The sequence below is a fragment of the Lethenteron reissneri genome, chromosome 52 (genome assembly GCF_015708825.2).
Source record: "Lethenteron reissneri isolate LAM-NWPU_2019-01 chromosome 52, ASM1570882v1, whole genome shotgun sequence".
NCBI classification, from domain to species: Eukaryota; Metazoa; Chordata; class Hyperoartia; order Petromyzontiformes; family Petromyzontidae; genus Lethenteron; species Lethenteron reissneri.
In genome coordinates this window covers 1,620,124-1,724,960 of record NC_083830.1, presented here as the reverse complement: position 1 = coordinate 1,724,960, position 104,837 = coordinate 1,620,124, and the positions used below count along the sequence as shown (strand labels likewise).

At 50.7% G+C, this 104,837-nt stretch overlaps 4 protein-coding genes across 4 annotated transcripts; 2 read left to right on the top strand and 2 right to left on the bottom strand.

Moving 5' to 3' along the window:
- Positions 1–3,028: 3,028 nt before the first annotated feature.
- Positions 3,029–64,044, top strand: GLG1 (golgi glycoprotein 1). Its single transcript, XM_061573475.1, has 26 exons — positions 3,029–3,551; positions 23,070–23,102; positions 26,199–26,285; positions 33,943–34,158; positions 40,835–41,035; positions 42,144–42,215; positions 44,808–44,991; positions 46,199–46,419; positions 47,180–47,301; positions 47,899–48,000; positions 48,720–48,873; positions 49,489–49,620; positions 50,938–51,024; positions 52,282–52,344; positions 53,328–53,441; positions 53,571–53,659; positions 54,003–54,120; positions 55,977–56,069; positions 57,101–57,238; positions 57,833–57,956; positions 58,600–58,742; positions 59,783–59,884; positions 60,241–60,348; positions 60,890–61,010; positions 61,607–61,713; positions 62,060–64,044. Exons 1-26 carry the CDS (start codon positions 3,075–3,077, stop codon positions 62,225–62,227), a joined length of 3,576 nt encoding a protein of 1,191 aa, XP_061429459.1. The 5' UTR covers positions 3,029–3,074; the 3' UTR covers positions 62,228–64,044.
- A 3,611-nt stretch (positions 64,045–67,655) lies between these two features.
- On the bottom strand, positions 67,656–71,053 carry LOC133355746 (ferritin heavy chain B-like). Its single transcript, XM_061573062.1, has 4 exons — positions 70,817–71,053; positions 69,260–69,406; positions 68,924–69,049; positions 67,656–68,685 (listed from the first exon to the last, which is right to left on the bottom strand). Exons 1-4 carry the CDS (start codon positions 70,916–70,918, stop codon positions 68,533–68,535), a joined length of 528 nt encoding a protein of 175 aa, XP_061429046.1. The 5' UTR covers positions 70,919–71,053; the 3' UTR covers positions 67,656–68,532.
- Positions 71,054–77,169: 6,116 nt separating this feature from the next.
- Positions 77,170–81,464, top strand: LOC133355750 (ferritin heavy chain B-like). Its single transcript, XM_061573065.1, has 4 exons — positions 77,170–77,402; positions 80,374–80,520; positions 80,738–80,863; positions 81,090–81,464. Exons 1-4 carry the CDS (start codon positions 77,301–77,303, stop codon positions 81,237–81,239), a joined length of 525 nt encoding a protein of 174 aa, XP_061429049.1. The 5' UTR covers positions 77,170–77,300; the 3' UTR covers positions 81,240–81,464.
- A 569-nt stretch (positions 81,465–82,033) lies between these two features.
- Positions 82,034–104,228, bottom strand: ANO10 (anoctamin 10). The gene is made up of 14 exons (XM_061573061.1): positions 104,123–104,228; positions 98,309–98,570; positions 97,894–98,085; positions 97,251–97,385; positions 96,136–96,255; positions 95,519–95,772; positions 94,639–94,972; positions 94,043–94,098; positions 92,758–92,832; positions 92,080–92,268; positions 90,702–90,893; positions 89,356–89,493; positions 88,497–88,613; positions 82,034–87,864 (listed from the first exon to the last, which is right to left on the bottom strand). Exons 2-14 carry the CDS (start codon positions 98,499–98,501, stop codon positions 87,790–87,792), a joined length of 2,070 nt encoding a protein of 689 aa, XP_061429045.1. The 5' UTR covers positions 98,502–98,570; positions 104,123–104,228; the 3' UTR covers positions 82,034–87,789.
- Positions 104,229–104,837: the final 609 nt, after the last annotated feature.

Genomic DNA, 104,837 nt, shown 5'->3' with positions numbered 1-104,837 from the left:
CGACTGCCGCTCCGAGGGTCGCGAGACGGGGACTTGAGAGGGGTCTCTCCGAGACCTCCCCAGAAGAAGCGCCGCGCTCTTCTCGAGGCGACATCTTCATTACCTCATCTTCACCTCATCTCATTCGTATCGATAATTATTCTCGGGGGGGCGGGGGGGGGGGTGTTTCAAATTGGTTCGTTTCTACGAGCATGCGGTGTAACAACAATAACATCACCACCACCACCACCACCGTTCGGGTTTGTTTACGAGTGAATCACGTGCATCGATAGCAATCGATTGTCACGCGAAACATGACGCGATCGGGGGTCGGTCAGCTGTGCAAGTCGCTCGCGCCGCCGCTCCGTGCCCGCTCCTAGCCGGGTTGCTGACCAGGGCCGTGTGACCCCCACCAGAGCCGTCCCGAGTGGTGTACCGCCCCGGGCCCCGCGCTTTGGGGGGTGGGGGGGGGCGCTTCGACGTCACGGTGAAAGATATAACACAAATATAATAAAGATATAATACAGATATACATTTCGATTTAAAGCTTTCGTGACTGCAGAGATTCAACTTCTTGGCTCTTTCGGTAAAGTCACGTAGAAGGGAATTAATAAACTACAGATATAATTCAGATATAATCCAGGTCGAATCCAGATATAATACTTCAGGTTTAGTTTGAAGGCATTGGGGGGGGGGGGGCACAAGGTGGGATTTGCCCCGCGCCCCCCATCGGCGCGCGCCGTGTGTGCGAATGCACCACCCACACACGGCGTGAGTCACGGCTCCGTGTCGCACGGGCAGATCGATGCTCGCTTTGAAGCTGGCATCACGCCCCCACCGCTGTGCTCCACGACTTTCTCGAGTTGGTGTACGCGCATGAACACAGACAAAGGTCCCCTGTGTAGTCAGTGCCGGATTAAGCTAGTTGGGGGGCCTGATAGCATCTGTTATAAAGAGGTCCTAAATAAATAAAAGCACCTAAATATTAAAACACAAATTGTTTACTTGCATAGTAAAGTAATTGTATTTTTTTCATTTGCTATACAGCCAGATAATACGACAAATCGCTCGTAAAAGTTGAAGTCAGTATAGTACTATAGTAATGGAGCAAGTGCAGAATCACTGAACCGGAATTGATAGCTTGAAATAATTTAACGCAGGGCCCTTGGAAAGAGCGGGGCCCGTAGCATATGCTACTTTTGCCCGGCCGCCTTTGTCTCCTGAGTGGCGATGTTTACACACCGCGTCAGGTACTCCTTTGAGGCTGAGTCGGCCTAGGGGAGGTCCAGGACCGGTTCAAACATTCGCAAATGTTTTTGGTTCGTAGTGCAATGCACTCGCATTTCGCCGAAGGCCACCTAACAATGCACCCAAAGAAAACCCACGCATACGAGGGAATTAAACAACCTACCTGCTATACTGCCTCTTATAGGCGCCTATTGTTACGTCCATTTATGTTTTTCTCAGTCTTGATACATTTCTGATCCAACATTTCTATATTCACTGCAAAATTGCAATGGAAATTTGGTGAAGATTTTACATTTTTTATTACAATTGCAATGTCTTTTAGTAAGTATTTTGTGTTGGATGCAATAAACCTTTTCCCCATTTTCAAAATTGTCACCCTTATCCGTGAATTTGTACAACAGTATGCTGATAATAAAGTTAAAGGTGGAATGTGTGACTTCTGCATCAGCCTGGTTTACTGAAATACAAAGAAGCAGGGGCTGTCGGACGGATCAGCTGCTTCGAGTTTACAGCGTCCATAAAAAAAATTATCGCCAGAATCACATCCTCGCAAATGTTCAGTTTTGTCGAGATTGTAGCAATATTTTCCCATCGCCAACAAAGGGACGAATCGCGTGAGCGATGTGAAAAGTGTTGGCCGTTTGCCGAGATGGGAATCAGGTCTAAAATTAATTGACCATTCAAACAATTTCTATTTTACTAGGTAAGGCCCACTGAGCTATGTAGCTCTTTTTCAGAAGCGACCTGGACACAAATTATAGCTCAAAAAAGTGGCTCATCATGTGGAAATTTATAGCAGCTAAATACTCACAACGCACGCTTCTAAATGAAGAGGGGAAACCCGGAGGACCCAAAGAAAAATCCACACGACCACGGGAAGAGAGAGAGAGAACGTGCAAACTCCAAATATTTAGGCGTCAGGGTTGGGATCTAACCCACGACCTCCTGCATACCAGGGCGAGGGAGATACCATCTTGCCACCGTGACACCCTAATGCCGTGCTCAAAGGTAAGAGCGGTGGTCTGGAGCCAGCGATTAACATTCCACGTTACTATGATGAGGGCTAATAAACCCTTTGCATGGCACGATCTGTTGACTTCCCATAAAGTATAGCTTATGTTATTAACCCCGAAGAACGATGAACTGAGCCAGAAACAGCACTAGGATTTCAACTTGTAACTATAATTATTAGACGAGTAGTCTCGTCACGGCCCCGAAGCGTGAAAGTGACCACACGTCCACGTTTTTTTCATTAACTTTTGGGCAGACATCCGAGGACAGCTTCCATCCCTTGGGCTGTCACTCCGTTATTGGTCTTGTCCAGCGGGCGCGTGGTCATACATAGGACACGTGCTATGAAGAAGGGCCATTGCCCGGAACGTCGCCAATCATGCTTATTTTTCATCGTAAGTCCGTAGTGATATTGTTGGTTTTCTTTGTTCGTTGGATATTGACAAATTCGTTGAGTAGATAAAAAATATTTATTTTGGTATTTGTGCTCGTGCACCACTGCCAACGCAGCAGCAGCAGCACCGCCAGGTATGACGTGCCCCCCCCCCCCCCCCATTGTTGGCAGTCACGGTGCGATGCTTCCCACTCAACCACCCCCTGGCAATCGGACAGCAACGGGCACGCATAGCCACGCTATACCTATCCGCTCTAGCATATCAAACCCATCGGGGTAGCCGCCTACACTGAGCGACGGGGGGGGCCTCTCCGCGCGGGGGGGAGGGGCGGGGGCCGCGCGCGTGACCCCGCCCCCCACCCAGCGCCTATCCGTGCTGGGAAATACAACGGCGGCCCCCGAGGTGAGTGGGGGTGAAGAGGCAGCAGCAGCAGCAGCGAAGATGGCGCCGCCGCCGCTAGCGCGACGTGTCCGCCGCGGGGCCGCGAGCAGCACCGCTCCGCTCTGCTGCTTCTTCTTCGTCGTCGCCGTCGTCTTCGCCGCCGCGCTGGGCCTCGTCAACGGCGACGACGACAACGCCATCCAACGCAACTCGAACAACCGCAACGGCGGCGGCGGAGGCGCCGCGTCGTCGCGCGAGGGCGAGGCGGCTGCGGGTCACCCCGTCGACGCTGTCGGGGCGGCCGGAGCGGCCGTGGCGCAGCCGGCGGGAGGATACGGGCTCGAGGGGGCCGCGGGGCCTCCCGCCCCCCCCAACAACAACGCGCCCAGGAGGCCGATGCAGAAGCGAGGCCCGCAGGGCCCCGCGTGGAAGATCGCGGAGGAGGCGGCGTGCACCGACGACGTCAAGCACCTGTGCCCCAAGAATACGTGGGGCAACAACTTCGCGGTGCTCGAGTGTCTGCAGGACAACCCCGAGGTGCGTGTGTGAAGGGCGGGGAGGACGACGAGGCCCGTGGGGCTCCGTGTCGCGGGCCCCCGCGGCTTTTGCGTCCACGATTATCTTGACTCTGTTATCGTGGTGGTGGTGGTGGTGGGGTTCTCGGTCTCCCCAGACTCCGTGAGGCTCTCTGTTAGGTGGCATGGTCATGAGTGTGTGAGTCCGTGGGGCTCTTATTAGAGTCTCATCGTGGCTACGAGTCCCTGGGTCCCGACTTTGGTGAGGCCCCATCGAGACTTGGCTCAGTCCGTCGGCCTCCAATCCGCGCGTCTTAATCACGGTGACTGCCATCCCCGACTCCTGCGTCAGCGATTAAACGAGAGTCTCATGGCTCGCTTGAGGAGCCGTGACTCACTCCGACTCTGGTTAATGGATGCCTCATGGCGGACGTCTTCAGTGGTGCCTCGTGGAGTCGCATCGGCTGCTGCTGCTGCTTCCGTGTCCGGCTGACTTAACGCTGCCCCCCTTCGTTGCTGACTCATTGAATCCACAGTCTTCGTCACCAGCACCACCGCTCCGTTATCACCAAATCTGCTGTTATCTGCCTCGCCACCACTACCATTTCCTCTATCACCATCTTCCCTATCGCCGCCTTGTCAACCACTGTCCCCATTAACGCCTCCATTGCCACCTCCACGATGACCTTTCTCACCACCTCCATCAACAACATTTTTTTCATCACCACATCTTCCCATCACGACCACTTCCCTCCATCACCTGTACCATCATCATCACCTCCACCACTTCCCCCATCACTCCCTCTATCATCGCCACCACTTTCACCATCACCACCACACCACCACCACTTTACCCATCATCGCTACCTCCATCACCACCACGACTTTTCCTCTCGGCCACCTCAATCATCACCACCACCACCGATTTCACCATCACCTCCACACCACCACCACCACTTTACCCATAATCATTTCCATCACCACCACTACTTTTCCTCTCGGCCACCTCCATCATCACCACCACCACTTTATTCATCACCACCTCCATCATCACCACCACGTTTCCTCTCGGCCATCTCCATGATCAACATCACTTTACCCATCACCTCCACACCACCACCACTTTACCCATCACCACCACCGCTGTTGTCGTCATCTTCATCACCACCCCTCGTTGCTCACTTCAGAGCTGTTGTCTCGCTGCGGTTGGGCAAGGGGGGGGGCGCGTTCCGTGCGCATCGTGAATGAACGCGGCGGCACCATTGTGGTACCACTGTGGTACCATTGTGATCTCCCCACCACCGCCAGGCAACGAGGCGAGGTGCGGGCAGGTGGGGGGGCCTGCAGCTCGAAGTTGAACCACGACGACCCTGAAAGGCGGGAGGGCCTCGTTCTAGTATCAACATCGTCCGTGATCATTCATGGTCGATGATCCACTGCTGGATGATAATCCCCCCCCCCCCCACGCTACCATCTCCCATTCCATCGTCACCTTTTGCTTAAACGTTGACACATTTGAAGGCGCACGCACTCACGCAAAGCAAAACCACCAACAGCAGACCCTAAACTGTGACGTGGCCGGGTGGGGGCGACGCGCTTAATTAACCTATGCAAATTGTGGTAATTATCGCTGAAAGGTTACATCCAATTAAACATTTACAACAATAACTCTCATCTCGCGCCTCGGGATCTTCCCCCGGCAGTGTGGGAGGCGGGCTTCAGATTTGGTAGAGCGGACGCGCGCCCGCGATGCTTTGGCCGCTCGCGATTGGCCGAGGCGCGCTACGTAGCCGCGTCTCGGCCAATCCGACGCCGCCAAATCCGGCGAGTCGCTTATGCGATGTACGCAATGGCAACGCCTTCCATCCACACGATGAGCAAGCGGCCATGCACGATCCACTGCTGGACGCACGTGGAACGATTCTCCCCAAACTCGAAGCCCCGTCGACAAGCGCTCGCAATAATCCACCTGGCACCTGCACACCAGGAGCTGACGACGTTATCGCTCCATCTCCTCCGTCCACGTGCCCCCTGTCGGCACGTGAACACAACGGTGGCTTGAACTCGAGGTGTCGTGAGTGAGTGCTGCTGCGTGGTGATGGTGGTGGTGGTGAGACATTTATTTTATTGCGGGTAACCGCTTCATAACAAGCGATGTTCGGGATTCGTTACTGGCCAGTAATTTCACGCGGTAAAAATGTATCCGCATATCTGAAGTGAGAGTCATCATGGTTTCCATAAGGAAAACGTGGAACTTCCACCATTGGCCTAATGCCCCAATTCTATTGAGATTTTTAAAAACCCACATCAGGGTGGCACTGATGCAGCTGGGAGAGGTGGTCGTGTCGCTCAAGGCTCACAGCACTGACCACCTCTTCACCATTGACATCATCACCGTCGTCGTCATATATAGCCTCAACAGACTTGGGGGCACCTATGAAGGCCGACACGGCACGGGAAGGGGGTGGGTGGCCAGCACCAGTGCTGATTTTTACACACCACCTAGCGTGGTACAGTATGTGTACTCATTTAAGGCGGAGTCGACCGAGGGGAGGCGCAGGACCGGTTCAAATATTCGCCACAGTGGTTATGAGTAGAAACCGAACTCGGGTCCTCGGATTCGTAGCGCAGTGCCAGTAACCACTGCGCCACCGCTCCCCACGTCATAACCCCCCTCCCCTCCATCACCACCATCACCACCAGAGCAGCATCAAGTCACCACCGCTGAGACCCTCGGTTCAAATCGGGGTTTGATCCTGACGTGACTGAACCAGGTTCTCAAGTGTAACGAGTGGATCTCGTATCGGCACCAAAGAGTCATGTTATTGACGCTACATTTGGCTATGTTCCACCACCTCTGAATTAACATAAATTGGCATGTGGGGAAGTGCTCCCATCGTGTGTGGATAGGAAAAATGTTACTTAATGGGATCTCAGCAAAACTTTTGTGGTATCGTATTACACGGACCGTGCACTCGGCGAACTGATTGACCTCTGAATCAGAATATTTATTTCGACTGGAGGACTATGATGAGCTGTGAAGCTCTTGTTCACAAGTGTCCAGTAGGGACAGAAAGTTACAACAACAATGCAACACACGACAGGAGTGCAAAGTGTGTAGGAAAGGTAAGCGTGTCACGAAAACAAGGTCGCGTGACGCAAGTCACATCGGTGACACAAATTTGAATCAAATTTGTAAAGCAAAAGGTCGTTCTGTAAAGGCCAAGGATGCTGTCACTGCAGCCTTGCACGAAGAAAAACAATCTTTGGTGCTACAGCCCTTAACCCCGGGCCTCTAAACCCTATACCCTCATCCTTAACCCTAAACCATAAACCACTTTACTTTCGTGGAAGAAGACCCCTCCACGAGAGGGAGCTCTGAAGGATATTTGGCCTCTTCCACACTTACCAGACATCTCGGAAGAGTAGACCAAACACAGGCTGCCTCTGGTGGAGACTTCCATCAGCACTGGTGTGAGCCAGCAAGCACGGTGGCTAGGAGATGTTAACTACCTCGCCTGGTATGCAGGAGGTCGTGGGTTCGATCCTGACCCTGACGCCTGCTGCTGTATATTCGGAGTTTGCATTTTCTCCCTGTGGTCGCGTGGATTTTCCTCCTGGTCCTCCAGTTTTCCCCTCTACATTTAGAAGCATACCTTGTGAGTATTTGTCTGCTATAAATGTCCACATGATGAGCCGTGTAGTTGAGCTATCATTTGTGACTAGGTCACATCTGAAAATAACTATATAGCTCAATGAGCCTTAACTTGTGTACTTACAAGATGAAATCATAAAAACAAATTTTATGTTCACGTGTGCCAATCGGCACATTAATGATCAAATCCCTCTGGAATCTGTTCTTGTTTCCCAACTTTCCGAACCGATGATACATTCTAATAAGTATAGCCCGTAAAAACAAAGTTTTTCACTATAAATCCTTTATATGCGTGGCAGTGAACTTAATATAAAGGATTTAAAAATATATTCGCCTGTGGAGGACGTGGGGATCGATCCCGCGACCTTTGGCATGGGAAGCGAGGGCGCTACCAACTGCGCTACTCCGCCACGGCCTGTGGAGGGGTTACGCTCTGGGCTCTTACACTCTGACGTTCAGCCAAAGCCATGAATGCGTTCTATTTGAATATATGTAAAATATTTTTTTTTGCCTAAAAAGTGTAAAATTTTGGGAATTTTTTTTCACGAACAATAATTGTCTGGCACAACGAGTCTGTGTGGAAAATGTCAGCTCGATTGGATCACGGGAAGTGGGTTAAAAAACTACCGAAATATTTGCACGGTCCTAAGCAAGCAAGCACGCAAGCAAGCGAACTTAATATAAAGGATTTAAAAATGGTTACCGGTTTACCGATAATTTTTTTGACAACCCTCGTTTCTTTACCCACATTTACAGGGACTGTAGCCACTTTTAAATAATCTGTAGATAAAATACTGACAATTCAGTGATTGAGAACTCATTTGTATGTGCTGTCGTTGAGGTAGGCAGACCTGGGGGTCTAAACGTTGTGATTTGTATGTACTGTACTGGGGGGTCTGTGTGTGTGAATTCTATATTGATTGAGAGTTTTATTTAACCAAGTGAAAGCTCATTGAGATGTGTAAGATCCTAGGGTCAAATTCGTAGACTATACGAGCTATGTGGATATACTGTCTATTGATTTGGTGTCCTTTAACCAGGTCAAACCCCACTGAGATTCCCTTAACTCTTTGTTTCATTAGAGTTTTGTGTTATTATAAGACTCGCACATTTAGTATCGTGTATGTCTCTGCACTGTTGTGATTGCCTTTTATTCATTGTCTCATCTTTGATAGTTTTTCCCCCCCTTCGTCTCACCGAGCTTTGTCTTAATTCATATTTAGTTTGGCATCCTCGTCATGTATCACCTTTCTTTGATCTTGCATTTTGCAGCATCAGTCGACTTCTTGTTTTCCCTTCCCCTTGGCCCCCACTTTAATTTCACCGTCCATTAACTATACTGGTTATGTAATTATATTTAAAATATTGACATCCATTGAATAATTTTCCTTCTCTGAGAGTTAGTCTAAATTCTGCAACCTTCTGGCCTACATATTGTTTGTTTTACTTTAACCATCTTTTCTTTGTAAGTTGATTTGCACTGTTGGAATTTAAACTTGCATTGCACCAGCCTGCAAGCACTTCCTGTGTTGAACGTGGTGGGGAGAGACGTCACTAACAATGTCCGGTTTGTCTGCTGGAAGGGGAAGTCACTTTCCTTTCTAATCTCTCCATTTGGGCCCTGCCCATCCACCTTTGTCCAGATTATTTCTTTTTTGTCAAAAGGTGTTTGTCATTTTCATGCTCTTGCTGGCTGCAAAACTCATTATGGCTTTCCTCTCATCTCTCACTTCATTGACAATATGTATTTGGCGTGAAAGATCTTGTCATTTTAAAGGTAACAGCACTGTGTCCGACCAGCGTGGTGAAATATCATCAAACAATCACCACCCACGTGGCGTGGGCAAGCCATCCTTCAGAAATGCATTGACCGAGGGCTGTAAATTGTTATTTGATTTATTCATGTATAATTCACTTAAAAACACATCACGCAAGTATAACACGCAATTTTACATGGTTAACAAAACAAATACAATAGCCGAGAGGGATAGAATATGGCCGTGCGAGGATGAATATCTGGAGGATCTCGTTGACATTTGTCTGCGGATGAGTTCACCTTTTTACAGTTGACAGCGCTGCGCTGGATTAAAAGTAAATTCAGGCCAGGCGACGAGACCCCCAGCAAGGTGGAGGGGAGGAGGAGGAGGGGGGCCTTCTGCGTATCCAGTGGCGTTTTTGCTGTTCCTTCAAACGTGTCGCGTCTCGTGGCGACACGGCCGACATTAGCATGTCGTGCCTTCCCCGATTGTCGTCGTGTATGGTCATGCGCCAGTCGTGCGTGCCAACCTGCCGGTGCGCGCCAACACCAACGCCAACGTGTTGTGGCAGCTCTGTTCAGATTTCATTACCACCTCGTTTTTACGCCCCGACTTGCAGCGCGGTCGGTGCCTTTACGTGTTAATGTTGCCAAGCCTGGCTATGGACACAGTCTCTTGCACATCTTCTCTTAAAAGGTGCCCTCGTGCAAGTGTTTTTCCCAAGCTTCAGTAGATGAATAAGACTTTTAGTTAAATAAAGCAAAGACAAAGATCCCCCATATAGCCTTAACAGCCTTTTGGGACAAGTGATGTTAGTGAGCACCTATGAAGGCCGGCACGGCGCATGAGGGGGTCGGTGGCCAGCACCTCGCCTGGCTACCTTTGTCTCCTTTGTTGCGATGTTTTGCACACCGCACTCATTTGAGGCTGAGTCGATCTAGAGAAGGGCCATGACCGGTTCAAATAATCGTCAATGGTGTTGGTGGTGAGTGGGAATCAAACTTTTATCGCCAGGTTTTTGTAGCACAGCGCGCGAACCACTGCGCCACACCGCTCCCCACGTTAAATAACACCCCCACACAGATGAATAGCCCATTAAGAGTCATCAATGTACTTGGATGTCAAATTCAGTAAACCATCGGCATAACGCATGAGTCTGTAGTGCATGATTAGTCAACAAGTCAACTAATAGCACATCGGTCTTTTTAAAATACGGCTGCCCATGGGTGACCTTTAAAATGGGCATCGCACATCACCTAATTACAGGCTGCTTTGCCCAGAGCTATGGCTAACCCACCGCACTGCACAGTACTTGTGTAGGGGCGTCTCCTGCTTCACCGATGCACTGAATGCCGATTGTTTCGCAATGCACGGTGCGAGCATGGTAGTAACACCTTGGTGACACAAAAGCACTTTCATAAGGTCATCTGGGTCGCTGCCATGAATGCTTCCACACTCTTATCACTTCCTTATTGCTGCCAAAATATGCAAATTGTTTGACAGTTGCCATTCAGGTTCCACGATCTGCTCTTCTTATCTCTGGCACGTCTGGCTTTTGAGGTCTTTCGCATTATTGTTGACTCTCTCTCATGCACGTGTGAGTAACCTGTTCTCCATTCTGCTTGGGTGTCCTACCCATTGCAACCTCCTTGCCTTGCTGTTTTGAATGTTTTTGTGCCACATCATGTTGATAATTTGCAATTTGGATACCTTGTTTCGCTTCACAATCCTGGGCGTTCCATTCATACACCTACATTATACTAAAAAAGATAGTTTACCATACTAAAATATACATTCTTCACGCGCCGTTTGCGTATTTGTATCACGTGCTGGATTGCACTTGTAACTGTCTGTGTGGTTGTCTTCTCTGGGAGCTTTTGGAGTAAGGCCAGAGTACACATGCTTCAAACGGGAACCTTGTTAATGCCAACGCTGTGAGTTTGTTTGTCGAGAGAGAGAGGCACGCCTTAATGCGATTCAGCATGCCGTGTTCATATCTCGATATGACGAATCCACAGGGGAGCACATAACAGTGGGCCATGCGGTTTTTAGGTTCTGGCCTTGAGCACACTTTTTTGTTAACTAACTTGACGCTGCAACCCAACATTGCCCTGCACTCTGAGTTTTTACTCCTCTTGTCATGGACACGAGCTCTGTACAAACTTTACTATGAGCAGCATGCTTTCTAAAGCTTTACAACTCGGGTGAAAGCGTGAATGCATTCGCTCTGTCTGTTGGCTGTCTGTCGGTCTCTTTGTCGCGGGTGGCATGGCTGATGTCACGATAACTCTCGTAAAGATGTATCGAATGTGAACAAAATTGTGTAACATTCTGTTGATATTAGCCACTTACCCGATAGAAAACCAAGGTTAATCAAATGGCTGCCAATATAATTTGTAATAAAAACGGCGATCACGAAGAAAGAACCCTTTTCAGCCCACGTGATGATCCTCGTACGCCATAAATGCACCGCTCCCTTCACTCCCGATGACATCATGACACGTGACATCATCTTCGCGTGTCTCATCCCCATGTGCCTTGTGTGGCATCTTGTTGTGCAGCTTGGCAAGGAATCGCTATTATTGGTAATCAAATACTTTAGAGGACAAATGCATGTTGGGAAGCATTACAGCATCCACACGTGTGTGCACAGGGGCTGTTAGAGGTTGTGGCTTGGGCATTTTGAATTAGCCTCCGCCTGCGCAAAAAACTAAACATTTTACTGCTTTATAATAGTTTAAACACAACAGTGTAGCAACATGAAACAAACTAGGTAATTTCGTACATTCAGACCTCGCATTACCGCTTGTTACTTTCAGTTGTGCCAACATTTAAATAGTTTTGTCCACCTTAGCTTGGATATAGCGATATAATTTCTGCAGCACATTTACACCTCGAACGAGCATAAGCATGGTAAGTATAAATTGAGTTCTTGCCGTTGATATTGGTGGTGATTATACGAAGAGGGCCCCACAAACCTATAACGGCCCCCCTATAACGCCCCCCCCTATAACGGCCCCCCTATAAAGGCCCCCCCTATAACGCCCCACCGACCGCCTTGAAACTGAATCCTGGCCGTTGCATTATGCATTATTATTCTTCTTCTTTGCTTGAACAGTGGGTGGTGCTCTAAACACCTCTTCTCCAGTGTATCACTGCGCATGACTTGTGCATGTATTGGGCATAGCGCATGAATAAATAGTTATTAAAGTCCTAGCGATTTTTTAACAAAGACGTACAGCCAAGTGTATCGCCATGTCACCCTGAATGGACCTGATCTCATCGGAAGCTAAGAAGCAGGGTTTGAGCCGGGAGAGTGCTTGGATGGGCGGCCACAATGCATGGCAGGTGTCACAGACTATAGACCGCAAGGTGTGTGTGTGAAGCAAAATCTGTTGTACGGTACTTCTAAGCCCCCACTTCTATGCTCCCCATCTTCCCCCGCCCGGCCCTGATGAACGCGGTGAAATATCAAATAACAATCCCTGCGATTTGCATGCCATGGGCCTCATCCAGCAGTTGATTGACAGAAGGGGCGACATTTGCATGTACAGCTAAACTCCATTATAGATGTTTTTTTCAGTTAGATCGCGTAAATATATAAATGTGTTGTTAAACCCGCCGCCACCCGACAGCCAACTAGTGAGAGTTGTGATGTAAACAGAACGCGTCAATTCGTCACTCGTACAGCACACCGGTGTGTTGGAGAGCCACGCCACAGCATTTACAATCTGAGTACGACGTTTCACCAGTAACTACAACTAGCTTCAACAGGCGACAGCCAGACTTGTGTAGAAGTCCACCTGTTTCGTTCCTTTTATAGAGGCAGAGATGTGGTGACCACGTTTCTGCGCTCTTGGATGATATTGGTCGCGAAAGTCTACGTGTTTATACAGCTAAACTGCTGTCCAAAATAAAGTGTAGATATAGTCTGCTCAACACGTGTTGAATACATTTACATTCCTCCATTTGCTTGCTTGCTTGCTTTTTGAAAGTTTCTGCCCTTTTCCGACACCGAGTTTGGAGTGGACACCTGTGAAGACGAGCTTCATAGCTCATCGGGTTCCCTCCAGCTCTGATACAATGTCCTCTGTCTCGGCTTGCAAACCCTGGCTGTTGTTGTTAAATGAGTGGGCATCTCTGCTATGAAGAATGTGGCTTTGAAAACATTGTCACGGACACTTTAGCAATGGGACTTTAACCATCAGCAAACAGCTGCTAATTGTTGGCAAGTGGCTGAGGAATTCATGTTTAGTCTATTTTGACTTGTCCCTTGGCAGCTGTCAGAAATGGTGGTGGTTATTTACAATTTGTTTATACGGTCCGAAATGAAATGAAATGCTTGACGGCTGTTAAATTGGAGTAAGTTATAAATCGAGGTACAAACTTGACTTAACGTAGTACCCCACCATTCAATTATTGACAGTCTTTAAGTTTTAACATAAAACATATACGAGATGAGTTTTGGGTGTAGAACATTTTATACATTTATTTATGGAATTTTATGCCCAAGTTAGTATTTGATTTGGATTTAAATATTCCATTTGATTAGCTTTCATTTCTTATAAATATTACTCGTTTGAATTCAAATTCTTTTTTTTACATAAAATGTATAAGTAAAAACAATAATTTAAATGAAACCATTTGTATACTTGAATAATTTAAGCAAACGTCAAAAAGATGTGACGGCTTGGAAGTGGCATCGCTGCCGGTGACGTCTTATTTTCAGATTGGTGGGAAACAAAACACCTAAGATTTATCCCCAAATCGGGAGCACATGCTGCTGTTGTAGGCCAAGGCTGTTGTAGACGAAATGGTTTTTCTTGACAGCAGAGATGTGGTAAGTGGCTTATCTGGGCCAGGTGGCGCTGTCCTTGGAGTGTGACCCACAACAGCCTGAGAGGGCCGATTGAGCCCCTGATTATTTTTCCCAGATTGTCAATAGGGCACACTATTTTCTTGAGGAACCAACAATGATTGGTCTCCACATTGGAGGTTTTTTGGGTTAGGTCGCGTGAATATAAATGTTTCGTTAGACCCGCCATCGCCCAACACAGCCAATTACTACGGGTTGGCACGTAAACAAGACCTGCCAATTCGTTAGTAGTACAGCACACCGGTGTGTAGGAGAGTAAACCCACAAGAGCATCATCAGGCGACAGCCAGAGTTGTGGAGAAATCCTCCTGTTTTGGTCTTAAATAGAGGAATAAATGGCGGGTTTAACGACACGTTTATATTTACGGGATCTAACTCAAAAACCTCTATGGATAATATTTGTCGCGAAAGCCTACTACGTGTTAAAATGATTTATCCATGAATTTTCAGTCCCTGTTCATAGGAATTTGGAATTTCTACTTCCGGCTCAGAGCAACAGACATGAGCACTGTCTCATCGTGTCTTTGAGCAGGGAGTTAGTTTTACTTGCGTGGTGGGTGGAGAATACATTTTCTTAATGCTGTTTTAAATAGGCAATTTATAGGAACGTAATTGAAAGAGACCGCTTTATATTATCAGATATTATGTCGATTAAAAAAATCTTTCAATAAAAAATGATTTAAAATGTAAAATCATGGTCACATTTTAAAAATGGGTTCAAGATGTATTGTGCACAGGGGAATAAAAATATTTCGGTGCGGATTTAAAAAAATCAGGATTGTCATCTGTTAAATACTGCAAAGGGGTTTAAGCTTCCTAAATTGTTGGATTTAAAGGGCTTGTAAAGAGGTCATGAGTATGAAATTGGGATTAAAATGTTAAGCTCATCTGACATCCAAGACAGCGGAGAGGAATCTTCGAGCTGCACAGCGTCGGCACAACTTCGGCGCCACCGCTTGTGACGTTGCCCACGTTCGTAACGGTTTCACTCTCACAACTGTTAAAACTAAAACTCATTTTATTTTAACAGGTAATGCCCACTTAAAGCTACATAGCTCTTTTTCAGAAGCGACCTGGCCACAAATGATGGCTCAACAAAGGGGCTTGTCATATGGAAATAGTTTGCAGCCAAATACTCTACGCATGTTTCTAAATGCGGAGGGAAAATCCGGAGGACCCGGAGAAAAGTCCTCGCGATCACAGGGAGAGAGACATGCAAACTCCAAATATACAGGTGTCAGGGTCGGGATCGAACCCACAACCTCCTGCATACTAGGCGAGGGAGTTAATATCTCGCCACCGTGGCGAGATGTAAAAAAACACATCGATCTAGTCGGTTGTTCACAGGATGTAAACTGACCACGTAGGGTTTTGTGCGGTTGTGCGGTGGATCACTCTGTTGTGGTTCTGTGTAGTGCTACGTCCTGTTCAGCACAGCGTGGGCATCGGTAGTGTAGTGGTCAACGGGCTGCGCTACGAACCCGGCAACCCGAGTTCGATTCCTGCTCACGGCCATTTCTGGGCTTCCCCTAGGTCGACTCAACCATAAATGAGTAACCATCAACACTGGGGAGGCCAAGGCGGCCGTTGCTTAGTGTTTGCCAGCACAGCGTGGGCATCGGTAGTGTAGTGGTCAACGGGCTGCGCTACGAACCCGGCAACCCGAGTTCGATTCCTGCTCACGGCCATTTCTGGGCTTCCCCTAGGTCGACTCAACCATAAATGAGTAACCATCAACACTGGGGAGGCCAAGGCGGCCGTTGCTTAGTGTTTGCCATTCGCCTCGTGTGCCGTGCCAGTCTTCATAGGTGCTCGCAAACAGCACTTGCCCCTACAGTCTGTTAAAGGCTTTATGGGGGATCTTTGTATGTCTGACGTTTTTATCCATGTGCTTGAGTCTTCAGGAATTTAGTTGAAATCTCTTCCTGAAGAAGCTCCCAGCACGTGGAGAGAAAGTCGGACATGGTGCCACACAAAACACGTGGTACACCCCGCGATAAGATTTAAAGTTGTTTGCATCTGATATGTTCCACCGCATTACCTCTCGTACAGGCGGACCTGATGGTGTATTCCTGTAACCCAGTGACCTGGGGGAGGTGGTGGCGGACGATCACGCGGAGTGAAGTGCTTGTAAAATGCAGCGCAGGAAGTATGTTGTTGTTGATATCGGTGGAGATTTTGGAGTTTTATCCTCTAAGTTGCCGAGGGTTTAGCCTGGTGTTCTAGTTTCGTCAGACGTGAACAAAGGCAATCCATCCCAAGCAGGAAAACCCTCAACGAGAGCCGTGAGAGTCCACGGAGCTTTTCCACACGGAGAACTATCGCCGCAGTATTGCTATTATTCTTTTTCGCTTTCTACTCAAAGTCTTAGGCATATGCCGAATGGAGGCGTGCCATTTTAACCCCGAAAGACCCAGTCCCAATCTCCACAGCAATCTTTCCTCCGCCACTGACGACATTAATCAAAACGAGGCACAACCAGATACCGTAGCTTGAGAGGTAACTTTTTCAAAACAACATAAATGCTCTGCCTGCTTTATCGTGTATCGGTAAGCAGCGATATACGAGGCGTTCTGGCAATTTCCAGGCAAGTGTTCTCATGTTCCTTTTGTGTAGCGATTTTCTTTCATTGCCACTGCAATTTCAGCAAACGGTCGTTCTTGCCCCCAGGCTTGAAAATCTTGCTTTTTGTGAGGAGTGGAAATCTGGCCCTGTTTTATTTATGAGTCTTGCCATTTGTTGTGGGTTTATTGGGACCCCCTCTGTGCCTTGCGGATACTTTAGCACACGTGTAAGTCAATCATTCGCTAATCTGACAAATTGTTTAATTTACCATCCTGCTTTGTTTTTATGCCACCAAGTTAATTTGTTTAGGCTGTCGTTTGCAGATATTTTCCAAACGCTCAATCCCCGCACCTCCGATGAGCACGGTTGGCTACGTACGGTGCTAAAGAAGTTCAACATACACAATGCAATCTTGAGAGTGCTCCCATGTCCATACATTGGCTGATATCCAAGTCAGTGTTGCGATTCACCGTCTCTATTGCAAGGGAGACGTGGGAAAGTCAACTTCAGCTACGGTGACGGGATTCAAAATAACATTTAAAACATCTCACAAAAACATGGAAAGCCACTAAAACGGTGCGATTGTTTGCTGTGCGGTGCAAGATTAGAATTGAAATTGGAAAGAATAACCACGCCATAATTATAGACCGCGAGCGCAACTATTGACGCGATGAAATTTTAATAGTCAGTGCTTTGAAGTCGAAACCGTTCAATCGAAGTGTGTCTGCTCAACGGAGCGTGGTCCGATGCTCATCTACATTGGTGGTCATGAACCAGTCCTGGAAATTTCTCGTTCCTATGGCAGGCCTAAGTCCCCCAATAGAAAACTGGCGGCAGCCTCTAAAGTGGCACGCCGTTTATTCCTCAGTGGTCCCATTTGGATTCCGCATCGCAGCGTCGCCCCCCTCCTAAGAAAACTTGGCAGGACGCTCCTGGGCCTCGGCGAGGCTTTCCTCGGCAAAACGTTGCAAGTAAATAATTATCGAGGCGTACTAAACTGTGCGTTAGCAGAAGCCAATTGAAAAGGTCTAAAACCATAGACAACGCAATGTACGCCACATTCGATTTAAAAAGCGAGTGCAATGATTGGGTAATCGCAACAGTCGGTGCAGCTCTTTGTGAACCCACCACTGGATGGGAGCCTCGTCCACGCTGCTCGGTCCGTCCTGGGACGGTACAACCCAGATCCATCTGAGGTGTCACTCGGCCAGCGGACGCTCGATGGATTCCCTACTCGGTATGCAGACTTGGGATGGTTCACCTGGAGAAGTTGAGTTGATGTGGAGGTCTCCCTCTGGACTCGTGAGGGCCTCCTAGATACGTTCCTAAGGATCCCTCTAAGGAAATCCCTCTGTCCATCGGTGTGTCCCATTTATTAACAATCTGGGACAGGCTGAGATTAGCCAAGTAAAGTCACGTAGAAGGGAAGTAATAAAATGATAAAAATAAAACATAATAAAACAATTCTCACGACGTTTCGGCCACAACGCAAGCAGCCGTCCTCAGGTGAAAACCAGGTCCGTCGAGGCGACAGAGTCTGAATGAAACAGCACACGAGCTTGGAGCATATATATATAAGCTGGGCGCATTGACAAAGGAATTTGCATATCAAAAGGAATTTAGCATATTTATGGGAAATGCAGGAATGTGATTAGTACTGCATATGCATGTGCATTATGCAGGATTAATCCTGCATAATGCACATGCATATGCAGGATTAATCCTGCATAATGCACATGCATATGCAGTACTAATCACATTCCTGCATTTCCCATAAATATGCTAAATTCCTTTTGATATGCAAATTCCTTTGTCAATGCGCCCAGCTTATATATATATGCTCCAAGCTCGTGTGCTGTTTCATTCAGACTCTGTCGCCTCGACGGACCTGGTTTTCACCTGAGGACGGCTGCTTGCGTTGTGGCCGAAACGTCGTGAGAATTGTTTTATTATGTTTTATTTTTATTATTTTATTACTTCCCTTCTACGTGACTTTACCGAAAGAACCAAGAAGATGAATCCCTGCAGTCACGAAAGCTTTAAATCTAAAATTAGCCAAGTACTTGCCTCTCACATCGAGTGGGGAACCCCCCCCCCCCCCCCCCCCCCTCTAAGGAAATCCTTCTGTCCATCGGTGTGTCCCATTTATTTACAATCTGGGACAGGCTGAGATTGGCCAACTACTTGCCTCTCACATCGAGTGGGGAACCCCCCCCCCCCCCCCGCGTTCAGAAGAGGCACATGGGTGGCCCCCCGCTGGAACGACTGTTCCTCGTGGGAATTTGTGATCTCACGTCCGGGGGGCCCACGGGGGTTGGGGTCGTGGCTCTCTTTTGAGACCCTTAAAGAGAAATGTCAAGTACCTAAATCCTATTTTATTAGACATCTCCAAATTATAAGTGCTATCTCCTCGCTTGCAGGTAACTGAAGGCACCCCCAGGATTATTCTCCGTGGACTCCAACCCCCTGCTACCCCCCCCCCCCCCAAAACGTATGATGTCTGTTCAGTCTTAAAGACTCCTAGCCCTACGAAAATAGTGCAGCCAACTTGGCTGTGGAATGACTGTGTGTGGACTCGGCTTTTGAAGAGGCAGACTGGTCTCAAGAGGTGGGATTCCACGCATTGAGGGCACTAATAATTATTTTAATTATGCCTCATCCACAGCCCGTATCAGGCACACGAAGCGCGCAGAGCGCGGCGCGTCTTGCCACGGAGCCCCCATTGTCCTGATCGCTCCACTCAAACCATACAGGCCTTTCCTTTCATGTCGTTTGGCTGTGCCCAAAGGTTTTAAACCCCTGTAGCAGCATATCACCCAATTTCTCAATTACCTATTAGTGACATCCGCGCTCTCTTCTGTCCGTACGTGCCTATCGGGTATTCGTCCTATCGATCTCAGCCTCACGTGGCACTCCCATCGATAATTGCCCTTAGTGCCTTTAGACTCCTCCGGCCGAGGCAATGTGAGACTCGTGAGCCTGTCCACGGTAGAGCCCTGGCTGAATCTGATACACGAGAACGCCTCTCGGGGGCATCTCGGGCCTCTTGTCGCAGGGCCCGCTGATGGTTTGTGGGACGGGTTGGTCTCCCTTTGTTGTTGGCTCGCTTCGTGTCGGACCCTTTCACCCCTTGTATATTCTTCCCGTCGCTCGTTTCTTTTTCGCCCCCTTCCTACCTCCTGCCATCGTCTATGCTTCCCTGTCCTCCTCCCAGCTGTTTCCTATATCGTAACCATGGGCTTCTAATATTAGTCATCTATGCGATGGTCGGCTGGACGCTGCGTACACCAGTTCTGCGTTATCTTGTACGCGTTGTTGGTGTTGAAATTTACAAATAAATATGTAAAATATAATATTACTTGCCGCTGATGTTAGCCGTGCACTGGAATTAAACTCGGGTGACCAGGTTCGTGCTTCACAAGGCGGTGTGATAATCCCCCCGTGCCGCCACTCTACCCCAATGACAACAACAAAGCAAAACATTCTTTTGAGTTCAAATTCCGTGATGTCAGCACAGTCAGTCATTCTTTCGAGGTTGACAAAATGATGACTAATAATCAACAACGTTGCCCCTTTATCCAGAATAAACCTCGCTGAGACTTTTTAAGGGGAGAGTTCTGCCATTGGCAGATTTGGCCAATTCCATTCATGAGACCTTGGCACGTGGGAGAGAAAACTGGAGAACACATTCAAACAACGTGGTAACGGTCACAGATACATTCATTAAATCCATGTTTCCACCTCCCAGCCACCTCGCATGCCAAGCCTTTAATGCTTGAGATTAAGCAATCTCCCGTACCAGTAAAAACCGAACTCTCAAAACCCTGCTTAGCTTCCGAGTTGTCATGTCGGGTGTGTTTGATTTATAGGGATATGTTCAATGTAACCCCACGACTTTCTGGAAAGTCAACAGTGGTTTTTCTATACTGGCTTCTGGCATTTAAATGTGAAATTTTCTACCACTGGCTCCGGGCCGAAAATGCATCTGTTCACCGCCCCCACGTGCTCCTTTTGAGAAGGGGGACTTGGGCCTTTTGAATACTTCTCTGCCTGTTGCTTTTGATGCAAACGTACTCGGCAGGAAATACAAATCAAACGTAAATATGAGCCGCAACAGACTTGTTTGCATACGCGTTTGAATGAAGAAGAAATGCTTACCCGCATACGGTCAGAAACCCTGGTGGAGGGTTTTTGACTCTCAAATAAATGAATGTCGGGGAAGGAAAGTCACACTTTAGTCTCCTTGTTCGGCACCAACACCACACCGGTGTTGCCTTCAGGGTGCCACATAGAAACAGAATCGAGTTAGAATAATAATAATATTATTATGAACGTTAGCTTTTATCCAGCCAGGTGGGTGCTTTCGGGTAGGGTGGTTGATTCACTGTTGAAATGGTTGTGTCAGGGGGGCCAACTTCAACTCATCATCATTCCGAGGTGCCCGGGTGGCTTCTGGGTCGAGAGCCGAGCCAACACGACTGAGACGCTGGGTCCAGATCTGGACAGCCACCTGTGATGAAACCGGATTTTCAAGTTTAGTGTGTTCATGGCCTCATCCTGACCACCAGTGGCAGCACTAAAAACCCAACTTATTAAACGTAATTTAGCAAAAACTCCAACTGTGTGAATCGGAATAAAGGTTTTAATGCCCTATGATGATTATCTCGACAGTAAGGAGCATAGGAGAGTACAGTGTCTCCCTAGTTTGGATAGGAAGTCACTTGGAAGGGATTTAAGAAGTAGTTCTGTAACATCACCTTCCAAGGGACACTAACATGTGGCCATGTTCTGCGAGAATTCCAAATGAAATGTCATCTCGTGACATGACGCCAGGAGCACAGTTTGAAATAAAATGTGGAGCTGAAAAGGAATCGCACATTTTGAGAAGTCAACGGTGTTTGTAATACGGAGGGAAAATCTGAAGGCCCCCGTCATAGGAATGTTGAATTTCCACCACTGGGCTGGCCGGTGAGAACGGGAGTCTTGCCATTTTGATTGTTTGAACAAGAAGACACTGACTTGGAGTCCTTTACCCAGCAAAGCCTCACTCGAAGATAGAGCTCTCTTTCACGAGGGTTCTGCAAGAGGATGTTTAAATCTTATCTTATTTAATATTTATAGAGCGCCTTTACTCAAATCAATTCCTCAAGGAGCGATTGTGTTTGAGAAGAGAATGGAGTGCATATTTAAGTGTGCGTGTGCACCCTCGCTCGCCTGTCCAGTGCCGGGTGCCGGCGTCCCCAACGCCACGGAGGGACCGTTCTTCACCATGCTGGACGGGTGTTGTGGGTTGGTGAAGACAGGGAAACACACAAACAATGGGCACACAGCAGTGCGGAAGTACAACAATGACCAACAAAGCATTCTTTTGATTTAAAGCTTTCGTGACTGCAGGGATTCATATTCTTGGTTCTTTCGGTAAAGTCACGTAGAAGGGAAATAATAAAATAATACTAAAAAAAATTTCTTCTTTTATTATTTCCCTCCTACGTGACTTTACCGAAAGAACCAAGAATACCAACAAAGCATTGTTCTGCACTGTCCTCTGCTGCCCACCATGTAGGCCTGTAGACTAAAGCCTAAAGCAGCAGCAATCTGTAGTGCATGGTGGATCACTCATCCAGGCTCAGTGTTGATTAGCTTCTGGATCTGATGAGACTGGGTGCATTCTTGGTGATTTCGTCCATTGATGGAGTGTGTATACTTGGCGATGGCGCCCAAATGTGTGTGCTCGCCGGATACGTGCGTCAGAAACGAGGTTAGAAACAGCAAGTCGGCATAACACTGCCGCCATCTCTTGGGCGCCTCATTGCCTCGCAGGTTTGATATCTCGCCGACAATGAGCCATCAGGCCCCCCCCCCTCCCCGTGGAAGCTGGGTCACAGGTGTACGTATGCCACCTCATCTCAGTTACCGGTTCATGAGTGCCTACACAGTTACGATTCAATCGTCTGTCTGCAGTTCTCCCCAGGAGAATTCACGTCAACTTGTCGGTGCCCGCGAATTAGCCAAGCGGGCATGCTTTTCCTTTCCCGTAACGGGCACGAGGCAAAGTCACGCCCCGTAAATTGCCCACTAATCGGCACAGCTACTGGCGGCACAGTGTGTGGCCACTTTACAAACCCAAATTCTTGCAGCCTCCCTCATGTACTCACTTTGCTCTCCGTCGTATTCCTTCTTGGTGTTTTTGTTTTTTTGTTTAAAGCCCAGTTTCCCTCGCAAAATAAGTTTTTCCTCATGGGCCCGCTTACTTGGTCGTTAGGAAGGAAAGCGACTGACCCACCGGCTCGCTGGCTGCCTGTGACATGGGGAGCGCTTCGCTTGACACATGGGAGAGGCTAATTTTGTGTTACGGCCAACGCAGGAAATACTAATTTTCTCGTCGCTGCAGGGAGTCATTCAGGGATGTCGTCTGTCTTAAACTGCCCCCGTGGTTTCGCAGACCATAAGACACAGGTCCCATCATGCCTCTTGTATACCGTCCACTTGGCAGGCACATTGACGTGCCTTGTCTCGTCTGTCTGCATCGCTTTACACCGGGGAGCTCTCCGCGTTATTAAACGCCTGCTGCTTGCCGGCTCTTGGTGTCGGCACTGTAATGCGCGACCTGCGATGGAGAAATGGGTTGCGTGTTGTTACTCATTCTTATCCCTCCCCCCCCCCCCCCCCCCATCTTTCTGCCCACAGGTGGATGATAAGATATCCCCGGACTGTCATCACGTAAGTATAGTGTTCCTTGCATTGCTCCTTGCATGAGAATTGTCACGTTGGCCACTCGCGGGTCGAGCGTTTCCTTGCTTGCGCGAGTTGCGGGTGTCCTCCCTCATTGCGGGTGTCCTCCCTCATTGCAGTTTGACGTTTTACAATGCAGGAGGTTGCCAAAGAGTGGATCTGTAGGTTCACAGTGGCCGGATCGAAGCCCTCGAGTTGACATTGCTGATAATGTTTGCGCCGCAAAGCTGGGTGTCCGGCACCTTCCCCGATTTTTCAGTCGGGTTCTCAAGTGGAGCGAGTTGATGAACTCAGCCCATATTTCCGATTCCCTCGCCAAAAACCCATTGCTCGAAAGGTGCTTTGTCGAACAACTTTTGGCAAAGGTCAGCTGTCTTAGGATTCCATCTTTTTCTGTGTCATTGCCATGCAGCCCTTCCAGCAGGGCATATTGGTGTACCATCGAGCTAAAATAATAATAATTAGAGAACTCAGCGCATTGGTCAATAACAGTGTGACCTTAGGGGAGGGCGACGCTGCCATTGGCCAATCGGATCTCTCAAGAATGAGTTCCACCACCGCCGGAATTGGTGTGAATTCACGACAAAGCCATCACAGTTCCTCCTCTCTGAACCAAGAATCTGCAGGCTTTGCCAGTGATCTTCTGTCCCACCCAACCTTTTAGCCTCGTGGGCAAATCAGCTCGTTGAAATTGCCGACCTGCTGAACGCCACGGCAGCCACATTGGCCAGTGTATGTGTGATCCTGCTGATCGTGGTCAAGCACAAAAAACAAAGACAAAGATCCCCTGTATAGCCTTACCAGACTGTAGAAGCAAGTGCTGTTTGTGAGCACCTTATGAAGGCCAGAACGGCACACGAGGGGGTAGGTGGCCAGCACTATGCCCAACTGCCTTTGTGTCCCCAGTGGCAATATTTACACACTGCACCAGGTACTCATTTGAGGCTGAGTCAACCTCGGGGAGGCCCATCACCGGTTCAAATAATCGTCACTGGTGTTGGCCGTGAGTGGGAATCGACCTCTGGTCGCCAGGTTCGTAGGGCAGCGCGCTAACCGCTACACTACCGCTCCCCACACTACCGTAAACACACACACACATGCAAGTTTAGTGTCGCACACTCTTTATTTTTGATTTGTTTTCTTGCTCATTTACAATGTCTCGTTGTCATAGCTGCTAGGCGGACTTGGCGAAGTGCACTGTTGAGCTACAACAATACTCAAACATATAAGTGGCCCTTCAGGGAATTTTGTAAACAACAAAAATCTAATTTAATTATTCATTACTGTTTTGTTCCGGCAACTATCCAAGGTTTTGGCTCAAGAGCCCGAATGATAATGATGACCCATGTAAGAGTGGCCTCTCTGTGGTAAGGCGATGTTGTGGTGTGTGGTTCACTGAAAAATTGTGGAGGATCAAAATAATTCAATAATATCTCATCTCCCAAGTTCCGGAGTAGATATGATGTATTTTGTCAAGCTCTTGTCGGGCAAATACTTTTTTTCTGCTTGGTAGAATAATGGTATAATGGTAGGTTGTGATCAAACTTTCACTGCCGAATCAATGTGCCGTGGCTTGCTGTCAGATAACTTTCTACTTACACCACTTTTTAGCAGTCCCTATGGCTGCTGTATTGGGAAATTAATCTCTAGAAACAATGTGTTCTTTCAAAATAATTCACGATTTTGTGAGTTTCAGATTGTTCTATTTTTTTCCAACAGAGTAATTAAGCGATGAATTGTGCTCGCGGTTTGAGTGTTGACACTGAGCGGGTGTTTTTTTTCTCTTCACTCGCTGTATAATTTATACGTTTTTTCCTCTTCCCAGTGATGCCTGGGGGACACGTAAACCGCCTACGTGTTTATTAATGGTTTTTGGTAAATTCATGCCACGATTGAATGCACTGTGGGCTCAGCTTGCAGAACGAGTGTGCTTCTTCATGGGTTACCGCTGGAAAAAACACACCGCACATCCGTGCATGAAACCGCACCGGTGTTGAACATTGTCTAATGCCTTCCTTAATCGGTGCTCAGCAGTTTTTGTTAGATCCTTGCAGTTTGGCAGATGGATTGTAAATAGGTTTCATATGAAATGGCGCACTGTGCGTATATAATTGCTTCAGAGCAGATGTAATACATTTTAGGTACATTTTCCTGGGTTGATTCTCATCCATTAAAAATGTTACCAGAAGCAGTTCTTAATGTACGCTCGTCCAAGTTAGACCACATGTTCAGGATATCGTCTCTGAAGCTTTCACCAGGCACTGCTGTGGGCTTCTTCAGGAGTTGAAATTTCAGAGTTGAAGATGATAATAATCATAGTCTTTATACTTGTAATGAGCAGTTTTCACTTGCCTTAGAGGAGACAGAGTGCCTTACAAGCGTGAGGATCCACGGACAAGCGAGAAGGCAGCCAAATCTGCAACTCTCCGTGTAGTGAGGTGTATTCAGCCAATTAATGGGTGTTTATACATCCGGGGGCAAATTGGAGCACCGGGAGAAAACCCTCTCATTGGATGGTACAACACCATATCCCCGTACAGATGGAAACAGATGGAGTTTAATCCACCTGCTGTACTGCCATCTCCTGGCAAGCCAGCGTAGGGTAGCATGCGTGATGTCCGCAGTAGTGTGTGGTGCAAGCTTGAGTGAAGAAATGCTCCTAAGCCAGTCTACCCACAGGGCCACGCTTGCATTATGCATTGTGGTGCCAACCTGCGTGTTGAAACTCTTAGCAGTTGGGATGTGAACCTGGCCTGGTCCTCTTAGGTCGATTCAGCATTAAATACGTTCCTGGTGGGGTGGGGGGAAATCGGCAATGAGTAGATGTAGGTTTCAAAGCAAAGAGTGCCGGCCACATGGCCACGTCGTGTTGCCTAACGTGCTCACTGTGACAGCCATTTGCCTTGACACCCCTTTGCTTTGACAGTTTATGAGACTAAAAATCACATCTACACGTCTTGGTGGAGGGAGCTCTGAACACGGTGCGAATTGAGAAGTTGTCGGGAGGGGGGGAAGTGTGCCATTTTGTTGAGGACCCGGCGCGAGAATCTGTCATTTTAAAGCGCCCCGCCGGGTCTATTGCAGCTGCTGTGGAATTACAAGCACAACCTGACGACGGACGAGCGGTTTGACGTGGCGGCGGGGGAAGTGTGCAAGACCGCCCTGCAGGAGGTAAGCGACGTCCCCTTCTTCCTTGCCGTGCCCGCTGCAGCGTGCGTTCTCCGATCCACGCGCTCCTCTTTTCCCATCTCCCGGCGTTACTCCCGCACCTCCTGATGAGCACGGTTTGGCTATGTACGGTGCGAAGGAAGTTCAACATCCATGCATTCCAAGCACATGTTTGTATGGGAATCTTTGTGCACGTCTCCTTGAGCTTTTCTTCCGTCTTCTCTGGCAATGTCCATGTTTCTGAACCGTGTGTCATAGTAGGCAATATTCACCGATTAAAATGTAAATGTTGTGGCAATAATATTAGCACGGCTGGCTACGTACGGTGCGAAAGACGTTCGACATACATTATAGCCACGACACTTATCTTAATATTACCTAATTTTCTTAATTGCATCCAGTCAGATGGCACTGTGGTGAAGCGCTGTACGCACCATCGGAAAATCACAAATTCAAATCCCAATCTTGGGAGTCTCCATCCACTGTGTGCCATCTCAACAAATGGTTGTACTGTGGAGAAAAAACAAACCTACCATATGAATGTGGAATTCCCACCACGCGGGGCCTCCAGTTGAAGTGAGCGCTGTTTACGTTTGTTTGGGTATGAAAACACCTTCCTATAACCTTAACTTTGGAGCTTGTGTGTTGACCGACTCTCTGTGTCGTTTTACGTAACATTTCGATACTTTGCTAGGTTATTTAATTTTAGTGTGTCTCTTTCTCCCCCTAAGCCTGCTCACTCCTTTTTGTTGTACTCATTGACATGTAAATTTTGTCTCTAACCCCTCCCTCTCGGTGCCTCCGCCCCCCTCTGTCTATTTAAGGCCACCCCACAGAGACGATCACCCCTCTCTGTACCTGTGTTGCCCGCTGTGTGTATCTTGGTGATATCTGTCTGCTTATATGTCTGTCTATAATTTTTTCTGGTTAGATTTTATGTCGCTATTTCATTATACCTGATGATGATTGCTTGTGTTGCAATCGAAACGTCGTATGCTATTATTTAATTTATTATTTTTTCTTTATACGTGACTTTACCGAAAGAACCAAAGAATACCTTCCTATAACCTCAACTACGACCAATATGATTGAAACTCCCATGTCCTAACTGTATGACAACCATAGCAATAAAGCACACTTACTTTAACCCTGGCCCAAATGTGAATCTTCACATTGTGTGACCCCCATACCATTGACAATTGTGGATTTTAATGGATCAGACCCTCTTAATCATTCATAATATCATCCTAACAATAGGTCCAAACATGAAATAATATCAACTTAACTTAAACACTCTGCCTTTGAAGGGATGTTCTATAAGTATCGTGACCCTCACCACAGCCCTTGTCCTCCCACAATTGCAAATTGGCAATATTTTTTTGTTGCACAGCATGTCTCTTCAAACGCGCTAAAACGCTTCCTTTCAGCGTCGCGGCACCCTAATGAAAATACAGGAGGATAGCCGGAATTGGCGGTGCGTGCTGATTTATACGCGCGAGGTTATGGGTGTGTGTGTTCGCGCGCACGCACGCACACGCGCGTCCAGTGGTTTGACCTTGAGAAGAGGAGAGAGCGAGTGGGCGAGTGTCGCCATGCTCTCCCGCACTGGGTCAAGGGGGATGCACGCTCGGCTCCAGTGAGCAGGCTCGGCTCCATTAGGACCCCCCCCCCCCACTCCCCGCCCCCCCACCATTACTTTCTAAGAAATCTGGCACATTTGGCAGCAGCCTAATCAGTCACGGGAACGCCTTTGGGCTTGAGGATCTTGATCGGTGCGGCAGCTGGATGATGAGTTAAATTGTTCGTGCGGTAATTGGCAGCGGCTCTGCCTGAAGAAAAGTGAACGGTCACTCGCGTTCACGCTGGCCAAGGCTGCTGATATGACGACGGTTACGTTGGAAGGGAGGGTTTGTGCAGGGGTTTGCGTAGAACAAAAGCATGGAAATGTTGGTACATCTGTGACTTGCAAGTAATTGTCATACTACGACTACTAAAATTATACTACGCCTTGAGTTGGCTCGCTGGCTGCTGGGTGGGCTCCTCTCGACCCCAACAAGAACTCGATTGTTCGTGGCAGCTGCGGGAAGTTGCCACCGAATCTCGTTTGTGTTGTAACCAGCCAAACGGGATATTTCTATTTAAATTAAATAAAAATTTCATTGAACCGGCGAGCAAGATCGGAAGACGTAATAATAATAATGTTGAAAGATAGCAACACGGAAGAAGCGGGAGTAACGAATAGAGGAGACCGACACGGTTCATTTAAAATCGCTCTAACTTTTCAATTTGTGCTCCTGTTAATGTCATTCTTTCGACACAACATTCTTTAAATCCTTGAGAATATTATAGAACATCTCAATGCATATTATCTTGGGATTTTATTGCAAGAAAAAAGCAGACTACTTGGACGGCAGGATTTTGAGAAGAGCTTGAAAATGACAGCAATCTTTTGATGTTCCCTTTGCAAGTGATGGATTCTCTACTCGTTATGATACAACAACAACAATAAACAACCACATCTGTGCAGTGGCAATCTAGTAGCATGTGTTGGGCGGCGGTGCCCTTCTCTACTTGCGAGCCCGAGCTGGCGGTGAAAAATCCACATTTCTACGCGGTCTTATCGACAACCACCGATTTTAAATGCAGAAGTATTTGGCACAAAGAACGCGCTCACACGACAGTGTCCACATATTCGCTGTAATCTGAGAGGCTAACATAGAGGGAATGCAGACGGCAAGGGGCGAGGCCAGCCTGGACGGGACAAAGCGTGACTCCCCGTTACCCGCTTGCGGTGGCGGGGGTGTCACCCTCGCAGCCAGTGCTACACAGAATCAAGTCTTTTTTTCTGAAACTCCCAAACCTGCTGGGTTACGAGGTCGCCAGGAGACGGATGGCAGGACCGCTTATGTTGGGTTAGTGAACCCGTCCGTGCGGACCTTTTCCGTGTTAGCCCCTCGTATGAATGAATGGGTTTTGTCCGGGCACTCTCGGTTTCCTCCCACTCACCGATCGGTCTTTACAACGGAATTCATCGAATAAATTAATATCGGTCCCTTTGTGAAAAATAAAAAAAGACGTAATGAGTCATTCAGGCTTGTGTGGGCAAATCACTGACGTCGTTGACACCGCTATCATCGTAGAGAATGTCCCTAGAAAGGCGAGAGAGAATAAGACAGCCAAACGGCAATGGCATTGTTGGCAAAGTGGAGCTCGCGGGAGGTGAAGTAATGGTCAAGACGAGATCAGGGAGTTAAGCGGGGATAAGGCGACGTGGCATCACAAAGGCGCTTGCTTGCGTGGGCTAATTCCCTCCATCCCAACGGCAAAACCCGCCCCCGCGTGAATAACGAGTCTGCACATGCGTGTGTGTGGCAAGCGGCGTCGCTGCTCACCGCAAAGCATTGCTCGTCGCAAGCGATTCGACGGAAACTGCCGGGCAACGTCAAATTCTCTCCGATGCATTTTCAAGCCGTACCTACCGCGCGTTTCCCCCGAAAAAAGGGCCGGAGGGGTGACTGGGAGGGTGGGGGAGGGGCAGGAGTAGTGGCCCCCCCTCCCCCCCGTGGGCCATCCTAACGGCATCACGAAACAAACAGGAGACGCAAACCGGGAAAAAAACATTGGCAATTTAAGACGAACGTAATGACGACTAATCGTAAATCGCATAAGCGTATGTCGGTTTTCACCCGAACGTGTATCCAAGGTGAAAGTGCCTTGTCGCTCGGAAGCGAACGGAGGGCTGTCCCTCTCTTCTCTTTGCGGCCCGGAGTCATCGGTGGAAGTTCCACATTACTATGGCAGCAGCCTTATTGGTAGCCGCTCCAGACACTTCACCACCCCCGCTAGAAATGACTTATTTGACGAGTTAAGATTTGTTAATTAAAACCTGTTTTGCTACTTGTGATCCGTGCATAAGACCACGTGTAAAAAAAAGAAGGGGAAAACATATTATAAAAATAGCTTCTCTTAACGATGTACACAAATAATACATTAAATCCATCCATTAACGAATCCTACATTCGGTTGAATCACCTAGATGTAAAATGTTCACAGTGTATTTGTTTGCACAATGTGTTTATGCAAGTACAGTAATACATTGTGCAAATATTAAATTTAGGTGAGTGGATCGATTGAGGATGTTTAAACAGGAAAATAGAAACGATGCATAAAAAACGGTAAACATTTTACAAAGGGGAGTTCCCCTTAGTAAAACTGTTGAGATAAATCGTGACCTCATGTTGTGGTTGAGCGTGGGGATAATTGTTACTCGCCAAGTAATTATCTTTAACCTGTGTCTGTGGGGAAGGGAGCGGTGGTGTGGTGCAATAGTTGTCAACACCGGGTGTGAAAATCTACTACCCGAGTTACATTCCCAGCCGTGGCAAACGTCAGCGAAACGTGGTCTCCAAAACCCCTCTTGGGCCTCCTTCCCAATGGTTGAGTCAGCTTTAAATGAGCAGCTCCTGGTACAGTGGGTTGGTGTGGCCACCTCCACGGCCAGCCATGGCCAGCCGTGGAGGTGGCCACACCATCTGTAATGTGTCCGCCTTAAGAGGTGCTCGCAAACACCGCTTGGCCCCAACGATCTATGAAGCTGTCTGGCTGACGTGTCTATGATGTAGCGTCGGGAACCCGTTTAAGATTCACTTTGTAATTAATGACTTCGAGGAAGTTTTCTGGCACGCAGAAAGATCATCGCCGACGATGTTTTTGTAGACATGCGCACATTGTCCTTACTGGAATATTCTGGAATACACAAACAAAATAATCAGAATTAATATCAGGCTCGTATACTTAACTCGCCAAAGGATCTCCGAGGGGTTGAGGGTTTGTGCCGAACCTGTTGCCCTTTGTGAAACCCCCCCCCCCCCCCCCCCCCCCCGTACCGCCCTACTCGGACGTTTACACGACGGACATTTGGCAGCCGCTCGCGACGGTTTTACCTTTTTGCTGCTCGCACGGCCAACGGACCTCCCTCCCGTTTTCATTGCCGCTGCTCGTCGGTCACGCCGCCGATTTGCCTGGCCGGTGCGCTTGGTGCACGCGACGCCGCAATCCGCGGACGCAAATTGGAAGGCGGTGTTCGTTTTCCCCCCGACCGCTGCGGGCGTTCCCCGTCGCGGCCGCCGCTCTTTTAACGACGCATGATTTAGGCCCGGCCACGCCGGGCGTGCGAGCGCGTGCCTTGGTTTCCGCGGAGGCGTAGCACGGCGCACGCGACAGCGAGCGAACACCATACGTGACCAACGATTAACGTGTTTGGCTACGTACGGTGCGACAGAAGTTCAACATACAGTCCATACGTACGTTGCCAGGGATGACAGTCTGTCGGGGGAGGGAGCAAACTATTGTCTCTCCCACAGGAGTGGCACGCCTAATTGGTTACGCGCGGCCTAGTTGGTTATGCGCGCTTCATCAGCTGTGAGGGTAACAGCACCAACCGGACATTCCCGGCCACGTGGAAGTCTGAGCACTTTGTTTCGTGCGTGAAAATACCAGTTCAACCCGCCGTTCATTGGCTGCTCGTTCGTGCCAAAACCGGTTATAAACGATCCGTCTGACCAGGTGCGCTTTGCGCCCCAACATGCGGTAATATTATTCGGCGCTAGAAGCTGTTCTCTCTCGATCTGTGCGTCTGGGAGAAACGAGAAACCGTGGGGTGGAGAAATGGATATTGGTTACACTTTAGTGAGCACTCTACCCTCTGCGCATGTGTATTTTTTAAGCAGCGGTGGCGACATGAGAGATGGCTGTGGGTGTCCCCTCTCCGGAGGCTCATAACGCGCGTCGCAGCACCGAGCTGTTGGGTTCAAACCAGGGCAGGCCCTGGTGGTGATTGCACCGGGTTCTCGCGTGAAGCGACTTGATTGTCGTGCCTGCGTGATACATCATCGTTTATCAAGGCGAGTCAAAGTGACGAGCAATGGGGGGAGGGGGCTGTCCCTGAGCCCGTGGTGGAAATTCTGCATTTTAATTGCAGGGGGGGTTGGGGCAGCAGCTTTTGGGGGGTGGGGGCAGTCTCTATGTATTAAAGCCACTTTTGACTTTCCACACGGTGGTAGCTATTTTTTTTCTGCACCTCGAGGGATGTAGAATTGATCAGACCAGGATTGGAATTTTTTTCCCATCCAATTGTGATAATGTTCACACCATGGTGTGCTGCAGGCTGGCCAGCTGCGATGTAGGTGCGTCATGTTGTACTTCTTTCGCACCATACGTAGCAACCATCCTAATCGGAGTTGCGGGGGAAGGAAAACGAAAACGTAGATGCGACATCCTCGGGCTGTTTTAAGACTTAGTTGAAATAGCCTGAATCAGGTGGCACAGTGGATATAGCGTCCTGCGCTATGAATTTACCAATCCGAGTTCAGTTCCCGATGCACGACTCGCATCGTTTGTGAGTTTTATCTAAACCGGTTCTGGGCCCTCTCTGATTCCCCATCCACACGGACCAGAGTGGTGAAGTATGGTTAAAACAACTCCCAGCGCCCAACAGCAGTGGATAGCTGGGGTGCGATGACAATTCTCTGTGAACATTGCGAATCTCACGGCGCTCTGTAGTCAATAAAGTTTGACCTTAACCACGGCGGATTAAATCCCCCACAGCAGGTCATTACAATCCTCTTGCCTGGTTAAGCACGCGTAATAGTCCCCACACACACACACCACCTTTCTCTATTACCGTGGGCTCGGCTCCACTTTCAGAGATTCAAGAAGCCAGGCGCATCTGTTGAATGCAAGTGTGGTTTAAGCATTTTCACTGCAGCAGTCACAGCAGGCTCTGGGAAATTGGTGTTGACTCTGCTTGCATTGTGGGTTAGGTCCCATTTTTCCTTTGAATCATCATTTTGTAAATTACCATTTTTCTTCCGCTGCCTTGGTGTATTTGTGTGCGCACGCTTAACACAAAATGCCATTGTGTAGAGTAGCGGTCTTTATAGGTACTTGCTAACAGCACTTACCTGCGTGGTCAATAAGGCTACACAGGAGGTCTTTGTGCGTTTCCCTGTCTCTCGCTCTGTATGGCAGTGTTTTTAATGCTGCACTGTGCTGTGATCCTGGAGACGCGCGGGTTCAATTCCTCGACGGTGCACATCAATGGTGAATGGTGTCCCTCGGCCTGCTCTGGTTCAGGGTGGTTACACTTGGGCCTCAAAGCAAGAAGGGCCTGGGTTCGACTCCCGACTGGGGTGCCTTTCTGTGTGAAGTTCTCCCCCTCTCCTGTATATTTGGGTTTTCTCTGGGTTCTGGGTTCTCTGTTTTTTTTTTTCCTAGCTAAAAACACTCTTAACTGCCATTGATCGACCATCCCGATGTAGCAGGGACCCCTCCTTAACAAGGGTCTGCGGACTCCGTTTGGCTTTCCTGTGTAAATAAATAAATGAAATGCATTGTTATGCATTCAGCTTTGAATCGCACGGTGCTTGAACATCATCAGGGTGGAGACAGAGGCAACGGGGCATGAACATCGCGATCCCCACGCCACCCACCGCCTCTCGGCTCGCGTGCCGAGGGCGACGTCAACCGGCGCTCGCGAGCAGCGCTCGTCCGTAGGGCTAACCGCGTGGCGCGTGTGCGTGTGTGCGCGTGTGTGTGTGTGTGCGCGTATGTGTGTGTGTGTGTGTGTGCGTGCGCGTGTGTGTGCGCGTGTGACCCGCAGCTCAAGGAGTGCCAGGGCCAGGAGCGTGGCAAGGGCTACCTTATCTCGTGCCTCATCGACAACCGGCCCAACATCACCGACTACCAGTGCCACCAGTTTGTGACGCGCATGACGAGCATCGTGTTCAGCGACTACCGCATGATCTGCGGCTTCGTGGAGAACTGCAAGCAGGACATCAACCGGCTGCAGTGCGGACGCATCGGAGCCGACCCCAAGGTGACCGCCGCTGACGACGCGTTGCGTTACGCGGGCGCCCCCCCCCCGCTGCGCGCGGTACTGACGCACGCCTCAAGTGAATGTGACGAGGTGCGGGCGAACCGAGCCGAAGCAACAACCACGATCGTGACCACCGGTTCATTCTCACCGTTAACCACAGTTATAGCCGCAATCGTAGCCATAGCTTTTTGCCTGTCGCCACCCACTGGGCGACGTTGGCATTCCGTACTGCACGCAGTTTCCCCGCAGAGCCCGCCGCATAAATAATGCAGAGAGAGTTAAAATTCTCACCACTAGCCCACACACTCGTAGCTACGAACGCATTCTCTCTGCCAATCATCGCCCTGACCGCTCGCCCCCCGTGTCAATGATGGCTGGGAACCAGACTCTGCCCTCCCAGTCCGGTCCCAGTTATTCTGGCCCAGATCTTCCGCGTTTCCTTGCTCGATGACCCACCAGGCTCCGTGGGCCAAGCCCCCCACCCCCCCCTCTTTCTCCCCCCCCTCCCCCACCCTAACCCGACTCTCCATGTGGAGGCGTGGTGGTGGCTGGAAAGCAAAAATTAATTAAGTGAAGAATCAACACGGGCATGGATTACGTTTGACAATGTTTAGCTGTCATCTATTATTTATCACTTTACCGCAGTGCGTCAATAATAATAATGGTTATTTGTTCGCCACCTTTATAGAAATGTCGAACAATAAACATAGTTTTACCATCTTAACTGAGAGTGCGGCACTTGCTGTGGTGTGATGGTTAGCACAATCAAGAGATCGCCGGTTTGACTCGGTCTCCTGGCTTGGCGATTGAAAACAATCGGTTCAGTTTCTCAAATCCCCTTGCCTCTGTCCATCCAGAAGTATAAATGAGCTACGCCACAAACGATCTCCTTAGAAGCAAAGCTCTCCTCCACATTTTGCTTTTGAAGATGGCTTCAATCTTGCCGAAAATCGGTTCTCGATGCGCATAGCCTGGATCAAGATCTAAACCTTGGGCGAGTGCGACTCATTTAAAAGAGCCAACCTGGGTTCAAACAAGACACGGAGTGTGAGGTGTTTGTAGGAGACGGGGGACCGCAGCAATCGTGAATGCATTCCACACCGAATGATCAATCGGGGCATGATTGACGTGACGAAGATTGCGAGGAGAGCAGTGATGACTCGATTCGGCTGTTGAGGATGGCCTCCCAGCCGTGCGTGGCGAAATTTCCGGAGAGGAAATGTTGGCGGCGAAACCCGGAAAAAACCCCGCACTTGAGTTGCGCAAGTTTTGTAAATCCCCCCCCCTCCAACCGTTTCTGTTCATCCAACGCTATAAATAGGTTCACCGCAGTTAGATCATCATCTCGTCACACACTTCTACACTTGGAGAAACCCAGTTTAATCGCAGGTGGCTTAAACTAGGAATAATCTCAGTGGCGCCATCACTGACCTCTGCCCATGTTCCCTGTTCACAGCAGTCCTGACCCACGTTCGCTCCTGGCCTCGGTTGTGATTACCGGCAATTCATTCTCACCAGCAAGCACGGTCGACAATTAATCCTCTCTCTTCCCTCCCAATATGAACCTCTCGCTCACATTGTCACTGCAGTACACCCCTTCGCTTTAGGGCCTATCCATAGCATGAAACATTCCAGTGGAACCCAACCAAATGCAAAATCCAGCGATCGTTTGTCAAAACAGATTGCCAAAACACGCAGAAAAATTAACGTTTCTCGGCCATTAAATTAACTTGAGGAATTGAGGGAGAGACATAAACATTTTTGTGCATTTTGTGCACCGAGACATTAGGATGTGTGGGGATTTTTGGTAAGAGGATCATGTGTGTGCGCTTGGCCGAATGGAAGTGTGAACCCGCACGCTCGCTTTCCACATTTTAACAGTGGTGCCGTGCCGGGTTTTGTGTAAATAGTGTGGTTTTTACGCAAGGGCTTTAAGCTGTGCTGAAGTTCAAGTCCGCAAGATGAACACAGGCTGTGAGCGGTCTTCTTGAAACAAACGCGATGTGTTCGCACTGTTTGTACTGCACGTACAAAAAGTCTAGAAAGTGCACCTGAAAACAACCGTTGGACACGATGCGCAACTGTATTATTTTATTATTATTGTGGGGACCGATTGAAGCGGAGGAAGACTGCGGAAGAGGTAGCGAGAGGCGAAATGTAACAAAAAAATAACAGGGCTAGGAGGCCACTCGCTGACCAACTCTGCTCTACCCGCGTATGGGGAAGCTGGCCCAAGAGTCGTGGCGTTGTGGACTACCCACCACTGGCTTTTTAGGGGCTGCCGCCGGAAATGAGCGCCATCCCCATTGCTCTATGGAGTTGGGAAACACTGTTGGCTTTATGCATGAAAGACGCGCCGAGTCGCTGGACTCTTTATTTTAAACCAAACGACACTGCTGGGTGGACAGCGCGGGGGCGGGGAGTGCATTTCAGACACTCAGCCATTGTGTCAACTGGCACGCTGGGAGATCGGACCAAACTGGAGACGTCTAGGATTGAAACGTACATTGGTCCTAACCGCAGTTGCACCAGTTCAAGCATCCCTCCTACATTGGGGTGTTTGACCCAGTTTATTAATGCTTCATTTACACGTTGGAGATAATATAAACGTGCACAGCTGTGCACCGTGAATTGCATGACACACCCGCTGCGCTGCAGTCGTAACTAATTGGCACGTTTTGTTTACGTGCCAAAGCTTACTAATTGGCTGCGTCGGGTGGTGGTGGGTTAACGACACATTTATATTTATGCTATCAAACCAAATAACCTTTATTACGAGTAATATTGGTCGCGAAAGCCTACTACTACTACGTGTTAAACTCAAGGTGGCGTGTAACACGTGTCGGTGCTGTACTTTGCACTGCCCCTGGTTGATGTTTAGCGTAGAGAGTTTGATTGCCTGTGTCCGGCCGGGGCTTGTGAAGCAGTGATTATGACTTCGCACTTTGAACCTGCCACGCGAGAAATCTTTACCAGGTCTGGGTGGCTCCCCCAGTCTGTGAATGTCAAAGGGGGTGTCGCACATTATTATATTTACTGAGCTCTTATTTCTGCTCCCTTTAGATACGTCACCATTCCCTCGTCTAATCTCAGCCTGTTCACGGATAACAAATATCCTCTTATTGGCGTAGCCAGATGCCCAATGTGGCACGCTTGATTGAACATGTTTGGTAAGTTATCAAAAGCACTCTCAAGTCTGCAAGCATACGTGGTACAGGTGGCCGGCTTGGATGAGTATTCCCATTTGATCTTTCACAATCTCGTGACTATGCTTCAAATTAAATTGGCTGGGATGCCCGTGGAAATTAATTAACTTGGAATTAGTGTTTTGGCCTAAATATAAAATACAATTTGGATTTATAAAAATAATGTACCAGTATCTCAACAAGCTGCATCTGCAGTTGCATTACATTTCTTGGCAGGCAGGCCACTGAAACGATGAAATTGGAATGTAAAGTTTAACCAAACAAGTGTGATTTAATGTTATTTTAATCATGTAGTTTACAACCAAACTACGAAGCTGTTCAATTTCACTTTTACAATCTCAGCATTCCAGGGATGTAACACACACACTACGGAATGGCACAACATCTTGGTGCCGTGAAATCCCCAGTCTAGTGTCACTTGGTGAGTTTTGATCTGTTTCACATGCCCCATTCATAAAAAAAAAAATCCCAAATGATTATTCTTTGGGTGCACTGTTCCCTGGTCCCAGTGTTTTTCCACATCGAAAGTTCAACTCTACCGGTCCCCGAGAGAGCGTTTCCCCGAGAGAGCGTTTCCCGTATAGAAAGTTAGATTGAGCTTTCACTCAATGGGTATGACTGTTAGTTTAAAGAGCATTATCAGGAAACGTTTTATACATTTAGATTCTTATCAGGCCCCATGGTACATATAAAGCGCAGTCTCTAACTCGCATCTACTCTGCCGCTCTGGCCTTGCTATGCGCTGTGAAGAAATGCCATTGCCCAACACATTGCCTGATATATATATACATTTTCTTGGTTTTTTCGGTAAAGTCACGTAGAAGGGAAATAATAAAATAATATAAATATAAAACAATACAAATTCTCACGTTTCGACTGCAATACAAGCAATCATCATCAGGTGTGAAATCCACAGCAAGAAAATTTGAAAAAAGTGCCGGTTTGTCCAGGACAAACTGCCACTTTTATGAATCCCTGCAGTCACGAAAGCTTTAAATCAAAATGTATATACATTTTATTAATTCAGCCAGTGTTGGTGAAGAACGCGAGTCGTTTTTTCGTTTTAAGTGTCTATGTTTCATAGTAGGTGTATATGCATGTCGCAAGGTACGCTTGAGATGCCGGGTCATGGCCCTGGCACTTTGTCCTCGGCAGGTATCTGATGTGTGAAGTCCGTGCTGTGCACGTGAGTCGGTCTCAAGACGCGAACGCACCGAGTTGAGGGCGAGCGTTGTGAAACCGTCCTTGCGTGTTCCCAGTAACAGCCGAGCCGTTTCTATTGACTGCAGTGTGTGGGGCGGCTAGACTCAGGACCGTGCCAGGGCCTTTCGGTGATAAACATGTCACGTTCTAACACGATGGGAAATGCAAACCTAGTGGTTACTTATCATTGTTATATATTTACTATTTATACACAATGAATAACAAACGATGCCCTTTGTATATCCAGGAAAGGTTTGCTTTGTCGTGTTCGTATTGCAGGAGGAGGCTCCGACAATCGGATGCTTGGCCAATCCTTGAACTGAGTGTTTGGCTTGTGGGGATGAAATCTGACACCTCTGAGAATATGGCACATACCGCGGGGTGACACTAAGCACTCTGATTCAATCGTCTATTATTGTACCGCCATCTGGCAGCTCTGGATATATATGTGTATTATACATGACACAAAAATGTGAGGCGATATTGGAAATAGTTCATGCACCTCCCATTAGCGCCGCCAATTATCACGGTTGGCTCTACGGTGCAAAGTTCTGCTTGCATGCGCGCCCAATTGGGTGACGTTTGTCTCTTCATGGATGTTCTTGGAATCCAGAAACATTCGGTATTTAGGTCGGTTATTTATCCGAGTAACAGCCCCGAGGGTCTCTATAAATAAACATGTCTCCATCAGTGATGTTTCATTTGGTTGTACAGATCAGTGCTATCTGCCCCCCTCCGCTTTGGCAATGAGTTGTAATCCTCCACACCATTGCCCCCTATATATATGTATTCTATGATGTATTTCTGGAATGATGTACTCAGCCCCGCGGCGTGTCGGCCGCTCGAACTCGCGTGGAGTACGAGTGAACGATTTGTTGCTTAATTACCGGCAAATTCTATGGCTGCTCACTTAATTGCACAAAACCGGGGGGTCTGAACGCAGGATGGGTCTCATCTGCCTGGTGGTGGTGGTCTTGAACCTGCAGTGGAAATTTCAAGTTTCCTAGAGTGGAGGGAGGGGGGTACACAAGCCGGTCACACTGTGAGAGAACCACTGTTGATGCCCCAGGAAGTGTCATCCTCATCGAGTAGGACATGTTGGGGTGGGGGGCATTCGATTTGGCCGTGGTCGAGCTTTGGTGGATGGACAATTGACGGAAAAACAAAGCCACCTGAATCTGTGACTTACGCGGGTGGGGGGGGTTGGGACGATCTCTGGGATGAGTCTTAAGTTCCCTCCCCTGCACAAAGCCCAAGATGAAATGACAGCCAGAGTAGAGGGGATCATTTAAACTAAAGGGAATATGGAACATTGTGGGTAAGAGCAAGTGTTGGAGTGGAATGAATCACGGCTGCAATTGATGAGCGTGGGTGTCGTTCCTTTTGTATATATTTTTAAATAAATCCGCCTTAAGAAAAGTGTGCTTGGGCAGGACACGTTGGGAGAAGGGATGATGATGGCCGATAATCGAGGGTAATTTCAGAGTGGGAGCCGTTGGAGGGAGCACGCACGCGCGTACGTCCACCGCAGAGATGGAGCAATGAAATCGTCTCGTGTGTGGGCGCGAGGTGGGTTGCCGCCATCGCAGGACCGCGAGAGATGGCGACGGCTGGGGGGAAGGTCTTCATCCAGCAGTGGATTGATCACGGCTGACAACACTGCCGTTGATGATTCCGTCTCTTCCCCCGAGATGCCGCCGTCTAGCAGCAGACGGAGAATGTCAGCTGGCGCCAGCGGGTGCTGTTTGAGCGAGCGCACGACGCGTAGCGCCGCCGCTACGAGCGGCACGCCGGGGCCACGTGCGCACGTGGCGGCTCGGATTAATGGGCTGTGACTGCTGCCGAGAGGATGCGGCCGACGTAATTGCTCGCATAATGGGGAGACGTTGTCGTGCTAATGCACTGGAATTTATTTGAGTCGCTGCCGTGAGCCTTGAAGCATAAGGAACGGGGTTACCGCTGCTCTGCCTGCCGAGCGGTGCCGTGAATACCGGTGCCATTAAACCGCACGTTTGGAGTACAATGCGTGGTAATTTATTGAATGCAAATATGCTATTTTTATTCCGTTAATTTATTCATCGAAGCACTCGTCCAGATATGAATCTATCATCGCCGTCGTCAATTGCTGCGGCTCTAAAAATAACCAAAGCTCAGCCGGTGGCGAGAAATCGCTTCACTCGTTTGAGCCGGGAGACGATTCGGTGTGGGGCACCGTCGGAGCCGTTGGGAGTTGTCGCCGAGCATCTCCTCCCTCGGCTCGGCCGCAGGACCTCCACTCGCAGGGCGCCGTCGTGAGCTGCCTGGAGAAGGCCCTGACGGACGAGAACGAGCAGAACCAGGGTCCGCATCTCCAGGAGGAGTGCAAGAAGTCGATCCTGCGCGTCGCCGAGCTCTCGTCGGACGACTTCCACCTCGACCGGCAGCTCTACTTCGCCTGCCACAGCGACCGCGAGCGCTTCTGCGAGAAGGTCGGAGCACCCTCCCGTTCCGCACCACCACTTGGCACCACCGCCACCACTCGGCACCACCGCCACCACTCGGCACCACCGCCACCACCACTCGGCACCACCGCCACCACCACTCGGCACCACCGCCACCACCACTCGGCACCACCGCCACCACCACTCGGCACCACCACCACTCGGCACCACCGCCACCACTTAACGCCGCCGCCACCACTCAACGCCGCCACTACCAGGGATCAAATTAATTAATGCATGCAACATATGCCAAAAGAAAATAATCAATCATCGAGTGTGTGATTGGACCCATGTAATGGTGAGCATTGGAATGTAATTAATTTGATGAATCGCTGCAGCGTTTCTTGCCCAAATAACACGATGCACTTGGAGGTGGATTGGCAGCTTAGGAGGCCAACAGTGGGCGGGAGGACTAAGCCCCGGCACTGCCGGGATCCTGGTTCAGATCCGGGTTTCAGCCACCCGTGATGAAAGCAGGTTCTCCAGCAGAGCGGGTCGGTGATCTCATCTCAACCGTCAATGCCAGCATATGACGCTTGTTGTGTTCATTTAAGTCCACACTAAACTGTGCCACCACTGCACCCCGTGCATATCCGAGTGTTTAAGGTTTAATAATAGGCGTGCATTGTCCTTCACTTGTAAATCGTTTGTTTCGGACACGCATTTCGGCGCACTTATCGTGGGCGCGGGAATAGATTTTCAACGTCACGTACATCGTATCAGATCCACATGGTCTTGTACTTGGATGTCCAGGGCGATCTATTCATAGAGACCCCGCTGATTTTTAATGCCCCTTCTTAACTTTGTCCTCAACAGGAGATAGAACATTGCAAAAGCGATGGCTTTAAAGTCTTAGAGGAAAGTGCTGGAGGGCTTAATAAGATTGGTGGGAGATGCGTGTAATGTGGCTTTGAAAACATGTTTAATTGCTCTAGAATTTGAGACGCCTGTATACGGATCACCCTGGCACCTTCACCGCTGCTTCTCTGTGTGCCTGCTGCAAGGGCTCGCCCGCTCGCCCGCCCGCTCGCCCACACGAGTCCACCGAGCTCGTTGCCCCGGTGCTAACGTTTCCTCCCTGCCGCTGCCGTTGCAGGTCACCGCCGGGGAGGGCCGCGTCTACAAGTGTCTCTTCAACCACAAGTTTGAGGATGACATGACCGACAAGGTAACGGGCCATGTTGGTTCTAGATGAAAAGAACTCACTGGTGTTTGAGCACAGGTGCCCGAGACGGATGCTCCCTCGTCCGTTCTCCGCGCCGTCACCAAGCCGGGCTGACCGTCGCGGTGCCACATGGCCACGCGCGGTGATGCTCTCGTCCAGTGTTAGGCTGACAGAGATGTTAATTACTCGTTGACAAAACGACCATTACTAATCACGAGATACACCCCGACACTGTCTTTCTGTGTGTGTGTGTGAGCACATTGAATCACTCCAACTCCCTATTTAGGAACCGTGGTTTTTAAACGATGATCAGTACGCCGGTAAAAAATTTCAGAACCGAATATATCGATTCCGAAAGTTGGGGAAATCGGCGATCGTGAGTGGACCGACGGTAACGAACACGCGGCTCTGGGCGCGCGGCGCTGGTGACCGGTTGGTTGCCGGCAGCCACGGTACGGCACCGCGTGGCTCCGCTTTAAATCGGTTCCCAAAAGCTGAAGGCAGCAGGAGGCCCTTCTGCTGGTGGGAAGGGACCTCGGCTCGAGGTTGCTCTAGAGAGGGTATTTGGTCTCCTCTTCCATGCTGACCAGACGATTATTATACCTCGCCACATGTGACCTGCCAATTTGCTGTACATTTTTCAGCATTGGCTTGTTTGGCCAGGTCGCATAGCGTGTGTGTGTATGTTCTTTCGCTTAATAGGCTGAAAGAACGATGTTTTGGCCATCTGGAATTCATAAAAGAGTCTTAGCCTTGCTGGGTGCGATGTCAGATGGTCAGTAGGGTGAAAATGAGCCTTACGCATTTAGAAATGTTTTTAATGCATTCCAGAATTTTTATCTGCAGATTGTCTTAACTGAAGCCTCGAATTGGAGTGGACATCCCATTCCTCGTTTTCAAGTGTGCCTCCCTTGTCCTCGTAATGACGCCCTTTGGCACGGTGTTTGACATTCCCCCGTTCTCTGGCTGGCTGCAAGGGGAGGGGTTAACGCAAGGGCACGCCTCGGTGTGCTGACACTGCTTTTACATTCGCCGCACGCGCCCTCTGCCCCAAACTCGCCGAAATTACCCACCGGGGTGAGCGTGCTTCACCGATCGCGTGAGCGCGGCCGTGCGTGATCGCCTTAATCCCCCTGCCGTCTGCCTCGCCCTGGCTTGGGTGGCCCCTGGGGGGGTCGGCCCGGCCGTCTGGTCTCTCCCAGGGGCCTCCCGCTGCACACGCCTCAACCCTGCCGAGCAGTTCCCCTGGTTGGCACGGAGGCCCTGGAAAATGGGGGAAGGGTGGAGAGTGAAATTGAGCAGAATGCTCAAGATCGGACTGATGGAGAGAGTTTGAGCCACTCAATTGCCACTGGCCAGAGGGTTAAACAGAGAGAAGGAGTGAGGGATCGGGGTGACCAGAGTCGCGCTGCAACAGTCCGAGTGCGCCACTCGCCCTCAGAAGGTTGCGAGCTAAAATCCCACTGGGGAAACCAACTCGGCCGGATCAATATTCGTTAGTTTACTGGCCTTGATCGATCCACTGTTGGATGAAAGTCCACCCCCACACCATGTCGGTCTTGGAGGGGTTGGTTGACCAGACTTCACCATGCTGATCCATGCTGTTTGGTGAAGGGAGGCCCAGGACTGCTTCAGATCTTGCCTTTTCTGCATCAGAAGGAATCAAACTGAAATCGCCGCGTTCATATTGCAGCGCGCGAACTACTGGCACGCTTCATCATGATGTGTTTTTTTTAGGGTCTCTAAAATGAATAACACCTTGTAGTAATTGACCAGTGGCTTGTCCTTAAGATAGGAATGACATTTATGCCAAAAGAGAGGTGAGAGCTGACAGACCCGTTGTTCCCCTTTGGCAAGGGTAAGGTCCTTCTCAGTATAAAAGTGAGCGTGCGATGTTTGTTCAATAAATACCGCTCGCTGCCAGCGGTCCGCTTGTATCCGTGAACTTAAGCGCAGATTATCGTGCCTGTGTAAAACCCACGCGGAGTTTACGCGAAGCGTGGCAAGTGAGAAGGCTTGGCTGACGAGACTCTGGGCACTTCTGGCACTCGCCAAAAAACGGGAAGGCGATAAATCCCGTGGTGACCCTTCCTTCGGAGCAGAGCTCGCGACTACACACACACCGTGCGGGAAGTTTGTATTTGCCACCTTTCGTGTGGACTAATAGCAGCAGATTGAAGATGCCGCTGCAGATTTGTTATCCACTCGGTTGTCTTTTCGGAGCAGAGTGGATGGGGGGCAGCGGCAGCAGCGGAGTGTTTTACGACGCGGTCGATGGTTTGGGATTTGTGGCCGCACCGCTCGCGGACCGCCGAATCTTTGATGGGTGCCATTCGTGCATCAGGTGGCCGCATTGGCCGTGCCCGGTCCTGATGCGGTTGGTCAACCATTGGCGGCGTGGAAGGTTGAAACCGGGAGGTTCGACGGTAGGGTCCTGTATGAGGTGGTCGACTCACTGCAGCCGTAGTATCGTGGAATTTCCACCCGCCCCCTCACGTGCTGTGCCGGCCTACGTAGGTGCTCGCTGCTAACAGCACTTGCCCCAACAGTGTGTGAAGGCTACAGGGGAGATCTTTGTCTTGTTGTGCGTCGCAGTGCCGAGTGGCGCTCACCATGCGCCAGAAGCTCATTACGCAGGACTACAAGGTGAGCTACTCGCTGGCGAAGGCGTGCCGTGCCGACCTCAAGAAGTTCCGCTGCACGGGGGAGAACCTTCCGCGGGCTCGCGAGGCCCGCCTCTCCTACTTGCTGCTCTGCCTCGAGTCTGCGGTGCACAAAGGTGCGTGGGCTCTGTGTGCCGGCCGGTCGACGCTCGTGGCGTCGTCTTCGTGCAGCGATTGTGTGTGCGTGCGTCTGTGTGCGCGTGCGTGTATGGGGAAACGGCGGCCGGCCGTGTTGCTGGCCACCCACCGCCTCGTGCGCCGTTCCGGCCTTTGTAGGTACTCGCTATAACAGCACTTGCCCCAACAGTCTATTCAGGCTATACGGGGGATCTTTGTCTTTGTGTCTGGCACAGTAGGGAGCACAGCTGGTGCATCTCCCAGTCATCCTCAGTCATCTCAGTCAATCCATGGCACCTGGATCTGTCCCGTGACCCCCTGTCAGCGAGCCTTCAACTTTTTCACGTGGCCTCAAAGTGCACCTGGCCTGGCACGGTCGCCGTGGTGACGTCACCGTCACTTAGTGGAAAATGGCGGTTGTATTGGTATTGATTTGTGTCTGCTGCTTAAGGAGAGCAGTGGCGCAGCAGTTAGCGCCACTGCGCTACGAACCCAGCGAGCCAAGTTCGATTCCCGATCACGGCCAACACCAGTCTGAACCAGTGCTGGGCCTCCCCTAGGTCGACTCAGCTTCAAATGAGTATCCTGGTGTGGTGTGTAAACATCACCACGAGGGAGGCAAAGGCTAGCCCCCCACCCCCTTGTCTCCTGGGCTTTTATTGGTACTTACAAACAGAATCTGGATATTTATATTTAAGTTTGTTGAGTCTGTACGGGGATCTTCATCTGCTTCGAGCAGCTGGCAACTGACCGCAGCGCGTGACCCCTCGACATTAAAGTGGATTAAGTGTCATGGCTGAGCAGCAGAGCATTTTTCACTTGTCACAAATATTCATCGTTCAAGTTCAGTGGCCACCCTGGTCAACATTGCGAGTGTGTTAACTATAAATAGAGTAGACCCGTCATGCCAGCGCCACGGTACAAATTTGCCGAACTAGATCATGTATGTCTTAGTCGGTGAAACGCCGCGTAGCAACATCGCCTCCTATTGGCGGACTGATGCCCACTTGCAGGCCTGTGCTGCGTTCCCTTCGTGCCGTGCAGGGACAGCTGTCGCCATGGAGTCCCCATGGCTACACAGCAGCAGGACAATGGAATGGTTGACAAGGCCTGTGATGCGAGACCCTTATCGTTGTATTAATTACGTCATGTGTTCATTGCCGCCGTTGTCTCCGTCCCTTTTGCCACGACCGACCATCGACGCAGGGCGCCAGGTGAGCAGCGACTGCCAGGCCGAGATGCTCGACTTCCGGAGGATGCTCATGGAGGACTTCTCGCTGAGCCCCGAGATCATGCTCAGCTGCCGCGGCGAGATCGACACCCGCTGCTCGGGCCTGCACCGCAAGGGCCGCACGCTGCACTGCCTGATGCGCGCCGTGCGCGGGGAGGACGGCAAGGCGCCGCTCGGCCAGAGCTGCCAGACCGCCGTGAGTGTCGCCGCAGGCGCTGTGACGCCCTCCCTCCCTCCCTCGGCCTCCGTCCACCTCCCTCGCTCGCGCTGCCTTCAGCATCGCCGTTGTGGCACCACGGGCGGTCAGTTGGCAGCCGCCCCCGTGCCGCTTTGCGGGCGGACGCCAGTTCAGCCTTGCTGCGCCAAAGAAGCCCCGGAGCGTCGCCTTGACGCGAGGGTGGCCGAGCTTCCCCCTACTGTAGGTCCCCCCCCGCCCCACCTCCATTTTTTAAAGTCAATATCAAATGATATGCCAACGTCGCTATTGGACATTGTCATGATGTGAATAATTCTCCATTTGGTACTAGTACCTTGAGTACGGACCTCAAAAATGATATCAAAGATCTACTTCTGAGATCCCTGTTTGGAGGCCTCGATATCCATACTAGGTGATACCGAAACGAGTGTTGCTCGTCCGCGATACTGCCAAGAAACTATTCAAAGCTGGCTTTTTGAAAGGCAAGCAAATTGTTTGTCGTCAAATATAATGAAGCCGCGTTGGAAGCTCGCATTCTACGTCTCTGGGACAGCTGTAAATACCTTGGCGTGAGGCCAAATCCTCGTGGTTGGCACCCCACCACTCGTGTTTTGTTTCCATGGATTGTCCGTCAAGTTCGTGTCTCGGACGTTGCGAGTCCAGCCGCCGCCCGTCCTGACCTCGCCGGGATGCTCGACGCCGCTGCCTTGCCGGCAAAGTCACTGCCCCCCCCCCCCCCCCCCCCCGTGTGCACCAACAGCTCCAGGAGCTGGTTCAGGAGGCAAACCCCGGAGCGGACTACCGCATCGACCGGGCACTCAACGAAGCGTGCGAGTCCGTCATCCAGACGGCGTGCAAACACATCCGCAACGGGGACCCCATGTGAGCCGCTTGCCTCTTCCCCGGCGCCCCCACCACGCGAGTCGGGCCTGGTGGTGGTGTTGAGTGATCACGGTTTGGAGTGTGGTGGTGGTGGTGGTGTGGCATTGGGCTCGTGGTGGTGGTGTTGAGTGATCACGGTTGGGAGTGTGGTGGTGGTGGTGGTGTTGATTGGTTATGGTGTTGAGTGGTGGTGGTATCATGTGGTGATGTATATGGGTGGTGGTAGCGATGTTGAGTGGTGATTTTAATAGTAATTTTTAAAGTTGCTGTGGGTAAATTGAAGTATGTATGTTGCACCGTACATAGCCGACCATGAAATGAGTTCCACTTTGCGTCAAAGTCGGCAGTTGTTTTTTGTCAGAATTTAGCCACCAGCATGAGAAAGGGAATTTGCTATCCTGGCTCTGCCTGTGAAGACAGATTGGCACTGTCCCATTGCGTATCCGAGGAAGACGCTGATTTGTCGACCGTCTCCATTGATAATGGAGTGATTATTGGGAAGCGGTCGTTTTAAACCGCCCTGAACGCATTCCAAAGGACTTCAAGCTGGTCTCGCCAGCGATGTGAATGGTGCCCCTCTCTGCTTCGCTTGCACAGGATCCTCTCCTGCCTGATGGAACATCTGTACACCGACCACATGGTGGAGGACTGTGAGCAGAAACTCCTGGAGCTGCAGTACTTCATCTCCAGAGACTGGAAGTAAGGCGATCGCAATGCCCCGTCACGGCTGTGTGGCGGTTGAACCACAACTCCCGTGCCCAGCCGCCTGACTGTCCTCGCTGAGCTTCGCAAGCTGCGGTGTCCATGCCTGGGCCTCGTCGGTGAATGGACCCCCGGCCCGCTGAGTCTCCTCTGGGACTCGTTCAAGGGCCCCCAGCCCCTCCTCCCCGTGGATGCCCTGGGAGCCGCTGCCCTGGCTAGAGATCTAAATATGCAGTCGGCAATGCCGCTCGCGGTCCTCTCACGAGCCTCTCGGCTCCCGACTGCTATCCTGTCCCATCACGACGTTGAGACGCGCAAGGTTTCTCAGTGGGCTCTTGACACCCACTCTAACCACTGTTGCCGCATCTGCAGTTTGATTGCGGTCAGATTCCCGACACGGCCCAAACGCATCGAAATTGGTGCTGTGTCCCACTGTTGGTAATCGCAACGTCGGCACGTTGCGTACGTTGCTGCAGTTTGCTCCGTCCAGATTTGTGTGTTTCCTGGTGGTGCCGATTGTTGTTCGGCACGATGGGAGCTTCTCCCCAGCGCGTGGAAGCAACCCCGGACATCGTTCCAAACAACATGCGGCACAACCCGGAAACACAGCGCAATCTGGCTGTCGCTGCCTAAGTGGCTGGCCGATCGGCACGGTGGTCTGCATGCCCGTCGGTCCACCGCTCACGCTGACCGCTGGTGCCGGGCGCGCGTCGCAGGTTGGACCCCATCCTGTACCGGCACTGCCAGGGCGACGCGGCGCGCCTTTGCCACACGGTGGGCTGGAACGACACCTCCGAGACCCTGCCGCCCGGGGCCGTGTTCTCCTGCCTCTACCGGCACGCGCACCGCACCGAGTCTCAGGGCCGCCGGGTGTGTGGTGGAGCATGCGCTGGCACGCACGCACTTACACACCGCACCTACACACGCACCTACACACGCACCTACACACCGCACCTACACAGGCGAACACACCGCACCTACACAGGCGCACACACCGCACCTACGCACACACCGAACTTACACACGCGCACACACCGCACCTACACGCACACTGCACATACGCTCGCACACACGTTCGCACCCACACACACCACACGGCCAACTTAGTAATGAAGCACACTAGCTCATGCAATGCTTGCTTGTTGATACACCGCTCCCGCGCACACAATCGCTACCTCAGTTACTCGCACACCACACTTACTCCTACACCACGCCAGCTCCTACAAGGCCCGCTCGCTAACACACCGGCACCCGCTCACGTATCGCACTCGCTCGCTGACGCGCGCTCTTTGCTACCCCACACCATCTCGCACGTCACCCTCGCTCGCTCATCACACTGCATCGCCGTCACGGAGACGGGCGGTCGGCTTGGGCGACCGCGTTGGCGAGGGCCGGCGACCGCGTTGGCGAGGGCCGGCAGGACGTGGCTCCTGCCGACGATTGACGCACCGGCGTGCGCTGGCGTGCGTGCTCCCTCCCCCGCAGCTGTCCCGCGACTGCAAGCACGAGGTGCGCCGCATCCTGCAGCAGCGCGCCCTGGATGTGCACCTGAACCCCGAGCTGCAGGAGAGCTGCCTGGCCGACCTGGGCAAGTGGTGCTCTGAGAAGCCGGGCAAGGTGCGCGAGTGAAAGGGAGCGTGGCACGCATTAGCTCAGGCTCCTGGCCAGCCGAGCGCATTGGCGGATTTGGCCAGGAATGGTAAAGGTGCGACCCTGCAATAGCTCGCTCACGCGACTGCCGGCAAAACGGCCTCCACTCGAGGTACCTCTCTAGAGAGACCCGCTAGAGGCTATTGCTGGCCAGACATCTTGGAAGGGGTGGGAGCATCTACACTTTACCCCACGCGACCTGCCATTCTGCTAACTTCTGGGTGGACCTAGGCAGGGAAGCTTAAGAAAGGTGCGCCTTTGTTCTCAACTGGAGATGGAATCGTATCGACGACTCTGGATTGCAAGTCCAGCGTGCGGACCGTCACACCGCTGTGTGGAAGGGGCAGCGGGGAGCGCCTGCCTCCCCCTGTGGGGCCGTCAAACAACCAAGACGCAGGTCAAATGAAAAGGGTTCATTGATGACGAACCTAATGATGAATCATCGTATTTCTAATGAACGTATTTCGGGGTACACCAGTACCCTGAAATGATTAAAATATTATACTTTGTCAAGTATGCTGCGGTGGTTGTAGTGATTAGCGCACTGGATGTGGATTCCAAAAGTTACCCATTCGATATGATCTCCCGGTGTGGCAGTTTACATCCTCTCCCGCCTGTGTCCACCCAGTCGAATTGACGGGAATACCTGCAGCTAGTCTGTTGGCAGGTGGGTGTGGTTGGGTAACGTGCTGGTCACTGGCACATCTTCGGAGATGTGTCGCCAGCGTAGAAGAGTCGGCGCCTTCCGGTGGAGGCCTGCGCCAGCAGTGGCACCAATAAGCAATTTCAGGGCTGCGCCTTTGCCTCGTACTGCATCGAGTAGTACAACGAAGAGCATTCTGGGAAGGCCTACAGTGGACTACAGACGCTTTGCCGCAAACCCGCAGTATTATGAGACACGTCCACGTGCCGCAGTACCCCCCACTCGCTCCACTCGGTGAGTCAAGCTCGTGCTGCTCAGCCTACGTCATCCACATGGATCTAACTAATGGATTTGCCGATTTAAATTAATTATCGCACAGTGACCTAATCAAGGGCGACTGATTGAAGGTGCAATCAATTAGTTGAGTTGATATCCCAAGCGTGCTGCATGGCTTACCCCACCCTATGTATGGATGAGTGGATGAGTGATCGTTGATGAGGTGTGTGTCTGTGTCTTTGTATGCATGGGGAGCGGTAGTATAGTTGCGAGCGCACTGCATTCCCACTCGCAGCCAACATCGGTGATGCATATCTGAACTGGTTTACCTGTGGGATCTTCACCTTCGTCCTCGTGCTGTGCAGGAGCTGGAATGTCTGCAGGACAAGCTGGACGAGCTGCTGAAGCCGTGCAAGGACATTGTGACCAACCTCACGGAGATGGAGTCCGAGGTGTGTTGCATTCTCCTCCCCCCTCCCCCGCCTCCTCCTCTCCTCCTCCCGCCGTTTCTAACACCGGCAGCAAAGCGAGCGCTGCGCTCGCTGTGACCACCGCGGTCATCATCCCAACGTACCCACGGCTGAGAATTCCCCTGATCTTCCGCGTTGAGAAAACACCTTTTGAGTTGAGTGAAAGTCCTACACGTTTCACTGGGTGCCAGGAGAAAGCTGACTTGGATCGACCTAAGCGGGTCAGGTGACTCGGGGTAAGGGGGGTGTGGGGTTGGGGGTTGGGCAAGTGCTCACGGTTGGAGCACTGAGCTCTCTTTGTTGACTCGTAAGTTCCTGGGTTCAAGCCTGAGTCCGAGTGTCGACCACCGTTGGTGAGTCTGGGTTAATCGCCACGTTGCTCACGCCTCCTTCACCAGTGGGAACTTACACGAGCCGCCATCGTGCCATTGTGTCCATACAACCCGCTGCCATCATTGCTCAAGAGGAGAACAGTTCTTGATCTCGGCCTGGTCAACAAGCGCCACCAAAAAGGCAACGCTGAATATTGCGGATTTCGGTTAATGCGGCATATTTCGCCCATGTTGGCGAATTATTTTTGTAACTTCAAAACTGACAATCGCGTTACAGGACATGAAGACGAGAGCCTTCTGTTATGGCGTGAGAGCAGGAGTGAAATACCTTTGTCCTCTGGGACGATGCCTTGCTCACTGTGTGAGACATCAACAACCCCAAAGGTAGTGTCTGTGTCTCACGAGACAGAATCGGGGATTGTAAAGACATCGGCTCATTCTTGGTTGAACTGTCCTCCAGCCAAAACGCTTATCCGTTGTACAACGGTTTTGCAAATAAGCACCTATATACGTGTGGCCTCTTATGGAAGTATGTGGTGGTGTTAATTTGTTTCTAAAATGTGGCGATTTTGATTGAATTTTTGCACGAGGTTCACGGCTTCTTTATCGAGTAGTAACGACGTAACGGTTCGTGGATTAACATTGATCGTTACACTCGTGGTACACGCGCTGAATAATGCAAATTGGAATGTATTATTTCGGATTTGTAAGCGTATGCCACTGTGGAAAACATACCACGATAGATTCTGCTTGCACCGCAAGGACAGGAGAAAAAAATATTGATTCGTAAATTAAATCACGAGTCGCGCCATCGTGGCATTTCATCGAGCATCGGTCGGGTGAATTGTTGCATCACTGTTGTACGCTTCAGACACTTTGTGTTTTATTGTTGCTGCTGCTGCTGCAGGACATTGAGATTGAAGCGCTGCTCATGAGGGCGTGCGAGCCCATCATTCAGGCGTACTGCCACGTGAGTGCACGCACACACGCGCGCACACACACGCGTACGCAAGCGTCCCCGCGTCCCCACCGTGTGCAGTGTTTAACAGGCTGTTGGGCCAAGTTCTGTCAGCGAGCAGCCATGAAGGGCGACGCAGCAACCGAGGGGGTGTTGTGGCCAGCGCTACGCCCCCAACCGCCTTTGTCTCCCCAGTGCTGGTGTTTGTACACCGCATCCGATTTCCATGATACAGCACAGCCTTTAAAATACTTGTCACCCTGTAGTTTTTAGTTATGGCAGGTACCGTACAAGTCTTCGTAATTAATTAATTGCACCACTTTGTATGAGCGGCTCGTTGGGCTGTTGGCAAAGTTTGCATGTTATTTGTGGCCTTGTTTTAAATGAAGTGGCTTTTATTGGGATCTTGAACAGGTTTTAGCCCAGTGTACTAAATTTAATAACCATTGCATAGTCAAACATAAACGTTTAATGAAATACAATTGCTCTTCTTGAGGTTTTGTTTCTTTTTAATTTCATTTTTGCTGTTGAGATTGAAAAGAATAATGTTATAGTTTTATGTAGCGCCATGCATGCAAACTTACAAAATAGCTGAGTAACCACAGAATGCTGGGAAGGCAGCCAAGGCAGTAAGCCAGTGCTAGCAATTGCCCTAGCTCTGCAGTCCTCTATATATCTAGATGTTTTTAGCTAATTAATGCATGTAGAAGAAAACCAGAGCACCCTGAGAAAACGCACGTGCTAGAGGACACCACTCCATCCCATACAGAAGCGATAGATGATATTAGCTCACACGTCGCTGGACTGCCTTCTACTGGCAAGCCAGGGTATGGGAATGATACCACACTTTCGCGACCCACCAACCAAACGCTCGCTGTCTCCACAGTGCTGGATTACAGGCCACGTGTGTGGCCACCAATGCCCCGAGTTTAAAATGCTGTACGTCGTGACCGTGGCTTTTAATTTGAGGCGCCTCCATTCTCGGCTTCCTGCAGACCGTTGCGGACGACAAGGGTGAAACGGACGACCTGATGGAATGTTTGGTGGAGAACAAGCATCAAAAGGAAATCAACGAAAAGTGCTACATTGGCATTACGCATTTCCAGCTGGTATGGGTTTTTATTATTATTTTTGTTAATAACCCACACAGCCCGAGTTTAGTATTTGACTGACGACCAGCACTGGACGTCTTGTGCTCAGCTGTGTGTGTGTACCGCTTGTGTCAACCCGCTCTGCAGATCCAGATGAAGGATTTCCGATTTTCGTTCAAGTTCAAGACGGCCTGCAAGGAAGACGTTCTCAAGCTGTGTCCGAACATACGGAGAAAGTGAGGCCAAAAGCAACGCGTCACACGTGTGCGAGAGCGGGGAGCGGTGGTGCAGCAGTTAGCGTGCTGCGCTACTAACCCGGCGACCCGAGTTCGATTTCCGCTCACAGCCAACATCTGTGACGATAATTTGGACCGGTCCTGGGCCTCCCCTAGGTCGACTCGGCCTCAAATGAGTACCTTGTACAGTGTGTAAACATCGGCACTCGAGAGACGAAGGCAGGCAGGCGTGGGGGCGGTGCTTGTCTGCCACGGCGATTCTGAGACTAGAGGGTAAAGCCTCCACATTACTCTTGCGGGGTCCAGTCTGCGTCCGCTCACGGCGATCGTTGTTGTGTTCCAGGTCGGACGTGGTGTTTTGCCTGAGCAGCATGGTGCGCAACGACACGCTGCTGGAGAGCAAGGACCAGCGCGTGTCCGTCAAGTGCCGCAAGCAACTGCGTGTCGAGGAGCTTGAAATGGTGAGACGGCGGCGCCTCCACGTGCGCTGCGTGGGAAGCGCGACGTGAATCGCAACTGACGATGATGACGACGATGATGACGACGATGACAACGATGATGACGATGACCCTGACGCCGGGAGAGTGTGAGAGTTTGTTTTCCCCCCGCGGTGTTGGGGCCGCTGCCTCCCTCGTCCCAGCGGGGGCCCGCAGAGGAGTCGGCGACGCCGCCGTCCTGCGTCTACGAACGTGGCCGCTGTGACCGCGAGGGTCGGTCCTGCCGCGATGCCGCGGTGCACCGCGCGCCGAGCGTGCGGTGCGCACGCTCGCGACCGTTTGAGTTGGTGGATCTAGGCGGTGGCCGTGCGTGTCGTTCAGAGAGACCGGCCCCGACTGCAGGAAATGCACCATTTTCACCGCTGCCCCTGGGTCGCGAGAGAAGATGTTTACACGCGGAGACACTCTGACTTTTGACTTGAAATTCACCCCCGCCCCCCAGGGGCACAAATGGGTACAGCACGATGTGTCGGATCGTCAGGGTCGCGTTTGGTGGGGTAAAGCGTGGGTACACCCAAATATTCCAAGACGTCTGGTGGCGGGGGAGGCCCTTGCGCAAGTGAGCGATTGCAGGTCCCCGCTGTGTCTACTCCGTGCGCCAACGTGGCGCGCGCGCTCCCGTTGAGGTGTTGGCGTTGTCAGTGAGCTCCCGTTGAGGAGTTGGCGCTGTCAGTGAGCTCCCGTTGAGGAGTTGGCGTTGTCAGTGAGCTCCCGTTGAGGAGTTGGCGCTGTCAGTGAGCTCCCGTTGAGGAGTTGGCGTTGTCAGTGAGATCCCGTTGAGGAGTTGGCGTTGTCAGTGAGCTCCCGTTGAGGTGTTGGCGTTGTCAGTGAGCTCCCGTTGAGGAGTTGGCGTTGTCAGTGAGCTCCCGTTGAGGTGTTGGCGTTGTCAGTGAGCTCCCGTTGAGGAGTTGGCGTTGTCAGTGAGCTCCCGTTGAGGTGTTGGCGCTGTCAGTGAGCTCCCGTTGAGGTGTTGGCGTTGTCAGTGAGCTCCCGTTGAGGAGTTGGCGTTGTCAGTGAGCTCCCGTTGAGGAGTTGGCGCTGTCAGTGAGCTCCCGTTGAGGAGTTGGCGTTGTCAGTGAGCTCCCGTTGAGGAGTTGGCGTTGTCAGTGAGCTCCCGTTGAGGTGTTGGCGTTGTCAGTGAGCTCCCGTTGAGGTGTTGGCGTTGTCAGTGAGCTCCCGTTGAGGAGTTGGCGTTGTCAGTGAGCTCCCGTTGAGGTGTTGGCGTTGTCAGTGAGCTCCCGTTGAGGTGTTGGCGTTGTCAGTGAGCTCCCGTTGAGGAGTTGGCGTTGTCAGTGAGCTCCCGTTGAGGTGTTGGCGTTGTCAGTGAGCTCCCGTTGAGGAGTTGGCGCTGTCAGTGAGCTCCCGTTGAGGAGTTGGCGTTGTCAGTGAGCTCCCGTTGAGGAGTTGGCGTTGTCAGTGAGCTCCCGTTGAGGAGTTGGCGTTGTCAGTGAGCTCCCGTTGAGGAGTTGGCGCTGTCAGTGAGCTCCCGTTGAGGAGTTGGCGTTGTCAGTGAGCTCCCGTTGAGGAGTTGGCGTTGTCAGTGAGCTCCCGTTGAGGAGTTGGCATTGTCAGTGAGCTCCCGTTGAGGAGTTGGCGTTGTCAGTGAGCTCCCGTTGAGGAGTTGGCGTTGTCAGTGAGCTCCCGTTGAGGAGTTGGCGTTGTCAGTGAGCTCCCGTTGAGGAGTTGGCATTGTCAGTGAGCTCCCGTTGAGGAGTTGGCGTTGTCAGTGAGCTCCCGTTGAGGAGTTGGCGTTGTCAGTGAGCTCCCGTTGAGGAGTTGGCGCTGTAAACGTGCGTCGTCTCTGCCTGCTTGCCTTGCAGACGGAGGACCTGCGGCTCGACCCGGAACTGAGTGAAACTTGTGAGCCTGACATCAAGAAGTTCTGCAAAGAGGCCTCCTTTGGGAATGCGCAGGTACGGGCGGAGCCAGGCAGGCGGGACGCGTTCGCTCCGTATGTTTATATATGTTCATGTTTTATTTCTGCACCACACTCTCGCAGGCGCAGAGTGAGAAACAGCTTTTAAAGAGAACCTTTAATGTTTGTATTATTGCCTGCCAAACACTGTTGTTTTAGGAAGAAACTTAGGAGCGGACGGCTGTCATAGCGGGGGGGGGGGGGGGGGGGGGGGGGAATCGCACTCCGAGTTGTCGCTCATGCTTGGATTGTGATTTGAGGTGGCGATGCCGCTGCGTTTTTAATTACAAATCGCCCCATATCCGATTCGACTATCTAAAAGTAACATTTTACCAGGTGAGGCCCACGGAGCTGGATGGCTTTTTTTAAGGGTCCTGACCACAAATGACAGCTCAACAAAGGGACTCGTGTGTGACATTTCTAGCAGCTAAATACTCAAAACGCATGTTCCCAAATGTGGAGGGAAAACCTGGAGGAACCGGATAAAAATGCACGTGGCCACGGAGAGAGAGACACGCAAACTCCAAATATACAGCAGCAGCAGGTGTCAGGGTTGGGATTGAACCCACGACCTCCTGTACACCAGACGAGGTAGTTAACATCTCCTAGCCACCCTGATGATGATGAGAGAGAGACACGCAAACTCCAAATATACAGCAGCAGGAGTCGGGGTTGGGATTGAACCCACGACCTCCTGGATACCAGGCGAGGTAGTTAACATCTCCTAGCCACCGTGATGATGATGAGAGAGAGACACGCAAACTCCAAATATACAGCAGCAGGAGTCGGGGTTGGGATCGAACCCACGACCTCCTGCATACCAGGCGAGGTAGTTAACATCTCCTAGCCACCGTGATGATGATGAGAGAGAGACACGCAATCTCCAAATATACAGCAGCAGGAGTCAGGGTTGGGATTGAACCCACGACCTCCTGTACACCAGACGAGGTAGTTAGCATCCCACCACAGTGTCGCCCTGACTGCCTTACCCTGGCCTGCGCCCCCCCCCCCACCCTTCACCACTCCCAGGTGCTCGAGTGCCTCAAGGACAAGCGGAAGAACCTCAGCCCCAAGTGCCACGAGAAGCTCTTCAAGCGTGAGGAGCAGGAGATGTCTGATCCCGAGATGGACTACACGCTCATGCGGGTCTGCAAGCAGATGATCAAGGTATGGAAGGCCCCAGTGCCTTTTCCACTGCACAACAAATCCGCGCCAGGGCTGTGCCAAGCCGCGTACTGACCCACGTCGCGCCCAATGGATGTGGCGTCAGGCCCCCCCCCCGGCCCCGCTTGCCTCCGAACCAGATTCGGATGTCTTGTGAGGCCCGCGTATCGCGGTTTGGGTCTGGCTCGGCACAGCGAATAGCCAGCGGTAACCACCCGGACGTAACACGAGGACCCCGTGCTGGCTCTGCTCGGATGTGCCAGTGGAAAAGGTGTATAAGTGGCTGGAGCAGTGCCTTGCTATATAAGGGTGCCTGATCGGCACTGACCGGAGTGAAGTCTGGGTTCAGATTCGTGTGTGTGTGTATGTGTGGTTTCACTGTGTCCTGTAGCGCTGGTCTGAGGTGCTACATAAACAAACGACGACGATTTGCGCGAACCGATCTCATACATGGTATACGAATAAAAAATAACGCATTCTCTCGCGCGCGCAGAACTTGACGCGTGTGTCATGAGCGGTAGAATCGTGAAGTGTGTGTCGTGACGCTGGGGGGGGGGGGGGGGAGTTTGGATGTCTAACGTTGCTTTGCCTCCACAGCGCTTCTGCTCCGAGTCGGACCCTCGCGACATCATGCAGTGCCTGAAGCAGAACAAGCACAGCGAGGTCATGGACCCCAAGTGCAAGCAGATGATCACCAAGCGGCAGATCGTGCAGTACTCAGGTGGGGGCTGGGGGTGGTGAGGGGGGTCCGCTCGATAGTGGGCGTCGGGGCGCTCATCCCCTTACCCAGCGACGATGCGATGACATCACCGATGTCAACGTCACGATTCGATTCCGTCATCGCTTTCTTTTTAGCTCTGTTTATTTATTGTTGTTCTGACATGGAGGTACAGTGGTCCCTCGGTCTACTATACCATCGAGTAACGATCCGCCTCCCACAGGGTCCCATTGTTTCTATTGAAGATACATTTTCGATTAACGATATCGCACGGCCGCCAATTTTGGCTAATCGGAGCGCTCCTAAGTGATCTCGGCAGACCTCAGCCAATTAGCGACGCCCTTTTATGAGCGTTTTGAGAGCAAACCGGCTGCTAGCTTTTCAGTATTTGATATGCTATCCATTAACATGTATTTCCTAAACTCTATTAACGATAATTTCAATCAACGATGGTTTTCGGGAACCAATTAACATTGTTAACCGAGAGTCCGCTGTATAAACAGCAATGTGTATGTCTTCATGTGGAGTTTGGTGAGTGAGCGAGCGAGCCCGTGGACAGTTTCAGGAGTAAAACTGTTCCGCTACTCGCCAGAGAAAAACAACCCCGTCCATTTCGCACGAAGACGTTTTCGTTTCATTCCCGCAGACTATCGGCTGAACCCCATCCTCAAGAAGTCGTGCAAAGGAGACATCCCCAAGTTCTGCAAGGCTGTGCTGGAGCAGGAGAAGAACGATGAAGAGTTGGAAGGAAAAGTCATCTCGTGCCTCAAGCTCAAATACGGCAAACAGGTGGGGCCGGCCGGGGGGTTTAGTTAATTGCTTGACCAAGCGGTGAATGTTCGCTTGTACGCGCGCTCGTACGTTCCGGTAGCTTCAACGCTACGAATAAATAACCCTCATTGTCATCAACGTTACCCAGCGGTCGCCGTAGTGGTGATGTTACTGCCGCCGTAACGTTGGCAACGCATGGAGGTTTGAGCGCTGTCCCCCGGGTTTTGTTTGAGTAGCGATCCACTTTGACTGTTGATGACAAACTGTGTTTGCATAGCTCACGATGTGCAAAGGCAGTGTTGGCTTCTGTGACTTGTGCTTGATTTCTCAATGTAATACATGGTGGATCAATGATGATGGTGACGGCGATGTTGTTTAAAATGAGACTTTAATATCTCTGCGAGCGTGATGAAGTTTTTCGTATCCACGGGACGCGCATTCAATATCCGCAATCTGGAGCAGGAGTGGGCCTGCTAATGGCGGGTGTCAGGTTTTACATTTGCACTAAGTGGCAGGCCCCCACAGTGCCCTTCTTGTTGCACCGTGAGGCTCCAGCAGTAATTACCCATCAACCCTTCGGAACCCTCAGGGCGCCTTTGCCTGGCTCATTAGCAGAGAGACGATTAAGTGTAAATTGCACCGAGCGTGTTTCACATGTGTCGTATAGATAGCTTTGTGCATGCTGGGCTTTAATGAATAGTGAGGGTGCCTAACGGAGGTGGTGTGGCGCGTGCGTTTGCGTGGGGAGCCGTAGTGTAGCGATTAACGCGCTGCGCTACGAACCCGGGTCCAGAGTTTGATTCCCGCTCACGGCCAACAACAGTGACGATTATCTGAATCGATCCTGGGCCTCCCCCTAGATCGACTCGGCCTCAAATGAGTACCTGGTGCAGTGTGTAAATATCGCCACTGGGAGACAAAGGTGGCCGGTCGTGGTGCTGGCCACTCGCCTCCTCGTGTGGCGTTCCGACCTGCATTGGTGTTCGCTAACAGCATTTGCTCCTGCAGTCTGTTAAGACTTTACCGGGGGATCTTTGTTTTGTTGTTGTGTTGCACAGCGTATGTCCATGGACTGCGAGGACCAGATCCGCCTTGCCATCCAGGAGTCTGCTATGGACTACCGCCTGGACCCTCAGTTGCAAATGCACTGCGGCGACGACGTGAGTTTCAGCTTGACACTGGCGCACACGCACACACACCCACGTGTATTGAGGACATACAACTGCATTTCTATATCAGTGGCACCGTGTTAATTAGCGCGCTGCACTCCAAACCCAGCCACTGGAGTTTGCTTCCCAGCCGTGGTTAAAACTAGGGGCGAGCGACGTCTGAGCTGGTCCTGGACTTCCCTCGTCACAAACACGCACGCGCCAAGTCACGGTGAAACGGCGTCCACGATTGACAACGGTGCGGGGGGGAGGAGGTGGAGGGTGGGGGGGTTGGGGGGCCTTCATCCAGCAGTGGAGAGACGAAGGGCGGCGCTCACGCGAGCCGTGCCCGTGTCTCTGTCTCCCAGATTTCGAAGCTGTGCGCCGACGAGGCTGCGGCGCAGGAGCAGGCGGGGCAGGTGGAGGAGTGCCTCAAGATCAACCTGCCCAAGATCAAGAGCGAAGGCTGCCGCACGGTACGGCGCCGTTTCCCACGTTGCCAATCCCGCCAGACCCTACCCCGCTGTGCGCCCGCCGCGTTGACCTCCCGCGTTGACCTCCCGCGTTGACCTCCCGCGTTGACCTCCCACGTTGCACGCCAACAGCCGGCACCCTGCGTTCCGCACACCGCTCAGGCAGTGGGTTGGGCTCCATTCGCTCGGTGCTATCCTGCCGATTGCTGCGGTGCGGGTTTTAGCCGTAGAGTACACGCCGTCCGCATCACGGTGGACGTTAAAGATCCCCCACCCCCCCCCTCCCCCCATGTCGTTCAACATGCGTGGGCGATTGTGTGCCGATGTCGCTGTCAAAAGTTGTCGTATTCTGAAGAAAAAAAAAATCGATTGGGAATACGCACAGCAACGTCGCCCCCTACTGGGAGACTACCGCAGGTGACGGCTGTAAAACGGCGCCTTCGTGATAGCCTCACGCCATAAGAATGTCGCGAATACCACATGTACTTCGTAATGATTATTAATCGTACGTTGTTGACAAGCTGCGCCCCGCTGTGTCGCGCAGGAGGTCTTCAACATCCTGCAGGAGAGCAAGGCGGACGTGTTTGTCGACCCCGTGCTGCACACGGCCTGCTCGCTTGACCTCAAGCACTACTGCGGGGGCGTGGCGCCCGGGGAGGGCAAGCGTAAGCTCCTACCCCCCCCCCCCCCCCCCCCCCCCCCCCCGAGACGGACCCCGGACCGTGCACTTGCGGTGCCCTACAGGACACTGACCCTGTGACCAACTGTCCTTTTGTTTGTTTACCGTTTCATTCCAATTTGGCTTTCGTGTCGTCGTTGTGATGTCTTTTTCTGCACCTGTCTCTTATGCCGAGGGGATGCGTGGGTTGGTGGGTGGCGAGGGTGGGTGGCGTGGTTTGGGTTGGTGGGTTGGTGGGTGGCGTGGGTTGGTGGGTGGCGAGGGTTGGTGGGTGCGATGTGTGTTCGTTAGTGCGCTGCCCTACGAACCCGGTGATCCGAGTTCGATTCGCACTCACGGCCACCAACACCAATGACGAATATCGGAATTGGTCCTGGGCCTCCCCTAGGTCTACTCCACCTCAAATGAGTACCTGGTGCGATGTGTGAAATTAACATCGACACTGGAGAGATCAAGGCGGTAGGGCGTGGTGCTAGCCACCATTCACCTTGCCCGCCATGCTGGCCTTCATAGGTGCTGTTCGCTAACAGCACTTGTCCCTACAGTCTGTTAAGGCTATGCGGGTTGTCTTTGTCTTTGTAGAGATGTCATGTTTACTCGAATCACTGGATGACAAGACAGTCCGTCTGCAGCCCGAGTGCAAGAAGCGGCTGGTCGACCGCAAGGAGATGTGGGAGTATGCAGCCAAGGTAAGCATTGCCTGTGACGGCCAACACAAACGCTAATCACGGATGTCTGTCGCCACGATGTCGTCATGGCCCGCACATTGGACTTGTGGCCCAGAGGTCACCGATTCAGCCTCCCGGCCTGACGGTTGAACCAATGGACAAAGTTTCTGCATTCAGCCCCGCCTCGGGATCGACGGTACCAAACGGGTACACCGTAGTTGGTCGATCGGCGGTTGGGGTAAAGTACGAGTACCCCCAGCTCTTCCATGACCAGCGTGAAAGAGTAGATCAAAATACCTTTCCAGAGGAAGCGACAGCCGCTTGAGTGATTGTTGTTGTTGTTGCGTCTCCTGCCGCTGGCCGCCAGGTGGTGCCTCCCGACAGCTTGGGGGAGCTTGCCAAGACGGTCTACGACTCCCCGTCGCGCACGTACTTCCTGATCGTCATCCTCGCCGCCATCTGCGTGCTCTTCGCCTTCGGCCTGCTGTGCGGCCGCATCACCAAGCGCGTGGCACGCGATGTCAAGGACAGGTAGAACGCCCGCCCGCCAGCCAGCCAGCTCGCTCGCCCCAACCAGTCAACGATCCTACGGCCACGCGTTTGTTGCGTCGATACACGCCAGCAAAGTTGCGTGCGGTTGTTCTCCTTTTTCTGCCTCTAGCGTCGTCTACTGCGGTCTCTCTTCTCTGTCCACTGCTGCTGTCTGTTGCTCCTCTTCTTTTGCCATCGCGCTCTCACCGTGTCCGTCTAACTTATCTGTGGTGCGTTCTGTCTATCCTCATGTCTTGCTCGAAGTCTTGCAACGCTGTCGCGCTCTTTCATCTCCTGGGTTTCTTTCTCTTCCGAGCCTCTCCTCGGTGTGCGAGCTCCTGGTTTTGTGTTGTTGTACTGCGGATCGTCTTTGAGCGTCTCCACCGTAGCCCCCTTCATGTCACAGCGCACATTCCCATCGGCACTTCGACCGTAGGTCCAAGACAATTCTTGGATGGGCGTCTTGTTGGATAACTGTGAGCGGTTGCAGGTATCTAACCGGCGGTCTCGTGTTCTCTTAACTCGAGCTCCGTCTCTGTGTTTATCTCGTGGACCGATTGTTCAAAGTGTCACACTCTTGACGACACAATTAATTGACTTCATCCGAAATACTTTATTTGTATTTGTTTATTTGCCCTTGAAACTGAGAATTGAGATTTGTAACGGAATGCTGTTTGGTTCTCCCAACCTTTCCAATGCAGTGTGCATGTGGTGACATTGTAGCCAAGCAAAGCTGCGCTTTCATTTTTGTCTGAAGAATTCCCTATTTTTCAGAAACAATCTGCAAAATCCGGAGCTCTATGTCGCTACATACTTTTCAATCGTGCGCAATTGAAGCGTAATAGTGTTAGATGATACTTGTTTAATCAAGTGCTGGATACAAATTGCTGTTCACGTTGTCAGGAGGTGAAAGCGCCATCGCCTTGGTTGAGCTCGTTTGATTCAAGTGTGTTGGTTTTCATTTTCTTGTTTTCCTTGGGTTACTCGCGAGAGGTAGTCTTTCAAAAGTGACAGATAGTCGCGAGTGTAATTCCGCCTGGGAGTTGGGCGGGCTGGTTTGATTGTCGCGCTGGATCTTAAAACGCCTCGCTGGATTTGTGCGTGGCGTTGGCGATGCTCGTTACGTGACAACGAAACCAAACTCTAAACGTCAAAACGCGAAACGTCAAAACTCTAAACGTCAAATCGCTACGTGCGGAGTGTTGGTCGATGGACACGTTCCTCGTGTGTCCCAACAGTTGAGATTCCCAGCGTAAGATTATTCAATCTTCGGATTCCCACGTATTTTTTTTGGGGGGGGCGGCATTTAAATACATTAGCGAGCAATACATTTTTCAACTTCGTTCAATTACATTGGCGGAACGAATGGACCCCCCCCCCCCCCCCGGCCACCCTGCGAGTTACGTAGCCTGCGGTTGTGTCGTTGCAAGCATATACTCATTCTACAATTGTGTCTCGTGCCCTTTGTGTTTAACACAAACGGATTTGTCCATCAACCGGTCACCTTACAGAGAGCCAGTGGTTATATTTGTTTAGGTGGAACTCAGCTTATCGTATTGGGTACCATTTTTGTGTGTGTGTACATATAAAAACAAAAATATCATTAGCTGTCAACCCTATAATCTTAAGCCATTAAAACCCATTAATCGAGAAACGGTCTAGTTACTGATCATTTAGTTTCAGGGCACAAATGTACAAACGGGTGTATTTAATTCTAAGAAATGTGGTCAAAAAGGTTCTGTTGGGATACAATAATATTATTACTGTTATTTTTAATGGCCAGGTGTGAATTTAATAAAGTAATGCGGTTTGTTTGGGAAAGAGCAGTCGTCCTTTGGCTTTTCTTTCATAATACGATCGCTCTGAACCACGCACAGAATCTGCTGTGCATCCCCCGCCCCATCGAGTTCGTGGGTCTCCCCCTATAATCAATCGAACCACTGCCCGGAAGCACAAGCGGACGACGTGGAGGTGCATCGGTGACGTCGCGAACCCGCCCCGTCCGCTTGAAGCGCGTCGGGCCGGCGAGACGGTGGCCAAAGGTGCAGTCGTCGCGGTGTGGCGAGCCTCGCTCGCTCTCTCTCGGTGTCCGCGTTGCCACGAGCTGCTAGGGCTGTAACCACGGTAACGACGCGGAGCTGACTGGCCGTTCTCCAGATGCGCGGGTGGTCTACAAAGGTGCGGGGCTGCAGCAAGGGAGGGGGGAGGGGGAGATGGTTGTGGCTCCTCCGTCTCGCCTGCGCCGCAGTCAACTTCCCAACGATTCAATTTGCGTAGTAGTAGTCTCGCTAAGAGGTTGCGTCAGGAGGTGCAAAAATGCGCGAAGAGTTAATTCTCACTCGCCTGATGGAGTGACGGCATGCGTGCCCAGGGACACGTCGGGTTGATTTGGCGACGGCGAATTGAGCGTTTGTCGGCGTCTCGTCGACCGTTGGGGGCGGCTCGTCACAAATCGAGCGGCGTTGGAATCCGCGTCGTTCCGGCGTCATCGCCGCCGCCGCCCTCCACTCGGCGACGTGCGGAGGCTCTCTCCGATGTGCTTCTGGTGGTTGCCCCCGCTGTACGTTGTCTCGGCGTTTCGCTTCACGTGCTGGAAAAAAAGTTCCCCGGCGCGTGGAAACAAAACGCCGGACGGCGCGCGGCGCGACCCGAACACGCTTCGGGAGAGCCGCACGGCACAACGGCAAGAGCCTGTGCAGTGGCGGCGCCAATAGCCGTGGTGGCGAGCAGCTTCCGAGCAGGACATGAGTCTTCCCAGATCGCGATCAGCGTTCCTGCTCCTCTCCCACGGGAGCCGCGTCGCACCACCGCCTCGTCGGTCAGCTGGAGCTCAATGGGAACCCTTTTTCCACTGGCACATACGAGCCGAGCACAAGGCCCCGGTGACGCGGCTGGTTTTCCACCGGCTATATGATGCCGTGCCGAACCAGAACCAAACCACGATACGCCGAACTTGCAAGACGTCTCAATCTGGCTCCGTTGCAAGTAGGGCCAGGGGCTAACGCCACGTAGGTCGGTACACTGAGGACATGCAGCGTCGCTGCATCTCAACCCGTTCATTACATGTACCATCAGTCGTCTACCGCTTGGCTCTGCTTCGTTGGAAAATTCATTGCTGGCAGCAGCGAAGCGGTGCTCCGGGCTCGCACAGCACAGCCCTGGCACGCTCGAGGTAGTGCAGTGGAACAGAGGCACCGCCGCAGGGCAATGCTCGTGCTCGCACCCGTCCGTTCGCACCGCTGCGTCCGGCAACTCCCGGCGACAGTGCAGTGGCATGCGCGTTTGTTGACGGGCGTCCACCGCGCTCCTCGGTCAGTCTCACATCCTGAGTATACCCCCCCCCCACCCACCCCCAAAAAAGAAATGGTCCGAGCCGTGATAATGCATCTTATGCGCACCACCTTCCCTACCACCACAGAAATTCTGTTGTTACCCTGAATGTAAGAAACAAGCTATTTGGCTGAATGAAGGCACTCTGTGGTACTGTGAAGCTTTAGCTTTTGAATGCTTGCAGCATAAAGTTACTTTGTTTTCCAGAGTGATGACAATGAATTTAGAGTGATCTTAATGGATTTGCAAAGTACAATACAATGAAGATAACTTTAATTTTTCAATATTTTGTAGCAACCACGTATTATTACGTGGTCACAATTTGCTATTTAATGCGTGATTTTTTAAATATATATAAACCCTCCACCCACCACTCCCGCCTCCACTCGTTGATTCCTAATCATTCAAAGTAGGAATGCTTTCCAATCTGGGAATTCTGGAATTTTATACTGGCTAGGTAAAGCGGTCTGGGTACGGAGAGGGCTCTCTCAGCGGAGGTGTGTGTAATTATTATTCTTGTTCTGGGCTTTTCGGCTGAATGCCGAACATTGGTCTGTTTCGTTTGTTATTTTTCACGTCTCGATTCGGTGTGCGTGCGTGTGCTCGCTCGGTTGTTTACTATGATTTCGGGGGGGTGGGAGGGGGGGGGTATATCGGATGGGGGACGGGTCAGACAAAAATTATATTCAACGTGGGGGGGGGCAGTCGTTGACAATTATTTTTTGCATGACTCAGCTGTGAAATTAAAAAAGAAAATCTCTGGGTTTGATAGCTGTGTTTTTATTGTCATGATTATTCACTAAGAGTGAACTGTTGGCCACGAGCCTTGAAACCAGAGGTTGAGTATGGTATTGCCATTCGTGGCTCGTGAGTGAAAGGAGTTGGCTCGCTGTTGCTTGTGATGAGATGTGTAAATACTGTTTGTCTCCCAACTGGTTTGAAGTGTCGCGTACGGAGCGCCCGAGCAGCCATCGCGGCCTCTGGCATGGAAACATCTCTTGTCGTTTTCTTTGTCGTGGCTTCGTGCGACTTCACAGCGAGGATTTTATATCATCCGTAATTGGCGTCGGGACCGATGTCGCGTTTAAGCTAGCAAGCGGGGAGTGATGTGCGATAAGGTGAGAGCATTACAAAAAAAATTACATTCAAACGGTATCAGAACATGTGAGTGGCTGGCTTCATAAACGCTGCAAGAAAATAAAATGTTTTACTAAAGACTGTGCTCCTATTGTTGTCATTGCCGTGTTATAAACTCACTACATTCTGTTGATGTGATGGGCACATGGGAGTTGGCTTGGTGTGGCCAGGACCATGCCGGCTCTGGCCGCCTTTGTCTCTCCTCAATCCCAATGTTCACACACCGCTCTCACGGTACAGTACTTGTTTAGGGCCGAGTTAACCTAGGGGGAGACCCAGGACAGATTCCCATATCGCTCGAGTGAAGGGCTTGAGGCCGAGTGCACCGAGCGAGCAGTCGGGGAGAGTCCCAGGCGAGCTGCTGCTCGGCTGATCCACGGCCACCGTCCCAGTTTCCCACCGTGGAGCGTCAATCCGCTTGAGTGCAGGTGACGGGGGGGGGGGGGAGTGCGTAATGGGGAAACTGCAGCAACTGTTGCCAATGACTTCGATTGCTGGCAACGTTTTACCTGTAAATGCCCTAGTGGGTCGTGGTTTAGAGTCTTCATCGGCTCTTGCCTGGTTCTAAATGCAGTTGATGATGATGGATGGTAAAATGTGAACCTCAGTTTTGTGTCAAGCTGGAGGGCAACGGTCGCAACGAACCCAGCCACCCCTGAGTTCAATTCCTGCTCACGGCCGACCCCAGTGATGATTATCTGAATCTGGTCTGTGCCTCCCTAGGTCGACGTGACCTCAAATGAGTACCTGGCGTGATGTGTAAACATCACCACTGGGGCGTGGTGCTGGCCATACCCCCCCTTGTGCTGTGCCAGCCTTCACCGGTGCCCGGTTACAGCACTTGCTCTAACAGTCTGTTATGGCGATATGGGGATCGTTGCCTGTTATCGTAAAATGCAGTGAGGATCTAAACAATGGCATACTCTGTATCTCTCTCTGTATAAAGATGAGAGCGAGACGATGGGTGATGCTCGTCACACTTTATTAGAGGCTCCTTCTCAGCACAGCAGCTCCATCTCGGCGGCCCTCGCACTCACACCCCGGTTGGACCATCGCCACCGCCCACAGGCGGAGAGTGAAGGCCACGGGAAGAGTCGCCGCAGAGAGGCCCCGCGCCCCGCCAGGGACGCGGCCGCTCCGGCCCGCTTGGCGCTCCTCCTCCTCCGTGAGCTTCCCGTGGTCGACTCTGACCGAGCTTATGGCTCCGGTGACGATGTTGCATTCATCAGGAAGAGGAAGATGCGCCTTTACAATCGGACAGGTGGCCGTCGACCGCCTACGAGGAGAAGAGGGATTTGTCTGCGGGCCGCTGCCGAGTGCACGGGGCACGGTGCCGGGGACGTCTCTGGGTATGGATTTGGAGGTGCACACTCCTCCACGGAGGCGGAGATGTCTCTGCACGAGAACCTCCTGACATAGGGGGCACTTGTGTCGAGGCTACTTGTGCTCGTTTTTATTCATTAGAAAATTGCTGTCAATTTGTATGCCTTTAGCCCCCCCCCCCACCCCCTAATAATAAATTTGTCCCCCACATTTTCTTCATTCTACTGATCATTTCCTAACTCAACTCAACCGTTAAGAGCGATGGAATGAGAGCATTTAGACTTTTGAAACACCCCTTAAGGTAAGTAAGCTCAAAACCTTCAGTGAGTTTTATTGACCTAGGTCAAAGGTCATAGGTGGTGCTTGCTTGGCGGTGAACAGAACAATGAACATGACTCAAGCGAGTGCTGTGACTGACTGACTAACTAACCAACAGACAAATGCCATTTCTCAAGGAGGAGTCGCCGCGGGGTACAGAGAGGCTGAGCGTGGCGAGGCTGGGGGCGACGGAGACGCAGCTCAGCTGCTGCCCAGCGTGAGCTTGTCGAAGAGGTACTCTCCTGTCGTGGAGTGCGGCACGCCCAGGCGCTTGAGGTTGGTGACGTGGTCCCCAAGCTTCTTGATGGACTCCACCTGCTCCTCCAGGAACTCGTGCTCCAGGAAGTCGCACAGCTGTGGACACAACAACAGCAACATCAGCCACGGCTTCATTGGTCAGGGAGACGTTTCATGGGGTGCGGTGGTCGCTCAAAGTGACCGGCGACTTGGCGGTGAGAGCCATGGACTTGGGGACGACGTGGTTGTGGAGTGTGGCCGTGGGACCGACCGGGGAGACAGCTTCGTGGCGAGAGCCGCGGGTGCTGAGAGCGACCGCAGGGTGCTTGGGACCCGAGCCACCGAACGTACGAACCTGCGGGTCTTTCTTCTCGCTGGCCAGAGCGTGGAGATCCAGCAGGGCCTGGTTCACGGTCTTCTCCAGCTGCAGGGCGAGCTGCATGGCCTCCAGGCCACTGCCCCACTCGTCACGCTCCGGCTTCTGCTCCCACACGGAAATGAGACGTACAGAGTCTGTGGCCGGATTTTCCAACCGGGCGGCTCATGTGTCAAGCGCGGTGTCTCTCGGAGCGGCCCACCGAGAGATGCGGCTGGCGGAGAGCTGACGAGATGCAGAGTAATGGGATGAACGATCGGTAAACGTGAGGTAGGAGACGAGAGTGCGGTGAAGTACGGTCAAATAAACACGTACCTTGATGTCCTGGAGCACGGCGCGCCCGCCGCGCTTGTTCTGGTACTCGAGCAGCTTCTCGGCGTGTTCGCGCTCCTCGTGCGACAGATCCTTGAAGAACTTGTGGAAGTGCTTCAGGGCCACGTCATCGCGGTCGAAGTAGCTCGCCTGCGGATCGCACAAAGAGCAGCGACAGTGAGGCCAGAAGCACACTCCCGGCACTGTGCCTGTCATCGTCACCGTCCTCATCCATCCGTGATCTATCCACTGCTGGATGAATGCCTCACGAAGTCACAACCATCCATCACGGTCTCAGCATGCAACAATCCACACAGCAGCTGTGCGCGATGTCATGATTGTGTACATATTTGTGAAGGTGTACACCAGTAAATGTTGTATGAGTATCTCTCTGTCAGAGTTTGTGTGTTACTGTGAGTTATAGGTCTGGCTTAAACAGAGGATGTTGGGTTCATTGTCACAGCGGGATCGAATCCATCTGCAATTCACACCTCCGCCAATTCTCACTACTAATTATGTGATGGTCAAGTTTTCTAAATTCAATCTCTGGTAATTTTAATGTATCACTTTGACCATCTTGCGATGAGCATTACTCCCGGTGGCCGGGCTGAAGGAAGATGAATCCCCCTCTAGTTGTGCGGTGGGTCAGAGGTCACGTGAAGGGATCTCAGAGGTAGCTCTGCGACACTCGCTTCCTTGGGCCGTTCGCCACACGGAGGGTCGCGACGGGCTCCTCGTCTTGCGGCACGAACCCCGATAGCGCAACGTGGAGCCGCTTGGCAGAACGCACAACAGAGATGTTTTTAATGACCTCTGCGAAACCGAGCTGAATAGTGCAGAGCCTGCATGGCAGTGTGCCAGAAGAAGTTTGTTTTTCATCGGCACAGTACGTATCACATGCTCCCAACATGGAACAGAAACTTTCACAGTGACAGGGAAACTGGAACAGAATCTCGAAATGAGCATGGGGATGGTCATGCTTGGAACGCCAGCGACTCAGAAAGAGGAACGCGCGGATGAGAGAACGTGCACCAGCCAGAGGCGTCGAACTGGCTGCTGGGACACGAGGGCTTCGAGGGCTTCGAGGGCAGGGCGCGAGATGGGACGATGGACGGCGGTGGAGAGTAACGACGGAGAGGCAGCCAAAGTAGCGAGGGGGGACGCGTCTCGGAGGACGTCCACGCTGGAGACGGAGCGGTGAAGGCGGCGCGTGCGCAGGTGCTGCCTCGCACCTGCGCACGAGCCGGCCTCGTCGCATCTGTTGCTGCATCTCGTGAGAGATGCAGCAACGGCCTGGGGAGGCCTTCATCCAGCCGTGGATCGAACATGACCGATGATTCTAGATTTGAAGCTTTCGTGACTGCAAGGATTCATACTCTTAGGTTTTATCCGTAAAGTCACGTCGGTAAAAATAAAAAATACATAATAAAAATAATAGAATTAATATTATTTTTTATTTTTACCAAAGTGACTTTACGGAAAAAACCTAAGAGTATGACCGATGATGGTGATGATGGTGGTGACGTGCGGGCCCGATGGCCTCGAGGCAGCGGCACTCACCAGGGACAGGTAGACGTAGGAGGCGTAGAGCTCCTGGTTGACCTGGCGGTTGATGGCTGCCTCCACCTCCTGGCTGAAGTTCTGACGGATCTGGGACGTCATGTTGTAGTTGGTGTTGTGGTAGTTGGTAACGTTTGAGAGTTAAGTGAGAAGACACAGGGGGTGAGTTCTGTTCAAGCACTGTTGAAGCAAGAACCGCGTCCTGTGTGAGCTCCAGAGACTGTGAGCGGTGGAGGAGAAGCTGCGACTTTTAAAGACGGACGGCGCTCGCCATTGGCCGGACGGCTGCCTCCTTCCCCGCCGTGGACGTTCGTCGCCTGGACACGGGACGTGAAATATTAATCTGCGATGGGTGACGCATCATCGCGCTTGCCGTGCTGCTGAGGCGAGATGATACCACCGTGGTGTCGAGTGGACGTAGGGATCGCGTAACTTACGATCTGCTTTCACACTGACAACTCGGGCATCTCTGGAATCTTCGCTTCCACGAGCTGAGTCGCCATGAGTTGGCACAGAGCGCTCTGGGATCCATGGTCTATCGACTGCTGATGATTTATTTCGCATCATCATGAGGCGCAGAAGAGCGGATATCAGCAACTTTGTACCTGCGGCAACACCACGGGAAGGGGAGTCGAGTCGAAGACGTAATGCAAGGAATAGAGAAATAAGACTGGGAAGGGGAAGAGAGCGGATAAAGAACGGGAAATTATAGAAAAGGAACGGAAAAATGCGAGCAAGGGGTGAGGAGAGATCCGCGGTTCGGGTGCTTACGTGTGTGCGGCACGTCAAACACTCCGTGTTTTGAGTGACAACTTCCACGTATTGTACAGTAAACCAGAATATTAAAAATGTTTTGTTTTATGAACTATTTACAGTAAAGAGAAATGTTTGTCGTCATAGAAAATGGTTGATGTCAAGCGAGCCGAGAGTAACAATTAAAATGGAGGCGGTTGTTGAAGTGTCAACACTCAACCGCTGCATGAAGTCTTCCATCTAAACATGTCGGTACACGGAATGGTGTACGCGGAATATCCGAAGGCAACGGCGTGACCTTTAACCCGAACCGTGGCAGAGACGCCGAGCGACCACGTTTGGAGAGGGCCCGGTTTTTATTTCCATCTAAGACCTTAAACACCAACACCACCGCGGAAATCGAAACGTTGGAACGGAACACTTCGATGGTCCGAATCTCATCGAAGGGATCGACACCCATGACAGATCTGACATCGATGTCGCTTGCTGTCAAAAAGTCGACGGTTGCCGATAGATCATCCATCCCGCGTGTCTTGCCCATATCCCTGTGCCCGTGGCCAGGTGAGGACTCATTGTCGCCAGCTTGCCCAGCTGCAGCAACACACGGGTGATATTGCTTAACGTGACGCTCAGGTGACGTGGATCGTTGCTACTGCTGCTGCGCCGTGCCGTGCCCCTGGTCACGTACGCACTTCCCTTCTCGTCCCCGCCCTGTCCACAGCGCTGCCTCGTTTGTGCTGCCCGTGTGTAGGCCTGCTGCCTCGTTTGTATCGTTTGTCTGGTGCATGCTGTCTCTCTCTCTCTGTGCTGTCTCATGTGTTACACCTGCCTGGCGCGGACTATACTTCATTACAGGGGCGTGTGTGTCTGTGTCCTGTCCATTAGTTGTACTGTGTCGCGTGTACTGTTTTGTAAGTTGTCTCGTGTGTATTTTCCGATGTGCACTCTGTAGTTTGTGCTGCGCATCTTGTTGGGATTGCCTGTCTCGTTGATGTTTTGTAAATGCCACCTCGTTTGTCTTGTATGGCTTGTACAGTACTGTCTCATTCAGAATATGTATTCATACTGGAGGAATCCGATGAGCTATAAAGCTTTTCACAGATGTCCACTCTCGTTTTAATCCAGTTTGTACTCTGGCCTGTACTCTCCCTGTGTACTTCTGTCATATTTGTACTGTCTCGCTTGTCAATTATATTTCATTTGTACAAATCTCATATTATTGTGAAAGTTCTAATTTGTACCGTCGTATGTGCTGCTCTATTTTGTCTCGCCGTCTCGTCCGCACTGCCCTGTCTCGTTTGCGGCGTAGCTTTTTTAAAGTTAATGTATTGTGGAAGTCTCTACAAGTGGTTCTTAACATTTACTGCAGCCTTGCACCCCAATAATGTGTTATACGATTGAGAACCAATGTTAATAAATACAATGGGGATTGACGAAACAGAGTTGTTGTGCTCATGTGCCCGTGCTTAAAATTGTGTTTGGATGATTTACTTTCTGGCCGTGTCTTGCACCCCCAGAGCGTGCCTGGACCCCCCGGTTAAGAACCACTGATCGACACATTGTAATTTAGAATACATAATGCGATGTCGAGTATAACAACATGCACTCGAACATGTTTATAGCCTGTAACACCACGTTGTCCGCATGCCTGTCAACCCCTTATCTCAGTACCCTACCCCTTACTGCAGAACAATCCAGACCTTACTGGTCACCACGTGCCCCTTACACATCTCAACGTGCATACTGAGCAACACAAATAGATTAAAGAAATTGCCCGTATTGAAACGACTTACGCCGTATGGACCTGAAAACTCAAATCTCCCTGTGTAAGAACACGGGGTTCTAAACCGAGTGGGGGTGACAGCTTAGAGTCCGACTGGCTGGTCGAGGCTTGGCTGACAGGTTGGGTGCGTCAGGCGGAAAAAAATGAAATTAAAATTAATAAAAATAAAATAATAAAAATCACGACGTTTCGGAGGCAACACAAGTCTCCGTCATCAGGTGGGACCGTCACAGCCAGATTTGCTGTATCAAGTGAGGCTGGGATTCCATGATGGATTCCAAGATGTAATCCCTGCGTCACTTGATACAGCAAATCTGGCTGTGACGGTCCCACCTGATGACGGGGAGACTTGTGTTGCCTCCGAAACGTCGTGATTTTTATTATTTTATTTTTATTCATTTTAATTTCATCTTTTCTACCTACGTGACTTTACCGAAAAAACTAAGAGTATGAATCCTTGCAGTCACGAAAGCTTCAAATCTAGAATGAATGCGTCAGGCGGTTTGAGTGTTGCTTCGTTTTGCTGACGACACCCGGAGCCACCACGGTCAGGTCGGGTGGCATTCCACGCGGCGCCAGGTGAAGCAATGGGCGCGCTGTTTTAGGGGCAGTTCAGTGCCCGCAGCGACCGCTGCTCGCCGTGCCCCATTGGCCACACGCGCACATCCCACCCGCGACAACGACAGGTTTATTTTATTTTATTTATACCTACGCGACTTTACCGAAGGAACCAAAGAGTATAGGTTTATACGGGGCTGTGCTGACGAGACGTAAATGGTTAATGAGTTGCCGCGGGGTTGCGGTCGTGCCCCCTTAAAAAAAAAAAGTTTCATCTTTCATTCATTTATTCTCCCTTGGGCGGCACTCGAAGGTGTTGGTGACTTTCGTGTTGTTCGTCTCGGCCCAACGTTGCTCGCCACATTTGACCGACGATTGTCGGCCATTTCAGAGGGCGACGAAGGAGTTTCTACCGCGCGATGGGTCACGTCGAGAGAGAGAACTACCACGGAGAACCCACGTGGGCCTCTGCGCCCTTATTATCGCCCCACAAGTCTGTATCGGTTGTCACAGGCAGGGGGACGATGTCGCTTCGTGTCATCCCAAATGGATAGGTTGCCGGCAGTGCCGGATGAAGCGAGTGCGGGGCCTGTAGGATTTGTTATAAAAGGGCCCTAAATAAAAAAAAACACCTAATTATTCAAACACAAATTGTTAACTTGCATAGTAAAGTAATTGTATCTTTTTCATTTGCTATAAAGCCAGATAATACGACAAATCGCTAACTGTGTAAACACCCAGTCGTTCATAAAAGTTGAAGGCGGTATAGTACTATAGTAATAACGCAAGTGCAGAATCACTGAACCGGAATTTATAGCTTGAAAGCATTTAGCGCAGGCCCCTTGAAAGTGCGGGGCCCGTAGCTACTACACATGTAGCTACTACATATGTGGTACACATATGTAGTAGCTACCACATATGTAGTAGCTACCTCTGCTACTCGGATAACCCGGCTCTGGTCGGCCTGGTAGACGGCGGCGTCACCACGAGTGGAGGCACCAGCGAGCGACACTCACGGGGACAACTCGCGGTGGCAGCGGTAGAAGAAGAAGAGCGACGAGGAGGACACTGACCGCTCGTGTCAATGCGGACAAGAGGAGCGGCGACCCACTACTCTGTAGAGTAACATTGGTATAAACGCTTGTTACAATATGAACAGCGCATTGAAAACGTGTACTATGTTGTGTACTGTTTACAAAGTGTGTTCACACGATGATTGACAGGGGTGTAAATTATTTTTTGGACAGTGTATTTAAATAAAGGTACTGCAGGTAAGTCGTTTTCAGTTTTAAAGGCATAGTTTAATAAGACAACACTTGCCACCATCCTTAAAAACATTGGTGAAAAAGAGCAAAGTTTTTGTTTACACTATAATATTATGTTTATACGAGAGCCAGGGGCTTTTTGAACCGTGGCTCCACGCCAGCACACAATGGCCTAACTCGTTTTCGAATTGCGATTAGAGGCAGAAATGAGATCAAGTAAAATTACCGGAGACCCAACCGCAAGTTAGAGCAATAGCAATGACGATTGTACGTGTGAACTTTTTTCGCACCGCACGGAGCCAACGGTGCTAATCGGAGGTTGCTGGAAGGAAGGACAAACTCAACACAAAAATCAACAACAGTGAATCACGTGATATCCATTTTAAATAAGAGAGGTTATCAAGTGATTCACTCTCAGCCGTATAAATACATCGGTACAACTAAAGTTTTGGCACCTTCGGTTGTCTCGATGTCTCCTGTGACCCGTGGACAAGAACAATCGACCCGATTCTGTAGAAGACCGGTGGAATAAAGTTACCTTAGTGCCGATTATTTGTAGACCAAACCGAGTCAAACCGAATCCGTGTAAATCAATGCAGTCGTCCAAGCGCTCACAAACCGAGGCCTAAATAACAAAAACGAACATTCATTACTTGGGCAGGGCACAGCCGACGAGGGCCGAGACTGGAGATGGAACGACAGCCAAAGGTGGGAACTCTGCCGAGGGGAAGACCCCAGCACAGAGACGGAGCCATCGGCTCGCGTGCGGGAGCGCGTTGTTAGGTCGCCACGTCGCAGGACTGTGAGGGACGTCGACGACTTTGGGGAAAAGTTCATCCAGCAGTGGACAGACTATGGGTGATTATTATAAAAAAAAATGTGCACATTTTGCCAACTCATGCTGCCGCAGCATTGATGAGTCACGCGCAGCGGGTCAAGTCGCGTGGTGTGAATGTCGCTGTTGGTGTCGTTTTACGGGGAAGCGTTGAACCCCGGCGGCTCTCGGCCACCCACAAGTTTCACCGCAGTGGGGACGCTGCGGCAACACCGCCAACTGCACTGCCATTCACACGACAGCCATTGTCATTGCCCTGCACGTGCCACCATGTAACATTGTCTAACCCTTCACCATCATCTATCTACTGCTACCTCAAATCCTCTACCAAGCCGGAGCCATCTCTCACGATCCTGCAACACAACAGTATATCACGCTCCTAATATAACTGAATAGAAGAAGTATTAACCCTCTAGACTCCGATCGCACTGATTAAAACCGCTCATTAACACCCGTGGAAACAGAATAATGGGAAATATCGAGGACAATCAATCATATGGACAAACCAGGTTTGTAAAAGGTTTCTTGACCAGTTGACCATCCAATTGACCAATCGGATTCTGGACGCGACTAACGAATGCCAGCTACTGTACCTTTGTGCCTCGCCTGTGTCGACGATGAAAAGGCACTCGGGTGGGCAGGAATTGGTGCAGTCACCCAAGCGCTCGCAAATAACAATAATTTGTGCTCAGAACGTGTCTTTTTTAAAGTGGAACAGCAACGCTGAGCCAAGTTAGTGCGTGGAACTTCGATTAACCAGGTGTTAAACCCTCGTTGAGGTTCATGAAACAGCACTGCCTCTTTTCCAACGGTCACCTGGACCCTTAGTTGACTGCGTACGGTGCGAAAGAAGTTCAACACACAGTACATACAACTACAAAACATCAATGTTTTTCACTCCGACGGTTGAGCGTTGTGACAACAATCGACGTTTCCACCAAACACCCCGAGTGTACCCCCCCCACCACCACACACCTGGACACACGGAGTTCGGAGCAGCCGATTGGCCGAGGCCGCTCACCCCACGGGCTCACCTGGGCCCCGCCCACCGCCCCCGCAGGTGAGGGCGGGGGGGGAGGGCGAGGGGGAGGGCGAGGGGGGGGGCTGGAGCCGACCAATGGCGCGCGCCGCTCGCGCCTATAAAGGGCGGAGCCCGGCAGCAGTGCTCACAGTCTCTGGAGCTCACACAGGACGCGGTTCTTGCTTCAACAGTGCTTGAACAGAACTCACCCCCTGTGTCTTCTCACTTAACTCTCAAACGTTACCAACTACCACAACACCAACTACAACATGACGTCCCAGATCCGTCAGAACTTCAGCCAGGAGGTGGAGGCAGCCATCAACCGCCAGGTCAACCAGGAGCTCTACGCCTCCTACGTCTACCTGTCCCTGGTGAGCTCACACCTCCGAGTCGCGCCTCGTCCCGCGCACTCCCCTCTCGCCGTGTCACCTCCTGCGCTGAGCGAGGCGACTGCTCGCGGTGTCCTCCACCCGCGGGGATGTCCACGGCTCTGTTGGGTCTCCCGCGGTGAACTCCACGGAGCCATCCGCCGCCTCCTCCTCTCCCCGCGCTCTCTCCGGGGGAGTCGCCTCTCGTCGCCTCTCCTCTGAGCGCTCCTCCTCAACCCCGAACCCTTCCCGCCTCCTCCTCCCCCACCCCTTCGCCAACCCGCATTGACCAGCGTGGTGAAGTATGGTCAAGCAAACCCCGACACTGCGTGGGGAGTGGATTGACGAAGGCCCGCGACATTTTGTTGTTGTCTCCGTGTTGTTGTCGTCTCCGTGTTGTTTGTGTTGTTGTTGTCTCCGTGTTGTCGTCTCCGTGTTGTTGTCGTCTCCGTGTTGTTGTCGTCTCCGTGTTGTTGTTGTTTGTGTTGTTGTCGTCTCCGTGTTGTTGTTGTTTGTGTTGTTGTCGTCTCCGTGTTGTTGTGTTGTTGTCTCCGTGTTGTTGTTGTCTCCGTGTTGTTGTTGTCTCCGTGTTGTTTGTGTTGTTGTTGTCTCCGTGTTGTTGTTGTCTCCGTGTTGTTGTTGTCTCCGTGTTGTTTGTGTTGTTGTTGTCTCCGTGTTGTTGTCTCCGTGTTGTTGTTGTCTCCGTGTTGTTGTTGTTGTCTCCGTGTTGTTGTTGTCTCCGTGTTGTTGTTGTCTCCGTGTTGTTGTTGTCTCCGTGTTGTTGTCGTCTCCGTGTTGTTGTTGTTGTTTCCGTGTTGTTTGTGTTGTTGTCGTTTCCGTGTTGTTTGTGTTGTTGTCGTCTCCGTGTTGTTTGTGTTGTTGTCGTCTCCGTGTTGTTTGTGTTGTTGTCGTCTCCGTGTTGTTTGTGTTGTTGTCGTCTCCGTGTTGTTTGTGTTGTTGTCGTCTCCGTGTTGTTTGTGTTGTTGTCGTCTCCGTGTTGTTTGTGTTGTTGTCGTCTCCGTGTTGTTTGTGTTGTTGTCGTCTCCGTGTTGTTTGTGTTGTTGTCGTCTCCGTGTTGTTTGTGTTGTTGTCGTCTCCGTGTTGTTTGTGTTGTTGTCGTCTCCGTGTTGTTTGTGTTGTTGTCGTCTCCGTGTTGTTTGTGTTGTTGTCGTCTCCGTGTTGTTTGTGTTGTTGTCGTCTCCGTGTTGTTTGTGTTGTTGTCGTCTCCGTGTTGTTTGTGTTGTTGTCGTCTCCGTGTTGTCGTCTCCGTGTTGTTGTCGTCTCCGTGTTGTTGTCGTCTCCGTGTTGTTGTCGTCTCCGTGTTTGTGTTGTTGTCGTCTCCGTGTTGTTTGTGTTGTTGTCGTCTCCGTGTTGTTTGTGTTGTTGTTGTGTCCGTGAGAACGAGTTCACTTGGCCCATTCCAGCCAGTCGAGGCCGCTGCGACCACAAATCAGTCCCTCCAGAAAAACGCGGAGTTTTTTGGTGATTGTTGCGGGCAAAAATCGTTGATTATGCGGCACGTTTTCTTAAAAAATGCGATGGAATATGCGGGATATTTATGCAATTTTATGCGATAAAATTGCGGGAACTTGCAAAAACTGCGGTTTGATGAAAAAGAGAAAAAAAAGTGATTCCCCCAACACCCTATTCACTAGGCTACTACTTTAATGTAAAGAGTCATTTCTTATTACTTCCTATGATAAGCAAGCATACTACATCACAGAAAGTGCTGGGAATATTTAAGTTCTCATCTTGTTTTATTTCAGACCTTAACAAACAGATGGCTCAAACTTACAAAACATTGAGTCGAACAAGTTCTGTAGCTTTACAAAATAAATATGCTACAACTTCTGTAAAAATGAATAAATAAAATATTAAAAAATAAAATGTGTGCCTCCTGTTTTACAGAGGTAGCTATACAAAACAGACATCTTCTGTTAAAATAAGTGTTTTCAGTGCACAGTAACGTAAGCAATACAGTAACAGTACAGTCTTACAGTAATGTAAATGTACATACTACTAACAAAAAAGTGCAATCTTACAACTGTAAAGTTGCATAAACTCCTGAATAAAACTAACTACGTAGCCTCTAACACTTCATAACGTTCCCATGGCAACAGGGGAAATGGCTGCGCTTGTGTGAAGTAAACGCAACATTTTTCAACTTTCCGCTAAGATATATGTGACTTTTTGCAACGAAAATGCGGGGATTATGAAATCATGCAAGCCCGCATATCTTGCGCGCGGAAATCTGCAATTTATGCGGCGAAAGTGCGGCGTATTTGAAAAAACGCGCCCCCCGCATAAATATGCGGACTTTGGCTGATTTTGCGTGGAATCTTGCGATCGCATAATCGCGTTTTTCTGGAGGGACTGACAAATGCTAAAAGTATCGCCGCTACGTCACACGATTGTTGCTGCTGGGTAGTGTTGTGTTCTAATTGCTTATGCCTCAAAGGTAGAGAGACTGGTTATTATTATTTCCCACAAACTTTGCTTTTGTGACCAGGACTTTATGTGAACGAAGGACACAAATGCGCACCTCGTTCTCATCGAAAATCGATAAATTTCCAAAAATCACAAAACATCGTCACGTGACGCGGGGAGCGGCCGCCGAGTTTATTATTTATTTAGTGCCTCGTGACGGGCGGGAGCGGTGGCGCAGTGGTTAGCGCGCTGCGCCGTGAACCTGGCCACGTGAGTTTGAGTCCCGGCCACGGCTGCTACCGTCGGTGGCGAGTGACGAGTTGAACGTCGCTCGCAACAAGCCGCGTGCAGCCTGGCGGACAGCCACGCGCGCACACACCTCGCACGCATCGACGCATCCGTCGCATCGCGCGCAGCCGCTGCGTGGATTGTTGCGTTGTGAGACCGCGATGGATGGTGGCGACTCTGAGTCCATCCAGCAGTGGGTAGAGCAGTGCCGCGAGTGTGATTCCGGCCTCACCGTCGCCGCTCTTTGTGCGAACCGCAGGCGAGCTACTTCGACCGCGATGACGTGGCCCTGAAGCACTTCCACAAGTTCTTCAAGGATCTGTCGCACGAGGAGCGCGAACACGCCGAGAAGCTGCTCGAGTACCAGAACAAGCGCGGCGGGCGCGCCGTGCTCCAGGACATCAAGGTACGGGGGGTGGACTGGTGGGGAGGTGGACTGGGGGTGGCGAGGTCGGAGCCTTGGAGGGGCGATCCGCGGTGTGCCAGTAGCGTCACCGTCTCTGTTCGTCTCCGCCCCGGGGGCCTTTGTGTCACGTGTTGGTGGGTCGACCGGAGGCTGTGAATCCGTCTTATCTCGTTCGCTGTATTAAGTTTCCCGTGACTGTCCGTCCGTGTGGGAGCAGAAGCCGGAGCGTGACGAGTGGGGCAGTGGCCTGGAGGCCATGCAGCTCGCCCTGCAGCTGGAGAAGACCGTGAACCAGTCCCTGCTGGATCTCCACGCTCTGGCCAGTGAGAAGAACGACCCGCAGGTTCGTACGTTCGGTGGCTCGGGTCCCAAGCACCCTACGGTCGCTCTCAGAACCCGCGGCTCTCTCGCCACGAAGCTGTCCCCCCGCTCGGTCCCACAGCCACACTGTCCCAAGTCCGTGGCTGTCGCCGCAAAGTCGCCGGTCACTTTGAGCGACCACCGCACCCCATGAAACGTCTCCCTGGCCAATGAAGCCATGGCTGATGTTGCTGTTGTTGTGTCCACAGCTGTGCGACTTCCTGGAGAGCAAGTTCCTGGAGGAGCAGGTGGAGTCCATCAAGCAGCTTGGGGACCACGTCACCAACCTCAAGCGCCTGGGCGTGCCACAGTCTGGCATGGGAGAGTACCTCTTCGACAAGATGACCCTGAGCAGCTAAACTGTGTCCTCCCATCGACACGAAGTCGCGCACGCCAGCTGCTCCTTATAATCCGTAGTTTCTTCCTCGCTGGCGAAGTGTGCAGGGTCCTTCTAAAGTTCGGTTCTCTCCACGGTTGATGTACTCCTTTGGTGGGGAGGTTGTGGATAACATCTGAATGCTGTCATTGTCTTTGCATGAACAAGTGAAACCTCGTAGTGAGAATAAAAATTCTGAGCATTCAAATTGTGCCGAGCATTTTTCGTGGTCTGAAACTCGTCCCTGGTTTGCGTTGGGGCTTCATGAACACCTTGAGGTGGCTTTGACAGAGCACAAAACTAAACATTCTGCTGAAATCGTAGATTTGCATTCAGACAGCCGCTTGTCATGAAACGGTGCTCAAGTGTCGTGAGTTGGTCTGTTGGGTCACCAATGACTGCACAAAAACCCACCAAATTACATTTCATCCTGCACTTAATGGGAACATTTCAGTCCTGAGTATTAAAAGCATCGGTTTGTCAACTGATAAACATTACTCTGGCAGAGTGGGTGTGAAAGTGCTTTCTCTAATTTGTGGACCAGAGATCACTTGAGGATTCTCAACACTCGTCCCTTGCCGAGCGATGTGCTTGTACATACGTGGCAGTACAGCAAGGTCGCAGGACTGGGATTTGTGTTGTCTCAGTTGAGTTGAATTTCTCCCTTGCACAGTACCAGAATAATTGGGTCAAACCATTCAAAAACATGACCTTCCTAAAAAACTAAATATGAATAATAATGTATCCCGATAAATTCGCAACAACAAGCCATTTCACTTTTTGGAGACATTTATTTTTTTGCATCCATAAACTTTCAAATATTGCATTATGCAAGTGAAGGCAGCTTATTAATACAGTTAAGGACCTTTTCCCATAGGTCACAAAACAGTGCATTGCAGCAAGAAGCAAGAGCACTCAACGCAAGTGTCAAACGACTTTCGTAAGGAATTGAACTCCCTCGACAACATTGTCGAAGCGGAACACGACGACGGACAAGTGCTTAAACCACTGTGTTGAACGGTTCCACGTTAAACATTGCGCGCGTGTTCATGGAAGTGACCAGCAGCCCCTTAATTCACAGGAACCTTGAGAAACTGGCCATTCTGTCACAATCAGCGCATGCTCAAGTGAGACACAACCAGGCTTCAAAAGAGGAAGCAAGGGGGGGGGGGGTGCAAACTAAAATGCTACACGTGTCCCCAGCTAAGAGTGAATATATTACGGCATACGATTGGCAAATGGCCCTAAAACGGATGGAGTGGCATTTAAAACTACTCGCAGGGTATCCATCAGTTAAAGAATAAGAACATTTAGAACTTTAATTGGGTATCGAGGTTAGAAGCACAGGGCCACAGGGTGTTGGATGATCATCCACAGAAAGTATTCAGCACAATTTGTTTGACCAAATCTGGAGAAAATTGTGGCAATTTAGTTTTTGTACCGCTATGTTATCCGAGACCTGTTCCACCAACACTGAGCTGGCACCTCCTTCAAGAGAAAAACTCCAAATTCAGTCACTCTCCAAGAAGGCATTTAAGACGAATATTAAAGATGAACGATCACCGCCACCACACCATCACTTCTTCCTGCCAGATCTCACAGCTGCAGCGGTGGAACAGGGCTCGCGAGCCACTGAATTACACGGCAAATACAGAGGGCATTCACAGCAACAATGTGCCATCCACGAACCCAGTGAATGCACTCTGTGTACGTGTCGGTGCAAGTAATGCTCCACACTCGGCCGTTGCATAGTTCGAAATGTGGAATTGAAGTTCGTGGATCTGCCTGTGGCACACTGCAGAGCTGCCCAAACACTGCCCGGGACAGGCCACATTCGATTGTTACGAAGCAGTCGTGACGACAGTGCTCGTCACAGAGATCCCGAAGGGCCGAACATGACTTTTAGATACCTTTGGTCGAATCACACGGTCGTTGATTGTAATAATAGTTGATCAAGCTAGGACTGTAATCATTGGCTTGTGTCCTCAGAACTGATTGAAAGACAACAATTAAAAACAGTGTTGCCAGGTAGAAAATATTACTCCCCCCTGCCCAGCACCCGATTTGTTCGGCTGAGATCAACGCAGTAATGGCAATCATTTTCTGGCCGTTTCGAAGTGGCAGGCCCCGCGTGGCTGTGTGGAGTGTACAAGGACTCCTTTACTTACGAACAATCGATGTACAAACAGAAATCTGGAACCGAACTCGTTCGTAAGTAGAGGAGTCTCTGTAGTCCGGGCAGGAGGTTCCTCACCCTGCTCTAGACAGACCGGCCCCCATTGTTCGTTTGAGTCGGGAGACGCTTCGACTCAACCATCGCAGAATTGGAGAAACAACCAGAACGTGTCCACGCACAAAAAACAACGCTCAGCGTACCGAAGCAAACCTGCCGTCTCTTCACCAGGTAAACAAAACATTAAGTACCGTTTTCATCTGGGGCAACCGGCTCCCAACCGTTGAACAAGAGATTCACGAGCTTTTGTTTGGTGAAAGTATTCCATGAGATTCAATGTAATCATTTGTTTGAATGTTAAACAATTGATACGTTTCAAACTAACCTGTGCAACTCTTAACCTTAAGTGCTTCAGGCCCGGGATTCCTAAAACACCATTCATAACTTTCCACTAGTTTGCATTTCAATACCAATCTCAATCCGCTTAAATGCACCTGATGATTTTAAACAACTGGAACCTGCACTGTGGTGGGTTAGAGAGTTGTGGCTTTAAAAACTCAGCTGTAGTTGTAACATTTAAATGACCCTACCAGTTGAAACCAATTTGGCAATTCAACACTCCCCACGGATTCACCCATTATACACGCACACTCAAAGCATAACCAAGGAGCTACGCTTATTCTACTGCTAGAATGACAACCCTCCGTTCATACAAGATGGCCCACAACTCTCTCTCCACTGGAGCTCCATCTCCTCCTCTTTGGTTGGACCTTTGTAATTGTTACCTGTCAGCTGCCATCCCGTCAGTTATTTTCATCATGAATTGTCATGAAGCTGTGTTTACACGAGGGCAGCAATGTTCTGCCAACTGGCGGCCCATGGGCCAGGTAGGGGCCCACAAAGATGTCGTGGAGTGGCCCACCAAGAGATTTGGTTCACAGAGACGCAACGTGGTGAGACGACAGCACACAAAGAGACGGATATGAGAGGGCTGTGGACAAGAGAGACCATCTCGTGAGAGGGACCCAAGATAACGACGAGAGCCTTCCAGAAGCACAGATTAGGAGTCACATTTACTGCCGTTGTTATGACACCACGGTCACGTGATGTCATGACATCACATGGCCCACCAGCTTAAGATCATTTTACGTGACTTGCCACGAAACAGAGTTCAAGAACGATGCATCAGTTCATATCAGACTTAAAATTGCGACATCAGACCTGACGTGAGCTGGACTGAACCCAATCCCAGGGCCTTGTCTCTTGGACTTTGGCCAGTTGGGAATTCAGTTTCTCTCCACTTGCTACGAACTCCAGTTCCAAATCAGAGCTTGCACCATTGCTCGTTACCCTCCGCATCCCTCGTGGTCTTCACATTAGCCACTTGTTCTCAAAATGCTCCTCGGAGTCAACGGCGCAATAATCCTCGAGGGCCAGGTCTCACCACACTGCACTTGTTTTTATTATATCTGGCAGTGGCGATGCCGTGAAGAGCACGCAAACCGCAATCGGAAGGTTGTGCAGTTAAATCCCGGCCTGGGCTGGACTCAGCTCATCATCTCCCTGGGGTAGGTAAAACAGCAGTGGTCGCCTCATTGGCAGTGTCTGGCCTCCTGCCATAGGAATGTGGAATGCCCAACACTGGCTCAGGTGTGCCAACGGAGATGAGCACTGCTCCAACATATTTTCAACAGGTCGACACTTATTTTGTTTGTTACGTATCTTTATGTTACATGCAGTAATTGTGACCTTATGGGAGTTTTTATTTTACTCTGATCAAGGTGTTTGTTCTCTTGGAGTACAACTTATATACCAAACTGCTCACAAACATACAGCATGAAGATTACCAACCAAGAGCATTGTATTCTTTGAATACTTGCAATGAGCAATGTTAACTGCAAATCCTCCAAATGCAATCTTTCAAGAGACTAGTATTGCTATTTCAGTTACAGCAAAGTGAATATTATAACAAAAACACCATTTACAATACGGTACGTAAAAAAACGCATTGCCTCCAACCCGAATTGCTTCCTGTTAAATGTTTACAAAGCAACGTGCAAGTATCAGACCTCAAACAGCAAAAGACCAGACTACAAGCTACATCTCCCGCGCAAAACAAAACGAACGAGCTAATCCACGCATCCATTTGCCAGCCTGATCCGAGTAGCGTTCTCAACAACTGGCACGAAGATAATTCTACTTTCATAAATAATGGCTTGACTTTAAACAAGCTAAACACGGGACAAGGGGGCCGTGGGCGACCCGGAGGTCAGAAGTGCGGAGCCGTCACGGCCGAGGGCCTGGGTTCAAACGCGGGTGCCCAGCCGCTGCCTGTGAATGCACCGGGGCGGTTCTCAAGCGGGGCGAGTTGATGGTCTCCGTCGGTCACCAGCGGACTGCACAATGAAGTAATCATCGGACAATTTGGTTCCGCACTTCATCTGGCTAAATATATTGCTTTTACTGTCATAAATGCGCCAAAGGTAACAGAGGGTGGGTGGGAAAACAGTGCACCCCAGAGTGGATGATGGGTCACTTGACGAGGTTTTGTGAGATTTCAGAAACAATTCAGCCCGCAGATCGTTTAACAACACGAAACTCAAAGTAGCGATTCGTGTTGTTTTAGAAAATAAAAATTCCTCTCCGCCACGCCGCCGTCGCTCCGCACGACAATAAAAGTGTTCCCTGCACAAACCATCAGCCGCGTGGCCGTCTGGGAGTGCGCAATGTCAGCAGCACTATTTCAAGGCAAGCAAACTCTGGACCAGTTTCGACTTCAAATTTGATTTGAACCAAGCAAGCCTGACCCTGCCGATGAGAGCCGCGTCATGTTCAATGTGGAGAGACGGTTTACGTGAAGGAGACATATCGTGTGCCTATTTATGTTGTTTTGTGACGCAGGGTGATGGAAGCACTGCTTTGTGCAAGTTGAAACGGATCCATCGTGTCAAGAGTGCGATTGCGGCTATCACCATTCGGATAAAACTGTGAAGCACAACATATGAATACATGACCCGTCCCTGTGAAATGTTTCACTACAACTCGGCACCATTTTATTTGCCATTGGACGCACATTCCAAGCAGACCTCGTCTGAACAAGAGCATTGAAGCGCTCTTCAGGCGTATTATTATCGTTAATAAGAGCACTGTGACCTCTTTAACCTTGGTCTTTATGGGAGGTTGATATCTGAATAAGAGTTTTTTTTAGCAAACTGTTGAATTCTGATTGGAACTTCCTACAGGAACTTCCTACGGACGGCAGATATACTTACAGAGGCAGGGAATGGAGATGTCACAGACTTCTCCAATTCAATGTCTCTCTCTCGTCTGTCCTTTTAGAAAGTTCTCCAGTGGAAGAAACGAAGTGTGTTCACTCCGTTACATCTCATAAGAGGTCCCGTTCATTCCCTATGAGGGGGGTTTGGCATTTGTCCTGTCAAGTGCTAATGCCAAGTTGTGATGGGTCTTTGGGCTACCATCAAAGACTGGGCTGAGGACACTGAAGTGTCTGCGTGTACGTGAAAGAAGGAACACGTGTGCTCTTAAATAACCGACTTCCCTCCCCGCACTTTCATCACTGAAGGATTGTCAATGTAAATGCTCGTCACGAGCCGAATAATAAACCTGGCGCACTGTGACGCACTTTGGTGATTATAAAATAAAGGCAAATAAAGTGTCAGGGTTACAGCACTGCAACAAATGGTCGGAGTCCGCACATCCACGACTTATTACCGCACCTCTTCTGAAGATCTCAGTTACCGTTCACAACGCTGCGACAAATACACAAACCTCTTTATAGAATTTTTACAGTTAAACAAAAGGTTACGTTTCAGCCACTTTTAATTACAGTATATTACTTTGTTGAATATCGATACTAAATATATTTTGCGCACATTTAGTTACAGCAACATAGTATGACCGTTTTTATCTCCATTAGAATTTAGGAAGGCTTTTTCTGATATCTTTTGTAGCGCGTAATTATATGTGCGGTGTAAACAATCGCAGAAGTTATTTACGTTTCATGTCAATAATCTTACAACGGATAAGTTTAAGTGCAGAGGTTAACATCAGCTGGGTGTCTGTCTGCCTGGGTCGCCGTAAAATAATGTCCCGCTGTGACTTCTACCACACCACATCCCGCTACGATTGCTAACACACCACAGCCCGCTATGACCAGACAAGAGCAGTCACATTCATACTCCAGCCCACGGCGACCCGGAAGATATCCAATGAGGAATGAAGCAGCTTTGGGGTTATGTGGGAAGTAACCTTTTCTTTTCCGTTGTCTTAGACCAGCGTAGATGCCCCGCGACCGATCGTTTGGGAGGTTTGGCCTTTGCTGCTCGCTTTGCTCTGTGGTTTATTCCCCCAGCGCGCTGTTTAGGAAGTCGCCGGTGTTCTGTTCTGAAGACAACGACTTGAACACCTGAATTTTCTGCAAACATTGACACACACACATCACGTACGGTGCATTAGCTTTCACGATCATATATATTTCTGTAACATATATCCAATCATGCACTATACTAAAAGTCGAAGTTCCCTCTGCTTAGGTCACACAGAGTCTCTAAACTTGCACATGTGCGCGAGCACTTTTTAGTTTTTGCAAGTTTTACAGCAGTGTAGCTCTTGGATGAGAAATCAATGAGAATGACCAAAGCAGAGTTAATGCACCCGATCTCACCGTATCCCACAAGCCAAGCAAATTCGAGCCTTGTTAGCGCACTTGAATGGGGGATATTTCCAAGCTTTCCAGGCATTGTAGGCATGGGGCAGTGTAGCGGCCATAGGCTGGCAGTGCCAAGGGTCAGCCCTCCCACGTGTGCCGGGTCTCTCCAGGTACCGTGGTTTCCTTCCAAATGCCACAAATCAAAATGGAATCGGGCAAACTTTGACCCTTCTGATAAAGGGCCTCGAGATTCAGGAAGACTTTTTTGGGTTGGATAATTGGCATTTTTTCATTTTATTAATCTACCATTTACGCCAAACTAATTTTGTCCCGTCGACAGCCCTGCGTGCGAGCGAGCGACTGCATACAAACACCCAAGCAGACCACAAAGCGCTCACCTGTTTCTTGAGCGCTTGCAGGGATTCGTAGTCGATGCGCGCCAGCTTCTGACGCACCCAGCGCGGTTTGTCGGGAATGACGAAGGTGAGCATGAACTTCAATGCGAGGAGCGCGTGCTGAGGAACACAAGAGTCCAAGCCACCGCGCTCACAACCACCGCTACCGCCATTCACCGTCGGGGCACGGAGAGTGCAGCAGCGGCCGGGAGCCTCCTTAGCGAGGCCCCAATAGGGGCCTTGAGAACAACGGCCGCCCAAAAGCCATCTCCCCGGTGTTGATGCTCGCGCACGCACACCTGCACCCGGTACTACTCGCCGAATACATTCACCGACCCAGGGAAGGCCTGTGATAAGTTTCAGAATGTATTCGCACGCTCAAGAATTTTAACTCGTGGTTGCCAGGATCGCAGCGAGCCGACTCGTTATTATGCCGTTGCCTTCACGCACGCGACTTCACACGCGCTGAGAAGCACAAATACTTCCAACTCTCGATTATCCAGGGCAATTGGGGGGTCGAGGTAGCCCGGATTAAACAGGGATAACGCAAAACAAGTAAATGAGTTTATAAAAAAGCACACATTTCGTACTTGCGTTCGTAGAATGGGGGTGAAGAGACATCGAATGTGCGTTGTGTATTTTATTTTAAGCAATCGATTCACTTGTCGATACGGTCACCTAGTCCCTGTGCCCACATCACCGGCACTCGTGAAAGGCGGGAATGAGCACAGTTAACCAGCAATCCAGACAATCGGCCCACAGATGGTCTCCGGATAACCGCATTACAGATCACAGGGTGGGGATGCTAGGGCCCAAGGGAGAGGGAGGAGGGGGGCTTCTTGGATTTCGACGGGCGTCTCACCTCGGCGGCGACGATGATGAGCACGTAGTTGAGCGTGACGCCGCCTTCCTGGTCGAAGAATGTTCGCACCTGCTCGGACATGGCGATGAGCGCGCAGTTCGTCATCACCGCCATCAGCCCCATCACCTCGAAGGCCAGCTGGGGGAGCGGCGGGGCAGGAAACGCACAGTTGGGTGGGGAGGAGGAGGCGGCGTCGGCAGGGCGACTGTCTAAGTTGGAATGGAAAAGTCCATAGCCTGACGGAAGTGGCGGCTGGCCTCGATGAAACGGTGTCGATTCCCGACACGTTCCTCCTCAACCCCCAAGCAACACGGTCCATCGGTGTTCTAAGGCTTTGATCCCCACCCAGAAGATCTCTCGTCTCGGTCCCCACGCCCCCCCGGCCACAGCACACGTCGCCCCTCCACCACGACTCGACATCGCGCTCTCAACAAGCCACGCCTATCGCTGTGGAACACGTGCAAGTCACTGGGAGCTAGGTGCGGCGACTGTGAGTTTTTTCGACGTAAATCTTTTTTTTTATTAACAGACAAGATGATTCCAAACACAGCTTTAAGCCGATGCTATGAAACGTGGTCATTTTTTTGCAAGAAAAGCGTGCACGTTATTGTATGTCAGACCAAAACATTCGAGAGCCCGTTTCAGACAGCTGAGGCGAGCACTGTTCAGCGAGCAACTAGAAAGGCCAACACGGAACACGGGGAAGCGTGGGTGGTGGTGTGGTCAAAACCACTCCCGGCCACCTTGCTCTAGGGTATGGATGTATGTTGAACTGCTTTCGCACCATACGTAGCCAACCGTGTTAATCGGAAGTGCGGGGCAAGGACAATAAACTAAACACAAAAAGCTGTTCTAAAGAAATTAATTTACTACCCAGTGCTGACGTTCACACACCACAGCAGGTACTCATTTAAGGGCGAGTAGACCTAGGGGAGGGCCTACCAATGCACGTACGTACGCACGCACGTACGTACGTACGCACACACGTACGTACGCACACACGTACGTACGTACGCACACACACATACGTACGTACGCACACACACATACGTACGTACGCACACACACATACGTACGTACGCACACACACACACACGCACAACAACAACTGCCATTCGCCACAAACTGGCGTTAACATCACCACGGCCCTCGTGCCAGGCTATGTAAACGTTAAGGCCACGCGAAGTGTTGAATGCCCGCTGGCAGGTAGTCACGGGACAGACCCAGGTGCCATGGATTGACCGAGATGACTGGCCGATGCACCACACACGCACGCACACGTAGTCGCACGCACACACACGCACGCACGCACACGTAGTCGCACGCACACACACGCACGCACGTACCTGCCAGACCCCGATGTTGGCGGCGGGCAGGGAGAAGGGCCGCTTGAGCACGCAGCACAGCTTGAGCGCGTCGGAGCGCACCTCCGTGACGTTGTTCAGCACGGCGAGCACGGCGGCGAGCGGGTACGCGCACGAGAAGAGGCTCACGTAGCCAAATTGCAGGAAAAGCTCCAGGTAGTCGTCGAACGTGCCCTGCGGGGAGCGGGAGGCAGGTGGGCGCGGGAGGGGAGACGCGGTATGGACGTCAATGCTGCCGTTGCGGTCGCGCGATAATTCTGCTATTCCACCAGGGGGCGCTGCGTTCGAGTCCCAATCGGGAAGGCTGCCAGTTTGAAGACTTTGCGTGTTTCGAACTTGATCACAAAGGTAAGGACGCAGGGCCTGCAATTGTGTGCTCGTGCCACTGCTGGCGGAAGGAGCTCCGTTAGCAGGAGTTCTAGATCCCCCGTCTCGAGGTGCACGCGCTGGCCAGGTGTCTGCCGAAGGTGGGTTCTTACACTTCACCACACCGCACGTGACCCGCGACCGACGAGCCGTGGCGTCATCATCTACACCGCTGGGTGAACAGAGGCGCAGCGGCGGTGAGGGGTGGGGGGGAGAATTAAGAATCTTGCACCGTTGTTTTTAAGCGCCGTGGCAGGAGATCAAACCGAGCCGGCGACCGCCGCATTGCATGCCCGGCGTGCGGACCGTAGCCCCGCGGCGGGAGCAGCCCTGGTGAACAGAAGTAGCGCCAGTCCGGTCACAACCGCTTTGTGGCACGCCAGCAGCGGTCGTCTCTCAAGAGCGATTGTTTCTGTGAGCTGTGGCCGTGGAGCTGCACACGTGGTGGTGGTGGTGGTGGTCTGGCTGTTTGTCGTTGACGTGATCGCTGTGGGTAGGTTTGCCACGACGTGCCGATAGGACGGTACAACGGTGACTATCGCCTTTTCTTTGCTAAATATCGTCATTTTGTGATTACTGGGGATCCTTTTAATTTTCTTCGTTATTTTATTTCCTGACAAAATATTGAATAAGCAACTAAATAATTATTTAACCTGTAAATTAAACAGCCATTATCCATCAAATTAATGCTTTGTTAAAATGCTTTCCACAGTAAGAAAAATGTATGTTTGCTATCATAATTTGCTCAGTTAGTCGATTTGCTAAATAACTGTCTTTTTTTATCGTAAAAACGAGTGGCAGGTTCACACCGAGTGGCCTGCATCTGCCAGCAATCTTCATCCATCCTGGAGGTACAGCAACGCACAAAACCAAAACAATTCGGAAGCCCAATCACAGATAACGCGATAACCGTCATCGCTAGAAAGTCCGTATCGTATCGCATCGTGGAGGTAGCAACGCGACGGCGGGCGTAGTTGGGGCTGCGGCGTCGTACCAAGTACGTGCCCATCTCCCCCTCGATGTGGATCTGCTGGCGCAGGGGCGAGTCCTTGTGATCGGACGGCGCTTTTTCCGAGCTCGACCATCCCATCTGCTGGTTCCGGCGCTTGCGCAGCCAGTAGGGCAGTATGGACTCCACCAACTGGTTCAGGATCTGCGATGTGATGAGTAGCGCTGCGAGGCTCTGTGTACGGGAAGGGGGTTGGGCGGCAGAGTTGAAAGATCTTTACACACTTTTACAAAACCTCGTTACAGGGCTAACAGACGTGGTGTTCACGTACCGTGTTGTCGCTACAACGCGGTTCTTCCATCTAGGGACACTTTCTAAGCTGTCGATGACGAACTACTTTCCTGAGCTGCGCGGTGCGAGTATTCTGGGTGTACGCGCGGAACGATACCCTGCGCGGTGGAGTACCCTCATCTCAGTTCTTTGTCCCGTCATGGGACGACTGACCACAGGCTGATTTGATCACGCGAATGTGATTTAAATATGCATTGTTTGTATTTAATTATGCCCGGTAATGCATATACAGATATTCCTCGCTTAACGTGTTTTCGTTTCACTCGCACTTCTGTATCTGCGCGGCGCGTTACAGATGTGTAACTTCGACTTTGTACTGATAGTTATAGGTGTTTTAAAAAAGTGCACATATTGTGAGCATGAAATTCAAACCTGTCTTAGGAGCTTCATGTCTTGCATGTAGAAGGCGATGTAGAAGAGAGACGCGAAGCAGTTGGTGAAGTTGAACTGCCAAGGGGAAGAGTAAAAACCCAGAGCGTGGTGAGGCCTTGGCGATCGTCAACGTGAGAAATGAGGCCACTTTTCTTGAGGATCAGTGGCGTTAAAATTAGTTCCAGGAATTCAAAGCGGGGTGTGGGGGGGGGGCTCAGGCCACGCTTGTGGGACAATTAAACATTCGGTGGTTCATCTTCTTGGTTCTTTCGGTAAAGTGACGTAGAATGGAAATAAAAAAATAAAAATAAAACAGCTGTTCTCCACCTGAGGACGGCTGCTTGCGTTGTGGCCGAAACGTCGTGAGAATTATTTTATTATGTTTTATTTTTATTATTTTATTACTTCCCTTCTACGTGACTTTACCGAAAGAACCAAGAAGATGAATCCCTGCAGTCACGAAAGCTTTAAATCGAAATTCAGTGGTTCATCAACTCAAATCGAGCATTGGAAATTCCACATTGGAATGACGGGACAAGTCCTTCTGAAGGTAACCAGTATAGATTTGAAGCTTTCGTTAATGCAAGGATTCATACTCTTTGGTTTTTTCGGTAAAGTCACGTAGGTAAAAAATAAAATTAAATAAATGAAAAAACTAAATTAAATCACGACGTTTCGGCCTACTGCATCGGCACTAGGCCATGCTTTCCCACCTGATGACGGACGCTTGTGTTGCGCCCGAAACGTCGTGATTTAATTGAGTTGTTTTCATTTATTTAATTTAATTGTTTTACCTACGTGACTTTACCGAAAAAAAACCAAAGAGTATGAACCACAGTGTACTTTCCACACTGAGAGGCCAGGCAGGTAGAATGAGTGATCCAAATGGAAAATAAATGTTCCTCTACCTCTACGGGCTCTCTATGTGCTACGAAGGAACGGCCATGCCCAACACGTCCCCTCTGAGTATATTCTCTCTTTTCAAGGTCAATTTGTTGAGTTTATGTATTGGTGCTCGAGTACCACCAACGCAGCATCAAGAAATAGTTGTATTTTGACGGAGGGCCAATGCCCACAACATCAGCTTGCTAAATATTTGATTTGTTGCCATGGGTGTCCCATGGAGAGACTGCAACCTGCCACATGAATCTGGAATTGATGGCACATTTCAGACACCATGCCTTGATACTGACGCCGGCGTTGTGTTTAGATATGTGTTCTTGACAGGAAGCGTGCGTGTTTTTTTTTTTTTACTCAAAGGCACCGTGTAAGGAATGATACTCACAACCAACACTTTAAGGATGAGGTGGTTCTGATGCGTGGACTCCAGCCGATGATTTTCTGAGCCAAAACAAAAAACACAAAACCAATGCAAACCACTCCCATACTAAACCAGTGGCACAGCGCATCACCACATCATTGTCGGGCAATCGTGTAAATGATTACACACGACTGTTTATTATTGATCAACAATACATTATATCAACAAATTCAGAATTAGTTGTTTTTCTTCCAGATTATATTCCAATTCTGTTATCGGGATCATCTCACGAGAAGGGAGACGTTTCCATTTGAAACTCGTTGCGGTGAGCACTGCCACGCATTGTGTCAGACAATGGTTCTCACCAAATAACCTCACGGCACTACTCCCGATAACATCACAGCATTACTCCCAATGTCCTCTCAAAAATCTTCAGACTGTAGAGTCGGATTATTCCAAGATAAGGGACCGGGACATTCGGCGACAGCTCGGGACGGCTTTCATCCAGCAGTGGATAGCTTGCATCCGTCGATGAAGACGATGACAACGGTGGCAATGCCGGCGAGACAGACGACGATGTATCACGAGTAACGGCCCGTGCTGCCCCCTCAGCCACTGACCCCACTCGGTGAGCAGCTCCGCCAGGTACCGGTAGGCGCGGTTCATGGCCTCGATGACAACGGCGTAGATGACGCTGGGCACGTACGGCACCAGCACGGCCAGCGGCCCCCCCTCGTCCGCATCGCCGTCGCCGCTGTGCCGCCACGCCAGCACCCACGCCTCCATCCAGAAGTAGACGTCCATGGCGAGGTAGGAGAGGTAGAGGCAGGCGCACACGAAGGGCACCGACACGGCGTACACGCGCAGCGAGCGGCGCCAGCTCGGGTACGTGGGCTCCCTGCGGCCCGTCACCGGGTTCATGCCCAGCTCCCCGTGGAAACCCGGACGCGGCTCCTGCCATCGTGGGGGGGGGGGAGAGGGAGGGAGGGAGGGAGGGAGGGAGGGAGGGAGGGAGGGAGGGAGGGAGGGAGGGAGGGAGGGAGGGAGGGAGGGAGGGAGGGAGGGAGGGAGGGAGGGAGGGAGGGGCACAGGTGTTTCTGTCCACAAGCATAGGGCAAGAGATGGCAAAATGTGTGACCGAGAGGACAGGACCCGTAGCTTGGCATGGAGTACCAAGCCGACAGGTTTCATGGTTCCCCTAACCCTACCCAACCGACGCAACGTATAAGAACATGGAGCAATGTGGCTCGCATCTGTAATCCAATACAATTTAGATTTACGTCGTGCCTAAATGTGACCCCATCTCAAGACACTGTACAGAATCAACAGTGGGTGCATTTAGCTTCTATACAGATATAGAGTCCGTCATGTAGGTCTCTGCGCGAGTCTATGGGAGTCGAAGGGTCCCTATGTGTATCTGTGAAAGGCACAGATGTAAATGGCCAAAGAGGCTGATCGGGTGGGGGGGGGGGGGGGGGAGAGAGGCTGGCCTGGTCGCACCTCGAAGTCGTGCCTCATGAGCAGCGTGCCCCAGCAGAAGGAGAGCTCCGCGCTGTGCCTCTTCCACAGCTCCAGCACCACGGTGGCCCACGCCAGGTTCAGTCCCGCGAACAACACGTACTTGTCAAAGTCCTCCCAGGCAAACAGGTAGTAGGGCAGGCCCATCAGTGCCATGGGCACCAGCGCCCACGTGAAGAAGCCCAGGAAGCCAAAGTAGAGTGCAATCTCCTCCCCAAAGTAGCGTCGGATCGCCTCTGTAGATGGTGAACGAGGGTCGAGGACATCGCAGGGCAGAGAGAGCAGTCCGCAACCCCGAACCTCCTTCCGTTCCTCCCTTAAAGCTCACCTCTTCTACATTGCCCAATTTCTTCCGCTGCTATTCCGCTCACGCACGCTGGTTGCCCGTCCCAGCACTAACCAGGCCCAATTCCGCTTACATTCTGAGAGCATATTTCAAATGATTTGGTCAGAGGCATAATGTAATGCGTATATAATGATCCGTATTGTTTTGGACCGGCTACGGGAAACCTACACGCTAATTGTATGCGTGTAAAGTAATTGAGAACTCTGACGGCGCAGGTGACAGCTCGTAGGCATTAGATAGAGGCGGCACTCACCCAAAGGCTGGTAGGATGGCCTCGCCTGCTGGTACCACAGCGCCGACAGCTTCTTCAGCTCCTCCGTGTCGTGCAGTGGGTAGATCTGCACCAGCAGCCGTTTGGACTGGAATCGGCGGACTGATCCACGTGCGGAAGACAAAATTTGGGGGGTGGGGTCAGGGCGGGGTGGCCGGAGGGAGACAGGGTGGTGACACGATAACAACGTTAGAGGGAGAGAGTCAATACATTTTGCCTGCGTTCTGCAGAGCTTATAAACACATACACTTTTCATCAATGCTATTTTTCAGATGCAGCGATGGTTTGAGCACGGGCCAATTCAATAGTTGCGCATAAGGGGGATCAGAACTTTGAGTTGGTGCCGAGGTACAATATTGAGGGCCTGGTTGATGGGTAGGTGGTTGATGGGGAGGTGGTTGATGGGTAGGAGGTTGTTACTGGCAAGAAAACATGTAAACTCCCCTGCAGCTTGCAGGTCTCTGCAGATATTTGGTGGCAGAATTCCACTTTGTGGATGAGCTTAAATAATGCGACCTGGGTGATGTCACTTGGACGTGCTACGGCGGCACATCCAGACGAACTCTAAACGTTTTGGAGCAAGTTACAACTAATTTTGAAATAATTAATGTATTCGTGCTGCCCGTCTGTCTATCCATCTGTCCCTAATTGGGGCATACGATGGATGACCCAATATTTCGGGGCTCACCTGATTGAAAACTGGCCAAATGTATGAAAAAGTGGCCAAAACTTGGATGAAACAAACCAGAAGCAAAGAGGGCAATTTCAAATATGCAAACTGACGTTGCCATCACAGGTACCCATCGGTACCACAGCAACGTGTTGCACCCCTGAGAGCTGTCCGTCGGCTCCCATACCGCTTCACCTAACACTTACACGTCGTGGAGAGCGTGACGTAAGCCAAGTGTATGCATGGTTTTTTTCTCCCTTGTTTCTCATGAACGAGGAAGCTCCACACCCAAGACGTGCAGCCCAGGATGTCAATAGAGACTTGGCGCGTATTTTTTCAAAAGACAGCCGAGTTTCACTCTCTAAAATAATAAGTCTCGAGTCCGTGCGAATTCCCCCCCAAGTTGCTTATTACGACAGTGACTTACACACGGACTTTCCCGGGTAGAGCTTGATGTCGGAGTATCCCGGGATGCTGATCTCCTCCTTGGCGCGCAGGTTGTTGAGCGCGTGCTTGACGATGTACTGCTGCTCAGCCATCGTCAGGAACGCGACGTTATCATCTGTAACGGCGCGTGCGCACACGCGCACGGATACACCGCGGGACACTCATCGTATGCGATGATGGCAGTACAGCAAGCAGGTGGTTTGTTTCTGGCAAATATATTCGTTGAATAAGGGCTTGGCGGATAAAACAGAGATTAAGCCGCACTGTGGCTTCATCTGTGGTGTTGGCCACCCACCCCCCCGTGTGCCGTTTCGGCCTTCATACGTGCTCGCGAATAGCACTTGCCCCAACAGTCTGTTAAGGCTCTACTTAATCTTTGGTGTACCCATTTGGGATGTAATGAGGCACTCTCCGCACACACAAGTGGTTGATGATCCGTGTGTGTGTGGACCTGAGTGTCATTTCTTATCCCACAGTAAAAGAGTTTAATGTTTCCAAAATGATACCTTCGGTAGTGCTGTTTGTTCCTGCCCGCTTGACAATCCAGGCCTTTGGATTTGCGCTCGGCAACAGCAATATGTGACAACAACAAAACACACTCGCACATAGAGATGTTCGTCTACCGGAGTATCCTTCGAAGGTGTGCCGTGAGAGGTAGGTGAAGGCCCTCATGGAGCCATCCTGACAGCGCCGCACAAAGCCAGCCTCCTCCGCCCCAATCAGCAATCGCTTCCACGTGGCTCCCACCACGAGGGTGCGGCTCTCGCTGTCCGCTTCACCGCCCACCCGCAGTGGCTGAGCCTCCAGGTAGGCACCTACAGGCATGGCACGGGGCGTAAGCGATCCGATATTCTTCACAGAACCCGGAGGTTGCGGACCGTCAATGTACGTATGTTGAACTTCTTTCGCACCGTCCATACCCAGCAAACGGCGAGTCGCGACCGAACATTCCACAGCCACGTCAGTGGCTCTAATGTTAAGATGACCAGAGGTTAAAATAAGGCTACCGTGGCGACCGCGCAACCGACTGTGCCTCACCGCCGTCGAGGTCGTTGTCCCGCAAGCGCGAGAGCAGCCAGTCGCGCGTCACCAGCTGGAGATGCCGGGACAGCTCGATGACGACCAGCGGCTGGAAGCCCAGATGCTGCTCCTCCTCCTTCTGCGGGGCCGGCGCTACCGCCCCGGCCTCCTCCGCCTCCTCCTCCTCCACCAGACGATCCAACCGACGCATCCTCTCGGTTCGCGTGCACCGCGCCCACGTGCCCTGTCTGTCAGGTGGCCGCTGTCAGAGCTTGACGACCTAACCACCGCACAGGAGCACAGATAGGAAATAAGTTCCGCCACTGTTGCTTATTTTAATATTTATTCATGTTACATAATAAAAAAATGCACATATTTGTACACTGGGCAAATCATGACATTGTGATGTTTGCAATATTTAGGTAACGTGCAATATAATAAAATGTATCAGATTACACAATGGATGACAGATTCATAAGCATGCCGGAGCATCATGTGAGAAATGCACTTGTGAAAGAGACACGACATAGAGTTCTGACTTCATACACAACTCAAACATGCCCGATCCATATTCGTTTTTTGCGTTAGGCCACGCTGTAGTTTTATTCCAAATGTTTTTGTGAAAAACCCTTCAACCACCCAACATTTACCAGGAAATATCTTTGTCAATGAAATATCTTTGTAAATGAGGCAATCTTGCTGTTGGGTCATGGATTGAATAGTGTCAATAATTTTAGCATAAACCTACCACATGACTGAAAGCAAAAACTAAAATGGATCATGGTACTGGCTACAGCAAAACCCACGTATTAAAATAAACACATATTTAAGCGAAAAAACCGAAAAACCTGTATTATGGATATTGGTCGTGAAAGCATGCGTGTAAACTGAAATGCAGTTTACCGTGATACTCAAAAAAATGTTCACAGCATTTGAGTAACAGACTATTATCTTCCACATGCCTCATCTGATATGCACATTTACTGTAAGAAATGTTTAATGAAATATTAAGGCTTGTCAAAGTAGCAACCTCCATCAACACGGGTACAATAGTTTAAGTACAGAGCTGTGTGCTGCTCATGAACGTCTCTTCGCTTGGCCGCGTGTAAAAAGCAAACTAGAAATAGCGCCGAATGAAATGGATCTGGCAGCATCGCCCGAAGGTAAAAATAATCAGGGAACTGGTTCTCTGTAAGCACGGTGCCAACAAAATGAGCATGCGGTGGCACGTGCCGTTTTATAGGCCAGCCACAAAACATGTACGACTTGTACTGTGCCGTGCTTACAACCTCATCCTCGGAGCAATGCGGCAAAGTGCAGCACAAGAGGATCGACTGTGTCGGCGCCGTTTTGAAAGACTGTTCGTGACACATTAACCAACACGATTTGGCGAGCATCAGATGTTGCCGTATCGGTGGCAACGACAACGTACTGGGCAATAGCTCTGGGTTGCCGGTCGCAAGGTCACCGGTTCAAATCGCAGTCTGCGTTCACACGGCACGCAGCATCCCTGCTGGATCGATTAAACACGCACCGTCTAGCGGCGTAGCTACAGTGTGCTGGCGCTGCGACTGCACTGGTGCCCACTTTCTGCAAGGCCCTAAGCACCGGGCCTTGAAAAAAGGAGGGGGGTAAATTTGACAGGTGCCTCGTTTAATTCCTTGCACCTCACGACGTATGCCACCGGTACCATCTCGTGGAGTCTGCACAGGTTTGTGGGAAACCACAAGCGGGTGTCTTGTGGGGGAGACCTATAGCTGGTTGCGTAAAAGACATTAAGTGACTTTCAAATGATACCGGTTGAAACGACAAACTTCAGGGGAAATACCTGCAAGGTCTTAATAATATTCCCAGTATGACAAGGTTCTGGAACAGCCATTTATGAAGCGAGATTAGATTCTCGGTATGTCCGTAAACGCACATCACAAGTTTGGAGGAAAGTTTGATGTCACTGCTTGTATATGAAAGGACATTCTTACGTGACCAAATCGCCCAGAAGGCGCCAGATGTCGTCAGATAATTATATTCTGCTGTATGCCTCGACCAGGTGATAAGGGAAACAGACAACCTTAGAGCCAGACTCCTTCAAGACTATTATGTGCAACAGTATTCGAGACCCTGGACAAAATACAAGAGAAGTTTTTTTTTTATTCAAGACGTGTGCACGTTCTATTTGCAGACACAAGAGCGTGGTATAAATTGCCTGGAATGAGTCACGAAAAAACCTCAAGACGTTCGTCAAATGCACTGCCTAAAAATGGAAAATGATGGGATCGATAACATTTCAGTCGATGACCCTTCGTCACAGCACGGGTGCTATGAGGGGTCATAGCCCAAAATTAAAATGATCCTTCTAGATTGCACGTGCGTTATGATGAAGGGCGATTGGCTTAAATATCGACTTTTATATATTTTTTCCTTTTAAGGCCACAGTTGTTGATAAATGTGTTCAGTCGTGATCACCTCGAATTGTTTACTTTTATTTAAATGCTTTATAGTAAAAGTGTAGTGACATCGCTGGATGTCACCATGCTGTGGGTGCAGTACCGGCCCTAGAGGGGCACGGTGTGCACTGATTAATAGCGCTGGATGGCACCACGCCTTAAGTGCAGTGCCGACCCTTCAGGACAGGGTGTGTGGGTGCCGACGGAAGGATGGGGTTGTGTGAGGCCATGGCACTCTGGTTGACCCGGGAGGACGCGTGATCGGTTAAGTTGACAGAGGGGCCCCAAGAGGGGGCTAGGGGGGTCACGTGATTTGGGACCCAGATCCTTCCCGAGGATTCTGGAAGGTGGACGTGGCCAAGGGCGGAGTCGGCCACGCCACAGAAATTATCAGCCGGGTACCGAGAGGGACCGGGGTGGTTGTTGTTCATCCTGGAAGAAACCCTTCATCTACGATCTCCGTTCAATGAGTCTCCAACACGTGGACTCGGGCCGAAGTCATTGGTCCCGGTCCATAGTAGCAGTTACGTAGTGACTAGTGTAATTAGCCTGGTGGTCACCACCCGGTTAACTACACCAGTCACGTAGTAACTAGTAACTAGTGTAGTTAGCCTGGTGGTCACCACCCGGTTAACTACACCAGTCACGTAGTAACTAGTAACTAGTGTAGTTAGCCGGGTGGTCACCACCTTAGGTTGTTATTCTGTTAAGGGGAAGTTACCCCGTGTGTTGGAATTGAATAAATGTGTTGCCTCCAAAGTCTACGCCTGCGACTCAGTTGAACCCATGACAAAGTAATTGTAAAGTGGTGTAACACCTGATAGGACTTTTGTACAATGACGAACGAAGATATGCCCAAGTTTTGTGTCCTGTACCCCTACATCTCAGACCATTCTTTTCCATTTCTCTATTCGCACTCTTCAACTTTTCTTCCATTTCCTTCGATTCCACCATTCCTCGTCCCAACCCTCAAGCAGGGGTTTCTCTGGATGGCCACCTCGACTGGATGCGGCATCTACAACTGTATTGCCAATTCCGTTTAGGTCAGTGGTGATATTCCCGTCATTCCACATTCATTGACATTGTGTTCAAAGGACGGTAATCAGGTCTTTTCCTCAAATGCCTTCATTACTTGCCCCTTCTTTCATTGCGAGTGCCATTGGCCTCCTGGGAAGGTACATCGGGCCACCTGCGGGTGTTGGGCACCCCCTGGACTGACCGGCAGCTCATCCGCATGCACCAGATGCCACCCTTCCCGGCAAATGGGGCCCACCTGGACCCCTAGGCTGAGGACAATCGTAGGGTCTACCGTCCCCGGGTCAGGATGGACCTGGAGTGTGGAGGGCAGGGGCGTTGACATCCCTGTATAGTGTACAAAGTACAACGTACACCATCCCAATATTTTGTACAAAAAAATCGCCCGAAGATGCTGGATGTCATTTCCAGCGAAACGTTGTACTCAAATTCTAAATGTTGTGGATTCACTCTTCAAACACACCAGTGAGCTAAAGTAACTAATTGGCGTTTTGTTAACGTGACACATTTTTTACTGATTGGCTGTGTCGGGTGGTGGAGGGTTGCGACACATTTATAACTAAAGCGATCTAACCCAAAAACCTTTATTATGAATAATACTGGTCGCGAAACCCTACGTGTTAAACATTATATAACGCTGTAGGTTGATGCATTAGCCACAGAGAGGGCTGAAATAACTAAGAAAATTGCCACCTTCAAACTCACGACTCGCAAAAAAATGAGTCACTTTGTGAGAAAAAAACCCGAGTCTGCATAGAGAGAAGTGCTTCAACCATGAACTTCCCTGTTGAGTTAAGGAAACGAAAGCATCGAATCAAATAGGTGCAGCAGGCAGGGACATTTAAATGCTGCAGGTACAGCCACAAGCCAAATACGTAGTCTTATTGCGAAATGTGGTCGATGGTAGTAGACACGCCATTTATATTTCTGGCATATATGGTCGGTGGCTTCTACATTTTCTGTTGATTCCTCTGATCTTTCTTAATATTTTGTAGTTGTTCTTAAAGTTAGTTTTCGCACTTTTTTTTTTAAACAGCAAAACTATTCAGTTATTCCATGATTGAGATATTTCATTTGTGTGTAAACAATTTCGTAAATAGGTTTATTTGACTCTGAACTGGTCCCAACTCTATGATGATGTCCAGGTTTCCCATAAAGTCCAGTAGTTTCCCCTTTTTAATACTGCAATGGGCAGTTTGCTTCAAGTGTGAAACCCCACCTCCTTTTGCATCAGACGAATGTTTTAAATTCTGGGATATAACATATTGCCCGAGATGTGCATGCAAACTCATCCACGAATTGTAAGATTCTAACATTATCATGAGTTATGGTTCAATCTTTCTTGCCAGGGGCTAACATTTGTGCACGATCATCATCCTGAGTTTTTCTGCCTTCATGTTCCCATTGATTTCCATGCCGTCTTTAGTCAGCTCCACGTTGATCTATATTTGTCTTAAATTTCAGCAGGAAGGGCTTCATGAGCTGCTTGGCTCGATCTCATGGGCGTCCTGCGAGGGTGCGGATGATTTATCCGCATTCAATACTGCACTGTAATTGGTAAGGCGCGTGTCGTTTTATCTCTCTCCCATTCCTCAACATCTCTTTTGTGATTTCTGACAATTCATTCCCCGTGTAATTTCCAACCCTTCTCCCAACTATCAATTCAATTTCAATTAGTAAGCTTAGTTATTCCATTATTCTTCCTGGCGATATGCAATCATTACTTTCGCCCTCCTTGGCATCTGCTATCTGTTGCTTATAATCTCAAATCGGCTGCTTTGTCTGTGTTTGGTGTCCACGAGACCACCTCGATTTGCCTGCAAATTAAAGTCGTGTCTCCCGGGCCCCGCAGCCCCGTGCTTGTGTTCAGGGTTGCCGTCATCCTCCACTCGTCAACGCAGCCGCAGCAACATCGCCGAAGACCGTGCTGATAAAGGAGTGCAGATAAAGGTTGCCGCAAAAACGACGTAACACGTCTGCGGTCCCGTCAGATAAGGTTGACAGAATAAACATTGCCATGAGCGGCATATCAAGGTCTCAAAACAAACAAAATAGCTGACGTGGGTGCATGCAACGGAAGCTATCTTTATGCAATTTGTCACTTCTAATGCAACAAAATCGAACACAATCATTGAGGCCCATCACGAGGGTGGGAGCATCGTCGGGCACAGGCGCCGCCCCGGCACTCGGAGCGCTCAACCCGGCCGGGCCACTAGCAGAGGGTCGGCGAACCTCGCAGGCCTCGCGGGAAAGTAAAAATATACATCTTCGATTTATTTATTGTGTTAAAGAGGCATGCAAATAAGGGTCCGCTTCGAAATCTCTGGGCAACGTTCATCGTGGCCGTATTTACCTTTGACGATCAGTTCCGCTGTGCGGGCGGATGGTCGCGGAACGGAGTCGGCTCACGTGGAAGGCCGCAGCCGCCTCCTCCTCCTGCCGTGAACGCCCACGGAAGTGCTCACGCCGGGGTGGCGGTGCCACGCCAGAGGGTTTCCCTCTAAATACAGACGTTAGCTTGGGGAGGTGGTGCCACGCCAGAGGGTTTCCCTCTAAATCCAGAAGTTAGCTTGGGGAGGTGGTGCCACGCCAGAGGGTTTCTCTCTAAATCCAGAAGTTAGCTTGGGGAGGTGGTGCCACGCCAGAGGGTTTCCCTCTAAATCCAGAAGTTAGCTTGGGGAGGTGGTGCCACGCCAGAGGGTTTCCCTCTAAAACCAGTCGTTAACCTGGGGAGGTGGTGCCACGCCAGAGGGTTTCCCTCTAAATCCAGTCGTTAACCTGGGGTGACGGTGCCACGCCAGAGGGTTTCCCTCTAAATCCAGACGTTAACCTGGGGTGGTGGTGCCACGACAGAGGGTTTCCCTCTAAATCCAAACGTTAACCTGGGGAGGTGGTGCCACGCCAGAGGGTTTCCCTCTAAAACCAGTCGTCAACCTGGGGTGGTGGTGCCACGTCAGAGGGTTCTCCCTCTACATCCAGAAGTTAACCTGGGGTGGTGGTGCCACGACAGAGGTTTTCCCTTTAAATCCAGAAGTTCATCTGGGGTGGCGGTGCCACGCCAGAGGGTT

What these genes read in the sequence shown, in the direction of transcription:
- GLG1 (XM_061573475.1), top strand. Translation starts at nt 3,075, where the DNA reads ATGGCGCCGCCGCCGCTAGCGCGACGTGTCCGCCGCGGGGCCGCGAGC. An exon ending in TATCCCCGGACTGTCATCAC is followed by an intron (nt 23,103 to 26,198) that starts GTAAGTATAGTG and finishes GGTCTATTGCAG; the next exon opens with CTGCTGTGGAATTACAAGCA. An exon ending in AAATGCACTGCGGCGACGAC is followed by an intron (nt 59,885 to 60,240) that starts GTGAGTTTCAGC and finishes TCTGTCTCCCAG; the next exon opens with ATTTCGAAGCTGTGCGCCGA.
- LOC133355750 (XM_061573065.1), top strand. Translation starts at nt 77,301, where the DNA reads ATGACGTCCCAGATCCGTCAGAACTTCAGCCAGGAGGTGGAGGCAGCC. An exon ending in CCTACGTCTACCTGTCCCTG is followed by an intron (nt 77,403 to 80,373) that starts GTGAGCTCACAC and finishes TGCGAACCGCAG; the next exon opens with GCGAGCTACTTCGACCGCGA. An exon ending in GTGAGAAGAACGACCCGCAG is followed by an intron (nt 80,864 to 81,089) that starts GTTCGTACGTTC and finishes TTGTGTCCACAG; the next exon opens with CTGTGCGACTTCCTGGAGAG.
- LOC133355746 (XM_061573062.1), bottom strand. Translation starts at nt 70,918, where the DNA reads ATGACGTCCCAGATCCGTCAGAACTTCAGCCAGGAGGTGGAGGCAGCC. An exon ending in CCTACGTCTACCTGTCCCTG is followed by an intron (nt 69,407 to 70,816) that starts GTGAGTGCCGCT and finishes TGCGATCCGCAG; the next exon opens with GCGAGCTACTTCGACCGCGA. An exon ending in CCGTGCTCCAGGACATCAAG is followed by an intron (nt 69,050 to 69,259) that starts GTACGTGTTTAT and finishes GTGTGGGAGCAG; the next exon opens with AAGCCGGAGCGTGACGAGTG.
- ANO10 (XM_061573061.1), bottom strand. Translation starts at nt 98,501, where the DNA reads ATGCGTCGGTTGGATCGTCTGGTGGAGGAGGAGGAGGCGGAGGAGGCC. An exon ending in CACCTTCGAAGGATACTCCG is followed by an intron (nt 97,386 to 97,893) that starts GTAGACGAACAT and finishes GCGCCGTTACAG; the next exon opens with ATGATAACGTCGCGTTCCTG. An exon ending in TCATGAGGCACGACTTCGAG is followed by an intron (nt 94,973 to 95,518) that starts GTGCGACCAGGC and finishes CCACGATGGCAG; the next exon opens with GAGCCGCGTCCGGGTTTCCA.